This window comes from Malaclemys terrapin, chromosome 7 (genome assembly GCF_027887155.1).
Source record: "Malaclemys terrapin pileata isolate rMalTer1 chromosome 7, rMalTer1.hap1, whole genome shotgun sequence".
NCBI lineage: Eukaryota > Metazoa > Chordata > Testudines > Emydidae > Malaclemys > Malaclemys terrapin.
Window position 1 is genome coordinate 46,193,519 of NC_071511.1, and position 144,179 is coordinate 46,337,697.

Genomic DNA, 144,179 nt, shown 5'->3' on the forward strand with positions numbered 1-144,179 from the left:
ATAATTTTATCTCAAGGCAGAAGGAAGTAGAAGGAGGCGCGGGGAAGGAGAAACAGGACAACTTGAGGGGCAGAAAGACTGATTATTTAGGATTTCCAGGTCTGGGAACTCATGGCAGAGGATGGGTGTAAGTTCTTCCTAGGCTACCATCCAGGTAGAGAGTGCAGCAACAGCTGCTACTAAGAGGTGGTAGACTGAACTAACCAGAGCCCAGGAGGGCTGGAATTTGAGCCTGGGAATAGAAAGCCAAAACCTATTATGTGACCAGCACAGGTCCAAGATGGAAGACTGATGTTTTTCTTTAGACTTTGATTACCTCAGAAGGGTTGGATTTAGCCAGAAGGCCAAGCCACCTCAGAAATTGAGTCACTGAAAACCCAGGATGGAAACTGAGGCAGGTTGACTGCAGTGCCACAACACACGGGGGCCTGCTCTGGAACTACACCCTGCTATCTTAACCCCATTTTATACCCTGGGGCAGGCCTGCACAACTCGTAAAGCGGCGAGGGCCATATTACCGCAAAGAAAACAGCTAACCCCCCCAGCACTGCCGAACCTCGCTCCCAGCACCATCCAGCCTCCCTGAAACACAACAACACCGCCCCCAATCCCGCCTGCCCCATGGAAACAAGCCCCCCCCTCAGCACCACCTGCCCTGCGGAAACAAACCCTCCTTCGCCAGTGCTGTCCCACCGAAACAGCGGTATTGAACCTTGGTAATACATTATAGTGCGCCCCTAAGGTAGTATAATTAAGGTAAAAGAAAAATGTCTTTTTGCTAGAAGTAGACTAAGATCTCCCCCCCCCCCACTTCGTAATCAATTGCCCTGTTGAATGAATGAGGTGTGAATGAGGAAGAGGTGGAAGGCAGGCACTTCCAGATAGCTGCAACCGTTGGAGAGGGGATGGGAGCCAGACCAGATCAATAGAACAGGTCAGCCACCAACTCGCCGCTCGCCTCCTCAGCCCCCCACTCCCACTGCCGGCTCACCTGCCCCTCCGCCACTGTCCACCCACTTGCCTCCTCAGCCACCGGTTCACCTGAGCCCCCGCCATTGCCTCCCCCGCCGCTGGCTCACCTGCCCCCCTGCCACTTTCTGCCCACTAGCCTCCTCAGCCCCCCCTTCCCTCACTGCTGGCTCATCTGCCCCTCCCCCCCGCCACTGCCCGCCCACCCGCCTCCTCAGCCGCCGGCTCACCTGCCCCCCTCCACTGCCTGCCCGCTCGCCTCCTCAGTCCCCCCCGCTCCCCAGCTCGCCTACTCACCCCCCGCCACTGCCTGCCTGCTCGCCTCCTCAGCCACCTCCTCCCCTGCCTCTGGCTCACCTGCCCCCCCGCTCGCCTCCTCATCCACCGGCTCACCTGCCCTCCTCCACTACCTGCCCACTCCCCTCCTCAGTCCCCCCCGCTCCCCAGCTCGCCTACTCACCCCCCGCCACTGCCTGCCTGCTCGCCTCCTCAGTCCCCCCCGCTCCCCAGCTCGCCTACTCACCCCCCGCCACAGCCCGCCTGCTCGCCTCCTCAGCTGCCTCCTCCCCTGCCTCTGGCTCACCTGCCCCCCCGCTCGCCTCCTCAGCCACCGGCTCACCTGCCCTCCTCCACTACCTGCCCGCTCCCCTCCTCAGTCCCCCCCGCTCCCCAGCTCGCCTACTCACCCCCCGCCACTGCCTGCCTGCTCGCCTCCTCAGTCCCCCCCGCTCCCCAGCTCGCCTACTCACCCCCCGCCACTGCCTGCCTGCTCGCCTCCTCAGCCGCCTCCTCCCCTGCCTCTGGCTCACCTGCCCCCCGCTACAGCCCGCCTGCTCGCCTCCTCAGCCCCACTTGCCTACTCACCCCCCGTGGGCCGCACAGTGAGCCCACACAGGCCGCATGCGGCCCCTGGGCTGAATGTTGTGCAGGCCTGCCCTGGGGGATTCATGAACCACCGTAACTGTTATCCTACTCTCTATAATTGCAGATGCTGCTGTTTTACATAAAATGTGAAATCTCCCTTTTAATCCCTATAGAATGGATACATGGAGATCCTTGCATTGAAACAAATACAGCTACTTTTCAATGGAATGATTAATATCTTCACATGTACAAAAAGTTCAGCATCTCACATTCACATAACAGCACTCTGTTCAACAGTCATGAGTGATGGTGTGAGAACTATCATATTTTTAATATCCTGACTGAACATTGCACAGTGGAGGAGGGTTGTGTGTACGTATGTGTGGGGGTGTGTGAATTGGATATCAATGCTGAATATTCCAGTAAGCTGCGTATCCATGGAGATGTAGCCTCAGGGCCATCCCTAGCTATTTTGGTGCCCTACGCAGCCCCCCCAGGCCTCCAGGGTTGGGGGGGCTAGCCACTTCCTGAGGGAAGTGGAGTGACCCAGACTCAGCCTCCTCTGCTCCCCTGGCTCCCAGGCTTGGGGGAAAGAGGGCACTGCCCCCCAGCACTCCCCGGTGGCATGGCTGGGAGCCAGGGGAGTGGAACAGGCTGGGGCCGGGTCGCTCTACTTACCGGTGAGTGCAGGCCCGACTGCTTCTAGAGTCCTCAGGGGGGTGGGGAAGAGGCAGAGCAGGGGTGGGGGCCCTGGCGAAGAGCAGGAGCAGGGACTGGATCAGCACGCAGCTGGACAGGGCATCAGGAAATTTGGGGCACCAAATTTCCTGGTGCCCTACACACCTGCATACTTGCGAATGGGTAAGGATGGCCCTGTGTAGCCTGTCCAAATCGCTTTATTGATTCCTTTTGCTTAGCTTTGTAGAAGAAATTTTACAGGTTAATAAACAGACTTTATTTAGACTGAATGTGACAATCCTTTCTCACTTTTAAAATAACAGGTGCAGGACACACATTTGATGCAGCCTTTGAGAAGGTTGCTTTACAGGTTTGCTCTTGGGATATGCCCATTATCACCAGAAGGTGTCATACTGCTACCATATCAAAAGTGGAGTGATACCAAAATTCAAAGAAGGCTAATGCAGCTGTGTTTTGTAAGTGGTTTCCTCCCCTTTACTGATCAAGATGTGCCTCAGGGAAGGGTGTTACTGGCAGTGGTACTGGGAATTCTACCCCCCTCCCCCCGTTTTGTTTGTTTGTTTGTTTTTTGTTTTTGGAATATAGTCTTTCTTCCCAGGACCTGTTGTACTGATACAGCTACTGACTCATCTGTTAAGGGAACAGGGCAAAAGCTTCTGTAAGCTAGGCTTTGCCATTAGTAACCCTTCTCTACAGCTGAGGGTGCCCTAAGAAAGGAGTGACAATTCCTTTGCTGCCGTTTTAGAGTCTCAGGTTTTGCCTCTTCCAGTTTTGTTCTGCTGCTCATTGGTCTTCTAACAGCTTCATCATGCATGCATGGTATCCCCATCATGTAACTGCTGTGACACCTGTCTTAAAAGACCATCCCAAATTATCCCTAGCTATACCGAATGCATCTTCCTTCTCCTTGCATCCCAAAGAGTGCGCCATCCAGCTGGTGCTGGAGCCTTCCATCTCAGAGTATGCAATGTAAGCCTGATTGCCTGCTGCTGGAGAGGCATGTCCTTGGCTTAATCAGTGAGGAAGAAATACAGCTCTTTTGTTATTGCTGCTCTCGAACATGTTGCCTACATCTGCACACAGGCATTGAAGTGACAACTGGGCCTTGTCCACCCTAGGGTCACTTTAAAAAAAAATCCCCTGAGTTCAGCTACACTGCTGTGAACAATGTTGGGATGCCTATATGGATGGGCTGCTGCAGTTTCTGAACATATTGATTAGAGCTGGTCTGAACTGGGTTACTGGACACAGTGGTAAAAATACTCCAGGTGTGTCTGTTACCTACCCTCTAGGGGATCTGTAGCAGCAGAGAATACGGTACCTCAATTTCCCATTGTAGAAGAAACCAAAGGAGAATTCTGAGTCATAATGCTTCCCATGGAAGATTAGAGCTTTCAGTTCTGTGAGCAATACTTTATTGGCATTACAAGTGTTGCCAGAAAAAGAAAAGAAACAAACAATTTTAAGGACAGAACTCTCATGAGGTTTGTCAGTACTACATTACAGCAGGCACGGGGGCCTTCAGCGTGGGTTTGTGTCTTTATTTTTATTCCTGTCTCTACGAGTCATGCCTGCCTCACTCACCAGTGCTAAGGTTCTCCCTGCCCTCTGACTCACCCTTTTGCTCTCTATCAGGAGGGTATTTCATGTCAGTGCTTTTTGCATCAAAGCTGATTTCTGCCTGTTCCCCCATCCAACTAATTAACCCATAATCCTTGTGTCCCTCCTCACCACAACCCATACCCTGGCAATGTGTCCCTCCTTTCAGGAGGAAGGTACGTGTACCCCTTCATAATACCACCTCCTCCTCTGCTATCTTGTGTGTCTGGCAATGCCTCTGTGGCTAATGCCCCCTACCCTTTGCACATTTCCTAGTCAAGAGGCTGGTGCTTTGTCCCTGCTCCCCCTCCTGGGCTGGCTGGTACCCTGTGTGCACCCACCCCCCGGCTGGCACGCTGTGTGGTGCCTCCCTCTCCCTGCCTGGCAGGTATCCTGTATGTCCCTCCCACCCCTGCCTGCCTAGCTCATATGTGTTTCCCCCCTTGGCTAGTGGGTACCCTGTGCACCTCACCCCTGCCTGCTCCCACTTGGCTGGCTGGTACAACCCTTCTCAGCTAGCTGGTATTCTGTGCATCTCCCCCCACCCCTCAGTCCACTCCCATGGTTGGCTGGTACCCAGTGCATCTCCCCTGCTCCGGCTGACTGGTACCTGTGTGCCCCCTGCCCCCCAGGCTGGCTCGTACCCTGTGTATCTTCCCCACACAGACATACACTCTTATCATGGCTGGCTTGTACCCTGTACCCGCCCCCTCCCACACTCCCTATGGCTGCCTGGTACCCTGTGCATCTCTCCCCCCCCCCCCAACTCCCCATGACTGGCTGGCACCCTGTACATCACGCCCCCACACACACTCTCCATGGCTCGGCCCGGATGGCTGGCACCCTGTACATTCCCCCCTTCCCGTGGCTGGTTGGTACCCTATGCGGCGCCCCGAGCCTTTCCCTACAGCTGGCGCAGCACGTGCTCCTGCCCCTCCCCGGGCCGCGTTTCTCCGCCAGGACCGGCGGTGTCAGGAAGGCGGGACTGGGGCGTCACATGAGCGGCCGCCTCTCCTGGCGGCTGGGGGAACAGACCGCGCCGGACCCTGTGCGGGAGGCGGCCCGGGGCTACATCAGCCCCGTCCCCCTGGGACACCCCCTTCCCCGACTCACCTGCGGCGGGCACATCCAGGTAACCCGAACTAACCCCCCCCATAGCGCAGCGGGCAGGCTCACCTGGGCCCGTCCCGCCCCTAGCTCTGCGCGGGGCAGCCTGGTAACCTGCCCGGCTCTGCCCCTCCCCCCGCCTGTGTCCTGTGGGAAGCCCAGAGATGGGGCCTCACCTGGGCCCTACCTGTGTCCTGGGGGAAACCCAGGTGGACCCTCACCCAAGCCGAGCCCTGCCCTTCCCCGCTGGCTGGGCCCTGGGTGAAACCCAGGTGGGCCCACACCTGGGCTCTGCCCCTCCCCGCTGGCTGGGCCCTGGGTGAAACCCAGGTGGGCCCACACCTGGGCTCTGCCCCTCCCCCCTGCCTGTGTCCTGGGTGAAACCCAGGTGTGCTCTCACCTGGGGTAGGCCTTCTCCTCTGCCTGTGTCCTGGGTGAAACTCAGGTGGGCCCACACCTGGGCTCTGCCCCTCCCCCCAGCTGGGCCTTAGGGAAAACCCAGGTGGGCCCACAGTTGTACCCTCCCCCCAACTCTGTGACCTGGCCTAGATGAAGCCCAGAGGGGCCCTCACCTTCCACCCAAATGTGCCCCAGAGGAAGCCCAGGTTAACCTCCCCTCCTCCTACTATGCCCCAGAGTGCTCTAATTGTAGTGACTAAGTAATACCTCACCTGAGGCTTCCTCTCCTCCAGTCTGCTACAGATTAGCCAGGTAACTCCTTACTTTGGGGTTCTCTCTGGTGATTCTTCACCAGGACTGTCATTACCACCTCATCTGGGGGACAGCTCTTCCACATACACACACCTCTCAGCCTTGGATGCTGAATGGGAGTAGTCATGTATCTAAGGTGACCAGACAGCATATGTGAAAAATTGGGATTGGGGGTTGGGGGTGTGTGTGTGTAATAGGAGCCTATATAAGAAAAAGACCCAAAAATCAGAACTGTTCCTATAAAATCAGGACATCTGGTCACCCTATATGTACCTCTCATCTAGGGCCTTCACCCCCTTGAATTCTGCAATAGAGCAGCTGGATAAACCCTCACTTGAAGGCCTTCTTCCCCGTACCCTTGACCCGTGCACCAGGATGGCCACATAACTCCTCACATGTTTTATCCCTGCCCCTGAACTCTTCACCAGGGCAGCCAAGTATATCCTTATCCATGTATTTCATTTCACCTATCACCTGCCCCTTTTCTTGACCCAGCACTGGAGTCGCCAGGTGATTCTTCACCTGAGGGCCTTCTCCCCCAACCTGACTTCACCTAGGGACTACTCTTGCACTGGAATTGCCATGTAACCTCTTAGCTGGGGGCTTCCTTCTCTCAACAACTTGTTCAATTATGTATGATCAGTGAACCCCATACCTTGGGACTTTCTTTCTTTTGACCTGTGCATTGGGATAGCCAGGTTGTCCCTCAGCTGGGGACACCCTCCCCCCTGCTTTTTCTCCAGCTTATGTACCAGGGCAACTAGGTAACCTCTTATTTAGAGCTTCCTTCTATCTCTCTACCCAGTCCTGTTCCTGAGTCGGTGCATCAGTGACTCATTTGAAACCAGGTTCACTTAGGCCTGTAATTAATTGGGTGATTTTTGAACCTTTCAGTCACTGTTCAGTGCTGTAAGGCTGATATTCAGATCATAGGTACAACTGTCTTCAACATTTGTTATTAGAGATTGTAAGGTCCTTGGGGTATAGGAACCATCTTTTTGTTTTGTTTGTATGGCACCTGGCACAATGGGGTCTGGGTCCATGGCGCAGGCCCCAGGCTCTGCCACAGTGTAGATAAATAGTGATGGACTGTTACCTGTGAATAAATGATTCAAGGTAACTTGATCAAGTTCTTTATGCTGATAGGCGAAAGTTACTTTTCTGATGTGAACAACCATCTTCAGTCATTTGTAAGTCTGGTATTGCCAGATGTCTAAATATGAAGAAGGCAGGAGAGAGAGGAGTTTGTGTAGGAGCAGAGTTTCATTCTACCAAGTAAATTGCTAATATTTATTTGCATTTTTGTTTAGGAAAACTGAGTGAAATACAACCAAATGGACTCCTCGAAGCTCTTGCTTTGATCTGCTGAGTTTGAGGGAAATCATACTGAGGATCTGGTGTCTACATCTGTAACCTCTAACTTCTCAGTGCTATGGAACAAAGTGAGGGCGAGCAGGTGCCCCAGCCAGAGAGTCATGAGGACAGCAAGAGCAATGTGAAATCCTTGCCTGGGGGAGCTGTCCATGTCTGGGAAGAAATAAAAAAACATGCAGTTACAGATGACTATAAGCTCTCCAAACGGGTGCTAGGCTTGGGTGTTAATGGCAAAGTACTGGAGTGTTTTAACAAGGTGACAGAGCAGAAATGCGCTTTAAAGGTATGTAGACTTTTTCTTGTATACATTTTTTGAGGCCAAAGCTCATCTCTCAAAATCCCATAGAAGGCCATGTTTTCTGTTGATGCCTAAGTAAAGCAGAGATGGATGCATTAGAGATTCTTGGATATGCAGAGAGACAGTCTAGTGTAACAGTATGTTGGTCCAAACTCAAGAGGTCTTTTTCAGACCATTCCTGAGTGAGTTTCTGTAACAATTATCATTTATATAACTGACTGTGCTTTTCCACCTGGACTGAAAAACCTGCAGCCCACCCCCCTGAGTGGTTTAGTCTGGGTTTTTAATACGGATACTGTGCAATCAACAGTCAGGAATCTGTTGCAAATGGTTCTCAAACTTTTGTACTGGTGACCCCTTTCACATAGTAAGTGTCTGAGTGCGACCCCCCCTTTATAAATTAAAAACACTTTTTTGTATATTTAACACCATTATAAATGCTGGAGGCAAAGCAGGGTTTAGGGTGGAGGCTGGCAGCTCATGATCCCCCCATGTAATAACCTCATGACCCCATGAGGGGTCCCAACCCCCAGTTTGAGAACCCATGGTCTAGGACCTGATGCCTTTATGTGTATTGTGTCAGGGGGTAGCCGTGGTAGTCTGTATCCACAAAAACAACAAGGAGTCTGGTGGCACCTTAAAGACTAACAGATTTATTTGGCCATAAGCTTTTGTGGGTAAAAAAAAGCCTCACTTCTTCAGATGCATGGAGTGAAAGTTACAGATGCAGGCATTATATAATGACACATGAAGAGAAGGGAGTACCTCACAAGTGGAGAACCAGTGTTGACAGGGCCAATTCAATCAGGGTGGATGTAGTCCACTCCCAATAATAGATGAGGAGGTGTCAATTCCAGGAGAGGCAAAACTGCTTCTGTAATGAGCCAGCCACTCCCAGTCCCTATTCAAGCCCAGATTAATGGTGTTAAATTTGCAAATGAATTTTAGTTCTGCTGTTTCTCTTTGAAGTCTGTTTCTGAAGTTTTTTTGTTCAAGAATAGTGACTTTTAAATCTGTTATAGAATGTCCAGGGAGACTGAAGTGTTCACCTACTGGCTTTTGTATGTTACCATTTCTGATGTCCGATTTGTGTCCATTTATTCTTTTACGTAGGAACTGTCCGGTTTGGCCAACGTACATGGCAGAGGGGCATTGCTGGCACATATAACATTAGTAGATTTGCAGGTGAATGAGCCCTTGATGGTGTGGCTGATGTGGTTGGTCCTCTGATGGTGTCGCCAGAGTAGATATGGGGACAGAGTAGGCAACGAGGTTTGCTACAGGGATTGGTTCCTGGGTTGGTTTATCTTGGTGTGGTGTGTAGTTGCTGGGGAGTATTGCCAGTCTTCTGGTTTTCCATCTTTAAAAGAAGTACTAACGGGCAATATGGATCCTGGGGTCCAAGACTTACAGTTCTGATGGAAAGGAGTCCCTGACAAATATTTGCCTGTTTGTTTGTTTTTCTTATAAAATATTTCTTAGGGCTTTAAAGAGTTTTTCTAGTTGTTGAATAAAAACTGCAGGGTGAGTGAATAATTCCATTTTCTTATCTACTTCCAAAAGAGTAGGGCATATGAAAACAGATCAGAGATATCAGGTTTGGGCAAACGTGTTTACCCGCTTATCAATGATGAGCCAATATTAGGGTAATAAGTGTCGTTTAGATAACTAGAGCAGGAAACATGCACTAATAAGTGTAGGGCTTACCTATCGGTTTGTGCAGTATTGTACAGATTTAACCCTAATAGTGACAAAGTTAATCTTCACCGAGACTGTAAACAAGCATAAGCAACAAAATTGTGTGAACTGCCTCAGAGCCCAATACTGCTTCTTTTGCATTAATTGGGATAACTAGAATATCTAGAAGATTTCAGATACCCTTTTCTGTCCCCACCTTCAAACCCTGAATGCATTGGGAGAGAGTAGGACAAATCTGCTAGTGATCTTCTGGATGACTTGTTGTGGTATGGACAAAACCTTGTCTCTAGCAGGCTGGACCTGAATTCAACAGCAAGGTTCTTGCATTCTGTACTATGGTGTGGCAGATAAAAATATTGGACTTTTAATTGATTAAACATGAAAATATCAATCTGTACAGAAATGTAGCCTCAAAATAACAGAGGGACTAATTTAATGCATTCCTCGCATCTTTAGTTTTCCTGCTGATTTCTGTATTGACAACGCATAGTTGAATTGCAGAAGTTTGTTAGGATGGAGTTGCAGGTTTTGGCAAGTGGGTGGGGGAACGTTGCGGCTTCTGGCACACAGGCAGGCATAGGAGGGTGTTTGAGATTGTCGGATAAGTACATTAGCTTGTTGTTTCTGATTAAAATGACCAGCAGTGAATTATGGAGTATAGTTGTAGCCATGTCTATCATAGTGTATTAGTTAATATTGCATCTGAAGAAGTGAGGTTCTTACCCACGAAAGCTTATGCTCTCAATACTTCTGTTAGTCTTAAAGGTGCCACAGGACCCTCTATTGCTTTTTAGTTAATATTGACACTTACTTAATTTTCAGACCTAACTCATTAAAATGAAGGGAACAATTAACATTCAGAGCTTTTTCACAGTGTCTGCAGACTCAGGCAGGCCACATCTGGGTATGGAAATGGTATGAAATTGGGGGTTGGGGTGCAGGAGGACTCCAGTTGGGGGTGCGGGCTCTGGGGTGTGGCTGGGGATGAGGGGTTGGGGGTGCAGGAGGGTCTCCAGGCTGGGACCGAGGGGTTCAGAGGATGGGAGGGGGATCAAGGCTGGAGCAGGCACTTACCTCCAGCGGCTCCTAGAAGCAGCAGCATGTCCCCCCTCTGGCTCCTCTGTGGAGGTGTGGCAGGTGGCTCTGGGTGCTGCCCTGTCTGCAAGCACCAGCCCTGTAGCTCCCATTGGCTGTGGTTCCCGGCCAATGGGAGCTGAGGGGGTGGGGCTTGGGGCGGGGGCACTGTGCGAAGCCCCGTCTGCCCCTACGCATAGGAGCCAGAGGGGGGTACATGCTGCTGCTTCCGGGAGCCGTGTGGAGTGGGGCAAGACCCCGACCCTGCTCCCTGCCTGGAGTGCCGGAGTCAGGAAAGCCCCTGACACTGGTTCCTGGCTGGAGCTCGAGGGCCTGATTAAAATATCTGGAGGGTCGGATGTGGCCCCCGGGTGGGCAAACTACGGCCCCTGTTTTAGAGCAGTGGTTCTCAACCAGGGGTACACATACGCCTGTGGATGCGCAGAGGTCTTCCATGGGGTACATCAACTCATCTAGATATTTGCCTAGTTTTACAAACAGGCTATATGAAAAGCACTAGCGAAGTCAGTGCAAACTAAAATTTTATACAGACAATGACTTGTTTATACTGCTCTACATACTATACACTGAATTGTAAGTACAATATTTATATTCTAATTGATTTATTTTATAATTATATGGTAAACATGAGAAAGTCAGCAATTTTTCAGTTATAGAGTGCTGTGACACTTTTGTATTTTTATGTCTGATTTTGTAAGCAAGTAGTTTTTAAGTGAGGTGTAACAGAGGTATGCAAGACCAATCAGACTTCTGAGAAGGGTACAGTAGTCTGGAAAGGTTGAGAGTCTCTTTTCTAGAGCATGGTTCTGTGGTAATGGATGAATTTCAAAGCAAATTCTGTAACTGTGAAATCATGTAATAAATTGCGTCCTGGATATAGATGTAATTTTAAAAAACTAATTCAGTACTGATGAAGCTACAGAGAAGAATGTCAGAAATTAAAGGTAATGTGCTTTTTAACAGGCTTACCTTTGCCTAATGAGCAGGAAGAACTAATGATGGAGGAAGAGATCTGAGACATCCAATGTAGAGGTCCCCTGTAACGAAAAATGATGCTGAAAAATCAGTTAACCCCTTCAGTGCTAACATACATAGGGCACACACAACCCCATCCCCTACCTCACTTCCCCCACACACATACACAACCAAAACTATATTCTGTCTTGATGTACCTGGTATATCACTGAAGTCTTGTTGTGATGTTCCAGTGGAATGTCTGCACTTCAGGAAGTGCTCCCTTGTTCTGCTGAAATGGCCAGAAAGGTGTTAAGATGTGTGTAAAGGCCATAGGGAGCTAAAATAGCAGCTGATGCCATATTCTGTGTATACAGTTTTCATTACTATGGATCTGAATGCCGAATACAAAATGAAATATGCAATTATGTAAAACTGCCAATGGCTCAGAGTGCAGCCACTTCCAAAAAATGGCAAAGAAAAAAATAACCACGGAAGGACAGACAAAATCATTTAATTGTCCTGAACAGAAAAATCTTATATTGAGCCCTGAAGCTACTGGTGGCAATGTTCAGGGAGGATGTTGTCATTGTTTCACGGGGATCCTGAACCAAGCAGCACAAGTCCCTCTCCTGCTCCTCATGGGACCTCAGAACAGCCCATCCAGACAAAACAGCTGTGTAAAAACTTCTGGAAATATGGTATGTTGAGAAACTCTGCTTTTATATTGTACAGTGTAGGGCTTGTTCTCCTTTTGGAGGAAAATAGGTTCAAGAGTTCTCAGTTTACCATTGCTTTCTATTCCCCACTTGCATGTAATTGTCTCACATTGGTGGGGTTAAACAGTAGGTGCGGATGAATTATTATAAAAAGACTCCTTATTTGACATGTAAACGTTAAAAGTAGAGAAATGCAAATGTTACCTTGTGTGTAAATTTTTTGTATAAGGATCCAAAAGCTGAAAAGAGGGACAGAGGTGGATATTTTTAGGGCTTTATTTGTGCGTCATATAATACATAGTGTTTTAGAATCCTAGAATATTCTGGTTGGAAGAGACCTCAGGAGGTCATCTAGTCCAATCCGCTGCTCAAAGCAGGACCAACGTATGTGTATGCATGTGCACACAAACTTTCTCCATTGTCTCTCTGCTTCCTGTAACCAAGTCCCCTGAACAAAATCAAAAAACCCTCTTGCTGCTGAAGGTAGAGCTTATCCACAGTAGGTTCTCTTTACCACCAAACTCTCCCATCAAAGCTGCTCCTGACTTGGCAGATGGCACTGCTTTCTGCCGGCAGGTTCCCTTTCACAAGGGAACAAAGCCAGCACAGAGCTTACTCCACAGAAGGAATTTTTACCGAGGTACTCAAGAGAAAAGGGCTTGAAGAGGCAGAAACATTCATCCGTGTCAGTCAAGCACTACATATTGTAATTGGGAGGTCCCTGTTGTCTCCTTTAGTCCATGCCTGTAATTGGAACTAGTTAGAATTTCACTAATCATTTTAGACTGGGAAAACACAAGGCATCCTCCCAGGATACTGCAGGGGCTCTAACTGTGGCTTTGCTAATTTTTCTGAAGTGTTATGTGGCTTCGTTTACTCTGCTTGGCATAGTGTTCTGTTATACGCTTTTTAAAAGTGCTGTCACCTTTGTTTCTATTAGATTGAAATGCCACCCACACTGCTTCCACAGTTCAGAAAATCTAATCTGGCTACTTGCTTATACGCGTAATGACACGTTGGCTGTACAGCAGTGTTTCCAAACAATAAGGGTGGAGGAGTAAACAAACTGGTCTACAGGACAGTGGCCTTCTAGAAGGCAATTTTGAGTAGTTCACACATCTATTATTTTTCTACCAGGTAGGCAACTAACCTAGATTCATTTCCATAACTTAGGTGATGTCACAAGCCCTCTTGCATTTTTGTCCCTTCCTTTGTGTCCTGACCCCATTCTTCATAGTTCTACTTCCCTGTGGAGCTAGACTTAGAGAAAGTGCTGATACTTAACTTCCCTTCTGCTTGCATTGCAGTCAGCCTGAAAGCTCTCTATTATGTCCCTTCCTTATGGGGATAAAGGAATCTGGGCCAGCTTTCTACCTGGGACAAAGGTGATAAACATGAGGGTTATTGAAAGTTGCCTTCTTGAAAAAGACCAGTGGTTGTCAACACTTTTTTTTTCTTCTTCTGTGGACTGAGACTCACAAAGTGGCCAAAAAAATCATTCCATGACCCACCCTATCCCACAAAGCTCTGTGGAACTGAGGATGATGTGATTTAGGTTTATAGGATGGAGGTGTATCAAAAAAGGTGAGGAGACTGGAGGGTCTTCTGGGTCATGGAGGCTTTTCTGTGCTTGCACGGTACTCCATTCCAGGGTGGCAATGAACTGCTGCTAGTGGATGAGAAGCTGGTCAAACAGATCCTTAGAGCACTGCTTCTTATTGCCCTGGAGCCTAGTACTGTGTGGAGGGAGAAAACAGTTGTCCTCAGACTTGGGGATGGCTGTTCAGGGATAGCATCAGCAGGAATGAGCCTCTTCTTTCTTTTTGTTACTGGGTTCTCACTGTGTCCCAGTGAGTTTGAGATTTTTACATTGGTCAGCAGCTGGATATGACTCACTGAACATCCCCTTTAACCCACTTCTGCTTCACACCCCACTGAGTGAGAATTGGTGCATTACAGCTTGTAGATAACAAAACCGTTCTTTTATTTGAGACTTGCAGACCATGTGCAGCTGTGTTTTTTACTGATCCCTGGATCTCTTTCCTTTTGAGCTAGTCTGAACCTAGTAGCTGAGCAGGGGTAACGTTGAGATTTCCGGAAAGGTCAAAGGCAGTGGTTTGAGTGTTTTGATACACTACGGAAAAGGACTGAAATGGCAGAGTGGCTGCCTGTGACTTTTTCTCTCCTGCACACACACACAATATACGCTAACACCCTCCTCATCTTGGTTAGGGCAACATGAATGGGCCTGCTCCAGGGAGCTAATGGGATGTGGGAGAAGGCTGATGCTGGGTGAAACAAGCATACTTCAGGAAGATTCCACCTGAACTGGAGCAGAACCTAAAATATGCATAGTGTGAGACTGGTACCCTGAACTTTGTTCTTAGATGCCAAACCCAGATCATGTATGAAATACCTAAAATAAACATCCACTGGGTGGATAGTGGATTATTTTATCTGTCCCAAGAAACTTTTTGCAAATCAATGGATTACTTGAAAGACCAGGATCATTCAAGCACTTACCTGTCTGCAATTGGTCTAGAACTGCTGCATCTTATGGACCAGTTGTTTTGGTTTGGTTATCAGTGGAGTTTGTCAATTGGCTTGCACTCTACAGATGTAAATAAGTTGGTTAGTCTAGTGGTCTCTTGTGCTTATTGCCAGCGTGGGCTGATTTCTAACCATAGAAGAGTTGTATAATCGGGGTATAGCAGGTGGATGCTAACTCATCAAGCCTGTAAAGTGGAAATGCAGAAAGGAAGGAGATGCTGTAAAACGATTAAGGTCTCTGTGAAAAGCAAGCTGTATTGCTGTTTCCTCTGTGCTTTTTATGTTCTCTTCTAGTGTGCCAACAAGCTGAAACATGTTCCATCCAGACATGTGTAGTAACAAAGCTGAGGAAGATCAAGGTGTGTCCCTGTGGCTTCAAGCAGATTTGAAGATCTGAAAAACTGTTACAGATACAAATCTTGTCATGTGCATCTGTCTGTCTGTCCATCAGACCTGACTAAGATCGCACTGTTTTAGGAATAGATGACCCTTCTCCCCATCTCTCCCCATTTATAGTTTAAATCCTTCTGTTCCATTTAACGACAGTAGAACCTCACTAATTCACACTGACTGAGCGTCTCATTACAGATAACTGGATTTTGCATATCAGTTTTAATGTAAGCACCCAGTAAGCTAGAATAACAAAATGTTCATTTATTTAGACAAGTCTGCTTCAGTTTTAATTACTTCTGGTAATACTTTGCAGCACAGGGATGCCTGAACTGAATGTCTGATCCAGCCTTCTGCAATTTGAGGAAAATCGCATCCTCCTTTGAATGTCAAGGCTCAGGCCCATTTCTCCTTCATAGTGCACTAGTAAATGTGGAACGGTGTCCCGTATACAAGTAATTCAGTCTTAGAAAAATGAGGAGTCCTGCTAGCCCTCTGCTATTAAATCTCTGCCCAAAAAATGGGGAGAGACCCCCATTTTCCTGTGTTAAAGTGATAGGGAGCACAGATTAGCAACATTCTGCAGTAATTGGGACCATATGCCAACATGCATAGATAAAAGTGCTTGGCATACATAGAATGTTTAATATTAATATTTTAATTGTATATTAAGTGAACCAATTTAAAACAGATGTAAATTAACCATTGATTATTGATCAGTTCATATCTGTACAACACTCCATTCTAAAATAGTTTGCGAACTACATTTCACTCTTGAAAAGCAGCCATTGTTAGCATGAAATGTTTATTGTTCCATATTATGGGATAATAGCTACACTCCCATTTTTTTTCTTGATTTTCCTGACTTAAAGATGTATTTAATTTAAAAAGCCAAACTGTTTAGACTATGTGTAATGTACCAACTGCAATGGTTCCTGTTTAGCAGTCCTTATTTCTTTTACCACAATAAGAGTTCGTTGAACTGCTCCGCTTCATGGTCTTAATACTGCAGATATCCACATGGAAACCTTCTTGAACAGCAATGTGGTGTACATGTGTCCAGTGATGGGATGAGAGTAGAAACCTATTTAACTGGAAAAACGTGAGAACTTCTCTCTCTCTCTCTTCTAACCAATGGAACCAACAGCCTCTCTGGATTAGAGCGTATAAACTGTCTGGATTGTGGTACTTTTACACAGACTTCCTAAGTATTTAAGATGATGCAAAGCTCTCTTAATGAGATTAAACTATAACTCCCTTGCATTTTAATACCTCTAAACTGAAAGGAGGAAAGAATTCTAGTTCAGCCTGCTAATCAGCCCTGGGCTTCCTATTTTCTGAATCTTTACAATATGGCATTTCATGCTGAGGCGTCTGAAAACTGCTTTGAGAGGAATAGCAAACACAACATGTTTAAAATTAATTTATTCCAAAGCAACTTTAACAATGCCAAACTTTTGATAAAATAGTCGGAATGTTTCATCTTTAAAATGTAATTTCAGACACCAACCAAGCTGGCCAACGAGCCAGAGCTTATTGCACTGTTCTTGAGTCTGACCTATTGTCAGTTCAAAATCTGGCTCTTCTCCACAGGCCTTTTCCCAAAAATATTAGTTCTTCCCGATTCCTGTTTTGAGCGTGCTAATGGTTAAGTAATAAGCCCTCGAGCAGTTTGTGGGATTTGAGTCAGCTACTGTCTGGGACAGATTTATGATGCCTATTTCAAGGGTGGAGTTGAGAAGTGCAGAATTCTGTTGGAATGCACTGCTAAAATATACAAACTCAGGGCCCCCATCTCTGGAAGCCACACAGAGTAGCTAGAATGGTACTCTTTGGTTGCTCTCCATTGAGATTTTGGCTAGTGAGAGTGATTTGCCTTGTAAACTAGCAGTGATGCCCCTTATATTCAATATCTCTGTTATCCCTTACAAACATGTGAGTAGGTAAGATAACTTATAACCATTATTGGTTTTCAGTTACATCTTTTTTTTTTTTTTTTTTGAGGGCAAAGCCTGGATGGTGAACTACTAGTGTCTTTCTTGCACACTGTTCTGTGCATATATATCCTGAAAGTCTAAGATCTCTCTAAGGTTTATGGCAGATTGGATATTACTGTTGTGGGATATTTAAAGCCCTGTTCACAATACCATAGGGCATAGTGCACAATAGAAGCCCTGCTACCAAAACGTTCTCCTCATTTGCAGGTCTGTGTGTCTGTTTGGGGGCTTGTTTGTTGTTTTTACCAAAAACTTAAAATCCTAATTTTTTTTCTTTTAAGAATTCATTTCTCACAGAGCTTTATAACGATTCCGGTTTCCCACATGTTGCTTTCAGTCAATGTGGCTTTGTCAAAAGCAGTCTGGTTGCCACAGCAACAGAGTTGTTAATAGCAAAGATGTCATTGCTTGAAGGTGGGGAGAGGGGGAGGGCGGGTTTCTCTGGCTCAGCTGCCTCTCCACAGTAGAAGCTCCTTCTGGAGCCACACTACAGTACAAGGTCTCCATTGTTTTTGTGAGGAGTAAAAGCCTTTTATTTTGTTCTCCTCTTCCCTTTCCAATCAATTTACAATCAAACTTTGACACATGGGAGGGTGACGGGGCTTGACATTGGCTTGATACTCTGAAGCGTTCCTGTTCTTTCAGACCCTCCAATCTCAAGGATTCTGCTGTTGTCCTCTGTGTTTAAAAGAAAGTTTCTGTGAACAACAAAGCACTTGCATACATACAGGACCTGCAGCATTCAGTTTGTGTTTATAACTAAAATAACACATAGACACACCATCCTCTTTCACTTTAGTTCACAGCCCTTTTATGAAGGTAGTGTGAAAAATGATCTCTCCCTTCACCCTGTGCTGTAATATGAAACCAAGAGGACACTCAAAGAACTTAAAGGGCATTGAGTTTTCAAAAGAACCTAAGGATTGGACTTGGACATCTAACTCCCTTAGGAAAATCCCATCCTTAAACAGCATGTTACTTTTATTAATATTTAGTGAACCTGTGGAATTCTCTGTTCTAATGTCAGTGAGACCAACGCTATCAGGATTTTATAATGGACTGGGTCATGTTTATGAACCTTAATGAAATGTGTGTCTCTGCAAGCAAGTTATACAAACTTTTATGTTTTGAAACTAATAGTGCTATGTAAGTCCTTTGTGTTAGTTTGCAGTGATAGTACCCATGCTTCAGGGAAGTAGCTGATTCTCTCCCTTTCCCTGCTGCTAAATATACCGCCTCAGCAAGTATAGCATTCTGCTAACCCAGGAGAGAGAAGTGGAGCTAGGTCCTGATTTTGCAAGTGCTTATGGACATGAGTAATGTCATTCACATGCATAAAGTTATGCACGTGTAAGAGCTTGTCCACAGGGAGAGGTTATTCCAGAATAGGGTAGGAAGTGAATTTAAAGCACATCAGCTATTACAGAATAGCTCCCTGTCTGGACACTTATTCTGATATAAGAATTAGAGAGCTAAACTGGAAAAAAGGCACTCTTATTCCGGAATCTGTGTCCACACTGAGCTATTGCGGAATAGCTATTCTAGTCAATTTCCCCATGTAGACAAGCCCTAGGTGTTTGCAGGATCAGGGACCTGGAGTCATCCTATCGGATCTAGTATGGTTACTATGCTACTCCTGGAGCATTATGCTGTCCTCATTTTTTCTTTTTTTAAAATAATCTTAGTTTTGGGTGCACTATCTGCTACTTTAGCCTTTAATAGAAAGAAAAAAGCTACGACCAGGTAATTGCTATTAAAATGACATTTAACCAGGGATTTGAAACGGAGTGGAAATAAGCTGGTTTAAAATATTTATATATAATATGTTTCAAATGCATGGTGAAATCAGACTCTACCCAAATGCACTCAAGGATGTAATTCCAATTTAGGTGTCTCTCTCACATTAATAGTTAAAACAACACAAAAGTTTTATAGCCCTTTTTTGCAATCAGATGTATTTTATTACTGTATCTGTATGTTACTTTCAGGCAGGTGCCTTATGTACTGTAGGAATCCTCCAGTTATGTACAGAAATAACCTGGGTAGCAAAAGGGAAAATCTGTGCATTGTCTGCATCTGGTATGCTGGAATTTGTTGTTTTACAAGGTAAACCTCCTGCAGGATTAACTGGGTTGGGTCTCATTAGGTTCTTTACAGTCTTTGAAAATTGACAGGATTTCCAGCACCAGAGAGATAGAGAGAGCTGGGGAACGGCCGATTAATGTAGAAACCGTCTCAGTTATGAAGGATTGGCACTGGGTGGAATAGTCTTTCAGCTCTGTAATAACTTTCTCTTGTTGCTGAGATGCTGTGATTAAAGGCCTTTTGAGGATGGAGGGCAAAAGAGCTTGGGGTTACTTGTAAGACAAGTGCATTTCAGAAATCCTGATCGTCAGGCGCACCTTTATTTTAGCTGGTGGTGTAACTGCCTTGACTCGTAATGGGTCTGCATGCCTATTGCTATTCATAAATAGGATGTTGCACCGAAGATCTGAAAATTCTAACCTCTTGCTGCAATAGGGTGGGGAAGAAAACAATAATATACATTACTGAAAAAAGGCTTAAAAGAGAGATTAACAGAGCCTTTCACACCTCTCAGCTGTCTGAATCATTGGTTGTGGGCAGCAAAAACAGTTTCAATGTTATATACTGGTGCACAAAAGTCAATTCACACAGGAAGAACATGGGGGGAAAAATGCTCAGAATTGCTGGTTCAATAAAACTTCCAATGAAGCAATATCAAAACTTTTTGTTTAACAAAAATACCCCCAACTTCCACTCCCCCCACCCCCATACAACATTGTACTAGTGTAGTTGTGGCCATGTCAGTCACAAGAGCTGTGTGTGGCTGGGAAGCTTGTCTCTGTCACCAACAGAAGTTGGTCCAATAAAAGATATCTCATCGCCGTGTCTCTCTAGAACTGTACTAGGTAATTCGGCTTAACCATTTTGAAGTGTTCAGTCTTTTTAAAGATTTTTTTAAATACATTTGCCAGGAAATTGCTTGTATCCTGTTACGCGGGGTGCAGCTCATAGGAGAAATTTTAGGAAGGACATGAAGACTTGAAAAGGAATAGTGGTCCAAGATTGGACCCTAGGAAGAGAGTATTAGTATAAAGTGAGAATAGGCTGTGTGGAAGTTCATTAACAATAGGAGGTGAAAGTATTGATGATAGCTGCTGAGTGTGTTATTTCTCACATGTCAGTTTTTGCACGATTAATTATACAAGTGTTGTGATCTCCAAATGCAGTTATTGTTGGTATCATGTGTGTTTGTTTTGCTTTTTATTTTTTATATTGCAGTATACCATTTTAATTCAAGCCTATGGGGACATTCAGTGTATATATTCTAAACAACTTTATTTTGTAACAAAACAACATTGTGTACATTCTGCATATGACTACTTCACCCCACTGCTGCTTCTTGGTGGAAACCTGACTCAATCAATTAGAGACAAGGCGGGGAGGTAATATCTTTTATTGAACCAACTTCTGTTGATGATAGACAAGCTTTTGAGCTACACAGAGCTGCTCTTCAGGTCTGGGAAAACTACAAGCAGTGAATTAAGACACTCCTTTCTCCCTTCTAGGGTTAATCTAGTGACCTGCATTTGAGCATTCTTAGAGCAGGGGTTTCACCATCCTTCCTCTCTTTAGCTTCTGTTAGTCAATAGCCTGTCCAATAATGATAACCAGTCAGGCTCCTCCTTCCTCTGTTGCTTAATGAAATGTTAATTGTCTGGTATTGGGAAGAAGAGGGAAATCAGTTATTACTTTCTCACTTGCATTGTGGTTCAAATGGTTCTTCATTTGAACAAACTGAACCAGAACTTCAGATAGCTTGTTTCAATTACATGCAATTTCTTTTACATATGCTTTTGTGTGCAAGTGATGGGTATAGCAAATATCCAACATGCAGTTGGTAAGAAGTAAAATTGTTACGTCTGTGTTTTAATTAGAAAGTTCAGTGCCATGGCTATGACAATGTAGCTGTGTAAGGGAATATTTAAGTGTGTGAAAAATCCCAGAGCAGCTCTTACAGCATTTTAACTCCTAGAACTCCAGAATCTGAACAAAGTGAAGACAGCTATTTTACTCATGGTGTGGGAGTGGATGATTCTGACTATGCTGCTTCAGTCAGAAAGGGAAGAGTATAAATACAGTATTGATTCTTCACAACTCAGCGATAGATGTAGGTTTTGTTTTTAGAAAGTACGCACTATACATTTTTTAAGTGATTTATTCTGAGAACTTTTCAGATTAGTTTTACAGCTATATCAGAAAATGAATGATTGGTTATTTCATTTACCAAAGGTGACTGAAGTAGATAGTTCACCTCCCAATGACTTCATAAATATCTCCAATTCAACAGGTTAATCATTAGGATTTGGAGGATTTTCTTGGCATGCTGTATTAGGAGGAGAACATCACCAGACACATTTAAACATATAATATTTTAACAAAACAAGCATATGATTTTTTGAATTTAGTAAAACATTCAAGTTTTTTAAAATCAGGTTTGTTTTTGTTAAAATTGTTTTTAACTAAAATAGTTAAATGAAATATTAAAAAAAAATTAAATTAACTATGTCAGCCAGGTCAACATGAGAAACTTAAAATATTGGCTTCTGCAGCTAACTCAGTCGTCTTGACCTTCATTTTCCTGTTTGTTCATAATCTGGAAAAGAAAAACAAGCTTTCCTGCTTTTTCAGGTCCCAAGCAATTTCTCAATTTGGAATGAATTAGTCCGAAGGAAGAAAATAGTCTTTCTACACCGGCAGAAGAAGCTACTGCTGTTAAAAGTGAGATTATCACTTCAACAGTCTCTGAATCCAAGTGCTTAAGTGACTTCCACCAGTTCACTGGTGTGATTTTCTTTAAAACATCATCAGCAAACATATATGTCTTGAATAGCTCACCCTTAGTTCTGAAGTTTATTATAGTTGGCATTATGGAGGGATGATTGTTCGATGTCCATGTCATAGCCAACTCCTCTTCTTCAGCAGTTAAGGTTTGACCCTGGTACTGAGTATTGAGAATATTTGCAAGAAAATGAACTGGAGATAGTGTTTGTCCCATTCGTTTTTTAATGCTTATAATTTAACTCTGTCATTGCATAGTTCTCTTTTTAAGATCTCACTCAATTCCTTCCAAATTTCAACAGCTTCAGCAATAAAACAGTTATTTCCCTGCATTTTGTTCAAGGCTACATAAATAGGTTTCAGGGTACTCAGCATGTGTTCAACACTTCTCTTAAGCCCAATGTTGAGAACTTTGGCTGTGACAGTGCCATCTATTTTTTCACGATTTTGTTCACAAACTGTCATCAGATTAGGCCAGTTCTTGATATAGTGCTCAAAACAGTCCACTACTGAATTCCATCGCACGTCTTGTGGGAGAGTTAACTTGGTTTCTCCAACCTTTTTCAGAGCTGCTGCTGCAAAGTGATTGTTATGGAAGTATTTTGCAATTTCAACAACATTAGTCTTTATTTCTGGAACACTGAAGTCTTTGGCTAGGAGGTGCATCAAATGAGCACTGCACTCATATGTTATTAGCATGGGATGCTCTTCTAAATAATTTCTTCTCATCTTGGATACATTTGCAGCATTGTCTGTGACCAAGTTGCATACTAGACATTTGAATTTTTTTTCACAGTTTGTTATAGCTTTTACTGCTGCTACTTGTAAGTATTCTGCTGTGTGTGCATTTCCCAATGTATCAATTGTTTCTGTAAGGAAGACATGCCCTACTTCTGTTGTTACACAGGCACTTACAAGAGGATCATTGTGGACATTGCTCCACCCATCAAGACTCAAGTTAACAATTTCACCCTCTAGACCTTTTGCACACTGCTCAATTTCTCTTTCATACACTATCCAGCAATTTGCCTGTGACATCTGCTCTGTTGGGTAGACTGTATCCTGGTCTTAAAGACTGAACCATGTTAATGAAGTGTGGGTTCTCAATCATACGGAAAGGAGAGTTTTTCATCTATTCCCTCTTTTTGTAATCTGCTGGTTCTTATCACAAACTTATCGATGGTTGTATCTGGATGATGGAATTTTATTTTTCTTTTTGCTACAGGTGATATACTGTGGCTATGTGACATACATGATATGACGAAACACTATCATTGGCAGATAACTCTGAAACTATAGAAAATGATGGTGATCTTGAAGGTGGATAGTCTTCAAAATCCTGTATATTGGGGATATATTCTCCTAAACAAAATAAGTCAATGTAGTTATTTAATTAGTATTACCATACTGCTCATTTAGTATTACTCATTGCATTCACTGACACTCAGTACTACTTTAAAGGTGAAATTGTAAAAGGAAGATCTGCCTGTTTCAGCTATTTATTTTTTATCACAACTGCATCTAAAATGATTGTACCATAGAGTAACAACTATATTTTGTGCTCAAACATGAGAATTCAAGAATAATCCAGAAGGAAGACAGGCAGTCCTTAAGAAAGAAGTATGAAATAAAAAAGTTTACCAACCTGAAAATCCTGTATGTTCAGACATGTTCCTTTCATCATCTTCAACGCAGCTTCCTCCTGAGAAGGAACACTTCTCATGATGTTGTTTTATTCGGGAAACAAGGCCTTGCATTTCTTTGTTGCACTGTTAGCATTTTGCACGCATGCCTGTCTTACCCACAGGTAGAGGAACTTAATTAAAATATTCCCAAACTGGGTCTCCTTTACAGCCTGCTGACATTGTAGGTTTTCCCTTCTAGTGAGAGAATGGTACGGTAGATCTCAAATCAATGAAGGCTACCCTCAGAAAGACCTCAAGACTTCTGGAATATGGTGTTCAAACAGTTTTACTTTTGTTTCTACTGCCTGTCCCTCCCTTCTCATATTTATCTCCAGACATCATCTCCTTATCCAGATCTATTCTGCTCCCAGCCATCTTCTATTCATTGAACTTTTTGAAACTTTGCACTTTTAGAGAGAGGTAAGGGATTGACTCTGTGTACACAAATTTGCAGAGGGACAATAGGGTTGAGGTCTGTTATTTCTCACCTCTATATATTATTTATTTATTTAAACACATTTTTGCTGTTAACAAACATGTTATTTCTGGAGACACAAATCCACAGTTTGAGGACTGCAAAACTAAGCATCTCTGATGGTATCTTCTAGACTGAGCACTGAGTCCCATTGAGTAGATAGAAAGATTAACCTAATTAATCTATACAGAAGCCCCTGGAATCCTATAAGGTTGGGTGCCTAATCCATGAACTATTGGAACTCATTTACAAAACTTTTCTTAAACATTACATGAATATATTGTCTCATACTATAGAATTAGAATTTATAATCCCTATTCCATGATGAGATATCTTTGAGCTATCCTGTATCTTAACCTACCTAAAGATTGTTTTAATTTTTCCTCAAAAAGCATTTTATCAAAAAAATCAGATTTAAATAAAAAAAAATATATTTTTTTTAAATCATTGATTTTTATCCACCCTGGTATTATCATTACATTCTGGTACTTAAATTATTCAGTGCTCATCTACCCCCTTCTGTCGCCAATACTTGAAATTTCTGAGTATCCTTATTCATGAAACCCCAGTTGGAGTTTTGAATACATATATGGGCATTTCTAAGGCCTGGGCTACACTGGGGGGGGAGGGAGGAGTTCAAATTAAGATACACAACTTCGCGTAGCTGAAGTCGAAGTATCTTAGTTCGACTTACCTGGTTGTCCTCACGGCGGCGAGTCAACCGCCACGGCTCCCCCGTCGACTCAGCTTACTCCTCCTGCTGAGGTGGAGTACAGGCATCGATTCAGGGATGGTCTGCAGAGTTTATTTGCATTGGCTTCCCAGGTTGTTCCTGCCGGTTTCTGGATGATATTTACACGCCTTTTTATTTTGTCGTGGATACTTTTCAGATGCTGGTGGTACGCGAGGCTTTGGTCTAATGTCATGCCACAACAGTTCAAGCTAGGATAATAAAAAGCTGCTGGCCATGAAAGTCTGTGTGCAGCTCCGTCCTAGCATCTCTATTGCTTAGATGAAATGCTGACATGACATTCTTAGTAGGTTTTGGTTTTAGCCTCCAATATAAGAAATATTCCGTGGTTTTAATTTTCTTTGGTTAGGGTTTGTCCTATAGTAGGTAGATTTCATGCCTGTGTAGTCAGAGCAATTTTATCAGCATAGACTGATTTCCATGATATTTGGGGAAGGTTAGTGGTGCAGATATTAAACAAGATCGGTGCTAAGCCAGTCGCTGTGGTAGGCCATCATTGTGAGTGCATGGCCTGCTGATCTGGTCACCAACAAAAAAGTAAAACCTACAGCTGGCCAAAACGTCTTGGAGGAGTTTGATCATAGAAAAATTATCTCAATCAACACAGGCTTTCAAGAGAAGGACGTTCCTCCCTATGGTGTCATAGGCACCAGATAAGTCTAAGAAAACTGCCCCAGTCTTGTGTTTTCACTGGAATTGTGCCTCAGTGTGTGGTGGTCAGGCTAATATTTGGTCAGTACAGCTGTGGCCTGGTCAGAAACCTACTTGTTTATTCAGAAACATTGCTTCTACAAGCGGCATAATCTTTGCCAATAATATTCTCTCCATGACCTTGTGTAACATGCAGAGGAGTGACATGGGCCACTACAATGGTTGGCTTGTCAATGGCTATGACCACAGCCTCACACCAGATCCCTGGGACAAGACCTGAGGAATGGATATTGGAGAACAGTGCTTCCAGCCATTTCTCTCCTTTAACTCCAAGGTTTTTAAGAAATTCTGGAAAGAAGCCATCAGGCCCTGCAGCTTTCCTAGCTTTTTTGAGTGAGAGAGTTTTAGTCACCTTTTCAGTGTTGAAGGTCAATGATGCGGGGAGGAGGTGGATAGTGTTTGTCAGTGCTCTCTGAACATGTTGAGCTTATTGGACTTGTCCCCGAAGCTTATCATTCAAAAGGTCTTCAAGAGGCACCTGTCTGTCTCTACTCCATCTCCCTGCTTTCCTCTGCTTCCCCACCCCACCCCAAAAAAGAGGAAACAAGCAGGGAAACATTCTGTATCTAAAGTGCTAGGGATTATGGGGTGCTATCTAATGCTGGTTTAATAGAATACTATGTTCTTCACCCTATCCCCTAAGAAAAGATGAAGCTTAGGGTGTAGTGGGTACCCAATGGCTGGAATTTTATTTTGAGGTTCAGGTACTGTAGAACCCAGATCCTCCAGTGAACTTGCAGGAGCTGAACTGGCACTCAGTAGATAGGTATCGATCCTATGGTTCACGTGAACCAAATACTGCAGGATCTGTTTGAGGCTCATGAACGCCCCCATTTACTGCCAAGAATAGTTAACTGGCTGGTCAAGATTGTGCCTGAGAGTTTGGATAAGAAAATTCAGTGTCTCTCTCTTTTACTCCCTTTTATGAAAGGGTGAGGATAAACCAACTGATGCTCTCTCCGTTTAAAAAGGGGGTAGAGGTGTGTGTGTGTGTGTGTGCGCGCGCATATATATACCTAAGCAGGGCTGGTTTTAGGCTGATTCCCCGGAATCGGGCCCCGGACCCGAGCCTGGCAATCCCCGTGGCCCCGCTCCCCTGGCTGGAGCGGCAGCCCGGCGGGCCCCGGAGTGCCGGCCCGAGCTCGGCAAGCCCTGCGGCCCCAGCCCGGCAAGCCCTGCGGCGCTGCTCCCCTAGCTGGAGCGCCGGCCGGAGCCCAGCAACCCTGTGGCCCCGCAACCCCGGCCGGAGCATGGCAGTTCGAAGTGTCCCTGAAGATTCGGAGCACCACCCGGTGAGTACAAGCCCCACAAATCGGGCCCTGCATTTGCTAAAGCTGGCCCTGTACCTAACAGTCAGTGTAAATAAAGAAGGAGATTTTTACAAGATGTGGAACGTATGAGATTTGAAAATGACCACCACCATTTAGATCCAGGGAGAGAACCTGCAATGGGTAGGTAATCTACTCAGTATCATGAAGTGCTGTGCAATGATAGATCAGTGACTCTTCTTCTTCCCCAGCATGACTTGTCTCCGTGATCCTTCTCTTGCACAGATGGAATAAACATTACTGGCAGCTTCCTCCTCCTCCTCCTCCTCCTCCTCCTGCCACTTTCCTGGTGTGAAATGTTAGCTCAGCTCTGTTGAGAGGGACTTGCAGCTGCACCAGTCGGACAATCTGCCTCTCTGTTAACATGGCTTTAGTGTGGGTGTTTCCCTGATTCCCCGGCACATCGTGTCCAGGAGAATGATAGTGGATGGCACATCATGTCAGTGAAATCCATCTCTTCAAAAAACATTTTACAATTTCATGAAGCAGCTGCTGCTGCAGCTCCCCCTGCTAGGTTTAGAATAAGAGAGCTGCTTAGAGTCTGATCAAAACTCACATCAGTGCTATTTCTCCCTTTTACCCCACCTCCCTGCTCCTCTTTCTCCTTCTACTAAACCCACACTTTTCTCTTAGAAACACACTGACTTTTGGAAATGAGCCAGCATTGCAGGCTGACACAAAGGCCTTGGCTACACTGGCACCGTACAGCGCTGCAACTTGCTGCGCTCAAGGGTGTGAAAACGCCCCCCCGCGAGTGCAGCGCTGTAAAGCGCCAGTGTAATCAGCGTCTGCAGCGCTGCACACTTGTTCGCAGCGCTGCAAGCTATTCCCCTCGGAGAGGTGGTGTACTTACAGCGCTGCGAGAGAGCTCTCATAGCGCTGGTGGTGCGTCTACACTCGCGCTTCACAGCACTGCCGTGGCAGCGCTGTGAATCCCCAAGTGTAGCCAAGGCCAAAGAAACTGTTGCAGGGAGCGGAGGAGAAAGGCAGGGTCCTATAAGAGGCAATTGGAGGTGTATTTCACAACTTGCTTAAGAAAGGATTGAAACTCCTAGAATGACATTTGTTTTCCACCTTTGCAATGTCTTACTTTTCTTCCCTCTGTTTTATCCCCAGTTTAAAGGAAGAATAAACATTAGTCTTCCAAATATTCTTGGAATTTCTCCCTTTCCTCTAATGTGCATGGTCATCGAGTAGGCATCCAGTGGCAATACTATAGAGCAGGGGTTTTCAACCTTATCTCATTTGCAGACTTCTAATTTCAAGTGGCGGTGCGAACCCCTTTGGAAATCTTAGACATAGTCTGTGGATGCCCAGATGTCCTCAGACCACTGGTTGAAAACCACTGCTATAGAAGAATGGAGAGTAAATCTATTTAGGAACATTAAGATGCCTCTTTTGATTATAGCAACATACTCTTTTCCATTTGAATTGCCCTGTTCATACTTCACTACGTTTGATTCTCTGCAGCCCAATAATCGAATAGCAGGGAGTGAAAAGGAATTGCTTTCTTTCTAATGCCTGGAAAATTGGATCACAGATCTTGGAATGGATGGAAAAACTCTGCCTCCCCTTCCCTCCTCCATAGCATGATCTTGGCTAGGGAGAGACTTCAGAGGAAGGTCACAAGGATGGAAACTGCAATAAGGTGGGGATTGGAGTCAAAATTATATTTCCTTTCTGTGGGGTTTGAAAACTCTGCTCGCCGCAGGGCGAGTGGAAAAGGAGATTAGGGATCTGAGAGGTATTCTGTATGTCTACATTCCGATGGATGATGAGCATTTGATTCAAGGCCAGAAGGGTCCGTTTTGATCATCTAGTCTGACCTCTTGTCTACACATTTTCTAAACCTTTAATAATTCTTGTGGCTTTTCTCTGAATCCTTTCTATTTTATCAACATGCTTTTTAATTGTTGTCACCAAAACTTAAGAATATACATAAGAATGGCCATACTGGGTCAGATCAATGATCCATCTAGCCCAGTATCCTGTCTTCTGACAGTGGTCAATGCCAGATGCTTCAAAGGGAATGAACAGAACAGGGCAATCATCAAGTGATCCATCCCTTGTTGGTTAGTCCCAGCATCTGGCAGTCAGAGGCCTAGGGACACCCAGAGCATGGGGTTGAATCCCTGACCATCTTGACTAATAGCCGTTGATGGACCTATCCTCCATGAACTTATTTAATTCTTTTTTGAATCCAGTTATACTTTTGGCCTTCACAACATCTCCTGGCAACAAGTTCCACAGGTTGACTGTGCATTGTGTGAAGAAGTACTTTTTTGTTTGTTTTTAAACATGCTGCCTTTTAATTTTATGGGGTGACCCCTGGTTCTTGTGTTATGTGAAGGGGAAAATAACACTTCCTTATTCACGTTCTCCACATCGTGCATGATTTTATAGCCCTCTATTGTATTCCCCGTTAGTAGCCTCTTTTCCAAACTGTCCCAGTCCTTATTATTTCTCCTCATATGGAAGCTGTTCCGTACCCCTAATCATTTTTGTTGCCCTGTTCTGTACCTTTTCAATTTCTAATATATCTTTTTTGAGATAGGGTGGCCAGAACTGCATACAATATTCCAGGTGTGAGCGCACCATGGATGTATATAGTGGCATTATGATATTTTTTGTCTTATTAGCTATCCCTTTCCTAATAGTTCCTACCATTCTGTTAGCTTTTTTGACTGTACGTTGAGCAGATGTTTTCAGAGAACTATCCACAATGACTCCCAAGATCTCTTTCTTGAGTGATAATGGCTAATTTAGATCGCATCATTTTGTGTGTATGGTTGGGATTATGTTTTCCAATGTGCGTTACTTTGCATTTATCAACATTGAATTTCATCTGCCATTTTGTTGCCCAGTCACCCAGTTTAGTGAGATCCCTTTGTAGCTCTTCGCAGTCTGCTGTGGACTTAATTGAGTAAATACCCCATCTTGTGCTTATCTGTTAGGACATTGATCATAATTATTCAAGATCATGTTCTTCCAGGTTGCGAGTGACTCTGAAACAGGTAATGCCATTTTTGAAGTGTGTCACTCTACCTTCCCTTTTGCCAACTCTTTTCTTCCTAAATAGGTTATAACCACTGATTGTAACATTCCAAACATGCAAATCATCCCATCAGGTTTCAGTACTACCACCTAGATTGAATTTATGCTCCTGAATGAGCAATTCCAATTTCTCTTGTTAGTTACCCATGCTTTTAGCATTGGTATAGAGGCAATTAAAGAATTATTTCTCTTCACATCCTGTGGTTCCTTGATTAATTTTATTCTCAACATCTTGATTTTTGTGCTAAATGAGCATTCATGCCTTCCCTCTCTTCCCCTTCCCCTTTTGTTGTTAGCTTAACACTCACTCTCTTTTGGCTACTCTAGCCAGCTGGTCCCTGAGGAGATTAGTTCCCTTTTTACTGAGGTGAAGGCCATCCAAACTATACAGCGCCCTCTCCCCATAGAAGATGGACCAATGTTCAACTAAACCATTTACCTAGCCAGCAGTTCACATCTCGAATCTTCTTCTTTTTGTCTTTCTTTGCTTGCATGCTTCTGATTACCCTGGAGTCATCTGTTAGCTATGAGATATCCTGCGATGCAGCATCATTAGTGCCGATATGAACCATCACCAATGACTCCTTACCAGGGCCGGCACAACCCATTAGGCGACCTAGGCGGTTGCCTAGGGCACTACAGTTTGGGGGGCGGCGACCGTGGCGGTATTTCGGCGGCGGGACCCTCTGCCGCCTCTGTGGGGGGCAGCATTTCGGGGCGGGACCTTCCGCCACCTAGGGCCAGGGCCACCCGGAATGCAGGGGCTTTAGGGGCCGTAGGGCCCTGGGCTAAGGGGGCCCCGGGACCCTGGCCTGCAGCTCTAAAGCCCCTTTCAGAATGCAGCCCTGCGAGCACGGGCCGGAGGACTCAGGAGGAGCAGGGGCAGCCGCGCGCCGCTTCTCTCCAGCCGGCTTTGAAGGGGAAAGCGCCGCTTCTTTCTGGCTGCTGGCTTCGCGGCTGCCCCTGCTCCTCCATGGGCCGGAGGACTCAGGGCTGCATTCCGAAAGGGGCTTTAGATCTGCAGGCCAGGGCCCTGCAGCCCCTAAGGCCCCTGCGTTCCGGGTGGCCCCGCCTCCGGGGGGCAGCTTCCCCGCTCACTTGCTCCCTCCCTCCTCCGGCCGCCCTTTTTTCTCTGGCAGCACTCTCCTGCTGCGCCCCCCAATGGATCATCTTGTGCACCCCACTTTGGAGACCACTGCTCTAGACAGTTGGAACGTACCCAGCAAAGGAATCAAGTTCTTCTCCTTTTCCACTCTTTGTTCTCTCCACTCTTTCTCCGAGAAAGATGCTTTCTAGGCTACTTAGTGCAGGGACCTATTTCAAATGCTTTCATTGTCTGTCTGGAAATCCTGAGCTGTAGATAATGTCCTGAATGCTAGTGCGACCAATCTGCTGAGTGGTTTTACGTCAGGAAAATGCATTGTTATGAATCTGCTGCTGCTCTTTCCTTCCCGCTTGTGAAGGTTCTAGGTCAGGAGTGGAAGATGCTTATGTGGCAGTTGGTGAGGAGAGGGTCATAGAGATATGGTATCTGGGGACCTTGCAGGAGTATAGTGTTTCTGGAGGCAGTTGGTGAGGGTGTCTGGAGGACCTGCCAGTTGCTAGACCCTATCAGGCTTAGAAGCAGCTAGAACACTTCCTAGAATCATGGTGTACAGAGCATAGTGTGACATCCTGCTCAGAACACCCAGAATTATGAACCAGTGTGTTACCCCTCTCTGCCTCAGTAAGGGAGAGTTTTTCTGTTGCTAAGCTGTGCATCAGCTCCCTGATGCACCAGCCTGTCTGTCTTGCTGGGAAACTCTTCCGGACTCTGCCAGTCCAAACCTTGCCTTGCAGGTAACAATCAGTGAACCCAAATTCCCCAGAGATGTGTCTCTGCTGGGTCCAGTCCCTCTCACTGTGACACTCTCAGAAATGATCAAGTTCGCTGCCTCCAAAGAGACAGAACATGCACAAGTGCGTCCGTTTTTTTGAGGACTCACAAAACCACCTCAGTGCCGTAAATTATGCAATAAAAGTTTGTAATAAGTTCGTTAGCAAAGAATAGAGATTGAAGTGATACTAAGCAAGAATAAAAAAGACAGGTATGGTTATAAACAAAACATTCTTTTTATTGACTAAAACGGGTTGGCAACCTTTCAGAAGTTATGTGCCGAGTCTTCATTTATTCACTCTAATTTAAGGTTTCGCGTGCCACTAATACATTTTAAAGTTTTTAGAAGGTCTCTTTCTATAAGTCTATAATATATAAGTAAACTATTGTTGTATGTAAAGTAAATAAGGTTTTTTAAATGTTTAAGAAGCTTCATTTAAAATTAAATTAAAATGCAGAGCCCCCCGGACCGGTGGCCAGGACCCAGGCAGTGTGAGTGCCACTGAAAGTCAGCTTGTGTGCCGAAGGTGGTTGCCTACCCCTGGACTAAAACATAATTTCAGCAAATTACAATTGGTTAAATTACGATTCTCACTTGCATCAAATTTCCAGTAGCTCTTGCCTTTTAGGCTAAAGGATCCTGGTTCAAAGGCGCAAAGGGTTCTGTACCCTATCGTCCCCTCAGTGATGGATCTTGAAAAGGTCTTTTTGCTCCCCTTGTATTACTCAGAGTCCATTGTTTTTGCCTCAAGAGCCAGGAAGTCTTCCTCAGATTCGGATTCTGTCCCCCAGCATGAGGGGATTGGGCCAAAATAAAGCTGATGAGGTTCAACAAGGACAAGTGGGGATCTGCAGAAAAGGACCTGGGGATTACAGTAGATGAGAAGCTGGATATGAATCAGCAGTGTGCCCTTGTTGCCAAAAAGGCTAATGGCATATTGGGCTGCATTAGTAGGAGCATTGCCAGCAGATCGAGGGAAGTGATTATTCCCCCTATTCGGCACTGGTGAGGCCACATCTGGAGTATTGCATCCAGTTTTGGGTTCCCCACTACAGAAAGGATGTGGACAAATTAGAGAGAGTCCAGCAGAGGGCAACGAAAATGATCAGGGGGCTGGGGCACATGATTTACAAAGAGAGGCTGAGGGAACTGGGCTTGTTTAGTCTGCAGAAGAGAAGAGTGAGGGGGGATTTGATAGCAGCCTTCAGCTACCTGAAGGGGATGGAGCTCAGCTGTTCTCAGTGGTGGCAGTTGCAGTGCGGGAGGTCTAGGTTGGATATTAGGAAACACTATTTCACTAGGGCTGATTAAAGTTGTATCCTTGTTTGATCCCAATATTAGAATACCAGCCTTTTCCTGTGTAGGAGTACTATAAAGAGGTTTATATTCAATTGCACTGTTAAAATGTTGTTAAACCATATTACTGAGGTACAATTCTTACATCAGAATTCCAATCCACTAGGAGGATGGTGAGGCACTGGAATGGGTTACCTAGGGAGGTGTGGAATCTCCATCCTTAGAGGTTTTTAAGGCCCAGTTTGACAAAGCCCTGGCTGGAATGATTTAGTTGGTGTTGGTTATGCTTTGAGCAGGGAGTTGGACTAAACGACCTCCTAAGGTTTCTTCCAATCCTAAGATTCTATGATTCTGTTGTAAATGGTCTTCTCCCCTGTTCGTTTAACTTGATGACTTTGTTTACTGTATATATGTAAATGTCCTTCTATTGTCCTCTGCCTGTAAACAAGCTGGTCAGATGGGTAAATACACATTCCTTTGTCTAGGGCAGGCTGAGCTCATGCTCTGCCTCCCAAACACATTTTAAGAACATATTCCCATCACACATTTATATCAAGTTGCAGTGGGGGAGGTCCAGGTTGGATATCAGGAAAAACTATTTCACTAGGAGGGTGGTGAAACACTGAAATGCGTTACCTAGGGAGGTGGTGGAGTCTCCTTCCTTGGAGGTTTTTAAGACCCGGCTTGACAAAGCCCTGGCTGGGATAATTTAGCTGGGAATTGGTCCTGCTTTGAGCAGGGGGTTGGACTAGATGACCTCTTGAGGTCCCTTCCAACTCTGATATTCTATGATTCTATGATCACTTGTACACAACCCATACATACATCAAATAATGATTTTTGGGACCAGTTTGTCACCAGTTTACACATATCTTGCATGATGCCTATGATTATCTATCTAATCTAGCTATCTAATCTATCAAAATATTACAACAATGTGTTAGGGCAATGAGTGTCAGGCCTGAATCCTGATGTGAGTTACAGTATGGGAGGGGGCTCCTCTGCCTTTGGCATTGATGTGCTCCCAAGGTCACAGGAGAAAGATTGACAACCACTAATGTGTTCTGCCTCCCCAGGATAACTGGGGTTTTGGAGATGAATACTGGCAAACCCAAACAAATATCAAAGTTAAAATCTGACATGTCCTTAGAGATAAATTGTGTATAAGGATTTAGCACCACTTTAGGGAATATAGTGAAGAGAGTATCTTCTGCAAGAACGCGTGGCTTACGTTGTTGCTGTGAGAAATGTAGGGTTAATAATCAAAGTGAAACAGTGAAAACTGCAACAGTGGTTCACATGGATAGTCCCAACAGCATTCTATTTAAATTTAGATTTCAGATTTCACACTGCTTGCAAAGGACCCTTTAGAAATCTCTTCAGTGTTGGATGAGTGACAAGAGCATACCTTTCAGAGATACATGGTAATCTCATGTTGCTCCTGTGCACTTTCAGCAAAGGACATTGAGGAAATAGAATCTTTTGACTGAAGTAGATAAATCTCCAAGATATCTGGAACTAAGGATGAAACAAGATTGAATTATTTTCTCTCTTCCCTAGTTGGATGAATTGTAGCCATTTGGAAGAAGCTATGGATGGAGGAAAAGGCAGCGCAGGCTGCACTAGCCTGGAGAATGCCCTTTTCCCTGACAGCAAAGGCAGTAATTGACATGGGCTTGCAGTTGTTGTACTGTTGTAAGCTCAGATGCTTCTCTGGTTTAGCCATACTCAAAGCCAGTGCTGCATAAAAGCCCCAACAGGCTTCTAGGCCTAGAATATGAAGGGGGTATGTGTGTGAGAAGTGTCCTAAAGCTACTTGCAGCTAAAACGAACTGAATACAGTACTGCAGTTCAGTTAACCACAAGAATACTTTAAGCCTAGATCCCCAATTTTGGGGCAAAATTAGTTGGACTATCTAGCTCACTCCAAGCCTCCGAGCTATTGCTATAGTTGACTGTGAAAAGCAAACAAGGTGACTATTAGGAGCAGGGCCGGCTCTAGGATTTTTGCCGCCCCAAGCAAAAACAATTTTGGCTGTCCCCCTCCCCCCCCTGTTTTTTTCTTACCCCACCCCCGGCCCCGCCTCAACTCCGCCCCTTCCCCAAATCCCCAGCCCTGCCTCCTCCCCCCAGGCTCTCAAGCCTAGGAGGAAGGAGGGAGGGAGGGAGGGGGAGAAGCGGCGCGTGCGCCGCAGCCGCTCGAAATCTTCCCCTCCCTCCCAGGCTCTCAAACCTGGGAGGGAGGGCGAGCAGCGGCGCACGAATCAGCTGTTTCGCACGCCGCGGCCGCTCGGGATCTCCCCCTCCCTCCCAGGTTTGAGAGCCTGGGAGGGAGGGCGAGCAGCGGTACGCGAGCGGCAGCAGCGGAGGTGAGCTAGGGCGGCCGGGGCACATTTTTAGGGGCAGCAGGGGTGGCATTCTGGTGCCGGCCATGCCGCCCCTAAAAATGTGCCGCCCCAAGCACCAGCTTGTTTTGCTGGTGCCTAGAGCCGGCTCTGATTAGGAGCCATAGGTGTGTGCAGCCCATTTCATTAGGGTGTGCACCCAGGGAGCCCCGCCCCTGCCCTAGTCCCGCCCCCATCCACTCCCTCCTACTTCCCGCCCCCTCACTTCCCCCCTCAGAAACCCCATCCCCCCTGCTCCTTGTCCCCTGACTGCCCCCCTAGGACCCTACCTGATCCCTGACTGACTGCCCCGACCCTTATCCACACCCCCATCCCCAGACAGATCCCTGGGCCTCCCACTCCTATCCAACTGCTCCCTACCCCCTGACAGGACCCCCAGAACTCCTAACCCATACAACCCCCCTGCTCCCTGCCTCCCCCAACCCCTCTCCACACCCCTGCCTCTTGACAGGACCCCCAGAACTCCTGACTCATCCAACCCCCTCGGCTCCTTGTCCCCTGATCACCCCCTCCAGAGACTCCCCCCACTAACTATTCCTCCAGGACCCTCCTTGCTCCCTGTCCCCTGACTGCCCTGACCCCTATCCACCCCCTGCCTGACCCCCCTGAACTCCTGACTCATCCAACCCCCCCCACTCCTTGTCCCCTGACCACCCCCTCCAGAAACTCCCCCCACTAACTATTCCTCCTGGACCCTCCTTGCTCCCTGTCCCCTGACTGCCCTGACCCCTATCCACCCACCACCCCCTGAGAGATCTGGGACTCCCATGCCCCATCCAATCCCTGCTGCTCCCTGGTTGCCCCCTCCAGAGACCCCCCCCAACCACCCCACTGGGATCCCACCCCCTATCCAACCCACCCTGTCCCCTGACTGCCCCCACCCCTTATCCAACCCCCCGGCCCCAGACCCCTTACCATGAGATGAGGCTCCTAGCTTCCCTACCGAGCCAAATGCTGCCCCGCGGGAGCGCACGGCCCCGGCCCCCAGAGTGCTGCGCTCCGGGGGGGGGGGGGCAGCATATCTGCCTCACCGCGGAGCCAAATGCTGCCCTGCGGGAGCGCGCTCAGCCCCGGCCCCCAGAGTGCTGTGCGCGGCGGCAGCATGGCTCCAGGGGACGGGGGAAAGGCGGGGGAGGGTCTGGTGGCTTGCTGCGCTCGGCTGGGCGCTCCGGCCCGGGAGCGCAGACCCCGCAGCTTGCCGCACCGGGGAGTGGGGCCATTTGCCCACCCCTGCATTAGGGTGTGCCTGGGCACAGCCGGCACACCCCGTGCGCACTCTTATGTTAGGAGCTACAACCCCGTTTATAGCTTCTTGTAAGTTCCATGCACAAGGAGCTCGTGGCTTCAGCAGTCACTGCCAGCAAAAGGTTCCAGACACATGGCTAAAGGCACATGCATCCCAAATGTTAATGTGGGGATTTTTGTGATGCAATTCTCAAAGTATGATGTTTATTTGTTGTCTTGTAATACAGGTTACCTGTTAAAATGCATTTGCAAGGCAAGTCTATATTGTGCAATATATGTGCAAGAAATAAAATATGATTGTTTAAGAAATGTTTTGTCCTTCTTACAGGAGGGTGAAGGGTTTGTTGCTTTAACCTAAAAACCAGATGACTGCTTATATTCATAGCTAAACACCAACCCCAATGAATGGATGATTGCATGAGTGTGAATGATTTGATAGTGTATTAACACACCAGACCGTGGGTGTGTGTTTTTTTTTTTTTTTTTTTTTTTTTTCCCCCAGTACTATTGGGCACACAGTCCTCTTCTGAAGTGCGTATTTGCAAACTGCCGTTCTGTAAATCTGAGCTTATTTCTCATATCGGCACTTTCCTCTCTACACTGCACGTTATCATAGAGTCTGACAGACCACCTAAATGTCATGCTTTCCAGGGTTAGTTAAGACTTCCAAAAGCCTGGGCTTTGAGAGAGGGGGACATATGGGAGGTGACTATGCATTGAAACCTGTGCTAATAGTCCCCTTGTAACCATCTCTTCTGATCTAATAGTAAAATCTTACGCCACACAAGATGCCTCATATTAATTGTATTCTTGGGTGATCGCCTATTAACAAACAGCCCCTTGGACATGATTAATAGTCTTACTGTACTGTCACCCATATGAACTGAGTCCACCTTTGACTTTGAAATTTTGTTTTCTTCACTTTGAATTTATTAATTTTCTTGGCTCTAGAAGCTGCATACTCAGAAAAGCAAGCACAAGCAGAGGTTTGGAGAGTTATTTTCACCAAAGTCAATCCTACTTCTCGTATCTGCTCTCTTGAGTAGCAATACAGAAATGGCACCTGCATTTGGAACAGTTCTGATTTTCACCCCTTGCTGTGTCAAGTGTGCTTTGCACAAGATGTGCAGATCCCGGTGATCCCCTTGAGCTGTTGCTCTAATGCAGTGGTTCTCAACCTATATACCATTGTGGGTCTCATATGCAGCTCTCTCTGTGTTATGTGGTCCGCATCCACACAATATATATACTACCTGTATGGCCCTGAGGATATCACATGGGCTGCAGCTCTGTGCTGACTGGGCCGCGGGTTGAGAACCACTGTTCTAATGTATTACTCCTGCTGCAGGCTGGGCTGTAACTTAGGGTATGTCTACACTTACCTTCGGAGCAATCAATCCAGCGGGGGTAGATTTATTGCGTCTAGTCTAGAGGCAATAAATCGACTGCCAAGCGCTCTCCTGTCGACTCCGGTACTCCACCAGAGCGAGAGGCGCAGGCGGAGTCAACAGGGGAGCCTCAGCAGTCAACTTACCGCAGTGAAGACACTGCGGTAAGTAGACCTAAGTACGTCAACTTCAGCTACGTTATTCACGTAGCTGAAGTTACATAACTTAGATTGATTTCCCCTCCCCCCACCCCCAGTGTAGACCAGGCCTTAGAAATAGGCATGATCTCTGGTTTAAACCACTTGCAATCTAGCTCACGCAAATACATACAGTGCATATCAGATGATGGCACGGGCTCAAAGTGGTGGAGAAACCTTAATACAGATGCTCCCCAGGTTACACAAGACCCGACTTAAGCAAATTTGCACTTACAGAAAAAGTTCCATAATCCAGAAATAGGATTTTCGAGTTGCGGAAATTTTTGGGTAACATATGGGTATACGTTTCTGACTTGTGCAAAATTCGAGTTACACAAGGCTTTCCGGAATGGAACAATTGCGTAAGTCGGGGGGGCGTCTGTAGTCCCATTGTTGAAAGATTTTGCAGACAAGACTTGATGCAAGAGAGGTAGTTCACACATATGACACATTGCTGGAGAAAATTGGATCCAGAGAATAATGGTGAGCAGCTCTTCCATGTTACCTGGAGTTATATGGAGTCCTACAAGATTCTATACCTCTCCTGTTAGAGATTGTGAGATACCATGGTCCACCAGTATATGGACCACCATGCACCAATGTATGGACTGCATTCAGCTGCATGTTTCCTCTTCCACTAATGGAGCCTCTGACATAGACATCCCAATGCCTGGAAGAAATAAATGGATGGATGAAGAGCAGGTTGTTCAAGCTCCCTCCAGGAAAGAGGAGACATTTCAAGGAAGTTGATGGTAATCTATCCTCCCCATTGACTGAGAGCATCAAGTCACAGACAGTCAAAATTTTGTTAAGCCACAGGCTCATGCAGAATTCTTTGCTGCTCCTGGACATTGAACTAGTAATGAAGAATACTGTTTTCTTCAACTATCCACTAAACTGCTCTCTTTCTGCTCAGAAAGCTACCATTGGGCTTTAACATAACTTAAACTGATGCATGATTGCACTATGTCATCAGTAATAAAAGAATGATACCTCACAAATGCCACTGCTCTGTCCATTTTGAAATCCCTGATCTAAGCCAGAAAACATTTATTTTGGTCCCAATCTGTTATCTTAGTGACTGCCTCATTCTCTGCAGCCATCTAAGACAGCTGCAATACACAGGGATGATGCATCTTGACAGCTTCAGGTTTAGATTAACAAACATCATGCTGGGGGCAGAGTATCCTCCCTGAAGATAAGGACCAAGACCTTGAACTTGATTAACTGGGTAGCCAGTGTAAAGAGCAGAGGACAAGTTTGATGCGTTTGCAGTAGCCTATGTTGCTGAAGAGACATGCTGCAATATATGGTACTGTTGGAGTTTCCTAAGCCTTCATGCCCAGGAATATTGCATTGATTTAGTCCATCTGCAAGGAGAATAAAAGAGGACAGGTCATTGCTTGTCAGGGATGGCATGATTCCTTATTGTCAAGGATTTATAAATTGGCAGTAGTGATATTTTTTTCTTCTGAGGAAAAAAACGGTTACTCACCTTTGTAACTGTTGTTCTTCGAGATGATGTGTTGCTCACGTCCATTCCAATTAGGTGTGTGCGCGCCGCGTGCACAATCGTCGGAGAATTTTTACCCTAGCAACACCCGGTGGGTTGGCTGTGGAGTTCCCTGGAGTGGCGCCTTCATGGCGCTGGATATATACCCCAGCCGACCCAGCGCCCCCTCAGTTCCTTCTTGCCGGCTACTCCAACAGTGGGGAAGGAGGGCGGGTTTGGAATGGATATGAGCAACACATTTCGAAGAACAGTTACAAAGGTGAGTAACCGTTTTTTCTTCTTCGAGTGCTTGCTTATATCGATTCCAATTAGGTGACTCCCAAGCCTTACCTAGGCTGTGGGGTTGGAGTGAGACATCACTGAGTGCAGAACCGCTGAGCCAAATGCGGCATAGTCTTTAGACTGCTGTACTAACGTGTAGTGAGCAGCAAAGGTGTGAACGGATGACCAAACCGCCGCTCTACAGATCTCATGGATTGGAACCTGTGCCAGGAAAGCGGTCGAGGAAGCCTGAGCCTTGGTGGAGTGGGTGGTGAGGCGTGGCGTTGGGACACCGGCCAAGTTGTAGCAAGCAAGAATACAGGACGTGATCCAAGAGGAGATACATTGCGAGGAGACCGGTAGGCCTTTCATCCGGTCAGCCACTGCAATGAAGAGTTGAGTCGTCTTCCTAAACGGCTTCTTACGCTCGATATAGAATGTGAGGGCCCTGCGCACGTCCAGAGAGTGCCTGCATTGATCTTGCTGCATAGAGTGCGGCTTAGGATGGATGACCGGGAGGAAGAGATCCTGGTTCACATGAAAAGCTGATACCACCTTGAGGAGAAAGGCAGGGTGGGGGCGAAGCTGCACCTTGTCTTTATGGAAGACTGTATACGGAGATTCCGACGTGAGGGCTCTGATTTCAGAAACACGCCTTGCTGAAGTGATGGCTACAAGGAAGGCTGTCTTCCAAGATAGGTAAAGAAGTGAGCAGGTAGCCATTGGCTCGAACGGGGCCCCGTGAGCCAGGAGAGGACCAGGTTAAGGTCCCACACTGGAACCGGTTGACGCAGTTGTGAGTATAGGCGATCTAAGTCCTTTAGGAATCTGATGACCATTGGGTTAGAGAAGACCGAGGAAGCATGTTCTCCTGGATGGAACGCCGAGATAGCTGACAGGTGCATCCTGATAGATGATATTGCCAGGCCCTGCTGTTTTAGGGACAGGAGATAGTCCAGTATAAGTGGTATTGACGCCTGCAACGGGGGTGTGGCGCACTGCAGGAGTGCAGGTGTGGCGCACTGTGTCGCACCAACAGGAGAAGCACTTCCATTTGGCTAAGTAGGTGGCCTGTGTGGAGGGTTTCCTGACGCCTAACAGAACCTGCTGCATGGATTGTGAGCAGAGTAACTCTGCCTGAGTTAGCTATGCAGCATCCACGCTGTAGGGTAGAGCGATTGCAGGTCGGGGTGACAGAGTCGTCCATGGTCCTGGGAGATCAGGTCCGGCCACAGTGGGAGCGTGATCGGAGGCACTACCAACAACTCCAGGAGTGTGGTGTACCAGTGCTGCCTGGGCCATGCTGGAGCAACCAGAATCATGTGTTCCTTGTCCCTGCACAGCTTGGGCAGGACCCTGTGGACCAGTGGGAATGGAGGGAAGGTGTAGAACAGCTGGTCTTTCCACGGCAGTAGGAAAGCATCTGACAGGGAGCCCTGAGAGCACCCCGGAGAGAACACTTGGCACTTCCAATTGATGCGTGAGGCGAATAGGTCGATCTGGGGAAACCCCCACCTCTGGAAGATGGAATGGATGATATCTGGGCGAATCGACCACTCGTGAGTTTGGAATGACCTGCTGAGACGGTCTGCCAGCGTGTTCTGGACTCCTGGGAGAAACGATGCCATCGGATGTATCGAGTGGACTGTGCAAAACTCCCACAGGCAAATGGCCTCCTGGCATGGGGGGACGACCGGACTCCCCCTTGCTTGTTGATGTAGAACATGGCCGTGGTGTTGTCTGTGAGGACTGCCACACGACAGCCATGTAGGAGACCGCAAAATGCCTGACACGCTAGGCGTACTGCCATCAGGTCTCGTACATTGATGTGCAGAGATAGTTCAGACGTGGTCCAAAGGCCCTGCATCTGGTGTTCCCCGATATGGGCGCCCCAGCCCAGAGTTGATGCGTCTGTGACAAGGTATAAGGAAGGTTGTGGGGCGTGAAATGGTACCCCTTCGCACACCGACGTGTGGCTCAGCCACCAGCTGAGGGAGGACAAGGCGGACTCCAGAACTGTGACCACCATGTCCAGGCTGTCCCGACCCGTTGATACCCAGGCCTGAAGTGAGTGGAGCCGAAGTCTGGCATCCCTGGTTATAGAAGTGCACGATGCCATGTGCCCCAGAAGGCGAAGGCACATCCTTATCGTGGAAGTTGGGAAGCTTTGGAGGCTGCGGATGATGTTTGCGATCTGAAAACGAGTTTTCGGCAGGAGAGCGCGGGTGAGTCTGGAGTCTAAGACTGCCCTGATAAACTCTATTCTCTGGGTTGGTTCCAGAGTTGACTTCTCTCTGTTGAGTAAGATGCGCAGCTTGCGGAAGGTGCGCAGGGTGAGTTGGACGTGGGATTGCACTTCTTCCCTGGTGTGGCCCCGAATGAGCCAGTCGTCGAACAGGAACACCTGTATCCGTTGTTGACGAAGGTAGGCTGCCACGACAGCCATACATTTGGTAAACACTCTTGGAGCTGTGGACAGCCCGAAGGGAAGGATGGCAAATTGGTAATGTTCATGGTTTACCACAAAGTGAAGGAAGCGCCTGTGAGGAGGGTAAATTGCTATGTGAAAATACATGTCCTTCATGTCGAGGACGGCGTACCAGTCTCCAGGATCCAGGGAAGGAATAATGGTTCCCAATGAGACCATGCGGAACTTCAACTTTACCATGAATTTGTTGAGTCCGCGCAGATCTAAAATGGGTCGAAGTCCTGCTTTTGCCTCGGGGATTAGGAAATAGCGGGAGTAAAACCCCCTGCCCCTTAGCTCCGATGGAACCTCCTCAATCACTCCCATGGACAGGAGCGTAAAGACCTCCTGTATAAGGAACAGGAGTACTTGTGGCACCTTAGAGACTAACAAATTTATTAGAGCATAAGCTTTCGTGGACTACAGCCCACTTCTTCGGATGCATACAGAGTGGAATAAATATTGCTTGTCTAGTTTTTGTAAAGTCTATCCATGAGGAAGTTTGTGTGGAAGGTTGGTTTATATTATGAGAGTATCCAATTCTGAGAGCTCATTCTTAATCTTTCCCTGGATACTCTCATAAGAAACCAACCTTCCACACAAACTTCCTCATGGATAGACTTTACAAAAACTAGACAAGCCATTTACAAGACAAACTTTGCCTCTCTACAAAGGAAAAAGGACACTAAACTATCTAAACTGCTACATGCCACAAGCAGCCACAATAGTAGTTCCCTTAACCCACCCAGCAATATTGTTAATCTTTCCAGCTATACTCTTAGCCCAGCAGAAGAGTCTGTCCTATCTCAGGGCCTCTCCTTTTGTCCCTCCAGACCCATGAATATGATACAGTTCTGCGGTGACCTAGAATCCTACTTTCGACGTCTCCGACTCAAAGAATATTTCCAACATACCTCTGAACAGCATACTAACCCACAGAATCCCCCCTACCAGCACTACAAAAAAAAGGATTCTGCGTGGACTCCTCCGAACGGTCGAAACAACAGACTGGATTTCTACATAGATTGCTTCCGTCAACATGCAAAGGCTGAAATTGTGGAAAAGCAACATCACTTGCCACATAACCTCAGCATTGCTGAACACAACGCCATCTACAGCCTCAGAAACAACCCTGACATCATAATCAAAAAGGCTGACAAAGGAGGTGCTGTCGTCATCATGAATAAATTGGAATATGACCAAGAGGCTGCTAGACAGCTCTCTAACACCACATTCTATAGGCCATTATCCTCTGATCCCACTGAGGATTACCTAAAGAAACTACACCATCTGCTAAAAAAACTCCCTGACAAAGCACAGGAACAAATCTGTACAGACACATGCCTAGAACCCCGACCAGGGGTATTCTATTTGCTACCCAAGATCCATAAACCTGGAAATCCTGGATGCCCCATCATCTCAGGCATTGGCACCCTAACATCAGGCTTGTCTGGTTGTGTGGACTCTCTCCTCAGACCCTACGCTACCAGCACTGCCAGCTATCTTCGAGACACCACTGACTTCCTGAGGAAACTACAATCCATCGGTGATCTTCCAGAAAACACCATCCTGGCCACTATGGACGTAGAAGCACTCTACACCAATATTCCACACAAAGATGGACTACAAGCTATCAGGAACAGTATCCCTGATAATGTCACAGCTAACCTGGTGGCTGAACTTTGTGATTTTGTCCTCACCCACAACTATTTCACATTTGGGGACAATATATACCTTCAAGTCAGCGGCACTGCTATGGGTACCCGCATGGCCCCACAATATGCCAACATTTTTATGGCTGACTTAGAACAACGCTTCCTTAGCTCTCGTCCCCTAACGCCCCTACTCTACTTGCGCTACATTGATGACATCTTCATCATCTGGACCCATGGAAAAGAAGCCCTTGAGGAATTTCACCATGATTTCAATAATTTCCATCCCACCATCAACCTCAGCCTAGATCAATCCACACAAGCGGTCCATTTCCTGGACACTACTGTGCTAATAAGCGATGGTCACATAAATACCACCCTATACCGGAAACCTACTGACCGCTACACTTACCTACATGCCTCCAGCTTCCATCCAGGACGCACCACACGATCCATTGTCTACAGCCAAGCTCTAAGATATAACCGCATTTGCTCCAATCCCTCAGATAGAGACAAGCACCTACAAGATCTCTATCAAGCATTCTTAAAACTACAATACCCACCTGCTGAAGTGAAAAAACAGATTGACAGAGCCAGACAAGTACCCAGAAATCACCTCCTACAAGACAGGCCCAACAAAGAAAATAACAGAACACCACTAGCTATCACCTTCAGCCCCCAACTAAAACCTCTCCAGCGCATCATCAGAGATCTACAACCTATCCTGAAAGATGATCCTTTACTCTCACAGATCTTGGGAGACAGACCTGTCCTTGCTTACAGATAACCCCCCAACCTAAACCAAATACTCACCAGCAACGACACATCACTGAACAAAACCACTGACCCAGGAACCTATCCTTGTAACAAAGCCCGATGCCAACTCTGTCCACATATCTATTCAAGTGACATCATCATAGGACCTAATCACATCAGCCATACCATCAGGGGCTCGTTCACCTGCACATCTACCAATGTGATATATGCCATCATGTGCCAGCAATGCCCCTCTGCCATGTACATTGGCCAAACCGGACAGTCTCTACGCAAAAGAATTAATGGACACAAATCTGACATCAGGAATCATAATACTCAAAAACCAGTGGGAGAACACTTTAACCTGTCTGGTCATTCAATGACAGACCTGCAGGTGGCTATATTACAACAGAAAAACTTCAAAAACAGACTCCAACGAGAGACTGCTGAGCTGGAATTGATATGCAAACTAGACACAATCAACTCAGGATTGAATAAGGACTGGGAATGGCTGAGCCATTACAAACATTGAATCTATCTCCCCTTGTAAGTATTCTCACACTTCTTATCAAACTGTCTGTACTGGGCTAGCTTGATTATCACTTCAAAAGTTTTTTTTCTCTTACTTAATTGGCCTCTCAGAGTTGGTAAGACAACTCCCACCTGTTTATGCTCTCTGTATGTGTGTGTATATATATCTCCTCAATATTTATTCCACTCTGTATGCATCCGAAGAAGTGGGCTGTAGTCCACGAAAGCTTATGCTCTAATAAATTTGTTAGTCTCTATGGTGCCACAAGTACTGTTCTTTTTACGGATACAGACTAACATGGCTGCTACTCTGAAACCCGTATAAGGAGTTGCTCGTGAGAGGAGTCCCTGAAGAGGGATGGGGAGGGAGGATGGGGGCGGGGGGAAAGAAAATTGGAGAGAATATCCCCTTTCCACCGTGTGAAGAACCCATTGGTCTGAAGTTATAAGGGACCATGCATAGTGGAAATGGGAGAGACAATCTCGAAATGGAGGGAAGGGATCCTGGGTGGTGACTAGTACGCTGTCCTTGGGCGCACCTTCAAAAATTTTGCCTGGGCCTGACGATGGTTTAGGACTGGGTTGGTGGCTGGTGGATCTCCTTCTACCACCTCGTCCACGTCTTCTGTAAAAGTCTTGCCTTGGATGAGGGGGAGGGTAGAACCTTTGAGGCTGTGGTCTAAAGGGCCTGCTCTGGGTACCTGGGACATGCATCCCTAGGGAGCGCATGATGGTTCTGGAGTCTTTTAGGCTCTGTAACCGAGAGTCCCTTTTGTCCGAGAACAGGCCCTGCCCATCAAATGGTAGATCCTGCAGGGTCTGTTGCTGTTCTGGCGGTAAGCCAGAGACCTGAAGCCAGGAGATGTGTCGCATAGCTATGCCCAACGCCAGTGTCCTAGCAGCAGAGTCCACTACATCAAGAGAGGCCTGTAAGGAGGTCCTAGCCGCCTTTTTGCCCTCTTCCACTAAAGCCCCAAACTCATCCCTGAACTCTCGGGGAATCAACTCCTTAAATTTACCCATGGAGTTCCACGAGTTATAATCATAGCGGCTCAAGAGCGCCTGTTGGTTTGCGGCTCTGAGCTGTAGGCCCCCCACTGAGTAAATTTTGTGTCCAAACAAATCGGAGCACTTGGCGTCTTTAGATTTGGGCGCTGCAGGCTGTTGACCATGCTGTTCCCTTACGTTCACTGAGGTCACCACCAGTGAACATGGCTGAGGGTGAGTATACAGGTATTCATACCCCTTAGAGGGAACAAAGTATTTCCTCTCCACCCCTCTGGCAGTAGGTGGGATAGAGGCAGGGGTCTGCCATATTGTCTTGGCGTTAGCCTGAATGGTGCGGATGTTGGGCAACGCTACCCGGGATGGGGCGTCAGCTGAAAGGATGCTCATCACCGGGTCCTCCAACTCCACTATCTCCTCTGCTTGGTGGTCCGTGTTACGTGCCACCCTACATAAAAGGTCTTGGTGAGCACGTAAGTCTATCGGGGGGCTGGGGCAGGGGGAGACCCGAGGTCGTTGTCCCCGCCACCGCCTCCTCTGGAAAAGATGAGAAAGATACTACAGGAGCTAATGGATCCTGTGGCAGGTCCAATTGCGAGGGATCCAGATGTTCAGGATCAATTGGACCGGGGTCTGGGGCCTGCGTAGGAGTGGGCGCAGATGCCTCCATACCCCCCCGGGTGGGGGGGGACTGATGGTGGCCTCCGGTACTCGAGGCTCTGAATGGGCTGAGCGGGAGGCCGCAGGTGGAACTCCTTGGGCTTGGTGGTATGCCCACAGGGTCCAGAAAGACCACTGTGCAGGCTCCTGGCTAGGGTCTTCGGCCCCATTCTGCCAGTGACCCAGGTTGTCCGCTGCTTGGCCCGGTGCAGGATAGGCTGAGCAGGAGGCGCCGTCCGACTGGGAAGAGCATGAGGCAGATCGTGAGGGCCAGGGTGGTGTGGAGCGTGCCTGCGTTGACTCCGCTGGGAACAGTGCTGAGCGGTGCTGGCCCACAGGAGAGCGGTTTCTGCGCGGTGCCGGGGAGCAGTACCGGGATCGAGAACGGTGCCGATAGTCATGCCGGTACTGAGATCCAGACCTGGATCGCGATGAAGACCGTCTGCGGAAGCGGAGCCGGGAGCGGCTTCTCGAGCGGGAGCGGCACTCTGACCGGTGCCGGGAGCGGTGTCGGGAGTCCGAACGGTACCGAGGTCTGAGGCGGTGCCGCGAGGCGGAACAGTACCAGGAGGAAGATCTGGGCCACGAGTACGACCGGTGCCATGATAGAGAATGATCTCCTAGATCGGGAGTGGTGCCAAGAGTCCATGCTCGGAGATGGTGGACGTAATAGGACTGGCTTGCCCCTAGACTGCACCGCACGGGTGAAATGCGGTACCTTAGCCTGAGTCAGTGCCGGTTCTGTAAGGGCAATGAGGTCCCTCGCTGTCGCAAATGTCTCCGGCGTCGATGGAAGATGGGGCTCAACCGTGGTGCGGGTCGGGGAGCCAGTCTGCGCCGGACTCAACGGCCCTTCTGCCGATGCTGGAGTCAACGATGCCAATATTGGCGCCTGTATCCTTGGTCGCTCCGGTCCCGGACGCGAATCCGAGGTTGGTAAGGGGGGTGCCGGTGCCTGTTGTTGGGAGGCAGCCGCCTCTGGTTTGCAAGGTCTCTTCTGACGTGGGGACAGGAACCGGCGCCGAGGTGCTTGCGGTGGACGCGGTGCCGGCGAAGGCCGGTGCCGTGGGACTCTATCCGCGTCTCCTCGCGGGGCAGTACTGGAAGTCGCTGCCGGAGCACTGCGCACCGAGGCACGCGGTGCCGGAACTTGGCGTGCCGAATGAGGGTCCAGGCTGAGGGCCGCCTCCATAAGGAGCTATTTGAATCTAAAGTCCCACTCCTTTTTGGTTCGAGGCCTGAAAGCCTTACAGATCTTGCACTTTTTGGTCCGGTGAGACTCCCCGAGGCACTTTAAACAAGAGTCGTAGGGATTTCCCATTGCCATAGGCTTTGAACAGGCTGAGCACAGCTTAAAACCTGGAGCCTTGAGCATAAGCCTGGGCGGCACGCCAGGAAGAAGGGGGCAGGGGGGGACCCCTTCCAGTCCGCTAACTTCACTTATAAAACTAAATCTATAACTATCACCTACTGTACTACACTAAATGTATAACTATATAACTACAACAATATCTAAACCGGGAAGTAAAAGCTAGGGAGAGTGGAGGAAAGCTGAGGGGCGCTGGGTTGGCTGGGGTATATATCCAGCGCCATGAAGGCGCCACTCCAGGGGGCTCCACAGCCGACCCACCGGGTGTTGCTAGGGTAAAAATTCTCCGATAATTGTGCATGCGGCACGCACACCCCTAATTGGAATCGATATGAGCAAGCACTCGAAGAACTTTTATTTCAATTTCCAGAGTAGGACCACAAGTGAAAAGTGTAATTATTTCAGATGGGATTTTAAACTGCCTTTTTCCAAATCACTACTTGAATAGCAGTGGTGGAGCTGCAGTTGAGGTCATTTGATTGAGAAGCCCAATTTACTGCACAGAGACGCTCACGTTCTCACTGCAGTAAATATCTTTGGAAGGTTTATCACCAGCAATTAGCCCGAATAAGCTGCAGTCAGAACAATGATGATCTGTCAGGCCAAACAGGCTAGGATTTTAGGTAGCACAGTTGTCTAACATACTAGACTTTTACCTCCAGATGCTAGTTCGAATCCTTGCTTTAGTTAGGTGGAAATTAATTTGGTCGTCTCCAAACAACCTAATTTATGCACACAGCTGGAGCAGGCTGAGATCCCCCACAGTGATGAATGACCAAATATCCAGCACAAGAGCTTCAAGCAAGAATTTGTGGTCTGCCCAGTCATTCTGCATCCTGTCTGTTGGTGGAGAGGAGGGAGATGAGAGAAGACTCAGATTACTGTGGTGGCAGGCAGCCAGTCTTTAAGTCTACTACTGTGTTAATGGAAAGAAGCTTGTCCGTGGCAGGGCTTTGAGATAGAGAGTTCTAGCTGGATGATGACTGTTGAGCCTAGAGTTATGCTAGTACTGTACGCGTAGGTCATCGGTAGCATATCATGCTAATAGTACTTGAGAAGCAGGGCCGTCCTTAGGCATACACAGCATATGTGGCTGTATAGGGCACCCGAAAATTTGGGGCACCACCAGGACCATAGGCGCCAACTTCTCATCTTGCCAGGGAGTGCGCGACACCCCGCCCTCTGCTCCAGGCCTTGCCCCCACTCCACCCCTTCCCCACCTCAGTGAGAGGCGGGGGGGGGGAGCTTGGTGTCGTTGGTGGGTGCTGTGCACCCACTAAATTTTCCCCATGGATGCTCCATCCCCGGAGCACCCACCCACGAAGTCCGCGCCTATGACCGGGACAGCAGGTAAGAGTAGGTCGGCTCCCACACACCCAGAGCGCACTATAATCTCCTTACTAGGCAGAAGGCAGGGGCCGTATTCACAGAGCCAAATGCACCGGCATAGGGGCACCAGTTTAATAATAATGCCTAGGGCCCCATAAAACCTAAGGATGGCCCTGTTGAGAAGTAATAGTGAACTGGGAAATGGAGTCCTAGACCTGCCTAAACAAATTGTCAGACTAAGAGTTTTGTGGCAGAAAAAAATCTGTTTGTAGCTGTGGCTTTTTAAACTAAATATGGTTACAGTGTTTAGAATAACATAGAAACCATTTGTGGGCAGCTTGTAGCTTAAATCTTATTCTGTTCTAAAATGCTAACAAAAGTTGATGGAGGAGGTGGAACAAGGTTACTCTATGCAAACAGCACTAGAACACCACCACCTTTTTGGCTTATGGAAAATTGGAAGCCTTTTAATAAAGGGCTAATATTTATCAACATTTGAATTTTTAAATGTTGGGAAATGAGAGCGCCTGAGCTGTGAAGTCGGCTTCCCTCATTCTTTCCTATCTCACCACCACCACCACCTCTCTCTTGACCCACCCCACCGTTCCTCTCTCCCCACTACAAATGAATGTAACTTTTATTCTTATGGCACGTATCAGATGGTTTTATCTATCCAACTTGCAAAGCAAGTATAGTGCTAAAACACAAATATACAGTACTTAACAAAAAATAAAAGGAAATGAGACTTTTAAATCAAATTATATATGCAGTGTGGTATAAAACATAAACCTGAATAGTTAGGTCACCATACTTCAATTAGGAAAACACACTCATACTATTAAATATAACAGATCATTGGTTTGTGTTAATATAAATTATGGGTTTTTGCTTTACTGTATGCTAACCTCATCTGCAGAGGATACCTTTGAAACATATATCCAGCTGTTCTTTTGCCATTTCAGTTACCCTTGCCCCATCTCTGCTGATGTTAAGAGCAGAGACACTTGACCTTTGCAGAGTGAGTGGCTAGCGATATGTGTAATTAGAGTTAATAGCTGTATGTCTCATTTATTTATTTCAGTTTGTACAATCATATTGTTGGGCACCCAGGCCATCTTCTGGGTACCTCTATAATAAAGTATACTGTGACATTAAACAGATATGTTTGAAGCCACTGCCCAAAATTACCCACCAAGGAAACCAATTATACTCAGGGACTCCTTAATTCCTCATACCAAATCCAACTAATTCCCAAATGCTTGGGAAAAGAGTTGGACTTTGTAGTGTGTCCAGAAGGCTAATACATCATCCTCTCCGTAAATGCACAGAGATCCTTGTGTTGTTCTAAAAACAAAGGAATCTTGACATACTTCTGAAACATGTGATTATTGCTTACTGAGATGTGCACCTCATAAATTGACCACATCTGGTCTGCAAGCAAGTAAGTTTTACAAATGGTCAGATTTATAAAGGATCATACCTCTCTCTGCTTGTCTGTCTTCTTCCCCTCTTTGCGTTTTTCCTCTTAAATATACTCTTTAAAACTTCTTATGGAACAGTGTCCGAGGTTGGAAGAGATCTCAGGAGGTTATCTAGTCCAACCCCCTGCTCAAAGCAGGATCAATCCCCAGGTAGATTTTTGCCCCAGATTCCTAAGTGGCCCCCTCAAGAATTGAACTCTCAACCCTGGGGTTAGCAGGCCAATGCTTAAACCACTGAACTAGCTCTCCCCCTGACACCACATGCAAATACTCCTTTTTAACCCCTTTCACTCTAGCTCATTCTGGTAGGACACTGAATATCAGTCTTCCAGCTTTTGCCTTTAGAGCGATTAGCTGGGTATAAATTGGAAGAACAGAGACAGGAGGAGGAAGGATTTCTAAAGCAGACAACGAAAGCCCTTGATTTAGTGCTTAGAGGCATTGAGTCGGTTAGGTATAAAACCAGAGCCATCTTTTAAAACTGTTCTAGACACCTTGGTATTTTTTATGTTTTTAATGGCTTTACCCCGTGTAGGCTTATGAAAGGTGAATGACAGCTCTTGACTGAACTCCCCTGTGTACAAGTATAGCACAGGCAGGAGCAATGCAAGCTTTGCTACTGCACAGCGCTTCTTTACTAACCTGGAGGGACCACCTGTGGAGCTGGTCTTTCCACTAAGGGTGCCCATTAGTGCCGACAGCAATGGTAGCTTTAGTAATGTGGACAGCTCCACGGGAATTGGACTAGAGGTTCATTACACTTAGGCCACCAGTTTTGGTCATTAACACCCTGGTGTAGAGACCTAGAAGTGAAAGGCTTTGTGACCCACCACCAATCCCCTGATCCATCCAGTCCACCTGGTTATTTTTAAATATCCAACAGTCACTGAAAGATTTTTTTTTTTTTTAAATCCACTTTTTCCATGAGGGTTTGCAGGCTTGTGTTCTCTGCTGGTTTAACTGCCACAGCTAACATGCTTCTGCTAGAGCTCTTCTGACTGATGCACAAACAAGGAAGTAAACATTCTTGTTAACATCAGCTCCATTAGGACTGTAGCACAAAGGACTACTTTGCAACCCTTCTAATGGACTGTTAGAAATCATGATGAAATTTTGGGTGGTTGTTCTCCCCCCCCCCCCCCCCCCTGAGAGCAGAAGAGAAACCTATTCAGAGGGGATATATTCAACTACTGCATTTTTTCCCTTTCCCCACTGTTTAAGGGAGAATGTGGATGCTTCTCCACCAACTGAGGCTCTTCTTCTATAAGGATTTTTTCACCTCTATGGGTAACACAAGCCAGAAGCACTGTCTTACTTCCATCTACCTATCACTAAGGCTAAATTTTAGTCACGGGTATTTTTAATAAAAGTCATGGACAGGTCACGGACAATAAACAAAAATTCACGCCCCATGATGTGTCCATGACTTGTACTATATACCCCTGACTAAATCTTGGCGGCGGGGGCGACCCCAGGGTACTGCAGGTGCTTGTGGGGAGGCAGCCCAGGATCCCTGCTGGTACTGGGGGGGCAGCGACACGTGGCCCAGAACCCCCGCTGGTGCTGGTGGGGGGTAAGGTTGGCAGGGCTGGCAGGCTTCCTACCTGACTCCTCCTGGCTTCCCAGAAGCAGCAACATGTCCCTCCCTTAGCTTCTAGCTCCACCAAGCGCTGACTCCACAGCTCCCATTGGCCTGTGGGCGGAAGCAGTGCGTGGAGCTAGGAGCTGAAAGAGGGATATGTTGCCGCTTCTGGGGAGACCCCCAAGGTAAGCACCGTCCAGCAGCACCCCCTTCTGCACTCCAACCCCTAGCCCTGAGCCCCTTCCCACACACATCCAAACTCCTGCTGCTGGGGGAGGGGGGCAGTGGCCTAAGACTGCCCCAGCAGTAGCTGGTGTGGCTGGCCCAGAGGCTGGCCGAGGTGCTCAGGTGGCCCCTGGGCCAGCTGCAGTGGGCAATGCAGAGGTCCCAGAAAGTCAAGGAATCCGTGACCTCTGTGACAAACTCGCAGCCTTACCTATCGCTGTCTGTTCCCCACCCCCTCTCCAGTTGAGAAGTGTCTTGAAAAAATAGTGAGTGAAACAGCATCTCACTGATACCTGAGCTTCCCAATAGAGTTTTCTGTTTTCAAGGTCAAAAAGCTGTTAATGTTAAGAGCAAGCAGTAAAGAAAAATGCAAAACATGATCCTCTTTGGGGAATTACAGCACTTAGAGAAAGACAGTGTGGTATCTCTTATTGAATGGCATTAATCAATGGGCTCTCCTCCATTCTCTTCCCATGCTGCACCTTTTAGCCACCAGAATTCACAGTCTATGCAAAGGCCTTTTCAAGGTTTCCTGAATTAATAAAATTATGATTTAACAACCAGTGAAGTAAAGCTATCAGAACATGCCTTTGCTGAAATTGAGGTGCAATCATCTTATTTAAAAACCTTTATGGTTGATTCAGTGTCTTTCTCTCTTTCCACTCTAATGGCACACAAGTGGTCTCACCAGCATGTTCACATTCATTATGCATTAGACCATCCAGATGTGCCATTATAGAGTTAGTATAGAAATAAGGAATTGACTGCAAGACAACAGGTGGTCCAAAGCCATCGTGGTAGAGACATTTTGTGGGTGGGGGAAGAGGGAAAGGGACAAGTAAAAGCTGCATTAATCATACATAACTATACAGGCCTCTTTGTGACAACAGCAGCTCTTGAATAGAGAATGAATGGAAGAGCAGCTGTGGAGCAACTGGTATTAGTTCAAGTGCATGAACAAAGACCTGATTTTGAGGCATGTTCCTGTAATTCACACTCATAAAAGCAGCATGCAAAGAGGAAAGGAAGTAAATTGAGGTAGACATATGTCCATCATTTGCACGTGATGGGTGAGTATCTGACCTGCTAAAGTATAGATTGCTGCAAACAAAGTTTGGATCTGGCTTCAGGTTTCCCCCAGTTGAGTGTTAGGCCTGGTCTACACTACGACTTTAATTCGGATTTATCAGCTTTAATTCGAATTTACCCTGCAACCGTCCACACAACGACGCTATTTATTTTGATGTAAAGGGCCCTTTAAATCGATTTCTGTACTCCACCCCGACGAGCGGAGTAGCGCCAAAATCGATTTTAACATTTCAAATTAGGGATAGTGGGGCCGCAATTCGATGGTATTGGCCTCCGGGAGCTATCCCACAGTGCATCATTGTGACCGCTCTGGACAGCAATGTAAACTCGGATGCACTGGCCAGGTAGACAGGAAAAGCCCCGCGAATATTTGAATTTCATTTCCTGTTTGCCCAGCGTGGAGAGCACAGGTAACCATGCAGGCTGATAATTGAAAAAGAGCACCAGCATGGACCGTGAGGGAGGTACTGGATCTGATCGCTGTATGGGGAGAGGATTCAGTGCTTGCAGAACTTCGTTCTAAAAGACGAAATGCAAAAACTTTTGAAAAAATCTCCAAGGGCATGATGGAGAGAGGCCACAATAGGGACTCTGAGCAGTGCCGCGTGAAAGTCAAGGAGCTCAGACAAGCCTATCAAAAAACAAAGGAGGCAAACGGTCGCTCTGGGTCAGAGCCGCGGACATGCCGCTTCTACGCCGAGCTGCATGCAATTCTAGGGGGGGCTGCCACCACTACCCCACCTGTGATCGTGGATTCTGGGTCGGGGATAGTCTCATCAGCGACGCCTGAGGATTCTGCCGATGGGGGAGAGGAGGAGGATGAGGATGAGCTTGCAGAGAGCACACAGCACTCCGTTCTCCCCAACAGCCAGGATCTTTTTCTCACCCTGACTGAAGTACCCTCCCAAGCCAGTACCCAAGACTCTGACCCCATGGAAGGGACCTCAGGTGAGTTTACCTTTTAAAATATAAAACTTGTTTTAAAAGCAAACGGTTTTTAATGATTACTTTGCCTGACTTTGCATTCGCGGTCAGTTCAGCTACTGGAAAAGTCTGTTAACGTGTCTGGGGATGGAGCGGAAATCCTCCAGGAACATCTCCATGAAGCTCTCCTGGAGGTACTCCGAAAGCCTTGCCAGAAGGTTTCTGGGCAGTGCATCCTTATTCCCTCCTCCATGGTAGGACACTTGACCACGCCATGCTTGCAGCAAGTAATCTGGTATCATTGCCTGACAAAGCCTGGCAGCGTATGGTCCCGGTGTTTGCTGGCATTCAAGCAACATCCGTTCTTTATCTTGTTGTGTAATCCTCAGGAGAGTGATATCACTCCTGGTAACCTGGTTGAAATACAGGAACTTAATTAAGGGGACAGAGGTGGCCGTTCCTACTGGGCTGTTTGCCTGTGGCGGAAAATAAATCCTTCCCTGCAGTTAGCCAAGCGCAGATGGGAAATTGGCCCTGAGTTTTTCGCGTTTGGCTAGCAGGGATCTTCCCTGTTACCAGCCACGCGGTGGGGGGAGGGGTACCGTGATCATCCCAGAGAATTCACGGCGGGAGGGGGGCGGCGGCGGCGGGGGGGGGTTAGTTTGGTGCCTGCAGGGATCTTCCCTGATACCAGCCACGCGGTGGGGGGGAGGGGTACAGCGATCATCCCAGAGAATTCATGGCGAGAGGGAGGGGTGGTTAGTTTGTTTTCTGCTGCTGCTGAATGTTAACAGAAAAACCGCAGCACTCTACAGGCTATGCTTGGTATGTGGGAAAGGAGGGCGCAGAAGCTGTAAGACAATGGCTTACCATGGCCGCATGCAAGCCGAATTCTGTTGCCCAGACCTGTGATCTCTAGCAGCAAAGCCACAGGCACTCAGCATTAAGAGGCAAAATGCGACCTTGCACAGAAATCACATGTGCTATGTAATGTGAATAGTGTTGGTCACCGTGAAAGAGTATAAGCATTGTTCTGCAAAATGTAGCTTTTTAAACAATTCTCTTTTTTCCCCTCCCTACAGCAGCTGCAAATTCCTCAAGCCTCCCTCCTCCATCCCGAAGGTTATCACAGATAAGGCGTCGTAAGAAGAGAACGCGAGACGAGATGTTTTCTGAAATTATGGAATCCAGCCGCAGTGACAGAGCTCATCTGAATGAGTGGAAGGAAACAGTTTCAAAGTATAGGAAAGAAGCCAGTGAACGTGAGGACAAGAGGGACCAACGTGAGGAGAGGAGGGACGCTCGAGATGAGAGGTGGCGGCAGGAAGACCAGAGGAGGCAGGATGCAACGCTGGGGCTGCTGCATGAGCAAACAGACATGCTCCGGCGTCTGGTGGAGCTTCAGGAACGGCTTCTGGAAAACAGACTGCCGCTTCAGCCCCTGTTCCACCCTCCCCCCTCCCCATGTTCCGTATCCTCCTCACCCAGACGTGTAAGAACGCGGGGGGGGAGGCTCCGTACACCTTCCCATTCCACCCCAGTAGACAGCCCAAGCAAAAGGCTGTCATTTTTTTAACCTTTTCTTTGTGGCTTTTTCCTTCCCAGCAATCCTCCTCCCAAATACCACCCGGGTTCCCTCCCTCTTTTTCTAATCTATTAATAAAGAATAAATGATTTTTAAATGATAGTGACTTTATTTGGTTTGAAAGAAAGCTGGGGGAAGGGGGAGGGTGGGTTCCTTACAGAAAATCAGTCAATAAAGGGGGCGGGTTTTCATGAAGGAGAAACAAACAGATATTTCACACTGTAGCCTGGCCAGTCATGAAACTGGTTTTTAAAGCTTCTCTGATGCACAGCACTTCCTGGTGTGCTCTTCTAATCGCCCTGGTGTCTGGCTGCGCGTAATCAGCAGCCAGGCGATTTGCCTCAGCCTCCCACCCCGCCATAAAGGTCTCCCCCTTACTTTCACAGAGATTGTGGAGCACACAGCAAGCAGAAATAACAATGGGGAGATTTCTTTGGCTGAGGTCAGAGCGAGTCAATAATGATCACCAGCGACCTTTTAAACGGCCAAATGCACATTCTACCACCATTCTGCACTTGCTTAGCCTGTAGTTAAACAGCTCCTGACTCCTGTCCAGGCTGCCTGTGTACGGCTTCATAAGCCATGGCATTAAGGGGTAGGCTGGGTCCCCAAGAATAACTATTGGCATTTCAACATCCCCAACGGTTATTTTCTGGTCCGGAAAGTAAGTCCCTTGCTGCAGCCCTTTAAACAGAGTAGTGTTCCTGAAGACGCGAGCGTCATGAACCCTTCCCGCCCAGCCCGCGTTGATGTTGGTGAAACGTCCCTTGTGATCCACAAGTGCTTGCAGCACCATTGAAAAGTACCCCTTGCGGTTTATGTACTCGGTGGCTTGGTGCTCCGGTGCCAAGATAGGGATATGGGTTCCGTCTATCGCCCCACCCCAGTTAGGGAATCCCATTGCAGCAAAACCATCCACTATAGCCTGCACATTTCCCAGAGTCACTAACTTTCGTAGCAGCACCTGAGTGATTGCTTTGGCTACTTGCATCACAGCAGCCTCCACAGTAGATTTGCCCACTCCAAATTGATTCCCGACTGACCGGTAGCTGTCTGGCGTTGCAAGCTTCCACAGGGCTATCGCCACACGCTTCTCAACTGTGAGGGCTGCTCTCATCTTGGTATTCTGTCGTTTCAGGGCAGGGGACAGCAAGTCACAAAGTTCCATGAAAGTGCCCTTACGCATGCGAAAGTTCCGCAGCCACTGGGAATCGTCCCAGACCTGCAACACTATGCGGTCCCACCAGTCTGTGCTTGTTTCCCTTGCCCAGAATCGGCGTTCCATGGATAGAATCTGCCCCATTAACAACATGATCTCCAAAGCACCGGGGCCCGTGGTTTCACAGAATTCTGTATCCGTGTCCATGTCCATGTCAATGTCCTCATCATGCATGTCGCTGCGCTGCCGCCGCCGCTGCCTCCTCGCCTCGTTTTTCTGGTCCTGGCTGAGCATAAACTCCACGAGAACGCGCGAGGTGTTTACAATGTTCATGACTGCTGTCTTGAGCTCAGCGGGCTCCATGCTTGCCGTGGTATGGAGTCTGCAGTGTTCACCCACCCAGGAAAAAAGGCGCGAAAATGGTTGTCTGCCGTCCGTTGCTTTCATGCAGGGAGGGAGGGAGGAGGTGAGGCTGTACCCAGAACCACCTGCGACGATGTTTTTTGTCCCATCAGGCACTGGGATCTTAACCCACAATCCCAATGGGCGCGGGAGACTGCGGGAACTATGGGATAGCTATGGGATAGCTACCCACAGTGCAACGGTGCAGAAATCGACGCTAGCCCCGGTACTTGGACGCACACCACCGAATTAATGTGCTTAGTGTGGCCGCATTCATTTCGACTTTATACAACCTGTTTTTCAAATCCGAATTATATAAATTCAGATTAATCCCATAGTGTAGACATACCCTTAGTATCTGGACATTTAGTTCAGGCCCATCTCTACTAATCTTACAGCCCTATCTCTGACTGAAATGAACAACAGAAAGGTGAGGACACATAGTTTCTGTTTGCAGGAGAGACTAGGTGCTGGGAATGGGAGTAAATGAGTGAACCTAGAGAGGACCACTTGTAAAATCAGATGTTACTGGGACAACTAAATTCAAGTGCAAATACCTAAAGTAGTAATCAGTGGGTCTGCTAGAGGTCTAATACAAGTCCCAGAACTTGTTGGAATCACAGGGACTTGAGAAAGAGGAGGATTTTTCTTAATCTACTATAGAGGGATACATGCATCCGACGAAGTGGGCATTCACCCACGAAAGCTTATGCTCCAATACATCTGTTAGTCTTAAAGGTGCCAGAGGAGACTCTGTTGCTTTTTATAGAGGGACAATGTCAATGGATACGTCTACCCTGCAAAACAAGACCCACAGCAGCCACTCTCAGTTGACTTGGGCTCATGCTATGAGTTCGACTTCAGGCTGGAGCCTGGGCTCCAAAACCTGGTGAGGGAGGAGGGTCTCAGAGCCCAGGTTCCAGCCCGAGCGGGAACATCTACACTGCTATTTTTAGACCCTTAGTGGGAGTCCCAATCAGTTGACCCAGGCGTAGAGACTCGTTGCTGACCTGAGTTTTTGCAATGTAACCATATCCTTAAGCCCCAGAAATCAGATGAAATAGTAAAATCACCTTCCATGGAAATGTCACACACCAATCACTTAGTAGTTCTTGGTGTACATTGATGGGAAATCACACGGTTGTCATAGGACAGTATACTATGTTCTGTTTCCTACTGCACCAGCCCATGGATTCCATTACTACCATTAATTTCACAAAATGCTACATATGTTTGTACCTGTATATAGTATGCAAAGGGCTTATTTTTGGAATCTGTGTACCAAATAAATACAAAGGATATTTTCCAGAGTTTAACCCTCACCCTCTAAAAAAGGCTTTTGGCAGGCACTTTGACATATAACGATTTCTGCACCTCCTCTTTCATCACTTCTGGCCAACAGCCCAGGTGTGCTCCCTAGTGCCAGACTTGACTATGGTAACGTCAAGATGATAGTTGGAGGGAGAGGGAAAGAACACACACAAAAATTGAAAGCAGAAATGTGGGGCCTTGAGTCACATTTCAGGGGTGGTTTGAATATTAACTCTTCACAGTCAAATCTTTACTTGTAAGAGTACTACAAAACTTAAATTAATCTTTGGTTTCAAACGTAAAATGAGATGCCCTTATCATACCTTGAAATGGGACTTGGAAAAGCCACTCACCTGTGCCAAGAGGGAAACTTTCCTTGGTGAATGCAGGGGCTACAAACAATTTCTGCAAAATTTAGGCTGTTATTTAAAACCACTATTAGGATTCTAGCTCTTATAGGTGCAAAGAAAATTTTCCAAATTTGCACTAAGTGTAAACTGGAGCAGTGTCATCTTCCTGAGTCTGTAGAAAGATGCACTGGGCCTCCTGCTGCTAATAGCTTGCCAAACACCAGCAAAGCGAAACTGATAAGACTGGAAATCAGTTTCACTGATGATTTTCAGAACTCTGAAGACATCAAGGAAACTGAAGGATCATGTTGTTTTTTTCATGCTGTTGGTTCAGAGAGGCAGCTGAGACAAGAACCAGAGTTCTTCATGGGAAGACCCAAAAACAGAGGCTAGGAGAGGTGTAAAGTAATAGAAACCTATTTCCTTGTCCTCCCCTCAGCTCTTTGCAGCAGCCAGGAAGGCTCTGGGGGAGAGGTAGAGGTTCAGAGTATATGATAGGAACAAGGCCAGGATTCTGGTAGAAATTCTAGCAGACATTCCCATTCCAGTAGCTGGTGGTAGAGGCAAGACTGAGCTTCTCCAAAGGGCATTGCCCCTAGGCCTTGCTCGTCATCTTTTTGTGTCTATCTCTGGCTAGCAATTATGTGTTTAAAAAAAAATTGAGCCCTGCCTCAGAATGCCTGCTCTAGCCTTGCTCTGTGAAATTTCTTTTGATCATTTCTGTTGGGAAAAAAAGGAGACTAGGAAATTACACTGTATCTGCATTTGCTAATTGAACTTGCATTGATTGAGCATTGTGTAAAAGCAAAGAGTGGCAGGAACTCTCGCACCTTAATCGTCTGATCTATACGGGAAATAGCCTTCTAAGAACTCCAGTGAGAGGCAAGTTTCAGAGTGGTAGCCGTGTTAGTCTGTATCAGCAAAAACAACGAGGTGTCTTTGTGGCACCTTAGAGACTAACAAATTTATTTGGGCATAAGCTTTCATGGGCTAAAACCCACTTCGTTAGATGCATGGAGTGAAAAATACAGTAAGCAATATATATATATATATATATAACATATATATATATATATATACAGCACATGAAAAAATGAGAGTTGCCTTACCAAGTGGGGGGTCAGTACTAATAAGGCCAATTCAATTAAGGTGGAAGTGGCCTAGTCTCAACAGTTCACAAGAAGGGGTGAATATGAAGAGAGGGAAAATTACTTTTTTTAGTGACCCATCCACTCCTGGTCAGTGGGATCCCTGGCCATTTAACTAAAGAGGAGGCAGGTCCTTTGAAGGAGACTATGGGTCTCATCTTCAGCTGCACTGAGACAGCTTTCCATCATCTCCAGGAGCATGAAGATTTCCTAAAGTCTCTGGCCTGGGGGAATCTCCAAGTAATGTAGAAACACCATAGTCACTCCGATGTCTCCCTCGTCCCTGCATCCGGAACAGGGGCTGCTGCCAGGGAGAAAGAGGCGATGGCACCTGACATCTAAGGATCTCAAAGTCCTTCACAAATATTTAATTTATTTAAGCATAATAAGGGCCCATGAAGTAGTTTTGTATTGCTGCCCCCATTTTACAGAAGGGAGAACTGAAGCACAGAGAGTAAATGGCCGGCCCAGTGTCACATGGAGAGTCTGTATCAGAGCCTGGAAAAGAAACCAGAACTGCTGCTATCAGTTCCTTGCTCCAACCTTTAGACCATGCATCTTTCTCTAAGCACCTAGTGTACCAATGACAGAATACATACTGAAACTTGTTCTCAACAAGTATCTTTAGTTCCGTTTTGACTAAGATCTAATATAATAAACAAATGAGACATGAGGCAGACTCTGGCCTCATAAAGTCAATGATAATGATGTTGCCAATTTCTCTGAAAATATTTCACCTACTATTGCTATACTTAACTCCTAAGGCCCCAGTAACTGAAATAAATTAGAGAAAATTATTTTCTTTTTCCTTTTTTTACTTTGTGCACTTGACAGTAGTGTGTGGAGAGCCAGTTTCATTATTTCTCCAGTCCTGTTAATGCTACTATTACATTAGCACTGAGAGGCATCAACCAATATCAAGAACCCATTGTGCTAGTCACTGTACTGATACACTGTATGAGATAGTTCTTGCCCTAAAGAGTTTACAATGTCTAAATAGACAAAACAGAGAGAAGGAGTGGAAGAGAAGTCACAACTGAAGTTTTGCCTATACAGTGATATCCAGTAAAGTTAATCCAAATTAACTAAAGATATGAATTTGGAGTGAATTAATCAAACTGCATTAAATCCCTGTGTGGATGCTGTTATTCAGAATTAAAGTGGTCTTAATTCAGTTTAGCTTAATTCACTTTGGAAGTGAATCAAGGTAAACAGAATTAAAGCCACTTCAGTTCTGAGCAAGGGTGTTCGCACAGCAGTTTAATGCAGGAGTTTCACTAATCCACTTCAAATGCACCTTTAATTAATTCAGATTAATTTTCCTGGATGCCCCAGTGTAGACAAACCCAAGTGAAGTGACTTGCCCCACGTCACGCAACAGGTCAGTAGAAGAGTCTGGAATAGAACTCAGGTCTCCTGCCTGCCAGTATACAGTTGTGTTTCATGCAGAACATTGGGCATCGGATCTGGCTGGCACAGTTCATTTTGAGTCATGGTGTTTTCTGGCAGATGAATAATTGGAATGGTAATATCAGAAAGCTCTTGTGCTGCTCAGAATATTTTTGGGGAGGGAGGGAATATGTTTCATATTGTGCAGAGCTCCCTATGATCAGGAAAGCTAATCTCTAACCTAACCTACCTTCTGAGGGCGTTATAATATTCTATATCACTGCATATAATAGAGAAGAAGCATGAGTATCTAGCCGCAATCCTGGGAACATTAGAAGTTTGTTAATACTCAAGGAGCATACTCACAAACGCAGGACTGTATACACAGTCACTGCACACTTTTAAAATCTCACTACTTTTTAGGGCCCTGTAGCACACCTTGAATTTTTCAAGCTCCATGGTGGCTGGAGTGGGGAGGAGGAGTTGCTAATCTTCAAAATCGTCTGGACAGCTGGGGCCTCCTACTTCATTCACACTATCAGTTGCCTCTATTATGGAGAAGCCCAAGAGCAGTGCTAGCCTCTCACTGCTATTAGAGGCTAATGCTTTAATCCTTAGATCCCTAAGGATGTGTCTATTCTTCCTAAGGTGAGGGATGGGAACCAAGTCAATGCTGCTCCTGCTCCCTCAGCAGCCCTGTCTCACCCTGCCAGCTACACGAGACCACCTCCTGCCCCTCTGTTACCCCCACTCCCTCCAGCAGGTGAACAGCGTCACATTCTTTCCCCACCTGTCCAACTTCACTGGCTGGCCAGCCTCTCTGCATGGTGCCTCTTCTGGGCTCCATGTCAAGAAGTCCCTTCCCACAGCTGCTGCTCTGAGCAGACCTGCTTCTCTATGTGTGTGGCAGTGTTAAGATCCCATGCAAGCCAGTGAGGAAGAGAATGTTCCTAGCAAGGAGTGGGTAGGGTAGGACTGCCTCCATCTAGGAATCCCAACACTGCCCCTCCTCCTTGCACCCACAGACCCTTTCTTCTCCAAGGAACAATAGCCCTCTATAGCCTTCCCACTAGTCCAGGAAGGTTGTCAGTCCTGATAGCATAAAACATCTCAGGATGGGCTAGCATCCTATGGGCTGAGAGGACAGCCAAAGAGGATTCCTGCCACAGTCTTGAGTGCAACTGCCCTTTGAACCCTAGGTACTAGATTTAAGCAGAATAGCTTAGACCAGTGGTTCTCAAACTTATTTGATCAAGCCTCCCTTCTTTTTGTCTATAGTTGTTTACGCCCCTCTCCCACAAGTACATATACTGCCACCCAGCTCTGAAGGCAGCGCCACGCCAGTAGCAGCACAGAAGTAAGGGAGGCAAAGTGAAAAGTGACATTCATCAATAGCACTTTTCACAGTGGACTTAGCGCCCCATTGCCCCTTACTTCTGTGCTGCTACTGCCATTCTGAGACTGACAACTGGAGCCCCAGTGCATCCCGGTGAGGGATTGGGGAGTGGGGAGGAGAGCCCCGGGGGCTATGGCTGGCCTGTTTATCCCCACATCCTGGGTGTGAACGGCCCTTTTGCACAAGCTCTGGCTGCCTGGGGCTGACAGAGCTCTTAAAGTGGGGTGGGGGAGGGAGGGGAGCACACAGCTTTCACCTGCCTTGACACATTCCCGTGTCTCCCTTGGGAGGCCTGCCCCATAGTTTGAGAACCCCTGGCTTGGACTGATAGCATTGCTTTCTCCTTACAGCTCCTGTATGATAGCCCGAAAGCACGACAGGAGGTGGATCATCACTGGAGGGCATCAGGGTGTCCCCATATTGTCCATATTCTGGATGTGTATGAGAACATACATCAGGGGAAAAGATGCCTCCTCATCGTCATGGAATGGTATGAACCAGGGAAGTCCCTTCCACCTGATCCATATTCTGGAGAGTAGAGGGAATGTGACCTCTGGATGTAAGAGCTGGGAGCAGTCCTGGCTGCACAGTCTTGCCATGCATTAGCCTAGTGCATCTCTCTCTTTATAGGATTTATGGGGAAACCTGCAGCTGCTCCAAGCAGCCTGTCTGTGGGAGGAACAAGAAGACTAATCATGAAACTAACCTTCCTTTGCACTCAGAGAAAAGTATCTTTATGGAAACGTGGGTGTAATTAATACATATATTCACACATGCATCTGTCACTTTCCTCGATACATTCACATGGGGGCTGACTGTCCTTATAAGTTTCAGAGTAACAGCCGTGTTAGTCTGTATCCGCAAAAAGAAGAACAGGAGTACTTGTGGCACCTTAGAGACTAACAAATTTATTAGAGCATAAGCTTTCGTGGACTACCGCCCACTTCTTCGGATGGGCTGTAGTCCACGAAAGCTTATGCTCTAATAAATTTGTTAGTCTCTAAGGTGCCACAAGTACTCCTGTTCTTCTTTTTGTCCTTATAAGGTCATTTGGCTCCCCTCAGGCTATTACTTAACCCTAATTCTTCCCACTGTCCCCTACTCTCTTGGTGCCACTGTTGCAATGTTGTCTTCCTCTGAGGGGACCAGTTTAATATCTCTCTTATCAGTTCCTTATTTGCTTGCTTGCTTCAGTTGTTTCCTCATCCCCAAACCTTAAAGAACTTTTTAGCAGTGCAGTAAGACCACAAGATTGCTATCAGCCTTCTGAACCAGCATCTAACCTGTCATTTCTGGTCTTCCAGCAGAGATGTGGGGCATGTTACCAATGTCAGTGATTCTATTTTCTGGGAAATGCCTCACTACATATTAAATCACAGGCCTCCATACTCCGTTTTGTTTTGTTTTTTTTAATTATTATTTATTTAATGGTAGAGCAGGACAGCAATCTGCACTGGACCTATCAGGAACAGATTATTTAGCAAGTTCAAGTCTCAGAGATAGGCAGGCAGGTTACCTAACATACATAAAACCACAGTTGCTGCAGGTCCATGCACACAAGGCGATGCACAGTCTGTTGGAGATTTTCTTTTGTTCGTCCCCCTGAATTTGTTTTGTATGTGTTCTCTGTTTCAGCATGGAGGGAGGGGAACTATTCAGTAGGATCCAGGAGCGAGGAGACCAAGCTTTCACAGAGAAAGGTAGAATGTCATGAGAAAATTTGTGAGGTTTTATTTCCTTCACCCTCACTCCCTATCCGAAATAAATGGAAAATGTTTGCGTAGTTTTTGCAGGAACTTTATTGGGTTCAGTTTTGTTTCCTGTTGTTTTAAAATTCTATTTTTATCTTTAAAACAATTTAATGTCACAGCTCAAGAAAATGAGAAGCTACCAGAATTGGATAGATTTAGGCGTAATGTGGAAAGCTAAATGAAAACTTCCTGACACACATCTGCCTATACACTTCAGTACTAAACTGCAGCAGCCCCTGCTGTTCTAATTCCTGGTCTTCACACAGCTCTGCCAGTGTACCCCCATCCTGACATGCAGTCCCTCCCTTGAGTAACATCAGTTGTGTTCAGCTGTGTTGTGAATAAATGATTATAACAAACACTTTGTACAGAAAGACTACATGACTTGTTTAAGGTCCCACAGTGAATCAGTGAGAGAGCCTGGAACACAACAGCCTTGTTGTTGTTTATTAATTATCATTATTACTTATTATTTGGACAGTACCATAAATGCACATGACTGCAAAATTCTACTTGCCCACTCACTGCAGGAAAAGTGGCTTACTTTTACTGAAGAGTAAAATATTATTAGAGTTGTTTCATTATTGTTCTCACAAAATGGGTAGGTGAGTGGAATTTATACCTGGATTGTAAATTATCGTGACCATTGTGCAAGGTTGGTATAGAGGCCAGGTTTTCTGATTCCCAGTTTCCTATGCTAATCTCTAGTCTATGACGAATCCCTCAAGAGGCATGAGTGACTCATGTGGAGCCCATGAACTGGATGCAGTTCTAAGGAGTGTTCTGTGTAATTCTGTCAGATACAAGATTCGAGAGGGAAAGAATGGTGCTGTGACTGTAGGTGATTCTACCCTGATAACATGACTTTTATGCATTATATACCTAGTGTGTTTTCTCCCAGATACCCATTCACAAACCTTTGGGGACTACAAGAGAAAATACTCCACTTGCACAATGGCGCTGAGAAATTAATATCCCTCTTTCTTTGAGGGACCTCCCAAGATCCACTGACCTTCCACTCTTCACCCATCTAGCAGATAGCTTCCCAGTGCTCAAGGCCTAGGTAGTAAAGGAGAAGGGTATGCAAGGTTTTAACCTCACAGCTTCCAAATGGGATGCATTTTTCCTGCCTTTGATTGTTCCTGCCTGACAGGGCACAGTTTATGCCCTCGAGCAAAAGCATCTCTGTATCAGTCCAGACCTGGATATTCCAGCCAAAGCAGGAGAATTGCTTTATACCCAGATGGGTCTATATAAACTTGGTTTTCTTGGTTACAGTAAAATAATCTTGGCTTTTCCCCTCAGCCTCTGAAGCTGAGAGCATCACTTTAGTTATGCTCCTACCTGTGCAGGAAACAAACAGCCAAGTTAAAGATATTAACTCTGACTTCTGTTAATTCAGACAATATTGGATAATGTAGATATTTCTGTAGACTTGTGGATTTAAGACAGTGTTGACCCATAACAATGGGAACAGAGAAAATGAGAGAGAGACTGCAGGTGAAGTACCTTAGGGGGTTGAAGCCAAAACCAGCACTTGCTCTAGAATAGCTGCTCAGCACACAGAGCCGGGGGAGGCCACAACCCTCTTTCTCTGAAATGACCTCCCACATAAAGCTCTTCTGGCTGCCGCAAGTCGACGAACTCTTCCAGGCTCCACATCACAAAACCTGTTGCTGGGGGGACAGACAGCTCACTGGCCACTAGAATTTCCTGCTGGAGTATGTATCAAGTGCAGAAATTAGACATAAAAATAAACTGGAGAAAAAATATACTAGGATAGGCTTTGCAGGATAAAATGGCTAATTCACTTTTATTTTTATATGAGGAGACACTGTTAAGGCTGATGAGGACCAAAAATGTAACCTACCATGATATTATTATATTATGATGTTGATCTGATGCTTAAAGAACTTTTAGCCCCTCCAGAAGTAGGTGTGCACTGTTAGTTGAACTTCTCTGCTGAGCAACCCAAAAATATACCCAGGGGCACTTTCTTCATGATCTTGCGCATTGCTCCATCACTCTGTTATGCCCTTAATACTCTGTTCTGATGAGCACAGCAGAGCATTAATTTACAAGTACACACAGAGCAGGAGTCTCAACTATTTAAGTTACTGTGCCTGCTCATGAGAATGGCTGAGCTGCCAGGGGGATTGTGGGGTATGATTGCCTTCAAAACAAAAACACAGCTGTTGAGGCTAATTTTAGGATTTCCAGCATTGACGCTAGCCCTGTATACAGACAAGCTGTATGTAACTCAGAAACATTCCCAAGCATGTCTCTGAGCTACAGTGGGAATGTTAATATGACCTTTCTCTAAAATTATATTTATAGAAGCCTCTGAGATAATGAGAGACATCGGAACAGCCATCCAGTATCTGCATGCAGTGAACATTGCCCATAGAGATGTCAAGGTGAGGCCTGAATGTGCCTGTGCAGGGGAGAAAAGTTAAACTGAAAACAAGTGGATGATGCTGATTTATATAACATTTACGACTACAGTAAAGCATAGGTGCTGGAAGGAGGGGTGCTGCTGCACCCCCTGGCTTGAAGTGGTTTCGATTATATACAGGGTTTACATTTTCGTTCAATGGCTCTCAGCACCCCCACTGTACAAATTGTTCCAGCACCCCTGCAGTAAAGTGGCCAAAGTGTACCTGTTTCATGCCAGTGTTGGGAGGATCTGTCATGCCCAATCAGTTCAGGGTCTGAATACCCACCCATACCAAGGCCAATGGTTTTCAGTTACATATGCAACACAAAAAGATCTAGGTAGTCATAACTGGTATTAAAGAGATATTCAACTTGAAGTCAAGTTAATTTTAAAAAATGTATTAAATTGTTTCAGATACTGCACCCACACCTGAAGTCGCCTTGTCAGTTTTTGTGGGTTCAGAATCATATTTTCCTATTTTATGTTTTCAAAAAGACCACAGTAAAAGGAGAAACTGCCTATGTAGAGGAAAGTATGAAACCAATTCCACACAAAATAAACAAACTGGGGAGGAGGAAGAGAAATTAATATTAGACTTGATCCTGGGAGGTATTGGTTGCAAAGGAGGAAGGCAACTTGGGTTGATCATGAAATGACCGATTTCACAATTCTAAGGAAAGGAAGGAATGAGAGCAGCGGAATAAGGATAATGGGGTTTAAAAAAGCAGACTTCAGAAAACTCAGAACTAGTAGGTAAGGTCCCAAGGGAAGAAAATCTAAAGAAAAAAGAATTCAGAAAAGCTGGCAATTTCTCAGTGATAATATTAAAGGCACAATGATAAACTATCCTGTTGCGAAGAAGAGATAGTAGGACTAGCAAGAAATCAGTATGGCTGCTTTAATGACCCGAAAATCAAAAAGGAATCCTACAGGGAAACATGGACAAATTGCTAAGGATGAATACAAAAGAACAGTGCAAATGTGTAGGGACAAAATCAAAAAGGCTAAGGTACAAAATTAGTTACATCAAGCAAGGACTATAAAAGACAATAAGAGGTTTTATAAACACATTAGGAGCAAGAAAAAGATGAAGGAAAGCATAGGTACGCTACTTAGTGGGAAAAGAAAGCTAATGATGGAAGACATCAAGAAAATTGGGGTGTTTTGTTTTGTTTTAGTCGTCACTAAAAAAAAGGTTTCATTGTGACCAGATGCTTAACACAATTAATATTAACAACAAGGGGGAAGGAACACAAGCCAGAATAGGAAAAAAATAGGTTAAAGAATATTTAGATATTTAAGATGTATTCAAGTTGGCAGAGCCTGATGAAATTCACCCTAAGGTACTTAATGAACTTACTGAAGCAATCTGAGAACCATTAGCGATTATCTTTGGGACCTCACCAGTCCTCCATGAGTTCTCAGAGGACTGAAGAAGGGCAAATCTTTAAAAAGGGGAACAAAGAGGAGCTGGGAAATTATGACCAGTCAGCTTAACTTTGATACCTGGAAAGATACCGGAACAAATTAGTAAACAATCAGTTTAGAAGCAACTAGAGAATAATAAGGTGCTAAATAGTAGCAAATATAGATTTGTGAAGAACAAATCATGCCAAGCCAACCTAATTTCCTTCTTTGACAGGGTTACTGACCTACGAGACAGGGGAAAGCAGTAGATGTTATACATCTTGATTTTAATAAGGCTTTTGACACAGACCCACATAACATTCTCATAAGCAAACTAGGAAAATGTGGCCCACACTATAAAGTGGGTGCACAACTGGTTGAAAGGTCGTACTCAAAAAATTTACAGCTGCTACCAAACTGGGAGGGTTGCAAGCACTTTTGAGGACAGGATTAGAATTCAAAATGACCTTGACAAATTGGAGAATTGGCCTTTTATTGAATTTCATCTTGTTGATTTCAGACAAAGTACTAAACTTAGGAAGGAAAAATCAAATGTGCAACTACAAAATGGGGAAAAACTGCTAGACACAGTACAGCTGAAAAAGATCTGGGGTTACAGTGGATTACAAATTGAATATGAGTCATCAATATGATGCAATTATAAAAAAAAGGCTAATATCATTCTGGGGTGTATTGACAGGAGTATTATGTGTAAGACAAGGGATATGATTGTCCTGTTCTATTCAGCAGAGGTGACACTCCAGCTGAATATTGTATCCAGTTTTGGGCACCACACTTTAGGAAAGATGTAGACAAATTGGAGAGAATCTAGAGGAGAGCAACAAAAATGTTAAAAGGTTTAAAAAACTAACCTATGAGGAAATGTTAAAATAACTGGGTATGTTTTGTCCTGAGAAAAGAAGACAAGACAGGGGAACCTGATAGATCTTCAGACATGTTAAGGAATGTTATATAAAGGACAGTGATCAATAGTTCTTTATGTCCACCGAAGGTAGGCCAAGAAGTATTGGACTTAATCTTCAGTAAGGGAGATTTAGGTTAGATATTAGGAAAAAAGTTCTATCTATAAGGATGGTTGAGTATTGGGATGGGTTCCCAAGGGAGGCTGTGGAATCTCTGTCACTGGAGGTTTTTGAGAACAGGTAAGACAAACAACTGTCAGAGATGGTCTAGGATGTTATGCTTGGTCCTGCTTCAGGGTGTGGGGGCTGGACTAGATGACCTCTCAAGAATCATAGAATCATAGAATATCAGGGTTGGAAGGGACCTTGGGAGGTTATCTAGCCCTACCCGCTGCTCAAAGCAGGACCAATCCCCAATTAAATCATCCCAGACAGGGCTTTGTCAAGCCTAACCTTAAAAACCTCTAAGGAAGGAGATTCCACCACCTCCCCAGGTAATCCATTCCAGTGCTTCATCACCCTCCTAGTGAAAAAGTTTTTCCTAATATTCAACCTAAACCTCCCCCACTGCAACTTGAGACCATTACTCATTGTTCTGTCATCTGCTACCACGGAGAACAGTCTAGATCCATCCTCTTTGGAACCCCCTTTCAGGTAGTTGAAAGCAGCTATCAAACCCCCCCTCATTCTTCTCTTCTGCAGACTAAACAATCCCAGTTCCCTCAGCCTCTCCTCATAAGTCATGTGGCTCCAGCCCCCTAATAATTTTTTATGCCCTCTGCTGGACTCTTTCCAAGTTTTCCACATCCTTCTTGTAGTGTGGGGCCCAAAACTGGACACAGTACTCCAGATGAGGCCTCACCAATGTCAAATAGAGGGGAATGATCACATCCCTCGATCTGCTGGCAATGCCCCTACTTATACAACCAAAAATGCTGTTAGCCTTCTTGGCAACAAGGGCACACTGTCGACTCATATCCAGCTTCTCATCCACTGTAACCCCTAGGTCCTTTTCTGCAGAACTGCTGCCTAGCCATTCGGTCCCTAGTCTATAGCAGTGCATGGGATTCTTCCATCCTAAGTGCAGGAATCTGCACTTGTCCTTGTTGAACCTCATCAGATTTCTTTTGGCCCAATCCTCTAATTTGTCTAGGTCCCTCTTTATGCTATCCCTACCCTCCAGCGTATCTACCACTCCTCCCAGTTTAATGTCATCTGCAAACTTGCTGAGGGTGCAGTCCATGCCGTTCTCCAGATCATTAATGAAGATATTGAAAAAAACCGGCCCCAGGACAAACCCTTGGGGAACTCTGCTTGATACCAACTGCCAACTAAACATGGAGCCATTGATCACTACCCATTGAGCCCGACGATCTAGCCAGCTTTCTATCCACCTTATAGTCCATTCATCCAGCCCATACTTCTTTAACTTGCTGGCAAGAATACTGTGGGAGACCGTATCAAAAGCTTTGCTAAAGTCAAGGAATAACACATCCCCTCATCTACAGAGCCAGTTATCTTGTCATAGAAGGCAATTAGGTTAGTCAGGCACGACTTGCCTTTGGTGAATCCATGCTTACTGTTCCTGATCATTTTCCTCTCCTCTAAGTGCTTCAGAATTGATTCCTTGAGGACCTGCTCCATGATTTTTCCAGGGACTGAGGTGAGGCTGACTGGCCTGTAGTTCCCCAGATCCTCCTCCTTCCCTTTTTTAAAGATGGGCACTACGTTAGTCTTTTTCCAGTCATCTGGGACTTCCCCTGATCACCATGAGTTTTCAAAGATAATGGCCAATGGCTCTGCAATCACATCCGCCAACTCCTTTAGCACCCTCGGATGCAGCGCATCCGGCCCCATGGACTTGTGCTCATCCAGCTTTTCTAAATAGTCCTGAACCACTTCTTTCTCCACAGAGGGCTGGTCACCTCCTCCCCATGCTGTGCTGCCCAGTGCAGTAGTCTGGGAGCTGACCTTGTTCGTGAAGACAGAGGCAAAAAAAGCATTGAGTACATTACATTAGCTTTTTCCACATCCTCTGTCATTAGGTTGCCTCCCTCATTCAGTAAGGAGCCCACACTTTCCTTGACTTTCTTCTTGTTGCTAACATAGGTCCCTTCCAGTCCTACATTACTATGATTCTATGATTTTTTTAATCTAATCACTTTTCATTAGCAATCTGAGGTGTTGTAACAACAGCAGGTTAAAAAAAAAGTGCAGTCCTGTCTGAATATTTCTTAAGTTGGCTCTCTTTCTTCAAGAGTGTTTTAAAATAGCTAATGAAAAAGAGGATGATGTTGGAAGGTGCTAGTACCTGGTAATTATTTGTGGCACAATACTGAAGAGAATCATTCCGGAAAGCAGATCTGGATTTCAGACCCTGATTTAGAACAGTGGTAAGAACCTCAGGCTATTCCAGAGAAGCAAGAATGCCTGGCCTGCATACAGTATACACCAGGGGTAGGCATCCTATGGCACACATGCCAAAGGCGGCACGCGAGCTGATTTTCAGTGGCACTCACACTGCCCGGGTCCTGGCCACCGGTCCGGGGGGCTCTGCATTTTAATTTAATTTTAAATGAAGCTTCTTAAACATTTTAAAAACCTTATTTACTTTACATACAACAATAGTTTAGGTATATATTATAGACTTATAGAAAGAGACCTTCTAAAAACGTTAACATGTATTACTGGCACGCGAAACCTTAAATCAGAGTGAATAAATGAAGACTCGGCACCCCACTTCTGAAAGGTTGCCGACCCCTGGTATACACACTTGCAAGACAGGTGTTGGTGCACTCAGCCATCCTCTCCATAAAGCCATGTAGAACTATACCCCTGGCTATTTAGTGTTCCTCAGCATCATTGATAATGCCTCAGTCCCATTCAGCAGAGGAGATACAGCCTGTCCTGAAATAGACATTTGACACACTTGTACCATTTCTGTGCTAGCCCACTTTATATGTAGGATGTGTTTTATGATTGGCACCCATTTGTTATGGCAGTGGCACTGCTTACGGCTCTTGCAAACTCAGCTCTGAGGCAGTCAAGATGTAAATGCAACTTTTCAAATATTCTTAATGTTATTGCAGAGTTCAGAATCAGGAGTAGGGAGAGCTCATTTAACACTATCATGCAGAACTGATTTAAGGTACTAGCTAATATTTGCCTGCCTATTTAGTGGGGGAGATTTGGCAGGCTTTTGCTATTAAATTATTGTGTTTACATAGCAGCAAAGAGTCCTGTGGCACCTTATAGACTAACAGACGTATAGGAGCATGAGCTTTCGTGGGTAAATACCCATTTCTTTGGATGCATGTAGTGGAAATTTCCAGGGGCGGGTATAAATATGCAGGCAAGAATTAGTGTAGAGATAACGAGCTTAGTTCAATCAGGGAGGATGAGGCCCTCTTCTAGCAGTTGAGGTGTGAACACCAAGGGAGGAGAAACTGCTTTGTAGTTGGCTAGCCATTCACAGTCTTTGTTTAATCCTGAGCTGATGGTGTCAAATTTGCAGATGAACTGAAGCTCAGCAGTTTCTCTTTGAAGTCTGGTCCTGAAGTTTTTTTGCTGCAGGATGGCAACCTTTAAAACTGCTATTGTGTGTCCAGGGAGGTTGAAGTGTTCTCCTACAGATTTTTGTATATTGCCATTCACCGCGGTGCAAATAATACTGAAAACCCACTGACTTCTATGCCTACCTTCATGCCTCCAGCTTCCATCCCGGACACACTACACGATCCATTGTCTACAGCCAAGCACTGAGATACAACCGTATCTGCTTCAACCCCTCAGACAGAGACCAACACCTACAAAATCTTCACCAAGCATTCTCAAAACTACGATACCCGCATGAGGAAATAAGGAAACAGATCAACAGAGCCAGATGTGTACCCAGAAGCCTCCTACTGCAAGACAAGCCCAAGAAAGAAACCAACAGAACTCCACTGGCCATCACATACAGTCCCCAGCTAAAACCTCTCCAATGTATCATCAGTGATCTACAACCCATCCTGGACAACAATCCCTCACTTTCACAGGCCTTGGGTGGCAGGCCAGTCTTCGCCCATAGACAACCTGCCAACCTGAAGCATATTCTCACCAGTAACTACACACTGCACCATAGTAACTCTAACTCAGGAACCAATCCATGCAACAAACCTCGATGCCAACTCTGCCCACATATCTACCCCAGCGACGCCATCACAGGACATAACCAGATCAGCCACACCATCACCGGTTCATTCACCTGCACGTCCACCAATGTAATATACGCCATCATATGCCAGCAATGCCCCTCTGCTATGTACATCGGCCAAACTGGACAGTCCCTCCGTAAAAGGATAAATGGACACAAATCAGATATTAGAAATGGTAATATACAAAAACCTGTAGGAGAACACTTCAACCTCCCTGGACACACAATAGCAGATTTAAAGGTAGCCATCCTGCAGCAAAAAAACTTCAGGACCAGACTTCAAAGAGAAACTGCTGATCTTCACTTTATCTGCAAATTTGACACCATCAACTCAGGATTAAACAAAGACTGTGAATGGCTAGCCAACTACAAAAGCAGTTTCTCCTTCCTTGGTGTTCACACCTCAACTGCTAGAAGAGGGCCTCATCCTCCCTGATTGAACTAACCTCGTTATCTCTACACTGATTCTTGCCTGCATATTTATACCCGCCCCTGGAAATTTCTACTACATGCATCCGAAGAAGTGGGTATTCACCCACGAAGCTCATGCTCCTATAAGTCTGTTAGTCTATAAGGCGCCACAGGACTCTTTGCTGCTTTTAAAGATCCAGACTAACATGGCTACCCCTTTGATACTTGTATTTACATAGTATTTGTAGTGTGCTTAGCAAAAATAAAGACAAGACCCGTGCCCCCAAAGAGGGAACAATCTAAATACTCAATGTACAAATGAGGGATGGGATGTAACAAAGAACAAGTGATTTAGTGATGGGGTTTAGCACCTGTCCTATTCCCATTCCACAACGTATTCATTTGTGTGTGTGTTTTCTAGCATCTATTTCTGTTCACATTTAGTTGAAAGGAGGACTAGGGTTTATAGGGCTTATGGAAGGAGTGTGTTTTAAAGAGGGACTTGGAGGATGATTTACAAGTTAAGGGACTAAATTCCATGTACTTTGGCAGAGCTGAGTTTGTGCCACTGCCACACATAAGCATGAGAACTAGATGTTGGTTGGCTACACAACATGTGCCACATGCACAGCAGGTTAATGCAGAAATGGTACAAACTGGTTAGCCATCCCTCAATTCCCTCCTCCTTCAAGTCCTTCCTCAAAACATTTTTCTTCCATCTTAATAACCTCAGTGTGGAAGAGGGCATATCTGTGTACAGAACTGTTATTTCAGAGTGTTTTCTTCTCCCTCCCAGTGAAGTTAAATAAAGTCCTTACTTACTAATACTTTAACTCCCAGTGCCCTTTCTCCTCTTCTCTCAGAGTGCACTGTGCAAAGGTGCTAGTACACAGATTGCAAGGGCAGAATTAGTTCAGTTTTCGGGGAAAAGCTGTATCTTTGTGCTGGTTTTAATAGAGTAGTGTCAGACACTGCTCATGGATCTGGTTCTTAAAATGAGCTGTTACCAGTACCCTAGTTCTTAGCTCCTACTGCCTGAATGCCTCATGGAAACACAAAGCATGGACCGATATCTTCATCAGATTAGATGCCATGTAGGTCAGAAAGAATAATCCCCCAAAGTGTAATGTTCTAAAGAGGAGTTCATAGAAAACATGGTCCTGCACCCATTGAAGTCAATGGAAATTTTGTCATTGACTCCAGTGGGTGCAGGACTGAGCCCATTTTTCTGTGATTATTGGGTTGGGAAGGATTTTGATGCCTGCTCTAGGCAAAGATGCTGCCTATTGTGGAAGGGGAATGATCCTAAATCTGGGGTGGGAAAGTGAGGAGAGAGAGTGCAGCAGTTCATGGTCGCTAATGGGTGGCCCCGTGGATAAATTAGGAGTATAGCCCAATAGAATTTATTTTGAGACCCTTCTTCTATGTTGTTGCAATTACCTTTTCTCTTGGTACCATTGCAGCCTGAAAACCTACTTTACACATCCAAAGAAAAGAATGCAGTTCTCAAGCTCACAGACTTTGGTTTTGCCAAAGAGACCACTGTACAGAATGCACTGCAGACGCCCTGTTACACTCCTTATTATGTGGGTGAGTCTTCTGGGAGGCCCTCCTCCACATGTATAATCATCCCAGCGAGTCTGAAGACCTCGGGAAAGCTCCCCATGCTGTGAAGGGCACCTCTTTTCTCCCACAGAGATGAAGAGGAGACACCCAGAATTTTAATTGTGGTCATACTTGGACACTAACCTAGTCCCAACAAAGAGTTCAAGCCCTTCTGCGTGGGAAGGAGAGAGAAAACATAATGGCAAACTTGGCTATACAGAAATAATGTTGGCTTTTTCACTGTGGGTTGATGTGATTAAATCCGTAATCCGAACCCAGCCTTCACAACCATTGGATGTTTTCTTGCAAAACTTTGCTTAGCATAAAAACATGGTGAGAGAAAACAGGGTGATTGATCATTCCCCCAACTATAAAGGTGCATTTTTAAAGTAGGAAAATGGAGAAATTGGTAATCCAAGAACAAAATTTAGTCTTGGCTGAAATGTTGCCTTACTTGCATCCAGCAGTGTGTACCAATGTACTGAATGTCTCATTGCACTGTACTTGTACTGATTCTAGGGTACATCCACTGCAATCTTTAGGACAATGATTTCCTCAAGATAGGATGAAAAGTCACTCTCCCTTTTGTATGGCTGAGTCAGTTTGCGCTCATAACCCCTCTTTGGGGATGAGAAGGGATAATAAAAAGCCTTCACTATTTTGGCAGAGTTGATCCCCTTTGCTATACATCTGAAAGCCTATTTGATGTTTTTAATGGAGTAAGTATCTTCCTGGGGGGCTGGGCAAAATTAAAGTGATAATGGCAAAAACCATGTAAAGAAAAACAGCACTAGGAAAACAACATTGGGCTGTACCCACCATGCGTAAGATCAGCACACTGACATGTTAAAGGAATTCATATCCACATATTTTAATGTCCTATATATTTGCACTTGAACAGGCTGACTTTTCCCATTCCATACCTCTATAAACCAGCATGAATTGCTCATATACTCAGAGAACCTTTTTCTTGCTAAGCAAACCTAAAAACAATTTGTTTCCCCTAAGAAAAAAAACAGTTTTCCCCACCTCCCGAGCCCCTGATCTTTTTTTCTCATTTTTGTACTTTTGTAAGAATTAGATGCGATGGAGTATAATAATTCTGGCTGTAACCAACCACAATCCAGGCAGGTGCAGTGCAAGACTTCCCCACATAGCTTTGTCAGTGCACTTCAGTTCCAATCTCTGCAATATGCACTCCTGTTTATTCCAATCCTGGATCCCCATAAAGTCCTGAGCTGCAGCACCCTCTGCTACTTTAGCTCAGGACTTCTCCTGAGCAGAAATTTGCCAATGAGGAATTGTGCAGTTTTTCAGATTGACACCCATACATGTGGAGCTCCATAGAGATCACACAGCAGTTTGTAAATAGAAAAGATAGCAGTGATACCCAATCGTTTATTTTTTCCTGCAACATATATTTGTTGTCATTTTATACTACTACTTGCTGTTTAGAGGTGAGGAAAATATCTGGCAATCAACTGTTTCTGATTTTTCCCTTCCTCAGCCCCGGAAGTCCTCGGTCCTGAGAAATATGACAAATCATGTGACATGTGGTCTCTTGGTGTCATCACATATATTCTGTAAGTATGAGATATGGGGACAGATAAATAAACAAGGGTAGGCCAGCTATTAGCAGACTCTCGACCCATATGTCTTGCCTACCTCCATCCCAGATACCATTGCACTAAATAATGGACTAGTCACTGGGATTTTACTCATCCCATCTTTGGAAGAATCATAGGCTGTATGACTTTATATGGGACAAAGGAATGTGGGGATTTCCTCGTTACAACCATTCAATGCACCTCTCTTACAGCCTGTGTGGGTTTCCTCCATTTTACTCCAACACCGGACAAGCCATTTCCCCAGGAATGAAAAGGAGAATTCGGATGGGGCAATATGGGTTTCCCAATCCAGAATGGTCTGAAGTATCAGAAGAAGGTAACTGAACTAGCCTGTGTCTCTGTTACTCACACATACACACTGGATGGTGAGAGGGGTATGTGTTTACATTTCAGACTGTTTCTAAGGAGTCTTTCTTTTGTGATGTCCTTTAAATCAAGACTTTATAAAATGATACAGGGAAGGGCTAGGGATTGATGCATTTCCTGAGCCGTATGGAACGTAAATAACAGAAAACTTTTATTAAAGGGCACTTAGTGCTGGTGAGAGGTGTTAAACATCCCTGGAAACTGAAGACCTTAATCTATAAAACAGGTAACAGTGTGGTGCAAGGACAGCTGCAGGGGAGAACTCAGACATTGGCCTCCTTATTGCTATTGCCAACTTCTCAAAATAAATTTTGTGATGTGGGTGGACACTTATCATCCAGGTATTAGGCCAGGGGTCGGCAACCTTTCAGAAGTGCTGTGCCGAGTCTTCATTTATTCACTCTAATTTAAGGTTTCGCATGCCGGTAATAAGTTTTAACGTTTTTAGAAGGTCTCTTTCTATAAGTCTATATTATATAACTAAACTATTGTATTTAAAGTAAACAAGGTTTTCAAAATGTTTAAGAAGCGTCATTTAAAATTAAATTAAAATGCTGATTTTACGCCATCAGCCTGCTCAGCTCGCTGCCAGCCTGGGGTTCTGTTCACTTAGGCCAGCAGCAGGAATGATCAGGGCTGCAGCCGGGACCCCAGACCTGGGGAGCGGGGAAAGTGTTTCAGGGGTCAGGGCAGATGGCTGGGGGAGGGGGTGCAGGGCAGAAGGCTGGGGTATGGGGGGGGGTGTTCAGAGATCAGGGCAGAGGGCTGGGGAGGTGCAGGGCAGAAGGCTGGGTGTGTGTTGGGGTGTGGGGGGTTCAGGGCTGGAGGTGTGCGGGGGAGCAGAAGACTGGATGTGTGTTGGGGTGTGGGGGGTTTAGGGCAGAGCGCTGGAGGTGTGGGGGGTGCAGGGCAGAAGGCTGGGGTGCTGGGCTCGTGGGGGTGCTCCGAGCGGTTCATGGCAGGGGGCTGGAAGATCCACCCCCTTCCCCCAGGCTCCATCCCTACCTCTCTCTACGGAGCTGTGTGCATGCTGCCGCTCTTCCCCCTCCCCTTCGCTAGGGCCATCAGCTGATTGGCGCAGGGAAGGAGAGGAGGAGGGGCAGGAACCAAGCTTCTGCCTCCTGCCCCCGCAGGGGAGAGCGGTGGGCGCGGGGGCTGAGTGGGGCTGGGGGCCGGGACCGCGGCAGGGAGCTGCGTGCCACTCAAAATCAGCTTGCGTGCCATGTTTGGCACACGTGCCGTAGATTGCCGACCCCTGTATTAGGCTGAGGTCAACGATCTATTTCAGCTAAACTAGTGACCAAAGTCAGCTGTTGAGTGGTGACCTGGATGAATTAAAATCAGTGTGCTAGAAGTGAAAGGTTCTGATTCCCTGTTACTACACCAGTTTCCTAGACCACCTACTCTCACTTGCCAAACCATGTGTCAGGGAAATAAGTTCAGCTTCTGATCATACTTCTAATGATGGAATGGCTTGTTAGAAAAGAAGTGGGTTATACTGTGATAACACCCTTTAATGTTTACTTATTGAGTGAAAAACAGATATCATCACTGTGTCACATTGTGAGATGTGGTACAGCTGTCCATTTTGGGATCTCATGGACATTCATGCGGAGTGGGCCACTGCACATTTAATGTGAAGGACGATGCATCAGTTGTATGTCCCCGGGTGAATGCTCATTCTCCCCTGGATTCTGTTCCTATCCTCTCCCAGGACAGCAGTTATTAAAACGCTAGAGGAAGGTGGAGAGAGGTAATTTATTTGGAAAACTTGTTTTCATATGGATGTGATTGAGGGTAGTTCCCTCCTAATTTGAACCTATTCAGCCCTCTCTACAAACCAAACTCAGCAATGGATCCCCTTGAACCAGTGCTGAAAACTGTGTAACTGCTAGTATGGATGGGACAAAACTGATTACAGAAAGAATGATACACCAACAGAGCTGAGAACAATTTTGTCTGGTATATGCCGTGGTCATTAAAGGTTTAGATATTAAGTTGATGTAGAGCTACAGAAAACCCTGTGTTAGACAACAGCCAAGGTGTACGGTTTTCAACACTGGTCCACGGGACCCACTTCTGACACCTGTAGTCAGCAACAGGTTAGTTTCAGGGTGTAGACTGGCTCATAGAATCCCTAACCCTCTTGTCTCCTCTTCCTACTATCTTTCCTGTGTGCGTGTGTTTGTGTGTACATGTACTTATGTTCTCTCTCTGTCTCTCCCATCTCCTCTGCTTTTCAACATGAGAGCAGACACAGGTAGGTGTCTTGAGCTGTATACAATTACCCTTCTTAATTCTTGTTCTGAAGATTGTGCTGGATATAGCAGAATACAGTGTGCTATGTTGGTACTTGTCTTTCAGCCAAGCAGCTGATTCGTCACTTGCTTAAGACAGACCCGACTGAGAGAATGACGATTTCTCAGTTTATGAATCATCCTTGGATTAACGTGAGTCCTGCGTGATTTTTACCAAAGGAGAGGGATGGATTCTTACATACAGAGCCTGAAATGCTGCTCTGCCTGGCACATGAAGGGAGAGCGTTGTTGTTATTACTCATTGTTAATTAGCAAAGACTCTACCCAGTGTGCTCTCTGTAAAAGGACACCTGTCTGCAAAGAGACAGTTCCTCATTGTGGTACCAGAGGACACACTTTACAGTTCTTGTGAGCAAGAACCAAGTACATCCCTACCTACTCTCAGCCAAGAGTTGCTACTGACTGTAGCATGCACCACCCTCCTCCCTTTAAAAAAAGCCATGGTACTTCATTGTTGCAGAACTTATGAAGAGCTACTATTAGAAGTCCCAGGCTTAGCTAAGTTGATATGAATTCAGAGCCTCATGCTAAGGGAATTCTCATCCTTGGCATAGATCTGAAAATGCCTGGGAAAGGGGAAGGATTTAATTGTAACCTATGAGAAAGCAACAGAGACTGGTATACATGATGGTGTTGAGGACACTAGTTCAAGTCTTGCTTTGTCACTTGTTTTTTTTTCTCCCAAGTATTTGAGCAGATGTCTATATTTCATAAAGTAATATTTATTATCTCAAGCAGGAAGCAAATTCCTGCTAGGGTTCCAAGGTGCTATCAGGATGAATCAAGCACAGAGGCTTTTAGGATGCAATCTCTGGTCTGTAGGTGTCACTGAGAATGTTATAAATTTTCGACGTTCATGCCTAACACAGAGCTAGGTTCTCACTCCCATGAAAACAAACCCAAAGGAGACAGAATGCTTACAATGCACAATCCTTTCTCCCAGGGATGGCAGTTCTGAGGAACTTCCCTGTCTGTGCCCACCCCAGGAGGAAGAGACACAAACAGCAACATAACTTCATATAGTGTCTTATTTTATTGTAGTCATTGCTGAAGATAAGTCTGCGATGCCTTTCATCTGAAGATCTCAAAGCCCTTTACAAACATGAAGGAATGTAGCCTTATTAGCCCCCTGTGAATCAGCTGGGTGTCCTCATTTTGTGTTAGAAGCATGGATGAGGGCACTATCCCATGCATCTCGGGTGCAAGAGGATGTGGTTTGTCATTTAGGAGGAGCATGTTGTCCTCCAGTCAGTTGGTATGGAAGTGGCAGTCAGCAAGCAGTAACTGTCAGCAGGTGGAGGCACACTCAGCTCCTGCTCAGAGAAACTAAAATGCACTCCATGGTGCCAGTTTTCCATTCCCACCTCCCCAGCCTATCCTTGACAAATCATGCCTCGGTCAGCATGGAGTCTTTTTCCAGAGAAGGCATCAGCCATGCTTTTGGCTTCCTCTTGCCATATTAGCTAGAGCAGGATTTAATTTTATGGCACCCTGATCTGGGTGGCCTTTAGGCACTACTACAATATAAACGTTAAATGATGATAACATGCACAGGGATCTCTTCACCCTTTGCTGAAATGCAGCCTGCTTTGGTATGGAATGCAACAGCAGGAGAATTCTGTGCCCAACTGAGTTTACAGTGTGAGCTGTAGACAGGCAAAGTGTCATTACTCAGCTGGAATTTAGCAAGGAAATTGAGCTAACAACCCTACTCTACCAAAAAGATCTACAAGACCTTTCTTGACAAGAGATCATGGACCTCAGTCTTAAGTCTTATATGAAAGAGCATCTCAAGCAAAACAGTTGTTGGGGGCATTGAATATGTACTTACTCAAGATAATAAAACTATACATTTCTCTTCTGTAGCACCTTTCAGCCAAGGATCTAAATTATTTTCAGCCATTAATTGAGCCTCCCAACCTTTTCCAGTCAGTTATTTTGTACCTATTTTACATTTGGATGAATAATAATCCCTCACTCATATATAGCACTTTTCATCAGTAGATCTCAAAGTGCTTTACAAAAGGAGGTCAGTATAATTGTTCTCATTTTACTTATGGGGAAACTGAGGCACAAAGCTTGGTTATTTGCCCAGCATCACACTGCAAATACTGAGCAGAGCTGGGAATAGAACTCAAGTGACCGAATTCCCAGTCACCTGTTCCAAACATTTGATTGTGTTTCCACTTGCCAATTCACCCAGACCTGACTTTTCCTGAAAGGTTTCCTATGGGAGTACTACTGTGTCCCTCCCTACATTTAAGTTCTGATGAGATCATAGCTAGTAGTACTATATGTGCAAAATGAAATTTCCCCTATCACAAATGCTAGAAGAAAAATAATGAACTGTTTTGAATGGGATACTTAATGAATGAACAGTTGTTAAAAACAAAGTATAATAAGAATACACAATATATGGTTTTTAAAAAAAACCTAGAAAAGAATAAAAAACAAATGAAATGCCAGACTGTGGCTTTTACATCCTCTATGCCTTGGTGATATTTTAGGGGGATAATAATACTTCTCTACCTTACAGGGTGAAAAAAGGATAAATGCATTTGATTGTTGGGCACTCAGATTCTAAGGTAATGGGAGGCCATTTAAGTAGCTTAGATAGGTCTTCTGCCTCAATACATTCATGAGAGTAAGTGATCATTTCACACAGCTAGCTTTGCAGAATGCTTCTTTCTGGTTTTATTTCTCTCCTTAGAAATCAATGGTGGTACCACCAACCCCTCTTCATACTGCACGGGTCCTGCAAGAGGATAAAGACCACTGGGATGAAGTGAAGGTCAGCCAAAGAACAGCTGTGTGAATTATTAGTTTTGTGATTATTGGGGATTCTTCCCAGAATGGGGTTTGAGAAGGGGTGGAGAGGCCTTTCTTTCTTTGGAATGAAAGAAATCCAAACATGTTAATGTATGGAAATGCACATTATGGGCACCCAAACAACCTTAACTCTGCCCTGAGACACCGTAAGGAAAAAGAGTGAAAAAGATCTAATTTGTCTTTTAAAAAAAATCATTTAAATCTAATCTGGGACTCCAAACACTGTTGTTCATTGATCATAACTGTATGGTTATTACATTGTCATTATAGGGCAGACTTAAGGTTGTTTGGATTCTCTAACTCTGTTTCCATACCTTAACATATTTCATTTCTTTTAAGGTTAAAATTATAAACATTTTATAATGTTTGGGATAATTGCAACATCCCTGTAATGTATTTTAACCTAAATTACTCAGACATTCTCTCAACTTTTAAACTACATTAAGATGGAGTTTTGTCTGCGAAATGAGTTAAGATAAGGCCAAGACTCACATATAAAATGTCATTAAAGGGATTGAGATGATAGTTTCATTTATGATTTTTCAGTCCCATGTCTCTATTTGATTGTATGTATTTTGTTCAGGCCTCTTGGATGTTCTCTGATCACTTGACCATTAGTCTGGTGCATTCTCTTGTAAATTTGAACTATTTTCTGTTTGCAAAATTCATTGACACTCACATAGGCAGCCTACATTGAGTAGGAGTAAGATTTTTGCTCCCATACCTTGTTAGCAGGTGATAACACTTTTAGTCTCTCCCAGGCAACAGAAAGGTCTAATTTATTATTGATTATAATATAACCTACAACAGGCCTCCATTCTGTCAGACAGTCACTCATCAGTAGGATGGAATGGCTGTCTTGCCTATGTCTGAGTTTTCACAATTGTTCAATGTGGTTTCAGGAAGAGATGACAAGTGCTTTGGCTACCATGAGAGTGGACTACGACCAAGTGAAAATCAAAGACTTGAAAACATCCAACAACCGCCTCCTCAACAAACGCCGCAAGAAACAGAAACAGGCAGGCACCTCCTCCGCAGCCCCAGGATGTAACAACCAATGAGACTAAAGGAGAGGAAGCTAAGGATTTGAGGGTTAAAATTAAAAGGAACAAATAAAAATGAGCAGGGTCAGCTCACCCTATACCACAAAGGGGCTGGCCTTGAGAAAAAGAGGAACCTGGCCTGCAAAGGGGGGGAAGTGTTAAAGTCTACATCATTCTAGAACTTTTTCTGGGCTTTGCTTTTTAAGGGGGATTTGTTCTTGTCATATGATTTTTACATTTTGCCAGGGGTACCTAGCATTACCAGAAATTGTGGAATTTTGACACAGCTTTAGCTGTTTTGGGGCAGCAGAGGGTACAGGAGATCAAGTCTTAGGATACTGATGCACAAAGGTTTTAACCACAGCCTGACTTCTACTGTGATTTTAAGCTTGTGGAGGGGAAGACCAAAGTGTTCTGGTAGGAGAGGTTCAAGAGTTCGGGCAAGGGGAATGGAGTGAAACATCACTGCTCTCTTCACACAAGCAGCACAGTCTCAACTCTTGGTGTTGCTGGCGCATCTGAATCGCAGCTCATGTTAGCATTGGTTAGAACAGTGAGTGTTTTCCAGGTTTAACTCCTACAGCTGCACATCATCATCTGAATAGGGAATCACTGTCCTTGGTTTAGGAAAACCTTCCTGTGCAGCTAATGGATGGAGTAAGAGTTTCCTTCTTGCATTTCCTTATTCACACAGATCCTTAGTCTTATGTGAAATTCAGGTTTTGTAGCACTTTTCTAATTCAGTAGTTTGTTCATTTTCTACAATTACAATGATGCCATGTCTGTTCTATTGGCATATCCCTCTCTTGCGTTTTTTGTTTTTGTTTTTTAAATCTATGGCAGTATTTTACATAAAGCTGTTTGTTTTTAATTAGGACTCAGAACATGTCATTAATCCTGCTGAGTCTGTGAACCTTCAATGAACACAACTGGATAACTATACACACCTCTGCTCTAAAAAGAGGTGTCTGAAGTCCACAAAGAAATGGAAAGGGTTGTTCTCTGTATGAAATCCCATTATCTGACTTCATCCAGTCTAGTACATGCAGGTCTTATGCCTGATGTAAAATGCTTATTTCTGTTAGGTTTTACCTGCTGTGCTTTAACAAGCAAACTTTAAACCTTGGGGAGTATTTTGACCCATTCTGACACTAGAAAGTGTAAACCTATGTCAGCAATACTGCTGGATCCAGAGTCCCAACATGGATATGCACCCATTGTCTTTTTTTTCCTAACTCAAACTTCTGTTTTATGGTATTCTGGCTGTGGTTTGTTAATTTGTTCTTCTACTTTATGTTCATATTGTTTCCTCTTACTGCATTACTGGTTTTATTTGAGGCGAACAAAACATCAGCAAGAATGTTGAGAGCTTTTTATGTGAAATTAAGTGCTTCCATTGGTGCAAATAAACACATTGTAACAAGGGAAATGAGGGGCTGAAAGGGTCAGACAAGAGGACAGCAGTGTACAGGAAGTAAAGCAATCCTGCCAAACAGAGTCTGGATCTTCCAATCTATCTGAAAGCCACACTGAACTTGTTACCTCTCCACTGAAGATTTGCTTGATGCTTCGACCTTACAGATGGGCTCTGGTCCCATGTAGGAAGCACTGGCTCTTCCTACAAACCATCCACTTTTCTTTGTGTAATCTTAGGATTTTACAAAATTATTTTAATAAATCATGATGTTCCAGCATTTCTTCCTACAGTAGTCCCTGTTTTCATTGAAACGTTGTGTGGTTTCATGATACAGTACCAGGTACAGGCATCTTTGAGGATTTTGGCAGGAAAGGAAAAGTTTAAAAAGGAAAAATACCACCTGCACTCAAAGGCTGGCCAGCTTATCTGAACATCTTTTTACTCTCAAAGCTTTGTTTTTAAATCAGAAATCTCTGTAAATGCAAGCACTGAAGGGTTATTTCATGTTTTCAATCTAGCTACTCCCATGACCATAGTGTATCTCACATTAATTGATTTATCCTTTAGGCTCTGGTATAATAGGGAAACGTTACTCCCCATCTATAAAATGGGGATAATAAGGCAGAGAGCGATTAAGTGACATGCCCATGGTCACATGGATGGAGGTCTGTGTCAGAGCTAGGAATTGATCTCCTTAGTCCCAGTTTAGTGCCTTTACCACAAGACCATCTATCCTTCCTCCCAAGAGTTCATCTGTTTTCAGAGGGTAGCTACCACATCATACCAGCCATCTGAGTTGTACACCTCTTCAAGTTGGAATTCGTTCTCCCATATCCCAGCTAGTAGGGCAAGGAGTGCAAAGGATGTCTTTCTAGTAATCTGCCCGTTTTTGATTATATAGAAATATGACAGCCATCGTGGTCCCAGTGTTATTCATCCTCTGCAGTGGATTTCCCATCATCTAAAGGTTAAAAGTCTGAGCCGTTGGTCTCCTGCAAAACAGTGGCTCAGGTTTTCTCTTAACTTGTCAGTTCAAGCAGTCTGGAGCTCTTTAAGGCAGTGGTTCTCAACCAGGGGTACATGTACTACTGCGGGTATGTAGAGGTCTTCTGGGGGTACATCGACTCATCTAGATATTTGCCTAGTTTTATAACTGGCTACATAAAAAGCACTAGCGAAGTCAGTACAAACTAAAATTTCATACAATGACTTGTTTATACCGCTCTATATACTGTACACTAAAATATAAGTACAATATTTATATTCCAATTGATTTTATAATTGTATAAAATGAGAACATAAGCAATTTTTCAGAAATAGTGTGCTGTGACACTTTTGTATGTTTGTCTGATTTTGTAAGCAAGTAGTTTTTAAGTGAGGTGAAACTTGAGGGTGTGCAAGACAAATCAGGTCTGGTCTATACTACCCGCCTGAATCGGCGGGTAGAAATCGACCTCTCGGGGATCGATTTATCGCGTCCCGTTGGGACGCGACAATCGATCCCCAAATCGGCGCTCTAACTCCACCAGCGGAGGTGGTAGTAAGCGCCGCCGACAAAAAGCGGCAGAAGTCGATTTTGCCGCCGTCCTCACAACGGGGTAAGTCGGCTGCAATACGTCGAATTCAGCTACGCTATTCACGTAGCTGAATTTGCGTATCTTAAATCGACTCCCCGCTGTAGTGTAGATGTACCCTCAGACTCCTTCAAGGAAGGGGTACAGTAGTCTGGAATGGTTGAGAGCCACTGCTTTAAGGGATGTGCTTAAGCATTGGTCATTTCTGATGGAGAACTCCAAAGTATACCCAGGGCCCAATTCATCACTACATTACCCCAAGTTTACAGCAGTGTAATTTCCTCAAAATCAATGGAGTTACGCCACTGGAAAACTGGAGTGACAAATTGGTGAGTCAGGCCCTCAGGTACTCAAATACCAGTCCCTGGACTGTGGAAGCTGTGACATATTATTTTTCTGACGAATGCCATCACATTCTGTTGTACCGTGACATCTAGGAATGGACTAAGTCAAACCACAAGGGGCAGCCCCAGGAAGATCTCCAAAGTACAGTGTGAAAATGGGGAGAGGGGGCATGAGGGAATATTTCTGCTTAACATCTTTTAATGAGGGACAGAGGAACATGTGAGGTAAATGCCATGTAATATATGTCAACCCTTCAAGCCCAAATGTGCTACAACTTCAGCCATGTAGGGGAAACTGGCTACAACATGGTTGTTACACAATCTGGTTCCATTTACTATATAAACAAGCTTTATTTTAACCTTGTTACTGAGCCACACCAAAGCCTTGGATACATCAAAGATTTCAGCAGAGTTTGAGCATGTGGTTAATGTGCCATCCTCACTGAAATATGCAAGTGTTTTGTAACTAAATCTGGGGATAATTATGTTGTAACCCTTCCCACCCACCCCCCACCCCCCCACATGGCAAAAGATGTAGATTAGACAAAGCCTTGGAAAATGAAGGCTTTTAATTTCAAAGGTTTTTTTGTGGATGTGGAGCTACCTGCTGGTCCTTCGGCATCATTGCACTTGTTACAGCATTAAAAAGTGGTGAGTATTAAGAGTCTCAACATCAGTAAGAAGCAAGGATGGGAACATAGAACATCGAACAAAGTAAAACAAAATTGCTTTTAGTGGATAGCATCCACACCCTAAAGATTTTTGTAATGATACTGAAATGTTGCAACTGTTTGAAGCTCAGTGATTTTTTTTTTTTTTTTTTTGGTGCCTACCTTAATGTAGGTTACTCTGCCATGGAAGAGGTTTGCAAGACAAGGCATGAATGGTGCTCTGTATTCTATGGATTCTCATGTTTCATAGGAGATCTTTTCCTTGTGGTCTTTAGCTCAGTTATACAAAATATCCATCACAACACTCTCACACATCATAAAGTGCTCCGATTATTAGCTATGGTACTTGGATCTTACCTCCATGAACCCTACCCCCACTCCCATGCAGTCCTCCCACTTGGTATAATAGCTTCTTTGGAACATACTGCTTGGGAGTCCAAATTTATCGCCTGTTTTTAAAGAGGATAGACTATTATAAAACTGATTCATTTGCATATTCATCAGTCATATGGATGAGGTGACACAGCCAGGAAGAGAAAGAAGTGAATGGCCAATAGGACAGGCTGCAAAGAAAACATAGATTAAAAAGGGGGAAAAAAATCTTTTAGGCAGAAGCTGAATAAGAACTGTATGCACAGTTCCCTGCCCATTTCTTTTAATGATTGCTTATGGGCTGCCGCTTCCCTTGTGCGTGTCTCCAGCCCATCTCTCTCCCTCTATGCGCGCACTCTCTCACACACAGATACAGTAATTCCCTCCATCAGCTTTTCTCTGCCTGTATTACACATCTGACTACCTCCTTGTTTTTGATCAAATGTACATTGTGATGAACCTTTTCTGACACTCTACATTTCAAAACCAATTTTAATTGTAAGCCATTGTTCTACTGCGGTGTCTTCTAATTGAGAAAACAAAAGCATGCAGTCTTGGGACTGCATGTCTTAACTCTTCATTAGCTGGGGTTTGGAAGCCCATTTATATTGCAGCTCCTCACTTGCCTCAACTTGGGGACAAGTAGGGTGCTACATACTCAGTTTGATCTAATTTCCTGTTCTCATTTCAATTAACTTGGGGTTTTTTGGCCAGTACATGACTAAGTTCTGATTGTGAGGCTTTTTGAGAAGAGGGGTATTTGGTGGGATGGGGAGTTGGTGGTCTTGGAGGTACATTTGTGAAAACATTTTTTGCAATGTTTTGAAACATCTGTTAGGGGGTGCCGCTCTCACACCCACAATTAAACTATCCCAAGGACATTTTCCTGTCTCCACTGGGGGAAGAATTAATTCTTGAACTGAGAAGTTCATTCTCAAACTGTACATCACCCCTTCTACTTTTCTTCCAGACTCAGACCTGCAATCTGCCTCCCTTCCCTGTAATATAGGTTTGTTTCATTTTTGCCTCTGCATCTTCCTTCCCATGCCTTTGTCTCCTTGCACTTTGGCTATTGCAATTTCATCATGTAAAGCCTCCCTGTGTCCTGGTTTCCCAGCCACCATCATATGCTGCATACCCCCTGTATTTTTTCACAGGTGGAAGGAAGCATTGCCCCATCACTCCCCCACATACACACACCATTCCCTAACTCCATGAATTCCCCATTCATGTCAAGATCCAGGTCAACCCCTGCCCCCTTTTTGCTAAAATCTCTATGAACTTGCTACCACGGACATCACAGACACCTCCCCTACCTACCAACCCCTGTTCATTCATTACTGCTCTTTCAGACTACCTATAAACCAAAGTGGGGTGAAGAGAGAGTGGAAAAGAATAATTATGCACTGAGAAAATGGATCTAACTCCCTCAAAAAAACCCATACTTTTTTCCTCTGATCAGAACAAGGGTCCACTTTCTCCTAAACTCTTGTTCTATCTCTCTTCACCTTGCTATTTTTAGTGATCTGGTCTGCTGGGCAGGCTCCTTGTTTAAGCTGCTTGAAGAAGAACCATCACAGGGTATCTGTCCTGTTAAGGAGAATCAGGCTCAACCTTGCCCATGACCTACCAGTTAACCCCCAGCTGATCCTGCTCTGATGTCTTAATTACCATTAATTTGTTAGTCTCTAAGGTGCCACAAGTACTCCTGTTCTTCTTTTTAATTACCATTAGTGACCCCAGCTGTGAAGGGTCAGGGAGGACTACATACAGATACAGGGAAAACTACATGCAGAAAGAGGAAAACTCAGTCAGAGGAAGGAAATCTAGGAGAGAGGTACAAGGGGAGTTTCTACTCTCTAGGGAGGCTACAGGGATCAGGTCAAGCTCCTGTGGAAAGCCCTGAAATAGGGATTATAAGAAGCTGAGATGTCCCTGGCAGAAGCTGCTAGAGTCCCCAGGGAAGGAGGTCAGTGGGAAAATCTAGTAGGAAGACGTGCCTGTAGGTAAAAAGCCCTGGGGGATAGTGCTTAGGCAAAGGAGCAAATGTACTGAAACATTCCAGTTGAAACTGTAAGGTCAATTTCAGCTATTAAATAAATTGATGAAATGTGTTTTTCATTAGAAAGAAATTCACTTTCTGTGAATGAAATGCAGCCTTAATAATGAGATTGTCTTATACAGTGGGCTATTAAGAAAAGTTAATATGAGGTGGGGGAGGTGGAAATGTGTCATGATGAAAAGGGAGTGAGAATTGAAAAATGTCTAGTGTCATGAGTTCTGTGCTGTACCCCAGACATGCTTTATTTATCCTGTTTTAATGCAAATGCCTAGAGCTGCACAACTACAGCTGACTGGCTTGGTTATCCTGAGAATGCCCCCCCCCGGATCTAAATGTATCCATAGCTGTGAACAATTAAGCAAGGAATTTGGAAGTCAAGGTTCAAAACTCAAGCAAGTGGAGGTTAACATGGTGTGATAGACCAAGACCAGTTGGGAACAGCAGAGTAGCAGAAGGGAGATATACTGGCCACTGGATAAGTAGTTTTCTGTTCCCTGAGTGACCAGAGCAGGGGCTGCTCCAGGCCAATAGACCACCTGACTCCAATTAACCTGCGAAGAGTCAGGTGAGGCAGTTAAGTAGCTGACTCTAATTAAGGCCCCTCTGATGCTATAAAAGGGCTTACTCCAGTCAACCCAGGGGGAGCCAGAGGAGAGAAAGTGTGTGAGGGGAACTGGGAGCAAGAGGTATGCAAGAAGCTGAGAGTGAGTAGGCGTACTGCTGGAGGATGGAGAAGTACAAGCGTTATCAGACATCAGGAGGAAGGTCCAGTCGTGAGGACAAAAATGGTGTTGGGAGGAGGCCATGGGGAAGTAGCCCAGGGAGTTGTAGGTGTTGTGCAACTGTACCAGGAGGTACTCTAAACAGCTGCAGTTCACAGGGCCCTGGGCTGGAACCCGGAGTAGAGGGTGGGCCTGGGTTCCCCCCATACCTCCCAACTCCTGATCAAATACAGGAGGAATTGACCTGGACTATAGCTTCTACCAGAGGGGAAGGTCTCTGGACTGTTTCCTGACCCACAGGGTGAATCTGTGAAGCAAGCAAATCCGCCAATAAGTGCAGGATCCACCAAGGTAGAGGAGGAACTTTGTCACAATGGGTTCTATGGGCATCCTTATGTGGCATAGTTATAATTTCTTTAAATGGCATCTGTCTTGAGGAACAAGATTGAGAATTTAGAAAATGGATGGAGATGTAATAGCCACTGGAATACTGGCCTCCTTGAAGGAGCTAGGGATCTGATGAAACAATCCCCCCCCCCCAAAGAAATAGTACCCTGAGTCCTGAGGAACCTCATCAGGCAAAATCCTAATTAACTATGTGCAATGCTCTGTACATGCACACCTTGCTAATAGAAAAAGACCCCTGCACACATGTGGGTACATACCTATCATGGCAAGTGACGTTATAAGCTCCTCTCCAGCAGAAATGTTCTGTATGGATAAATCTAACCTTATTTCCAAGCCTGCCCAGTAACTTCCAGATGCAGAGAACTTTTAGATCCATTCAAGAAATTACATGCCCACCTTGCATTCGTGCACTCAGCATTCCTCAAGAGTTTGGAATCTAACTGTACTAACCACTTCCAAATCCAAAAGTATACTCTAAACATATCAATGGAGGAAGATTACGGGGCAGTTGTATTATGAAGCACTATTGTTCTTTGGTGAAGTTTCCTTCTGTGAGTCTGTCTTATGTCTGGCTGAGACATTCCTTGGGGTCCCAATCCAGATGCCAGCGTCCTTGCCCAGTGCCATCCTGCTTGTCTTTACAATCTTTTGCTACCTAGCAGGAGAGATTTTTAATTTCTTTGTTGTTGGTTTTTCCCCTTGTTTTTACTCTTGATACCTCATGTTTTCAGATAGTTGGCTCTGCTGTGGTACCCTTTACATGCTCCAGTAGGGTAAATGGGCCATAAAGCCAACTTAGTTATCCAACTATGGATTCCCCTGGCATGAGGGAATCTCCAGGCACCATTGATGGCATTCCCCTCACCATATCCTGTGTTGTAGGGGTAGAGACAAACAAGGCGGGAGTGCTACTGCATTCCAGCAATCCCTGGCTGCTGGAATGGCACCTTGGAGCTATAGTCGGTCAGGCAGAGAGAGTAGCCCTGAAACAGCTGTAAGTGTCAGCATGAGCCAATGTATCCCTTAGCTGACCAAAGGAGCGGTGGAACTCAAAGATGGTATAGGTACCTCTGCCCTGTCCCCTCCTGCCCCTACTAAGTCTGGAATGAAGCAAAGCATTGTTAGTATTGTCTGTCAAGTGGATGGGGTATTATTTTTCATTATTACATTGGGCCATACAATTGAACTCCATAAAGTAACTGCCAATCATGGACTGTGTGGAGCATAAAGAATCCAAAAAGTGGAAGTTGCATGGTTTTATTATAGAATTGACTTGTGCTGAATTCCAATGTATTGAAGTTAATTACAAATGATTTTTGTTTCACAACCATTTCTGATCACTTTATTCATTAACAGGAATTATAGATGGTCCCTCCTTTTTTTTGTTGCATCAGTTTTATTCAGGTCCTTGCAATTAAATGGGATGGTTATTTGGACTATAATTGCTCTCCTGAAATTTCCTTGCTTACCGCTTTGAGAAGCTTGGAAAACGGTTCTCGGGAGACATTTCTTATTGCTTAGCTACTGAAACACCTGCTAAAACTGAGCTCTCTGGAAACCGAAAATTATTTAAATGTGAAAAGGGTGGGTAGATCTGGAAGAGAAACTTCTTAAAACACTAACATTAGAATAAAGTGTGTTGGTGGAGAAACACTGGGGGGGGGGCACTCAGATTTTTAAATCTAAAATGTATTGCTTCACTAATGAATCAGGAAAATTCTGGTTTGGATATTAGCTGTTACCCCATCTCAGAGCAGTTCCTGAATTCAGAAGTAATTAAATCTCCCTAAAGACAAGTACAAAATGTATTCTACCTATTTCTGGAGAATTCTAATGCAAGGCTATGCCTTATGGATATGAATGAGTCATTTGAGTAAATACCTTCATTTATCTAATAGGCTCAATTTTTAAAGCAGCTGATAACTGAACAAATGCACTGTCCATGTGTTATCAGATACAGTCCCTCTCTGTTACTTGGCTGATCTCGCTCTTTGTTTTTAAAGAAAGATATATGATCAGGCAAAGTAGACCTTCCCTTTTTAATGATCCTTTGTCAATCTTACAAATTTCTGACCTGGATGAAGATTTATTTAGTTCCCCTCAAGCCTGAGACCTATTCCATGATGTCTCTTTATCTTTTTTTGACTCAAGAGGCTGCCTGCCACTCCATCTCTTACAATCACGTAGGGCAGGGGAAAATATTATCAAGGGATTGTTGTCTGGCAGGAAACTTTCAAAATAGGATCCTATATTATGTGCAAAGCAGTGAGAAGGAAAAGCCCAAAATATCTAGGAATGGAAGGTGTATCCCTGTGCCATGCCAAACTCCTGAAACCTCCCCAGCATTTGCACACCAAGCCCAGAGACAATGGACAACTCTGCCAATTAAATCAGCCCAGTTAAAGCTCTGGGTACTGGGAGTGTGAGGGATGGTTCCTTTGTGGCAGTTTCCTCTGGGTCACCCTGAAAGAATATTGCTCCCAACAGCAACTGTCTTACTCTAAGAAACCCAAGATTGTGGGACACAAGGATTGGTTGCTTTTATTGTTGCATTTTGACTTAATGTGGAAAAATTTCATTTGAGGGATTGTGTAATGGGATTGTCCTGTCACATATTGCCAGGTGTCATCTTTCACTGGATCTGACTGCACATTGCTTCCGACTATTTCAGCTGACCAATGTGATGTGATAGTATAAGCAGCAGCTCTCAGTTTAGTGCCAGGCTCAGCCTTTGAGTGAGGCTGTGATTGCATGATATCTTTGCTGAAAGGCAGCAATAATTGCCATCTATTGTGCATCTCTGCCCTTCCCTTCCCCCCAGGTGCTCTGGGCTTCTGTGAACAGGGCCGGCGCTTCCATTTAGCTGACCTAGGCGGTCGCCTAGGGTGCCAGGATTTGGGGGGCTGGCAATTGGGCAGCGGGGGGTCCTTCTGCGCTCCTGGTCTTTGGCGGCAATTCTGCGGCGGATCCTTCACTCGCTCCAGGACCCGCCTCTGAAGTGCCCGGAAGACCAGGAGCGCGGAAGGACACCCCCCGCCACAGAATTGCTGATGACGACCGGGAGCGTGGAAGGACCCCCTGCCTAAGGTGCCAAAAACCCTGGTGCTGCTCCTGTCTGTGAAACATGGTCTTTTCAGTGGTTTCACCTCAGAAAGCCTGCCCCCCGATCTGAAAGATTTAAAGAGGAAATGGAAGCAGTTCAGGTAACACTCAGCAGTTGTCTGACTCTCAAATAATAAAAGTCTCTTTGTGTGTGTCCACTATAACTGACAGTGCTACATCTCCTGTCACTTCTAAGAACATAATGCCCATACTGGATTAGAGCAATGGTCCTTCTAACCCAGTATCTGGTCTTCTGATAGTGGCCAGCGCCAGATGCTTCAGAGAGAATGAATAGAACAGGGCAATTATTGAGTGATCCATCCCCTGTTGTCCAGTCCTATCTTCTGGCAGTCAGAGGTTTAGGGACCCCCAGAACATTGGCTAATAGCCTTTGAACTTATCTAGGTCTCTTTTGAACCCAGTTATGCTTCTGGCCTTCACAACATCCCCTGGCAATGAGTTCCATAGGTTGACTGTGTGTGTATGAAGAGGTGCTTCCTTATGTTTGTTTTTAAACCTGATACCAGTTAATTTTATTGGGTGACCCTTGGTTCTTTGTTATGTGAAGGTAGAAATAACTTTCTCCACACCATTCATGATTTTATAGACCTCTATCATATCACCTCTAGTCGTCTCCTTTCTAAAATCGACAGTCCCAGTCCTTTTAATCTTTCCTTATATGAAAACTGTTCCATACTACTAATTTTTGTTGCTAATCTCTGTACTTTTTCCAATTCTAATATATCTTTGAGATAAGGCAACCAGAACTGCATGCAGTAGTCAAGGTATGGGTTTACCATGGATTTATATAGTGGCATTATGATATTTTCTGTCTATCCATTTCCTAATGGTTCCTACCATTCTGTGGGCTCTTTTGACTGCTGCTGCACGTTGAGCAAAGGTTTTCAGAGAACTATCCAGTAACTCCAAGATCTTCCTGAGTGATAACAGCTACTTTAGACTCCATCCTTTTGTATGTATAGTAGGGATTATGTTATGCATTACTTTGCACTTATCAACATTCTATATCATCTGCCACTGTGTTCCCAGTCACCCAGTTTTGTGGGATCCCTTTGGAACTCTTTCCAGTCAGCTTTGGATTTACCCCTCCTCCCCTGGGCGGCCCTGGTTAAGTGGGGCAATTTGCCCCAGGCCCCGCAGGGGCCCCCACGAGAATGTCGGAGGCTCCCCCCCAACCTCTGCCATCCCCCGGCGCCTCAGCGTGCTGCATCCAGCAGCGGCCCTGGACAGCGCTACAGCGGCAAGGCTCGGGCGGAGCCTGAGATCCTCCTGCTCGGAGCCGCATGGTAAGGGGGCGGGGCTGTAAGCTCCGGCGGGGCTGTAAGCTCCAGCGGGCCGAACGGCAGGAGCTCCTGGATGCGGCTCACTGAGGCTGTGGGAGAGGGAGTAAGCGGCATGATAAGCCCCTCTGAGCTGGGCAACCCCCGACCCCATCCCCTGCCGCCCTGACCCCCAGGTCTGAGCCCAGTCCCTCTGAACCAGACACTTCCCTGACCCCATCCCCCCTGTGGTGGGGCGGCTGCCCCACCCCCATGCTAGAGGGGGCTGCAGCAAGCCAGGGGGGCTGTGCAGATGAACAGCCAATAGGAAGAGGGCTTATTGGGAGCCAATCAGGGCCCAGGTCAGCCCTATAAAAAGGCTGCTCAGGAAGGGAGCAGTCAGTCTGTCCCAGATCTTCATGGGGAAAGGTCAGTCTCCAGAGCTGGAAGACTAGCACCTGGGACAGCGCAGTGCTGGGCAGGCTCGGGGGAGCAGAAGGGAACTCCAGCCCAGTGTCAGCAACGCGGGTCCAGACATCAGTGAGGAAGAGACGACGGACGGGACACCACCGGCAGAGGGCGCTCCCCATGAACTGAGCTAATTCCCAGAACAATCAGTGGGAGGCGCTGGATGGTGAGTCTCAACCTGTCACACCCCCACAGTCCTGACCCCCCAGCTCTGAGCCCAGCCCCTCTGAACCGGACACCCCCCTGACCCCATCCCCCCCACAGCCCTGATGCCCAGCCCCTCTGAGCTGGACACCCCCCTAACTCCATCTCCTCCTCCCAGCCCCTCTGAGCCAGGCAACCCCCAACCCAGAGCCCAGCTCCCCACCCAGCCCTGGGCAACAGTAGCGCCACCCCCAGGCAGCGACAGCCCATTGGCACCAACCATCACCCAGCAACAGCCCATTATGTAATTGCAAATGTATACATACCATTAAAGCATTTAATGTTTTTAAATGTATTTTGTGTATTTTCAGATTAATTTTTTGAATGTATTTCACTGGTTAATTTTTACATTTCCAAATACATGTTACTATAGTATTGCAACATTTTTTTTTTATGGAAGGGGCCCCTGAAATTGCTTTGCCCCAGGCCCCCTGAATCTCCTGGGTGGCCCTGGACTTAACTATCTTGAATAACTTTGTATTGTTTGCAAATTTTGCCACCCCACTGTTTACTCCTTTTTTCAGACCATTTATAAATGTATTGACAGCACAGGTCCCAGTACAGATCCTTGGGGGACCTGCTATTTGTCTCTCCATTGTGAAAACTGACCACTTATCCCTGTCCTTCGTTTCCTATCTTTTAATCAGTTACTGATCCATGAGAGGACCTTCCCTGTTATCTCATGACTGCTTACTTTGCTTTAAGAGCCTTTGGTGAGGGAACTTGTCAAAGGCTTTCTGAAAGTCCAAGTACCCTACATCCATTGGATCAGTGTAAGTGGAACTAGCAGATCCCAGCATGAGGCTGCCCAGAAGCTGCCATCTTCAATGGAACAGTTTAGGGTGGGGAAATGACCAGCTCTTGAGGCTTGGGCTTGCTCAGTAGAGAAGCTGTTGTGGATGCTCTGCACCATGCACCCCAGCAACTGCAGGGGGACCCAGTTTGCCAACAGTTCAGAGATGGGAGGGAACCCTGACATGATGGCAATGCAGTGGGATCATTTTGAACCAGAAGCACAGACGTTGGGATTTTAAAAGGACACATTTTTTCCTTTCAGCTGCTTGAAAACCAGGGAGTGTGGTGTTTGTGCGGTTTTTTTCTTTTTTCTTTCTAGCTCTCTGGTTAGGCTAGGCTAAGTGCAGGAGGGCTAGGATGACGGAAAGTGAGGTACAAAAGAAACTAGAATTAGCCAGACTGGAAGCTGAAGAGAGACAGAAAGAACATGAAAGACAAATGGTCTTAAAGCACTTGAAGTTGGACATGGAGGAGAAGAAGGAGGCAAAATGCTTAGAGGCAAAGGCAGCCAGGGAGGAGGCTGCCCATAAAAGAGCCCTGGAGTTAAGACAGAGATACAGGCCCAGATTTCAACCCAGAAGCATGAACTGGCTGTTGTGGAGTTGAAAAGATGGAACCTTTCAGCAGCTGGCTCCACTTCCCCAAAAATCCACAAATGGGAGCGACTATGTCCACAGTATGATGAATCCAGTGATGTTGCTGAATATTTAATCACCTTTGCGAGACTGTGCACCCTCCATGCAATTCCTGAAGATCACAAGATAACCACATTAGTAGCAAAATTGACTGGAAGAGCTCTGGACATAATCAACAAGATGCCTATTGAGGATGCTTCTGACTATGGTAAATTTAAGGATTTGGTTTTGAAACAATTTCAACTTACACATGAAACTTACAGAGTAAAATTTCCAGCCCTTAAGAGAGGGGCTGGACTAATGTGGCTTATGTAAACCAGATGAAGGATCTGTTAGATAAGTGGGTCAAAGGAAGGGGTGTAACTAGCTTTGAAGGCATGTGTGATTTGGTTGTACAGGAGCAGTTCCTGACTGACCAATGATGATGTAAAACAGTGTTTATGGGATAAGAAAATGGACTCCGCAGAAAGTGTTGCTTCTTATGCTGATCAATGTGAGCAGTCCCAGACCGAGAGGCATGGCAAATTGGAACAAAGCAGGTGGAGGTAGCAGAGAGGAACAACCCAGGTCACACTTTGAGTGGATACCAGAAGGGACACCCCAAGACCACACCATACCACTGGGGGCAGCCTAAGGCCCCACCTACACCTCAAGGAAAACCCCAGAAACCTTATCCCAGCAACCCACCTTGCCCCAGTGACCAGTCAGCTGGCGATGTTTTAAATGTAATGAGCTGGGGCATGTAAAGGCCAACTGCCCTAAGAACCCCAACAGATTACAGTTCATTGCACCGGGGTCTCAGCAAAGGTCCTCAGGCCCAGATGCCTCCCAGATACCCTCAGAGTGAAGGGAAACTGAGAGTGTGGGTGAGAAGGTTATCACGTGGAGGGACACTGGAGCACAGGTGTCAGCTATCCACCAATCTTTAGTGGACCCCAAATTCATCAACCCAGAGGTCCAAGTGACAATTCAACCCTTCAAGTCAAACTCTTTTGACTTGCCTACAGCCAGGTTGCCTGTCCAGTACAAGGGCTGGTCAGGAATGTGGACTTTTGCAGTTTATGATTATCCCCTTCCCATGCTGCTGGGGGAAGACTTGGCCAACCATGTGAAGCTAGCCAAGAAGGTGGGAATGGTCACCCACAGCCAGGCTAAACAAGCCTTCACACCTATCCCTGTTCCTGAGCTTTCTACAAGGGCCCCATCTGAGTTACCAGAGACTCAGACTGAGGTGGTGGAACCAGACCCCATGCCAACATCTGCAACAGCAGTAGTGGATCCAGTCAGAGACCCAGCCAGAACCAGTCCCGGAACTGGAACTGGCAGAGCAATCAACACCAAAACCACTGCCAGCACTGACTCCAATGCTTGCAACCCCGTCTATAACTCCAGCGCCAGAGGGCACCACTGAGCCTGCCCTGGCAGCAGCAGATAAACCTATGCAAGAGGCTCAGCCGGAGCCTGAAATACAACAGTGCACCAGTGGAGAGCGGTTCACAGTCAACAGAAACAGCCCCATCACCTACATTGCTTCCAGAGGGACCAACCCCAAGTCCACAATCCAGTGAGGAACTGATGTCTCTAGCATCAAGGAAACAGTTCCAGGCTGAGCAGGAAGCAGATGAAAGCCTCCAGGGGGCTTGGATGGCAGCACAGAGCAACTCACCACCTCTCAGCTCTTCTACTCGATCCCAGTTTGTTGTAGAAAGAGGACTTTTATACAAGGAAACTTTCTGTTGGGCACCAGGAAGACTGGCATCCTCAAAGACAGTTGGTAGTTCCAACTAAGTACCGGGTAAAGCTCTTGAGCTTAGCCCACGATCATCCTAGTCACCATGCTGGGATAAACAGGACCAAAGACCACTTGGGGAAGTCCTTCCACTGGGAGGGAATGGGCAAGGATGTTTCTACTTATGTCCGTCATGTGAGGTGTGCCAAAGAGTGGGAAAACCCCAAGACCAGGTCAAAGCCCCTCTCCAGCCACTCCCCATAACTGAGGTTCTATTTCAGCAAGTAGCTCTGGATATTCTGGATCCTTTTCCAAAAAAGACTCCCAGAGGAAAGCAGTACATACTGACTTTCATGGATTTTTGCCACCCAATGGCCAGAAGCAGTAGCTCTAAGCAACACCAGGGCTAAAAGTGTGTGACAGACATTTTTGCCAGGGTAGGTTGGCCTTCTGACATCTTTATGGATTTGGGAACTAATTTCCTGGCAGGGACCATGAAAAGCCTTTGGGAAGCTCATGGGTGTGAACCACTTGGTTGCCACCCCTTACCACCATCAAACAAATGGCCTGGTGGAGAAGTTTAATGGAACTTTGGGGGCCATGATACGTAAATGAGCACTCCAATGATTGGGACCTAGTGTTGCAGCAGTTGCTCTTTGCGTACAGGGCTGTACCACATCCCAGTTTAGGGTTTTCACCATTTGAACTTGTGTATGGCCATGAGGTTAAGGGGTCATTACAGTTGGTGAAGCAGCAATGGGAGGGGCTTATGCTTTCTCCAGGAACTAACATTCTGGACTTTGTAAACAACCTACAAAACACCCTCCAAAACTCTTTAGCCCTTACTAGAGAAAACCTAAAAGATGCTCAGGAAGAGCAAAAGGCCTGGTATGACAAACATGCCAGAGAGCCTTCCTTCAAAGTAGGGGACCAGGTCATGGTCTTGAAGGCACTCCAGGCCCATAAGATGGAAGCGTCGTGGAAAGGGCTATTTACGGTTCAAGAGCTCCTGGGAGCACTAACTATCTCATAGCATCCCCCACCTAAAGTGTACCATGTTAATTCTCTAAAGCCCTTTTATTCCAGAGAATTAAAGGTTTGTCAGTTTACAGCCCAGGTGACACTTTCAAGCCACTCAGTGTCTACTATGAAGGAAAAAGTGACGGTGGCATGGAAGAGGTGAACCTCTCAATGACTCTTGGACGTATGTAGTGACAGCAGATCAAGGAGTTGTGCACTAGCTTCGCACCGATGTTCTCAGCCACCCCAGGACAGACTGAACGGGCATACCACTCCATTGACACAGGTAATGCTCGGCAATTAGAGCCCAAACTTACTGGGTGGCTCCTCAAGCCAAAACTGCTATAGAATGGGAGATCAAGGACCTGCTACAGATGGGTGTAATCCACCCCTCTAACAGTGCATGGGCATCCCCAGTGGTTCTAGTTCCCAAACCATATGAGGAAATATGCTTTTTGCATGGACTACCATAAGCTAAATGCTGTGACTCACCCAAACAACTATCCAATGCCATGTACAGATGAGCTATTGGAGAAACTGGGATGTGCCCAGTTCATCTCTACCTTAAACTTAAGCAAGGTGTACTGGCAAGTACCTCTAGATGAATCCACAAAGAAAAGGTCAGCCTTCATCACCCATAAGGGGCTGTATGAATTTAATGTGCTCCCTTGTGGGCTGCAAAATGCACCCGCCACCTTCCAGAAATGTGTAGATAGTCTCCTAGTGGGATTAGGAGAATCTGCAGTCGCTTATCTTGATGATGTGGCCATATTTTCTGATTCATGGGCAGAACACCTGGAGTATCTCCAGAAAGTCTTTGAGCGCATAAGGGAGGCAGGACTAACAGTTAAGGCTAAAAAGTGTCAAATAGGCCTAAACCGAGTGACTTACCTTGGACACCAGGTGGGTCAAGGAACTATCAACCCCCTACAGGCCAAAGTGGATGCTATCCAAAAGTGGCCTGTCCCAAAGCCTTCTTTAGGCTTGGCCGGATATTACAGGCAATTTGTACTGCACTATAGCCAAATCACTGCCCCACTGACAGACCTGCCCAAAAAGAAACAGCCAAATGCAGTTCGGTGGACTGAAGTGTCAGCAGGCCTTTAACCAGCTTAAAGCGACACTCATGTCTGACCCTGTGCTAAGGGCCCCAGACTTTGACAAACCTTTCCTAGTAAGCACAGATGCATCCGAGCGTTGTGTGGGAGCAGTTTTAATGCAGGAAGGACTGGCTCAAGAATTCCATCCTGTCGTGTTTCTCAGCAAAAAACTGTCTAAGAGGGAAAGCCACTGGTCAGTCACCAAAAAGGAATGTTAGCCCTTATGTACAGTCTGGAAAAGCTACGCCCATATGTTTGGGGACGGCGTTTCCATCTGCAAACCTAGCATGCTGCACTGAAGTGGCTTCGTACAGTCAAGGAAAATAACAAAAACTTCTTTGGAGTTTAGCTCTTCAAGATTTTGATTTTGAAATACAACACATTTCAGGAGCTTCTAACAAAGGGGCTGATGCACTCTCCCGTGAAAGTTTCCCAAAAATCAACTGGTTAAAATCGTCCTCGAAATGTGAAAAATATTGTTAGTTTTTATATAATCAGTAGTATATCTAAAGGTGCATGTGTCTTCTTAACTCTGTTTTCTCCTAGAGCTCCAGGAAGAAATCACAGCCAGTGTGGAACAGGCTGTCCCCCACCATCTGTGATTTTGGGGGGCATATCATAAATGGACGGGTAACAACCCTTATTTATGCAATAACATAACCTCCTTCTTGGCCAGAGGTACAGAATCACTTACCTGTAAGGGGTTAAGCAGTTCAATTAACCTAGTTGGCACCTGACCAGAAGGACCAATGGGAAAAGATACTTTCAAATTTTGGGGGGCAAGGGAGAAGGTTTTGTTTGTGCTCTTTGTGTGTGCCCTCTTGGACAGAGAGGGGGACCAGGGCAGGAAAAAAAAAATCTCCTAAAAAGATCCTGAAATTATACATGTAAAATTACAGAAATTGTAAGTAATAGCAAGAAAATGCATTAGATTCTTTTGTTTTAGCTTATGAATTTTCCCTATGCTAAGAGGTAATTTTATTCCTGTTTTGTAACTGGGAAGCAGAGTCAGAGGGAAATCCTCTGGGTTTTAACTTTACAGGGTAAATGGAAAGACTTATCTTCCATCCTGATTTTGCAGGTGTGATTCTTTTTTACTTTTTAAGAACCTGATTGGGGGGGGGTGCTAAAAACCAGGGATTTGGTCTGCGCTCACTTTGTTAACCTAGCGGTTGGTATATTATTCTAAACCCCCTCCTCCCGCCCCCCAGAAAAGGTGGTGAAGGGGCTTGGGAGGATATGGGGGGAGGGAATAGGGCTCTGTGGCCCTTCCCTGAATGTTTGTTTAAATCACTTGGTGGTGGCAGCAATAACATCCAAGGACACAAAAAGGAATTTGTGCCTTGGGGAAGTTTTTAACCTAAACTGCTGGAATATAAAATTAGGGGGTTTTTCATGCAGGTCTGCACATCTGTATCCCAGAGTTCAGAGTGGGGAGGGAACCCTGACACGCATCAACACTAATAATAAAGGTTTTGTGGAGCAACTTAGGCTTTCACTTCTGTGCAGTCCCACTGCCTTTAAATTATGCCCACTAATGTCCCTGCAGTTCTATTGCCTTCAGTGAGTTTTCACAGATGTAACTGATTGGAACTTAGAACAAATGCTGATGATGATACACGTGAAGGAGTAGAACTCCTCTCATTTTCACTTAGCTAAGTTAGCTCTGCAGTGCAGGGAGGCAATAAACAAAGCAGATTACTGTACTAAGTGCATACTGTGATAAACTCAGGACAGACAGCTGCAAGGGGGTGGGTAGGAAACGGTCTCAGAAGGTTAAAAGGCCCTCCTCCCTATCAACTGAGGAGGGGTAACTACAGGTTAATCAGGTTCAGCTGAGAAGGGGTTACCAGAGAATCAATTAGGATCAGCTGAGAGGGAGTTACCTGAGGTCAATTAGGATCAGTTGATTCCAACTAAGGGCTGCCTGAAACCTTTTTAAACCCTCCCCTGTTGGAAGAAGAGGGGGAGAGAGAAAAGGAGTCATGCTGCCAGTAGGTTAGGAGCAGCAAGCCTCGCCAGGAGGGGAGGCTGCATTCCCTCCCATAAGACTGGTGGAGAGGAGGAACGGACTTCCCCTGTGCAACCAAGAGGGACTGTTTTACCCAAGCCTGTCTCACCCAGGCTAAAAGCAGCCAAGGCTAGTGAGACCGAGAAGGTGCCCTGCCAGAATACAGAAAGCAAATCTATTGAATAAAAAGCTTCATTTCAGAATGTGTGCTAAAATGTAAAAATTTGAAGTCCACATTCATTCTTGCTCTTCTAATATGTTCTCGGAGGGGGAGAATATACTAGATGTGGGGAAGTGAAAAGTTGGCTAGGTATGTTGCATTTTGCTAGTAGTTCCTTTGCCAGGGCCGGCTCCAGGCACCAGCTTGTCAAGCAGGTGCTTGGAGCAGCCGCTCCGGAGAGGGGTGGCACATCCAAGTATTCGGCGGCAATTCGGCAGACGGTCCTCCTCCTGGGAGCGAAGGACCTCCTGCTGAATTGCCACTGCAGATCGCGATCGTGGCTTTTTTTTGTTTTGTTTTTTTGTTTTGGCTGCTTGGGCAGCCAAAACCCTGGAGCCGGCCCTGTCCTTTGCAACTGCCTTTCTTGAGGAATGAATAGTAGGGGTGAGTGTTTCAAATCTTCTAGGATATTCATATTAATCAGACCAGTAGAATCTAGTCTTTTAAAAGACTTGCTAGGTCAGATAGGCCATCTTTCTGCCAATGCAAGATTGTTCTCCATTGTATTGAATGGTTTTCACCTCAGCTCTTCTGATAGTTACCCCCTAGTTCATTATACAAGATGTATCATCTCGTACTCCTTTGGAAACATGGTTTCAATAATTCCTCAGGATTTATTATGGTGGTGACATAGCAGCTCCATAGTAAGAGATTTGTACTTTTATTGGGAATTAAACCTCTTTGTTATGCATAGTTTCTACTCCCCAAAGTTACAGCATTTACTCTGACTACAGAATGAATTTTTCTGGAAATTTACGAGTAAATCTGTTAATCAGGCTATAAGCATTAAAAGTGATCGCTTAGAAGAAAAAGGGAAAAATAATTTTTTGGAATAGTCTCCAGGTTATTAAGATTATTACTGTGCCTACTTAGTCATAACCATTTTCAGTATGCAGATGTTTATCAAATTTGTCATAAAATATATTTAACGATGACTACCGGGGCTATACAACTGACTTTTTGTACTGCTCACTTGTGTTTGGAGAAGAGGTTATATAATATATTTTTACAGGCTGTTTCCTAAAAGGAAGCTGACAGTAAAGGAGTGTCTTGCAGCTCATCTAAGTGGATCTTCAGCAGTCTACTGTCTGAGCAATATCCAAAGAACCTTCTTGTCTCAAACTTCCTCATCCTTTGTAAATCTTCTAGGAGGAAAACTGCCCTTCTGCTGGCTTCCTATGATACTCAGGTGAAGAGCTTCGCTTCTGTTCATTACCTAAGGAGCTCTTCTAGAGAATTTGGAAAGAGCCCTTGCCTATTGCACCACTCCTCTGAACAGTATATCATGCAATCCAATGCCTTCCACTACTGCTACCACCCCTCCCACTCCTCTGCCTCATCTAGTGTACTTGTAAACTATAAGCACATTACATTTTAACATATAAAAGTTATACTTGCAAAATACGTTGGCATAAGTGTTTATCATTCATAAGAAGAAAACTGGCTGAAGCAGTGGACATGTAGCAATGGGGATGGCAAAAGATGTCTACTTAGCTCTGAGAGCATAGGATGGAGACAAATAGAGGGTTCCATGGTATAAACCAGGGTTCGGCAGCCTTTCAGCAGCGGTGTGCCGAGTCTTCATTTATTCACTCTAATTTAAGGTTTTACGTGCCAGTAATACATTTTAATGTTTTAGAAGGTCTTTTTCTAGAAGTCTATAATATATAACTAAACTATTGCTGTATGTAAAGTAAATAAGGTTTTTTAAATGTTTAAGAAGCTTCATTTAAAATTAAATTAAAAGGCAGAGCCCCCTAGTGGCCAGGAGCTGGGCACTGAAAATCAGCTCGCGTGCTGCCTTTGGTACCTGTGCCATAGGTTACCTACCCCGATATAAACACTTAAGAGTTGGTAGGGTAAAAAAAAACGTATCCACTTTTCACATTCGGTGGAGAAAGCTTTAAATAACACCCCCAGTACCAATCTTGACTTGGACTATAGCCAGGGAAGACTGAAGTGATGCTGATGGAAGGGGGAAACACTGTGTCACCTGCTCCTACACTTACATGTGTAAAATTAAGTTAATGATATTTTGTATGGAAATTTGTTTGTCTAGTTTCTCATGCCAATACACCTACGAGACTACAAGGAATCATAAGTTAAGACAACATATGAACCTAGTGCAGTACCCTTCTCCAAGCACAAGAAGACATTCAACCACACCATGCCCCCCACAATTTCTCTAATATGTTGAAGAACTGACAGCTACAGTATAGCTTATGACATATATATCTTGCATATTAATATTCTTTTAAGTTGCAAAGTCTAACACATCAAAGTTAGAAAATTCCTGTTTTATGGCTATCTATATAAATTTGCCCCCATATCAGGTGCAGCCTGTGTCCTGAACTAGGCAGGGATCTTTTGGGGGGAAAAAAATAGTATGTGATCATCCAATGCAATGACTATACTGTAATACATAGAAATGAGGGCAGTATTAAAGTTTCACAGACAACTGTAGATCTGGCCCTTCCTAGTACGTGTTCTTGACTTTGCAACCTATATAATGTTGTTTTAATATTTTTTTTATGTAATTTCCTAAGGGTTTTTTAATGGACAAGAATAAAAACAAGTTCTACTTTTACACAACTGTAACAGCCTCCCCATCATGCATCATCAGCAGAGCTTGAACCCTGCATGTTCAACATTGCAACAGAGACTGCTACCAAATGAGCAACAGAACTAAATATGTTATCTAATAGAGAAGGCTATTATTCCAGGGCATGGGCCATCCCACCCTGTGTGCACTTGCTCTCCTTCACTCTGGACTTGGGAGAGCTCCTGCCCCATGCGGTACCTTCAGAGATGGGGAGAGGCTGCTGGCATCATGTGATGGGTCTGTTGGATGGTTGTGGGGAAACTGGCCTAGCTATTTTTCCCCACTACTCTTTGGAAGTGAGGGAGTGCCACCTCCATGGAGTGCCCTAAGAAATGGGGGATGTGCTGCTGGGGTGAAACAGCATGCTTAGTCTGTGGGGATGGGGTGGAGAGAGAAGTCTGGCCCATTTCCTTCTGTAGGTGGTGCCCCAGGGGAAACATAAGCCACTGTGACCATGTGAGGGGAGTCCAGCCTGGCTATCTTCCCACTCTGCCTACAGTTACTCTGGCAGTCCCCAGCTGTTCCAAACATAGTCTCATCCGCTGCTGTTGTAGTGGTACAAACCCAGTGTTCAGATGTCTGCACATTTAGTCATTATTTGGGTAGGCTGCCAAAATTTTGCTGAAGAAGAAAAGTGGGAGAAGGAAAATGGCCATTTTTAATGATTTCTATTTCAGGAAAAGCTGAACAGAATTGTATTGAACAAAGAAAAGACACTTTCCTAGCCTAAGGGCATTCCCTCTGCCAAATATGAAAGGTCTGCTTGTAAACAATAGAAGTATGAGAGTTTATAAAAGAAAAGGTCACAAGAATCTTTTATAACAAAGGGTTGGGCAAGTAGCAGTTTCTTGGATAATACATATATGATTGTTAAACAGTGTAATGTAAATTTTAAGAAGGTGTATGGTTTTGTTCAATAAGCTAATAGGTGTATAAAAAGTTTAAATATATAGTAAGAGTTTCTGGCTTGAGGTAAAAATCCCAAATATGTAATTTTGCCCTTTTTTTCCCCCCTCACCCCATTTACTTTATGGAATGTGAAAGGACAGTTACCTGTTCCGTAACTGACGTTCTTAGAGATGTGTTGCTCTTGTCTATTCCACAGTAGGTGTGCGTGCTTGCCACATGCACCGGTGCCGGAAGTTTTTCCCTTAGCAGTACCCATACTGGGGGAGCACTGCAGCGACCCCTGGAGTGGCGCCTGTATATCGCACTATAAGGGGAGCCACAGGCTCCCCTCACCCTCAGTTCCTTCTTGCCGGACAACTCCGACAGAGGGGAAGGAGGGTGGGGTGTGGAATAGACAGGAGCAACACATCTCGAAGAATGCCAGTTACGGAACAGGTAACTGTCCTTTCTTCTTCTCATAGACTTTAAGGTCAGAAGGGACCATTATGATCATCTAGTCTGACCTTCTGCACAAGGCAGGCCACAGAATCTCACCCACCCACTCCTGTAACAAACCCCTAACCTATACCTGAGTTATTGGAGTCCTCAAATCGTGGTTTAAAGACCAGCAAGTGACCTGTGCCCCATGTTGCAGAGGAAGGTGAAAAACCTCCAGGGCCTCTGCCAATCTGCCCTGGAGGAAAATTCCTTCCCGACCCCAAATATGGCAATCAGTTAAACCCTGAGCATGTGGGTAAGACTCACCAGCCAGCACCCAGGAAAGAATTCTCTGTAGTAACTCAGATCCCACCCCATCTAACATTCCATCACAGACCATTGGGCATATTTACCTGCTAATAATCAAGATCAATTAATTGCCAAAATTAGGCTATCCTATCATACCATCCCCTCCATAAACTTATCAAGCTTAGTCTTGAAGCCAGATATGTCTTTTGCCCCCACTGTTCCCCTTGGAAGGCTGTTTCAGAACTTCACTCCTCTAAATGGTTAGAAACCTTGGTCTAATTTGAAGTCTAACCTTCCTAATGTCCAGTTTATATCCATTTGTTCTTGTGTCCACATTGGTACTAAGCTTAAATAATTCCTCTCCCTCCCTGATATTTATCCCTCTGATATATTTATAAAGAGCAATCATATCTCCCCTCAGCCTTCTTTTGGTTAGGCTAAACAAGCCAAGCTCTTTGAGTTTCCTTTCATAAGACAGGTTTTCCATTCCTCGGATCATCCTAGTAGCCCTTCTCTGTACCTGTTCCAGTTTGAATTCATCCTTCTTAAACATGGGAGACCAGAACTGCACACACTATTCCAGATGAGGTCTCACCAGTGCCTTGTATAACGGTACTAACACTTCCTTATCTTTACTGGAAATACCTCGCCTGATGCATCCCAAGACCGCATTAGCTTTTTTCACGGCCATATCACATTGGCGGCTCATAGTCATCCTGTGATCAACCAATACTCCGAGCTCCTTCTCCTCCTCTGTTACTTCCAACTGATGTGTCCCCAGCTTACAACCAAAATTCTTGTTGTTAATCCCTAAATGCATGACCTTGCACTTTTCACTATTAAATTTCATCCTATTACTATTACTCCAGTTTACAAGGTCATCCAGATCTTCCTGTATGATATCCCAGTCCTTCTCTGAATTAGCAATACCTCCCAGCTTTGTGTCATCCGCAAACTTTATTAGCACATTCCCACTTTTTGTGCCAAGGTCAGTAATAAAAAGATTAAATAAGATTGGTCCCAAAACCGATTCCTGAGGAACTCCACTAGTAACCTCCTTCCAGCCTGACAGTTCACCTTTCAGTATGACCCGTTGTAGTCTCCCCTTTAACCAGTTCCTTATGCACCTTTCAATTTTCATATTGATCCCCCATCTTTTCCAATGTAGCTAATAATGTGGAACCGTATCAAATGCCTTACTGAAAACAAGGTAAATTAGATCCACTGTGTTTCCTTTGTCTAAAAAATCTGTTACCTTCTCAAAGAAGGAGATCAGGTTGGTTTGACACGATCTACCTTTTGTAAAACCGTGTTGTATTTTGTCCCAATTACCATTGACCTCAATGTCCTTAACTACTTTCACCTTCAAAATTTTTCCAAAACCTGGCATACTACAGATGTCAAACTAGTTACTCGGAACACTTTTTTTCCCTTTCTTAAAAATAGGAACTATGTTAGCAATTCTCGAGTTATATGGTACAACCCCTGAGTTTACTGATTAATTAAAAATTCTTGCTAATGGGCTTGCAATTTCATGTGCCAGTTCCTTTAATATTCTTGGATGAAGATTATCTGGGCCCCCGATTTAGTCCCATTAAGCTGTTCAAGTTTGGCTTCTATCTCGGATGTGGTAATATCTACCTCCATATCCTCATTCCCATTTGTCATCCTACCATTATCCCTAAGCTCCTCATTAGCCTGATTGAAGACTGAGGAAAAGTATTTGTTTAGATTTTGGGCCAGGCCTAGATTATCCTTAACCTCCACTCCATCCTCAGTGTTTAGCGGTCCCACTTCTTCTTTCTTTGTTTTCTTCTTATTTATATGGCTATAGAACCTTTTACTATTGGTTTTAATTCCCTTTGCAAGGTCCAATTCTACATGGCTTTTGGCCTTTCTCACTTTATCCCTAAATGTTCTGACCTCAATAAAGTAGCTTTCTTTGCTAATCCCTCCCATCTTCCACTCCTTGTAGGCTTTCTGCTTTTTCTTAATCACCTCTCTAAGATGCTTGGTCTACAACTCCTGCCTATGAATTTTTTCCCCTTTCTTGGGATGCAGGCTTCTGATAGTTTCTGCAACTTTGACTTGAAGTAATTCCAGGTCTCCTCCACCTTTAGATCCACAAGTTTTCAGTCCAATCCATTTCCCTAACTAATTTCCTTAATTCTTTAAAGTTAGCCCTTTTAAAATAAAAAACCCTAGTCCCAGATCTATTTTTGTTTATCCTTCCATCTAGTTTGAACTGAATTAGCTCATGATCACTTGAACCAAGGTTGTCCCCTACAACCATTTCTTCTGTGAGGTCCTCACTACTCACCAAAACCAAATCTAAAATGGCATCCCCTCTTGTTGGTTCTTCAACTACTTGGTGAAGGAATCCATCAGCTATCGCATACAGGAAAATCTGAGCCCTATTATTATTACTAGCACTTGTCCTACAGTCTATATCTGGGAAGTTAGTCTCCCATGATCACACAATTCCCATTAGTGTTTACTTCATTAAAAACATTAAAGAGGTCTCTATCCATATCCAAATCGGATCCCGGCAGTCTGTAGCACACCCCACGCACTATCTCAGGGGAGGCTCTAGTAGCTTTCTTTCCCAATGTGATTTTTGCCCAGACCGACTCCGTCTTATCCATTCCATCACTTCTTATTTCTTTACAGTCTACCTCATCATTGATATACAATACCACTCCACCACCTTTGCCTTTATTTCTGTCTTTCCTAAACAGCACATACCCTTCAATACCTGTACTCCAGTCATGACTACTATTCCACCATGTTTCTGTTATCCCCATAATATCTGGTTTCACTTCCTGGACCAGTAGCTCTAGTTCCTCCATTTTGTTACCTAGGCTCCTCGCATTAGTGTACAAACATCTTAATTTTTGCCATTTGGCTTCACTGACATTCTTTACCTGATTAGGCACAGACATTCTACCACCAATATCACCTATTAGACTGGTATCTTCACTATCTTTCCACCTTATATCCATTCTCATACCCATGGCTGTATCCTTTCTTACTTTGTTTTCTTCCTTCTCAATGTTAAATTCTGGTGTCGAGATTACCTGGACATCTCCCAACCATCTCTTCCAAATTCCTAGTTTAAAGCTCTCTTAACCAGTTGTGTCAGCCTCCATCCTAGAAGTCTATTTCCCTCCTTACTCAGGTGAAGTCCATCCCGAGAGAACAGTCCTCTGTCCATGAATGCTTCCCAGTGGCCATACATCCCACAGCACTCCTTTTAGCACCACTGCCTGAGCCATCTGTTGATCGCCATAATCTTGTCACACCTTCGTTGCCCTTCTTTAGGAACAGGCAGAATCCCACTGAAGATCACCTGAGCCTCAATTTCCTTAAGCATCTTCCCCAGCCTGGCATAGTCTCCCTTGATACGTTCCAGCGAGAATCTAGCCGTATTATCTGTACCCACATGAAGGACAATCAGCGGATTCTTTCCCGCTCCCATTAGGATCCTTTTCAGCCTAAGGTCCACATCCCGTATCCTAGCACCCGGCAGACAGCACACCCTTCTGTTCTCCGGATCAGCTCTAGTTACAGGCCTGTCTATTCTTCTCAGTAAGGAGTCCCCAATCACGTAGACCTGCCTTTTACTGGTGATGGTGCGATTCTTCGGTCTATCCCCTGCTCCCTCGGGCTGCAAATCCTCTCGATTGCAATCCTCCGCAATCCATCCCGTATCCTCCTAGGGCTCATATTTGGTGTTGTTATCTCCATTGACTCTTCCCCTCTTCCTATAGGACTACTGTTCTTCTCTTCTTCCTTGCCCTCTCACTTTCAGCGACCACCTGCTGTGCCCCTTCTTCATTTTCCAACTCCGCAAACTTGTTCCTGAGCTCTATTTCTCCTTCACTAGTCCATCTTTTCCTCTGCCAGGTTCTCTTAGTCACGTGCTTCCACTTTCCTCACCCAGCAGTCTCCCCTCAGAGTTCTTTGGTCCCGCTTCCATCTGCAAGTCTGAGCTTTTTCCTTCAGCCTCCTCATGTCTTTGCTCCATCATCTGCTCGAACCCCCTTCTAAACTCTACCAGAGTTTCCACCTGCATCTCCAATCCTCGGATCTTTTCTTCCACCAGCTCTATCAGGCGGCACTTCATGCAAACAAAACTCTTTTCAGCTACCCCCTCCAGGATCATGTACATGCCACATCCAGTCATCCTCATTGTGTCTTCCACTGCTGCCTCCGTATTGGTCATAGCCTTCCCACCTAAAACCTGTTATTCCGGGAAACACAAACCAAACCACCAACACCCCCAGCAAAACAAACCCCCAACGGGCACCAAAACACCAGCAGAACACCACCCCCTCCCTTCACTAGCCTGTCTATTCCTTTGCCTAGCTCTGTTAATCTCCCCCGCAAACTGCCACTGAAACTCCCCTGTTTACAGCTCTGTTTGCTGGCTCCTGTGCCGCTGCAGCTGTCTATGCCACTGCCTGACTGGCTGGCTACCTTTTATAGGACTCCTTTGAGTGATTGCTCCTGTGTATTCCACAGTAGGTAATTCCAACCAATATCTGTTGGAGGTGGGTAGGAGTTCACAATAGTTCGGGACGAAGTACCGCCCTGCCGAACCCGGCATCATCCCTAGACTGGGAGACAATCATGTAATGTGAAGTAAATGTGTGAACTGAGGCCCACGTGGCCATCCTACAGCTGTCCTGGATGGGGACGTGGGCGACGTAGGCAGCTGATGGGGCCCTAGCCCTCGTAGAGTGTGCCCTGATGATGGGTGGTGGGGGAATCCCTGCCAGGTCACAGCATGTGTGTATGCACAAGGTGATCCAGTGGGAGAGTCACTGGCTGCCCCTTTGCCTGCTCGGCAGAGGCAATAAAGAGTTGAGAGGATTTCCAGAACGGCTTAGTCTGACCCAGATAAAAAGCCAACGCCCTATGCACATCGAGCGTGTGGAGGCGGCGTTCCTCGTTAGAGGAGCGGGGCTTAGGACAGAGCATGGGGAGAAAGATGCTCTGCTCCATATAGAAGGTGGAGGAACGCCGGCTGTGGGCAGAGCTGGACTTTATCCCTATGGAAAAACACATAAGGGGGTTCTGAGGTTAAGGCCCTGAGTTCCGAGACATGTTGGACTGATGTGATCACCCCGAGGAAGGCCACCTTCCACAAGAGGTGTGACCAGGAACACATGGCCAGGGGTTTGAAGGGGGGGGTCCTGTGAGACGGGACAAGACCAGGTTGAAGTCCCATTGTGGCACGGGAGCCTAGTGTGTGGGAACAAATGGTCAAGGCCCTTCTGGAAATGGGAGGTCATCGAGTGCGAGAAGACCGAGTGCCCCTGCACTGGCGGGTGAAAGGCTGATATGGCCACGAGGTGCACCCTAACTGAAGCAGGTGCCAGACCCTGGGCCCTAAGGGATAAAAGGTAGTCCAGGACAAACTGGAGAGGTGCGGCGGAGCGGGAGACTCTCCGCTCAGTCGCCCTCCTGGCGATTCTGGACCACTTCGCCACATATGTCCAACACATGGACAGCTTTCTGTTTTCCAGGAGGACTCGCCTTACCTGCTCCGAACACCTGTTCTCCTCCTCATTCAGCCACGGAGCAGCTACGCTGTCAGGTGGAGCGCGGCCAGATTGGAATGGAGGAGGCGTGCCCCCCCCCTCCTGGGAGAGGAGGTCTGGGTGGAGCGGTAGAGCCCTCGGGGGGCCGTCGAGGTGTAGGAGAGGCCCGTACCAGTAAGGGCGGGGCCACGCTGGGGCTATGAGAATGACTCTCACCTTGTCCACTTTCACCTTCTGAAGGACCTTGGCAATGAGGGGGAACAGGGGAAAGGCATAGAGGAGCTGGCCTGACCAGCTCAGGAGGAATGCGTCCGAAATTGCGCCTCCCTCCCCATCCCCTGGAGCAGAACCGGGGGCAATGCCGGTTCTGACAGGTTGCAAACAGGTCAATCTGGGGAGCTCCCCACTCTTGGAAGAGCCAGTGAGCGACCTCCGAGTGGAGCGACCACTCATACTGGGGGGGAAAAGACCCTGCTTAGGCGGTCCGCTTGCATACTGCGGACGCCCAGGAGGTGAGCCACCCTCAGGGAGATAGCGTGGGCTATACAGAACTCCCATAGGTTCAGGGCTTCCCGGCAGAGGGCTAGGGAGCGAGTCCTGCCTTGCCTGTTGATATAGTACATGGCGGCGGTGTTGTCCGTGAGGACTCTGTCCACCCTGCCACGGAGGTGCATGAGGAAAGCCACACACGCCAATCGTATCGCCCTGAGTTCCTTGACATTTATGTGCAGGGACAAGTCCAGGGTCGACCACGTTCCTTCGGTTTGCACGTCTCCCATGTGCGCTTCTCAGCCGAGGTCCGAAGCATCGGACATCAGGTCTATAGACGGGTTGGCCTCCCTGAAGGAAACCCCTTGCAGCATATTGCTCGGGCAGGACCACCATAGAAGGGAACTCAGTATCAGGGACAGAACTGTGAGCATTTTGTCCAGACCGTCCTGAGCTTGGGAGAATTGGGAGGCCAGCCATATCTGGAGGGGCCTCAAACGGAGTCTGGCATGGTGGACCACGTAAGTGCACGCCGCCATGTGTCCTAGAATCTGAAGACACGCCCTTGCCGTGGTCACCGGGAAGGCCGTGACCAAGGCGATGAGATCCCTTAGAGTCTCAAACTCTGTCCAGGGGGATAGAGGCTGTGGCCCTCGAGGAGTCAGCAGGGCCCCAATGAACTCTATGCGCTGAACGGGTACTAATGTTGATTTGGTCTCGTTCATGACAAGGCCTACATCAGCGCATGTCGACAGGAGCAGCTCCACATGGGACTCCACTTTGAAACGAGACTCTCCCTTGAGGAGCCAGTCGTCCAGGTAAGGGAAGATTTGTACCCCCTCCCGCCTGAGGTAGGCTGCCGCCACGGACATACATTTTGTGAAAACTCTGGGAGCCGTGGATAGGCCAAAGGGGAGGACCGCAAACTGGTAGTGGTCCATCCCCACCATGAATCGGAGGAAGCACCTGTGCCCCTTGAAAATATAGATGTGAAAATATGTGTCCTGAAGGTCCAGGGCCGCGTACCAGTCCCCCGGGACCAGGGAGGGGATAAAAGAAGCCAGGGACACCATGCGGAACTTGGAATGGGTTAGGAACCTGTTCAGGTCGCGCAGGTTCAGAATGGGCCTGAGACCCCCTTTTGCCTTCGGGATCAGGAAGTACTGGGAGTAGAACCCTTTGCCCTGGAACTCTACCGTTCCACCGCCCCCAGGTGAAGCAGCACATCCACCTCCTGACCCAGGAGGCGAACATGTTCTGGGTCCCCTGGGACCATCATGGAGGGCAGGTGGTTTGGCGGGGGTGAGGTGAACTGCAACACGTAGCCCTTGGAAATGGTACTGAGGACCCACTGGTCCGAAGTTATGCGGGAGCACGCCCTGAGGAAGGCAGACAATCAGTTGCAGAACACAAACTTTATTAATTGGGAGGTCTCCCTGGCAACAGGCCCGGTGCCCCCCTGCAAAGAGTCAAAACTGCCTCTTTCCCTGCCTCTTACCCTTAGAGGGTCCAGGCTGTGGGGTAGAGCAGAACTGCCACTGAGACTGACGCTTCTGATCTCTGGGTCTTTTGTACGGAGGCTCATATCTGCTCTTCTCAGGTTCAGTCGCCGGAAGCGATTTGGCCTTGTCCTTAGCCAGAGGGACGTAAAGGCCCAAGGTCTGCAAGGTGGTGCGGGAATCTTTCATCCCATGCAGCCTGATGTCCGTCTGGTCCACAAAGAGCACCTTGCCATCGAACGGGAGATCCTGCATCAGGGATTGGGCCTCCGTCGATGGTCCCGACAACAGGAGCCACGACGCCTTGCACATGGAGATCGCGGAAGCCATCGAGCGGGCTGCCATGTCAGCAGCATCCAACGCCACTTGCAGGGCCGCTTTAGCCGCCACCGACCCCTCTTCCACCAGAGCCTTGAAGTCCTTCCTGTCCCGGTCCAGGAGGAGGGGCTCAAACTTAGGCAGAGACACCCACAGGTTAAAGTCGGACCTGCTCAGTAAGGCCTGGTGATTGACTACCCAAAGCTGGAAACTAGCTGACGAATAAAATTTTCTGCCAAAGGAGTCCAGTCTCCTGGTGTCTTTGTTTTTGGGGGTGGGCGCGGGCTGGCCCTGACGCTCTCTGTGGTTTACCGATTCCACCACGAGCAAGTTGGGTGCCGGGTGGGAATAAAGGTATTAGTGGTCCTTCGCCGGCACAAAGTACTTCCTCTCAGCCTTCTTGGAGATTGGGGCGAAGGAGGCAGGAGTTTGCCACAGGGAGTTTGAGATGTTGGCAATACCCTGGTGGAGAGGCAGGGCCATACAGCCCAGTGCTGAGGGAAACAGGACGTTAAAGAGGGAATCAGACGGACCCTCCATCTCCTCGGCCTGCAGCTGGAGGTTAGATGCCACCCGCTTTAGCAAGTCTTGGTGCGCCTTGAAGTCCTCCTGCGGGACCAATGGTGGAGGCGCCGATATGGTGTCGTCTAATGCTGGGGAGAGGGCCCGCACTGAGCCAGGCGCCTTTGTCAGTGCCGGGGCGTCGAGCCCCAGATCAGAGTCCGGGCGTGGGTCCGCTGACTCGTGACCTGCCGACTTGTCCCGTGGGCGGCCGGCGAGGCCAATGGAGCCTGGGACGCTCCGGCGACCGAACAGGCCCCAGTCTGGGCTGGCACTGGTGGCCACGGTGCCCACTGTCCTTGCCATAGAGTCCCCTGCCATTGGTCCAGGTGAGTGCCCAATGGTAGTATGTGTCCCGGCGGAATGGCACGGACTGAGGATGGGTGGATGGGTGCCAAGGCCGAGGTCACTGATGAACACTTGGTGCCCCGGGAGCGGTAGGAACGGTGCCTGTGACATCGTTTCCCTCGGGACCTGGACCTCGACGTCGAGGACCGGTACCCACGTGTCAAGGCTGCTTCCCCATTCTGAACTTTAGGGTACAAATGTGGGGGCCTGCACGAAACTTCTAAGCTTAACTACCAGCTTAGATCTGGTCCGCTGCCACCACTCCCAAATGTGCTAATTCCCTTCCCTGGGTAGCCTTGAGAGACTCTTCACCAATTCCCTGGTGAATACAGATCCAAACCCCTTGGATCGTAAAACAAGGAGAAATTAACCATCCCCCTCCTTTCTCCCACCAACTCCTGGTGGATCAAGATCCAACCCCCTTGGATCTAAAAACAGGGAAAAATCAATCAGGTTCTTAAAAAGAAGGCTTTTAATTAAAGAAAAAGGTAAAAATCATCTCTGTAAAATCAGGATGGAAACTAACTTTACAAGGTAATCAAACTTAAAGAGCCCAGAGGAATCCCCCCTAGCCTTAGGTTGAAAGTTACAGCAAACAGAGATAAACACTCTAGCAAAAAGGTACATTTACAAGTTGAGAAAACAAAGATAAAAACTAACACGCCTTGCCTGGCCGTTTACTTACAAGTTGGAAATATGAGAGACTTGTTCAGAAAGATTTGGAGAACCTGGATTGATGTCTGGTCCCTCTCAGTCCCAAAAGCGAACACCCTCCAAAAACAAAGAGCACAAACAAAAGCCTTCCCCCCACCAAGATTTGAAAGTATCTTGTTCCCTTATTGGTCCTTTGGGTCAGATGTCAGCCAGGTTACCTGAGCTTCTTAACCCTTTACAGGTAAAAGGATTTTGGAGTCTCTGGCCAGCAGGGATTTTATAGTATTGTACACAGGAGGGCTGTTACCCTTCCCTTTATAATTATGACACCACGCGATGAACTGCTCCGGTACCCATGACAGCGATGCGAAGCCCGGTGCCCTGACACCGAGGTATCCTAGGGGGAGCCTCTGGCGTGACGTCTAGTCGAGCGGGAGCTGGAATGGGAACGACGATGTCTGTCCTGTCGAGAGCGGCTCCAGTACCCACGCCTTGCAGGTGAGCGTTCCTGATGTCTCTCTCGGTGCCTACGCTCACTGGCAAGCGGCGTAGAGGGTCCCCACGACTCCCATCCCGACGGCGGCTCGGACGGTCTGGCCGGCGTCGAGGATGGCCGGGAGCTGCCAGACGAGTGGCTGCTGTGCGCTGAGCAGTGCGGGGAGTGATCCTCAGAGTGGGAACTGCAGCTGGCCGGAGAGGTCTGGTGGGCACCTAAAGGAGGCTTGCCTCGAGACCTGGGGCCCGAACCTGGTTGCGAGCTCGGGATGGGCAGGGACATGTCCTTCGGAGGGAGAGTGGCGCCAACTGGTCAAAGGGGCCTCGCTACATACCGATGATGCGGCGGCCGGCGTTGAGTCCGATCTGCATACCAGCGTTGGGGCCAGTGCCAACTCCATCAGGAGAGCTCGAAGTCTAAAGTCTCTCTCCTTCTTGGTCCTTGGCTTGAACAACCTGCAGATCTTGCAATGGTCGCTAATGTGAGTCTCACCCAGGCAGCTAAGACTCTCAGCATGAGGGTCGCTCCTGGGCATAGAATGGCGACAAGAGTCACACAACTTGAAGCCTGGGGCATGGGGCATGCCCCGAGCCCACTCTAACAACTGAAGAACGATCCACAAACGGTACCACTAAGGTCAAGAAGAAGGGCTGCAGCAGAGCTGGAGCACAAAGTTCCGACTACCTTCACTGGTGGCAAGAAGGAACTGAGGGTGGGGGGAGTCCGTGGCTCCCCTTATAGCGCGATATACAGGCACCACTCCAGGGGTCGCCGTGGTGCTCCTCCAGTACGGATACTGCTAAGGGAAAAACTTCCGCATCAGTGCATGTGGCGAGTACGCACACCTACTGTGGAATACACAGGAGCAATCACTCGAAGAAGATAGTATGATCATTTGCCTTATTACGTCTTTGCCTGTTTATCGTTTTGAGTTATGAGGAAAAACACTAAGGCAACCTTAATGGTAAAAACTAGATGGTGGCCCTCGCTCCAGCCTCTTTGTACTGCTCTGGCAGTGCAAAGGAGACAGACATGTCATAACTTGGTAATAGTGGATTTCCCCCAGAATGCTTGATTGGGATAGAGCCAGTATAACCATATCCACAACATCTCTTCCCAGCCCCACCAACATAGGGGACCGGGTTGCCAAGAGTTGGAGGGGGTGTAGCTAGTGTATGCTGTAATCCAGGGGCAGTGAGTTGTATGGGCCCATGGTGTCCAGGCTCCAGCAAATTCAGGGCTTGGGGGGGGGGCATGCCTCCTCCGAGTGTCCCCTGGCTCTGCCTGCCACACCAGGGGGCCTCCTCCAAGCATCCCTGCCTGCTCTGCAGCTCCATGCTGCACTCCCTCCCCGGCTGCTGCTGGCTACAAGGAAGTGGTGCTGGGGGCTGGCTGAGGCAGCTGCTGCCCTGTCGAGGGAGGAGGTGCATGGCAGCCCCCACCCCCGGCAGGGACTCTGAGTGTGGGGGGGCTTATGCTGGCTGGACATCCTGAGCAGCAGGCTGGGGGACCTTGGGTGAGTGTCCTCCCCCTCCCCCAGATCTTGCTGCTGTTGCTGGTAGGGAGAGGGCTGGGGAGAGTCCTCTCTGGCCCCCCCATCCCAGCCCCAGGGCAGCCTGCCTGCTGCACCCCAAACTCCTCATGCCCAGCCCCCTGACCTGCACCCCAACCCTCTGTCCCAGCCCAGAGCCTGCACCTAGCACCCAAACCCTCCTCCTGGAGTCTGCACCCAGCACCCCCTCCTGCACTAACTCCTGTTCCAGCCCAGAGCCCACACCCAGCCCCCAAACTCTGTCCCAGAGCCTGCACCCGAATCACCTTCCTGCACCCAAACTCCCTCCAAGAGCCTTAGGCCCATGTTTCAGAGTAACAGCCGTGTTAGTCTGTATCCGCAAAAAGAAGAACAGGAGTACTTGTGGCACCTTAGAGACTAACAAATTTATTAGAGCATAAGCTTTTGTGGAGTGGGCTGTAGTCCACGAAAGCTTATGCTCTAATAAATTTGTTAGTCTCTAAGGTGCCACAAGTACTCCTGTTCTTTTTTTAGGCCCATGTGTGTGTGGGGCGGGGGGGAGGAGGGGAGGGGCGGCAGCAGGACTTGGACCTGTTCTGGGCACCAATAAAAATTATACAAACCTGCCACCCCTTCTGTAATCTGGCAATCTGAGCCAGCGTAATGGCCTCTTTTGGGCAGGAGGAGGTGGAGCCTAGGAGGAAAGAGTTATATGCCATTGTAGTTCAGAGTACACTGAGGATAGAGACACTGGAAAGCCAGCCCCAGGATTGGGAGTGTCAAATGGGCGACTCGTGGGAGGTGAACAAAGGGTCAAGTGCCCCTCCTGCAGGGTCAAGCGCCCTCAGCAGCCAGCCTGGGCTGGGAGAGGAAGGGGCGAGGCCAGAGCTGGAAGGGAAGAGGTGAGGCCAGAGCCTCTCCTCTTCCAGACGCATTGCCTCGGACGCTGCCCAGTGCAGCGCAGTGGCTGAGTGGGAGAGCGCCTGGCTGCAGCAGTAGAAGGCTGCCCCCCACCCAGGCTAGACAGCCAGAGCCCCCCCTCCCTCCCCCCCCCGCAGCATGCTCAGAGTTGGCTCCTGAGCCTGGGCTGGGAGCAGGCTGAGCCTGGGGACAGGAGCCGACTCTGAGCATGCCAAGCGGGCGGGGGAACTCCAATTCGGTCAGCCCATGTCCTGGAAGTCAAGCCCAGGCAGGAGGCAGCCCCACTGCTGCCGCAGCCAGGTACTCTCCCAGGCAGCTGCTGTGCTGCATGGGGCAGCATCCGGGAGTGGCTCCGCGGTCTGGCTGCCAAGAAGAGCAGCTGAACATGCCAGGGGATGCCAGTAACATGGGATGGGGAGCAGATGGAGAAAGTGCAGGGGCCCCAGGCTGGAGGTGGGGTGGGGAGGAGTCATGTGTCCTCCCCTTTAGCTGATGCCACCATGTCCCTCCCACGACTTGCCCACCACCATCAAATGACTACTTTGCACCCTCTCCCCATTTGCACCCAGTGCTCATGGGCCACGTATGAGGATGCAGCTGTAAATTAACAATGTGGCATTTCAGTTTGGTTTGATTTGTGAAAGGGGGTGGAATATATGAGAAATGGGACTCTATTGGAAAACCAAGGAAGAAAAATCTTACGCCATCAGAAACAGACTCTCTACTGTCAAAAAATCTATAGAGGACTTATTGGTTTTAGCTGATCAAATACGTGTGGCTCTTCTGGAGAGCAATTTTCTGAAGTTTTAAATTGTCTGTTTCCTTTTTTCCATCCTGTTTCAATCACCAAGTGTAAAGCTGAATGCAGTTAAGTTGAAGCAAAACTTGGTTAAACCTTGTGGACTGCTTTGTTCGTGAGGCTGAATTGCTTCCTGATTAACTCCCCAGCTTCCCTGTTCCACTAGTGTACCAGCAACAGTCCCTTCAGGGAACACTGGCCCTGTGACTCCAGTTCCACTCATCATGATACATCATCTCTATTTTACAAAATTTTTAATATAAACCTTAAAATAAATAATTGATACCAAGATCCCACCCCGTGTCCCATCAGCCAGAGGTTGCTAGCACATAGCTCAGTATGCTTCTTTGCTGCAGACTCAGCTGGTTACATAGTCATTGAGATAGTTTGGTCTTCACAACAGGAGTGACCCCTCCCTGTCTCCGAGTCTAGCAAACTCGTTCTCTGTGAAACTCTTTCTGTGGCGCTGGCCTCTGGATGGTTCTCTCTCTGTTCTGTGATGGTCTCTATCTCTCTCTAGCTCTCTGGGTGTTGCAGTATCTTCTGTTCCTTCAGATCACTTGTCCCTCTTTGTAGTCACCTTGTATGACCTGGGTGCCACTGCACCCCTTAGACTTCCTTTAGTCCACTCCTTCTAGTGTCTCTCTAATGGCTGCTTCCTCAAGGAGTACCTGTCTCCAGGACCAGTAGGTCCTTGGCTGAAGTGTCATATTCTAGTACCTTCTTTCTCTGATTGTTGGCCAATGCTCTCGGTGGTATCTTCATCTTTCTGGCTGTAGCAGGTCTCCCCTCCCTGGTAGCAGTGTTGTTGATTGCATCTTACCATTACTCTGAGAGAATGCCAGGCAGGAAGTGTGGTGGTCAAACTCCCATTTGTATGCAAATTCCTTAAATTTTTCCAAGCCAAATTGGGAACAGTTGTTGGTAAATACAGTGTCTGGAATGCCATATCTTGTTAAGTGGGCCCTCAATTTGCCAATCCCTAACTTGCTTCTTGTATCAGACGGGGCCTCAACCTCCCAAAAGTTAGAATAGCAGTCCACTAGCTGGAGGATTCTCTGCTACTTGAAGCCTCTAAACCACAGGATTTGGGGACTTCAACAGCAGAGTCAAGGGAAAGGGGTTGGGACGGCTTTGTGGCCCGCATCATGCGGGAGGTCAGACTAGATGATCATAATGGTCCCTTCTGACCTTAAAGTCTATGAGTCTATGAATCTATGTAATCAAGTACTGCTTTTCCTTGAAGGTAAACAAGTCCATTCCCATCTTTTCTCATGGTTAGGTGGGCAGCTCATGTGGTAAGAGTTTTTTTCTGCTGGTGGTTATCACATGACCGGGAGGTGTCACATCCTTCCATCAAGGAGTGGACTCATATTCATTCATGGCCTATAAACACATGAGCCCATCTAAGACCGCTGTCATGGCCCAGGTGTGAGGCGTGTATTTTCTTCAACACATCCTTACATAATGTGGTGGGAAAACAGCTCTCTGTCCTAGAAATAGGATTCCATCCTGCACACTCAGCTCATCTTTAAATTGAAAATATGGTTCTGGTCCTACCTACTTGGCTTTTGGCTTCTGGCCATCCTGCTAGTATCGCTCTCTTGATGCCTGTAGCTGGATGTCCTTTTCCATAGCTTCTTTGATTTCCATCAGCTTCACTGTTGAAATTGGGGGAGTGCAGCATGTTAATGGATTCAATGCCCTGATGGATATATATGCCCTACTAAGAGTGTTAGCTAACATCTAATCACCCTGGACAATATCTGATCTCTATATGGTATTACTGGAGGCACATCAGCATGTGCTGCCATGTCTTTGGCACACTAAGGAATTTTGCCATGATTGTCTCTAGGGGTTTGTGGTCTGATTGCACTATTCCTGGGTGGCTGTAGATGTGCTGCTGGGATCGCTACACCCCAAATACACAACCAGAAGCTCTGTTTCTAATTGGGCCTACCTATGATCAATCTCTGACTGGCATAAGTGACTGTCTGCTCCTGGAAAAGAGCAATCCTTTCTCCCATGCATCACACTGAAGTGTCAGTGGCTCACCTGGCTGTTAGTACTTCAGGACAGGGGCATGTCATAATTTGTTTCAGCATGTCAGATGCTTGCTTTTGGGGATCTACCCAGTCCCACTGCACATTCTGTCTTATGAGCTGACATATGGGTTCCACTACTGTAGCCAGTGGGGACAGAACTTGGACAGAAAATGTATCATAGTTTTGCAAGAACTAGGTTCCAAGCAGTTGTTGTTGTTAACTTGGACTCTGGCTATACGATATGAGTTTATAAAGGAATCCCAGCTATTTCTTTCTCCACCCCATCCCTGTATGCAATTTTCAAATAAAACAATTTAAAATATAACTGTAGAATCTGCTGCTGCTGTGAGAATTAAGCCAGACATGCAGTTAAATAATAAATGAAACTTTTGTAAGGCATTTGGGATAAAGTTTATTATACATGATTCCTCGGGATAGCCATATATCTTTCTCTTCATTCACCCAGGCACAGACTTACATTTGCAGGCTTCAGGTAAGAATGGGGTCCAATATCTGGCATGAGGGAATCCAATATTGAGTTCCCTCCCCTCCTGTTGTTGTGGAGGACAAAACTGAATTTTCTTTCTCCTCTCCATTCCTGCTGCTAGAGGTAGGATCAATCTTCCTGTAGTAAAGTGGTCATAACTGGGTTACCCACAGTATTGTGGGGTGGAGCCATGTTCCACTCATCCCTTACTTCCTGTTTTGTGAGTCTCTTCCCCCCCCCCCCGCCCCAATACACTGTGAGGTGTTATACAGTAAAATAAAGCAGCAAGTTCCCAGCCTGCAGTACTGTGAATAGAGCTTGGTTTGTGTTGTACTGAGCCTTCCCTTAACCATCACTTCGAAAATTTTCATGGGAGGTTTCAAGCAACTGCTTGAATAATTTGTTTAAGAAATGTCTCACTCCACCATATTCCCCCCCCACACACTTCCACGTCCAAAAAATGCACTGAGGGCCTCTGTTTAATCACATGATTTACTACATGCAAAGTAAAAAACCTGCTTTTGCCATGCGCCTGGAGTTCAGGCTTGATCCTGTGCCTGACAATACTAGAGCTCTATCTCTAATTTCTTCATGTGTGTCATTGTTTAATGGCTTTTGTAAAGAAAAGATGTAGCTATAGATGCTAACTCTGTGGGTGCTCTGGGACTGGAGCACCCATGGAAAAAAAATGCTCAGCACCCACTGGCAGCCCCACCGATCAACTCCTCCCCCTAACCTCCCCAGCCATCCCACCTGCTGGTGGGCCTTCCCGATCAGCTCCTCCCCATCCCTCCCAGGATCAGCTGTTCAGCAGCATTCAGGAGGCACGGGGGGGGAGGGGAGAGGGCAGGAAGAGGTGGGCAGGGGTGGAGCAGGGGCAAGAAGAGGCGGGACAGGGGCTTGGGGGAAGGGGTAGAGTGAGGGTGGGGCCTAGAGCAGAGCAGGGGTCGAGCAGCCCCCAGGAACTGGGGAAGTCAGTGCCTCTGGATGCAGTCATTTTGGAAGCCTTATAATCTACCCTCTATTCCTTGACTTGTACATAAGTTTCCTCATACTGTTTTCCTTGGAAAATTTTCAGAGTTATACTGCCTTTGGTTGTGAACCATTAAATATCATCTTCTGACAATATAGTGTGATCCTTGGCAGGACCCATGCAGCAGCTATTGACAAAGAGCAAACAATGCCCTTTGAAGCTGCTGCCAATTAGAATAATTTTGTTTTAGCTGTTCATTCATTAGGAGAGAAGTAAATAGTGCAGACAGATGCTTGTGAAACAGGGTGTTTGTTCACTTGTTTTCTGTCCTCTGGATTAATAAAATGACTCATAGGTACAATTGCATGTTTGGAGGAAAAAAAACTGTAGGTGGCATGTGTATTGAGGCTACTTCCCCCCCCCAACACCCCCATTCCACCATGCCCACACTTGTGATGTGATTCCTCTTAGAATGGCTACGTGCTGGAGCACTTTGTTGCTAAGGGGACCAGAACACCAAAGCCAGCAGAATCAAAGAGCACCTACAAGGATTTGGGTGGTTCACATCCATTTGAAAGGAATGGCTGGTAGGTTAGCAATGAAGAGCACAGAGTTGCCTATGAATGTCTGCACACTGCAGAAACACTTGGGAAGAAGCACTATAACAAGTTTTATATCTTAATTTCTCTGTTGTGCCAAAACGGGGGTGCCAATAGAAGGACTGAGGGGGGACAGAGAGGCTTTCATAAGAACATATCCAGTAGCTCTCTCTCTACTGCTGTGGCCCACATCACTGTAGTAACCAAGCACTTCAGTGTATTTATCTGCGTAACACCCCTGTGAGGAAAAAATATATTATGTTTTACACATGAGAAATGGGGGAATGGAGATACTAAGGTCCATATCCACAAGAGGACTTAGGTGCTTAACTTCCATTTCTATAGGAGTTAGGCACCTAATACCTTTGCGGGTCTGGGCCTAAGTGACTTACTCAAGGTCACATATGGAATCTGTAACAGAGCAGGGACTTGCCCTGGTACTCGGCAGACTGAGATTCAACACCTTAACCACTGGAGCATCCTTCTTTTCTGTATAAACACACATCATCTCTACAGCAGGCCAGGTATTTCTTGTAAAGTAAGAGAGGATTACTTAGCAAGATCCATATACTACAAATGAAACTCTAATTACAAAGAGGATTTTTTGTCACTTGAAGGACCTTTAAAAGTGTTTAATGTTTTACAGTTGATGAAGTACACTTTTTCCATCACTGTATAATTCAAAAGCAGCTGAAGAGGTTTTTCTGTAAATTTTGCACAACAAAGAAAATTACATTGGGTGATGGAGGATGAACAACTTTCAGCTGAACAGGAAAAATTTTCAGTAAGCTATGAGAAACTGAAAGCAGGACAAGAGGGGAGGGTATTGTCATGGAACTCCTGATAGGAATTTAATTATAGCAGTTGCTACCTGCTACTTCTATATTGAGGAAACAGTCAAACTAGAAGCACCCAACTGACTTAATTTGAGACACAGGAAGTTCTGCTCAGCATTAAGTGCATGAGAAAAGCAGGAAACTGTTTGATTTTTCTTTCTTTTTTTTTCTTTTTTTTTTTTAAAAAAGACTATAGTTATGAAAAAAACCAGTGCCTACAATGCAGCCACAGAGTTTTCAAATAGCAAATTACATATTCAAAAAGTGTTATCCACATAGGTAGGAGTACATTTCACAGCAACAACTCACCCAATAAACCAGCTCATACTTCACTCCTATAACCACTCAATTCATGACTGGTCCTAAAATTAGAATTTACTTAAGAGATCCTACATTTATTATTTAATACCACTGATGTTGGCAACTATTCTCTTTTAATCACGTGCCATTCACTCTTAAAGAGGAGCCTGTGCAGGTAGAGAAGAGGCGTGGGCCTAAATCCACAAAGGGACTTAGGCACTGAAATGCCTCCCTTTCCCTGGCCCAATGATTATTTAAATATTTATCCCAGTCAAATTGTCATTGGGCCAGAGCAAAGGAAAGGAATGATGCTGTAGCCTGCTGGCTAGGGCACCCACCTTGGAGGTGGGAGACCCAGAGTCCAGTCCCATTGCTCCAATGTTTTTTTTTTTTGTTATTTATCCACAATGAAACAGCTTTAACAGGAGAGGCTGAGGGAGCCTCACATCATACTGCCCCATAGCTCTGTGGTTAGCAAACTCTCCTGAGAGGTGGAAGATCCTAGTTCAAGTTTTTTCTCCCCCTCAGCCAGAGGGGGGAATTGAACCTAGATCTCCCACATACTAGGCAAGTGCTCTAGCTGCTAGGTTAAAACTTATAAAATGGGAAGTGGCAACATACTTCCTCATCCTCCTGCCAGATTTTGAATGGGACCTGATCCAGTAAATTACCTCTGAATGGGCCCCCACATGTGGGGGCATTTGTCTGCCTATCTTCCTCCAGTTGGTGGATCACTCTCAGGCTTAGGTGAGAGCTAGACAGGTGGATGCCTAGAGAGAGACAACAGTGGACATGCTTGGTGGCAGAAATTTAGGAATCAAGGGAACTTTCTCCCTGAAAACTTAAGCACCAAGTATGTTTAGGCACCTACAGTGTTTGGGAGACTTTTGTGGATCACAGTGGTGCCTAAAACTGGGATTTAGGGGCCTAAGTACCTTTCTGGATCAGGGCCTAGGGTTGTAGGAAGCAAAGAAGTGGAGGAGCTGGCTGGATCTAGAGCCAGGGATGGGAAGAGCGGAATGGGATCTAGGAGTTTGATCGAAGATTGAGGATAATTAACAAGGCAAAGAGACTCAAAGAGGAGTGGAGAACAGGTATTCCCAGGGAAAGGTGTAAAGTATTATAAGGTCAAGGAATCAGAAATGTACAGCTGGGAGGGGCCTCAGGACAGGGCTGGCTCCAGGCACCAGCTTACCAAGCAGGTGCTTGGGGCAGCCACTTCGGAGAGGGGCGGCACGTCCAGCTGTTCAGCGGCAATTCGGTGGACGGTCCCTCACTCCTGCTCAGAGCAAAGGACCTCCCGCCGAATTGCTGCCGCAAAGATCGCAATCCCGATCGCGGCTTTTGTTTGTTTGTTTGTTTGGCTGCTTGGGGCAGCCCAAACCCTGGAGCTGGCACTGCTCAGGAGGTCATCTAATGTATCTTGCTTATGCGGAGGCAGGCCCAAGTAAATTTAGACCATCCCTGACAGGTGTTTGTCTAACCTGTTCTTAAAAACCTCCAATGATGGGGATCCACAACCTCCCTTGGAAGCCTACTCCAGAACTTAATTAGGTAGATAAGATAGAAAACTTTAAAACAAGAGAAACAACAACAATAACAAGGCAATGTATACATCAGAGAGTCTGATGAGGGGGGGAAACCCCAGACTGAATCATTATACAGCTAGCTCTATAAAGAGAGAAATCAAAACAAGACAGTATTAAAATGCTTAGGCTGGAATGGTGCAAGGTTCATTTACAAATAGACCCAATGGCAGTTGCTAAAAATAGCGGACAATGATGATCCCTCACAAGTATAGGAATTAAATAATCAAAATAGATGATGTGAGGGAAGAGTCGAGATAGTGCTGTTAAAAATGGATATGTAAAGAAAACATTATATTAGGGCAGAAAATATACACATTGTAACATTTGGGTTACTGCAAGGGAACACATGGAAAAAAATAGACTGAACGGCAGTTTATAAACAAAATTGCAACTGATTTGCTTAGTCTTGTTGTCCAAACAGAGGGCCTTCTAAGGCTGCTGGGGGAATGAGCCCCATTTTCTTGCTTCAAGAGGACCTCTAGCTACAGGCCACTGTCCTTGCCAAATCCAGAAGAGTCTTTGAGGGGCCGGAAGCTGACTGACACCCCTAAAAAAAACCTGGAGCAGCAGAATTGGAACAGATGCCACCTCATAATAAATCTTAGGATAGTAGAGGACACTCAATCTTTAGGCACAGCTGCTTGGAAATCTGTTGCTATTTAGGCTCATGGGATACTTTATGCACTTACTTAGGAAAGCAGTGCCACTCCTATGCTCACTGTGGTTCCCCTGAAGCTAGGAGACGGGGAAGAGAGGAGCAGCCAGAGAAATTCACCTTTTCCCAGGAGAGAGCAGCAGGGGGAAAAGTTGTGGTCAGGCTATGGGTCCTACTAAAAGATGGAAATGGTAAGGTTGGAGAGGTTCCTAGTTTGGATGAAAGGAAACATCAGGAGGGCTTTTGGTAGGTCAAAAATCTAGATCTGTGCAAATTGAGGCCTGGTCTACACTACAGTGTTAGGTTGATGTAAGGCAGCTTACATCAACCTAATTATGTCAGTGTACACACTACAGCCTAGTCCTGCTGATGTAAGTGCCCTACTCTATAGGTGCCGACTTCTACTGTGCCCTGTGGGTGCTCAACCCACCCCTGCACCACCCTCGCCCTGCCCCAGTTCCACCCCCTATGCCCGTTGACAAGAAAGCCAGGCTGGGTGGCAGACTGGGACTGCCTCTGCGGGCGTTTTTTATAGTCCCGCGACTTTTTATAAGGGGGCTTGTATTTAAAGTTGATGGCCTGGGTGGGAGCCTGCTGAGGCTTAAACTTGGGCCCAGCCGGAGCCAGGATATAGAGGCCAAACGTCTTAAGTGAAGTGCAGGAGTCTTTCAGGACATGCAGTTTCACGTCCATCTGTTCCGCAAACAGGCCTTTCCATCGAACGGGAGGTCCTGCAAGGAGCTCTGCGCCTCATTGGACAGCCCAGACAGCAGGAACCACGATGCCCTTCGCATGGACACCGCAGAGGCCGTGGACCTTGCAGCCGTATCCACAGCATCCAACGCTGCCTGCAGGGTTGCCCTGGCAGCCGCTGTACCCTCCTCCATCAGAGCTTTGAACTCCTTCCTGTCACGCTCCTGGAGGGAGTCCTCGAATTTGGGTAGAGAGCCCCACAAATTGAACTCATACCAACCCAGGAGAGCCTGATGGTTCGCCACCCTTAACTGGAAACTCGAGGACGAATAAACCTTTCTCCCAAATAAGACCAGCCTCCTTGAGTCTGTATTTTTTGGAGTAGGAGCTGGTTGGCCCTGCCTTTCCCTGTGGTTGATCGACTCGACCACCAGGGAGTTGGGTGCGGGGGGGTGTACTTCCATTCCGCCCTCTTAGAGATGGGGGGCAAGGAAGCCGGGGTTTGCCACAAGGCATTTGAAATTTTTGCCATCCCTTTGTGGAGTGGAAGGGCCACCTTGCCTGGTACCAAGACGTTGAAGCGGGAGTCCGAGGTTTCTTCCACCTCCTCGGCCTGAAGGTTGAGGCTTGACCCTTTTCAATAGTTCCTGGTGGGTCTTAGAGTCCTCCTGCGGAACAGAGGGAGGAGGGGCCATAATCGTCTTTGCAGGGGAGGGTGAGGATGCAGGTGTGGTACTCTGCATACCCTCCAGTACTGGAGGTCCCACCACTTGGTCGCCCTCTGGGCATGGAACGGAAGATGCACATCCCACCGACTCCTTTTTGGGAGGCTGGGAAAGGGAGGCTGGCTGTCATTCCGAGGCTCCGGCCACCGAGTGAGCCCCCACCGGGGGCTGTGTCGGGAGCCATGGGGCCAATTGGTACCACGGTGCCGGTCAAGGAGCCCGGTGCCACTGTACCTGCTGTGGCACTGGCGGAGCAAGCTGTTCAGCCTGACTAGCCTGTCCCATTCCAGGCTGGTGTATGACCTGCCACTGTCCCTGGACTGGGAGGAGTGGTGGCGTCGGGAACGGTGCTGACCATGAGACCATGATCCCGATGTGGAGGAACAGTCCCGCCAGTAGCAGCTGCTCTGCGATTGGCTCTGGCAGGCAGATCCATGATGGTGAGGCGCTGGGGATCGACGCATGGGACTGCAGGAAGCGAGACAAAGAATGGGAACGGCGTCGACGCCCGTATTGCAACGGGCTATAGAAGCCTCTCGGAAACGAGGACCTCTGTTGCTGTCTGTCTCAGTCTCAACGGGGCCTGCTCCCTTTGCGAGATTTACGGTCCCTCGATATGGAGCGGTGCCTGGAACCCCTATCAGTCGGAACCCAGCCAGACAACCTGGTGGAGGTCGACGATGATCGGCGTGGACTATGCACGGGATGGTTGCTGAGCAGTGATTGGCATCGGGAACATTCCCTCAACTGCGAATGGTACCGACCAGGAGGTGACTGTGGCTTGCCTCTGGACCGGGGAGCCAACGGTGGCAGTGCCCCTGGTATCGGCAGGGATGTCACATGCTGCTTGTAGGGCCTCTGGCATGGAGGGCACCCAGACATCCGGGGAAGCCTGCGATGACTGGGTCGGGCTACTCCGCTCAACTTGAGTCGGAGGCCTGGAGGCCGACAGGGACCGAGAACTGCCCAACGTGGGTCTAGTCTCTCCCCTGGTCTTGCTCCAGTGCCTTGGCAAAGACCTCTTCTTAGCCTTCTTGGCATGCCCTGCGGATGGGGAGCAGTGCTGACTGGTGGACGGCACCGACAGGTTGACGTGCACCGATGCCACGGGACCAGGTGCCGACTCAGAGCGGCGCACCGGAGTTGGAGTCAACGCCGACTCCATCAGAATGGCTCAGAGCTGAATGTCCCTTTCTTTCTTGGTCTGAGGCTTGAAAAATCTGCAAATCTTGCAGCGATCGCTCAGATGGGTTTCCCCCAGACAGCATAAACAGTCCGCGTGCAGATCACTCACTGGCATCGGCCGCCTGGAAGTGTCTCACGACTTAAAGCCCGGGGCATGGGGCATGCCCCAACCCAGGCACACTAAACTAAACTAACACTAACCTAAACTACTTCACCTACAGGTACTACTACTATGAATGGACAAGAGTTCTAGAGGAAAGCTGCAGACAAGCTGGAGCAGAGCAGTTCTGATGCACCTTCACTGGTGGCAAGAAGGAACTGAGGGTGTGGGGAGCGTGCAGCGCCCCTTATACTGCACCATAGAGGTGCCACTCCAGGGGGTCGCTAGGGGCACTCCCCTATGGGTACTGCTAGGGGAAAAATTTCCGGCACCGGTGCATGTGGTGAGCATTCACACCTATTGTGGAATACACATACTCGAAGAAGATTGCCTTTCAGCACAAAAGATGTGCTTCAACTCACTGGAGCAGTGAAAGGATATTTGTACAGGAAGAATGAGGACTGAAAATGGGAATAATAGTATTTCTCTACCTCACAAGGGTATTGTTAAGATATATACATTAAAGATTGTGAAATGCTTTGAGATATACTGAGGAAAGGCACTCTATAAGAGCCAGATATTTATTATTATTGTTAGGTGGAGAGATGGTATCTGTGGTGGGGCGGCTGCCCCATGCCCAGAGAGAGTGGGCTGCGGCAGGTCTAGGCGCCTACGTAGATGCGCGGCCAATCAGAGAAGGGCTTACTGGGAGCCAATCAGGAGGCAGATTGGGGCCAGCCAATCAAGGCTCGGCTTAGCCATATAAAAGGCCGCTCAGAGTGAGAGCAGTCAGTCTGTCCCAGGCCTTCAGAGGGGAAGGTCTGTCTCCAGAGCTGGGAGGCCAGCACCGTGGACAGCGCAGTGCAGGCCAGCTTGAGAGAGTGGGAGAAGGCCCTTCTCCATAGCCTGCCAGGTGGCAGGTCTGAAAGGAGGAGGCCTAACACAGAGAAGGGCCGTTGGGGAAGCGGTCCAGAAGGGTAGTCAGAGGAGGAAGGAGAAGGAGGACGGCGAGACTGTTGCCAGAGGGCCTCTGGACCGGGACTCAGAGTAGTGGGCGGGCCTGAGTCCCCCCCCCCTTTTTCCCCTTTTGTGTGCTGGGGTGCCCTATGCACAGCCGCAGGGAGCGGCCGGCCAGAACCACGCCAGACCCGGGACTGCCAGGATTGGGTTTGAAGGTGTGCTGTTGATTAACCCCCCCCCCCGGAAGGGGGTGTGAATGGACAAAGGGACACTGTTGGAGGACAGTGTTCTGGAAGAGGACGCCGTACGTTGGGAACAACGCAAGTCCGTGCACCTAACAAAGGCGAGACGACAGGCGGGATGCCACCTGAAGAGGGCGCTCTACTGGTTCGAACTAATTCCCTGAGACAACCAGGAGGAGGCGCCGCAGTGGTGAGCTACAACCCTGTCACAGCATCCCAAGTTGCACAAATCCTCCTGTGATCCCACCAGAAAGGAAATTATTCCCAAGATGTCAGCTTACCCTGAAGGTGACTATTGGAGTCCAGATTATCTCTGCAAACATGCTGGGGGAGAACTTCGTGGTGCATTGAGGGTACATCTGCACTGCAGCTGGAGGTATAATTTCCAGCTATGGTAAACATAGTTACACTAGCTTTAATTGAGCTCCAATGTAGCTGTCAGGGTTCCCTCCCGACTCTGAACTCTAGGGTACAGACGTGGGGACCCGCATGAAAGACCTCCTAAGCTTATTTCTACCATCTTAGGTTAAAAACTCCCCAAGGCACAAATCCTTCCTTGGATTAAGTAACGCTGCCACCACCAAGTGATTTAAACAAACATTTAGGGAGGGCCACTTGGAGCCCTACCTTCCCCAAATATCCCCCCAAGCCCCTACACCCCTTTTTCTGGGCAGGCTTGAGAATAATCCCCGAAGCTCCTACACCCCCTTTCCTGGGGAGGCTTGAGAATATATCCTCACCAATTGGTACAGGTGAACACAGACCCAAACCCTTGGATCTTAAAACAATGAAAAATCAATCAGGTTCTTAAAAAAAGAATTTTAATTAAAGAAAAAAGATGAAAGGAGTACCTCTGTATTAGAATGGAAGATAATCTCACAGGCAATCAGATTCAAAACACAGAGGGTTTCCCTCTGGCCAAACTTTAAAGTTACGAAAAGAAAACCAGGAATACCCTCTCTCTCAGCACAGAGAAAATTCACAAGCCAAAATAAAAGTAAATCTAACGCATTTCCTTGCTAAATACTTACTAACTCTATAGGAGTTGGATTGCTTGCTTCTTTGATCTTGCTCTGGCCAAAGCGGCATGTAACAGACAGAACAAAAGCCTTTCTCCTCCCCCTCCCCTGATTTGAAAGTATCTTGTCCCCTTATTGGTCCTTTGGCTTAGGTGCCAGCCAGGTACTTGAGCTTCTTAACCCTTTACAGGTAACAGGATTTGGTGCCTCTGGCCAGGAGGGATTTTATAGTACTGTATACAGGAAGGTTGTTACCCTTCCCTTTATATTTATGGCAGTAGCCAAGGCAGCACAGGCAGTCAAAGTGACTGGAATGGCTTGCCTGTGCTGCTGCCCACTATGCCATGGCTACACTGGTGTTTTTATCAGATGTTTGTCTACCCAACCTGGAAATTGCACCTCCAGATGCAGTATGGATGTACTCAATCTATTGTTGCGGTGTACTGTTTAGATTTAGTTAAGGACCAGTAATTGGTAGATTACAATATGATGATTTTCACATATATTCCAGCTGTGCCCATCCGTAATAAGGAAAAATAATTCTCTCCATATGTCTCGTGTTTACTTCATGTGACAGTTGGAAGTAAAAGAATCACTTCATTTTCTCACTTCACTTATATGATAGAGTCCAAATTCTGCAGGAGCTCAGTTTCAGTATTGAGCTGCCTGACTTGAAAGCTGCATTTGAGTAGCATGTGTGTACTAGGTAGAGCAAACTGAGACTCCAATCCTGAAAGCACTTGTGTAATGTGCTTAATTTTAAGCACACAAGTAGTCCATTAACTTCAGTGTCTCTACTCAAGTACTTTAAAGCACATGTATAAGCATTTGCAAGACAAGGACCTGAGTCAACAGTTTCCCTTACAATGTATTCTGGGATATCAATAAGAGATCACAGTAGCTCAGGCACATGAGTTCAGCAGCAGAGAAGTTGAGAGGAAGCTTATAGAAATCGTGTAAAGCCTATAAGAGTGAACTAAATAGACTTTTTGTTTTGTATTTTTTATTTGTCAAGTTTTATTTGTTTCTTGTTAAAACAACTGCATTGTAGCTAAAATATTCTAGCCACTTTCTGTGTCAGCATTCCACATCTCACCCATCATTTAGAGTGTTAAAAAGAAAGGCTGATTACTATTCTTTTTCCTCCTCCTTTGTGATTATTCAAAGCTAGGGAAGATTACCAAGAATGGATCACTCAGGCTAAATTTTCAGGGTAATGTGGTGCTCTTAGAATTAAATTGAGAAAGATCAGGGAAATAACCCCTTTCCCTAAGTATTAAAGACCCTATTAGGCATTTGTTGACAACATTTAAACTCACTTGATAACCCTCCAATCACTTCTTTTAGGCAGTTTTGGCTGCGACATCCTATTAATGGATTTGATTTTTTTTTTTTTATATTGCTGCACTAGAGCTCACATCAGCTGGGAAACTTTCACACATTACCCTAAATTAGTTATTCTTCTAAGTGGCATTTTACCCTTGCTGTTTTCTTTCCTCTTTCTGTACCTTACCTTTTTAAATATTAAATCACTTTTAGAACTTTTTAACTTCAAAACACTGTAAGTTGTCTAATATTTCTGTGAGGAACACACACATGAGTAAAAAAACAAGGAGTCCTTGTGGCACCTTAGGCCTGGTCTACACTATGGGTTTAGGTCGACTTTAGCAGCGTTAAACCGAATTAAGCCTGGACACGTCCACACAACGAAGTCCTTTCTTTCGACTTAAAGGGTCCTTTAAACCGGTTTCTTTACACCACCTCCGACGAGGGGATTAGCGATAAAACCGGCCTTTGCGGGTCGGAATTGGGGTAGTGTGGACGGAATTCGACGTTATTGGCCTCCGGGAGCTATCCCACAGTGCTTCATTGTGACCGCTCTGGACAGCACTCTCAACTCAGATGCACTGACCAGGTAGACAGGAAAAGACCCGCGAACGTTTGAATTTCATTTCCTGTTTGCTCAGCGTGGAGAGCACAGGTGACCACGCAGAGCTCATCAGCACAGGTAACCGTGATGGAGTCCCAGGATCGCAAAAGAGCTCCAGCATGGACAGAACGGGAGGTACGAGATCTGCTCGCCATATGGGGAGATGAAGCAGTGATAGCTGAACTCCGTAGCAGTAAAAGAAATGGAAAAGTATTAGAAATGATCTCCAAGGCCATGAAGGACCGAGGCCATAACAAGGACACACAGCAGTGCCGCGTGAAAATTAAGGAGCTACGGCAAGCTTACCACAAAGCCAGAGAAGCAAACGGAAGGTCCGGGGCAGAGCCGCAAACTTGCCGCTACTACGCGGAGCTGCATGCGATCCTAGGGGTTGCAGCCACCACGACCCCAACCGTGTGCTATGACTCTCTCACTGGAGAAACACACAGGGAAGACGGTTCGGGGAACGAGGAAGATGACGATGGAGGTACTGTAGGTAGCTCACAGCAGCAAGGAAGCGGAGAAACCGGTTTCCCCAACAGCCAGGATATGTTTGTGACCCTGGACCTGGAACCAGTAACCCCCGAACTCACCCAAGACCCTCAGGGCACACAGGAGACCTCTGGTGAGTGTACCTTTGTAAATATTTGTAAACATTACACAAAAAAAAGCAAGCGTGTTTAATGATTAATTTGCCCTGGCAATCGCGGCCAGTACATCTACTGGAAAAGTCTGTTAACATGTATGGGGATGGAGCGGAAATCCTCCGGGGACATCTCCAGAAAGCTCTCCTTTATGTACTCCCAAAGCGTTTGCAAAAGGTTTCTGGGGAGGGCTGCCTTATCCCGTCCGCCATGGTAGAACACTTTACCACGCCAGGCCAGTAGCACGTAGTCTGGAATCATTGCATAACAAAGTATGGCAGCGTATGGTCCCGGTGTTTGCTGGCATGCAGACAACATCCATTCCTTATCTCTCTTTGTTATCCTCAGGTGAGTGATATCATTCACGGTCACCTGGTTGAAATGGGGTGATTTTATTAAGGGGACATTCAGAGGCGCCCGTTCCTGCTCTTCTGAACAGAAATGTTCCCCGCTGTTAACCACGCGGTGGAGGGGAGGGGTGAAGTGATCATCCCAGAGAATCGTGTGTGTGTGTGTGTGTGTGTGGGGTGGTTTACTTGTGTTTGTGCCGCATGTTAACCGGGAAACCGCAGCCCCTGCTTTTACATTGAAAACCCATTTTAAATGGACAACCCAATTCATCCTTGATATGGGAAATGCGCTGCTGTTTGCAACCTTTCCCGCATGTTAAGAAGGTTAAAAAAGCCAAAACACTGTGGCCTACCATGGCTGCCTGCAAGCCGAAATATGCGACCTTGTAATGAAAGAGTGTACCCATTGTTCTCTAAAATGTGTCTTTTTTAACCACCTCTCGCTTCTCCTCCACCAGCTGCAAATGTTTCTCCTTCGCAGAGGCTAGTGAACATTAGAAAGAGAAAACTTAGGACGAGGGACGATATGTTCACGGAGCTGCAGATGTCCTCCCACGCTGATAGAGCACAGCAGAATGCGTGGAGGCAGTCAATCTCGGAGATGAGAAAAGCACAATATGAACGAGAGGAGAGGTGGCGGGCTGAATGGCGGGATGAAAAGAGCAAGTGGCGGGCTGAAGACGATAGGTGGCGTCAGCTTGCAGACAGACGGCAAGAGGCAATGCTCCGTCTGCTGGAGCATCAAAGTGATATGCTCGAGCGTATGGTTGAGTTGCAGGAAAGGCAGCAGGAGCAGAGACCGCCGCTACAGCCCCTGTGTAACCAACAGCCCTCCTCCCCAAGTTCCATAGCCTCCTCACCCAGATGCCCAAGAACACGGTGGGGGGGCCTCCGTCCACCCAGTCACTCCACCCCAGATGATCGCCCAAGCATCAGAAGGCTGGCCTTCAATAAGAGTTAAAGTTTTAAAATGCAGTGTGTCCTTTTCCATCTCTCCTCCCACACCCATCCCAGGCTACCTTGGCAATTATCCCCCTACTTCTGTGAGGAACTAATAAAGAATGCATGAATGTGAAAAAACAATGACTTTATTGCCTCTGCAAGCGGTGCTCGAATAGGGGAGGGTGGGGTGGTTGATTTACAGGGAAGTAGAGTGAACGGGGTTGGGGGGGGGTTTGGAGGGTTCATCAAGGAGAAACAAACAGAAGTTTCACACAGTAGCCTGGCTAGTCACAAAACTCGTTTTCAAAGCTTCTCTGATGCGCACCGCGCCCTGCTGTGCTCCTCTAACCGCCCTGGTGTCTGGCTGCGCGTAATCAGCGACCAGGCGAGTTGCCTCAACCTCCCACCCCGCCATAAATGTCTCCCCCTTACTCTCACAGATATTGTGGAGCGCACAGCAAGCAGCAATAACAATGGGGATATTCTTTTCGCTGAGGTCTGAACGAGTCAGTAAGCTGCGCCAGCGCGCTTTTAAACGTCCAAATGCACATTCCACCACCATTCGGCACTTGCTCAGCCTGTAGTTGAACAGGTCCTGACTCCTGTCCAGGCTGCCTGTGTACGGCTTCATGAGCCATGGCATTAAGGGGTAGGCTGGGTCCCCAAGGATCACGATAGGCATTTCAACATCCCCAACGGTTACTTTCTGGTCCGGGAAGAAAGTCCCTTCCTCCAGCTTTCGAAACAGACCAGAGTTCCTGAAGACACGAGCATCATGTACCTTTCCTGGCCATCCCACGTTGATGTTGGTGAAACGTCCCTTGTGATCCACCAGGGCTTGCAGCAGCATTGAAAAGTACCCCTTGCGGTTTACGTAGTCGGTGGCTTGGTGCTCCGGTGACAAGATAGGGATATGGGTTCCGTCTATGGCCCCGCCACAGTTTGGGAATCCCATTTCAGCAAAATCATCCACTATTGACTGCACGTTGCCCAGAGTCACTACCCTTGATATCACCAGATCTTTCATTGCCCTGGCAAATTGGATCACAGCAGCCCCCACCGTAGATTTGCCCACTCCAAATTGATTCCCGACTGACCGGTAGCTGTCTGGCATTGCAAGCTTCCACAGGGCTATCGCCACTCGCTTCTCAACTGTGAGGGCTGCTCTCATCTTGGTATCCTGGCGTTTCAGGGCAGGGGAAAGCAAGTCACAAAGTTCCATGAAAGTGCCCTTACGCATGCGAAAGTTTCGCAGCCAGTGGGAATTGTCCCATACCTGCAGCACGATGCGGTCACACCAGTCTGTGCTTGTTTCCCGGGCCCAGAATCGGCGTTCCACGGCATGAACCTGCCCCAGTGACACCATGATTTCCACATTGCTGGGGCCTGTGCCTTGTGAGAGGTCTATGTCCATGTCAATTTCCTCATCACTCTCGTCGCCCTGCTGCAATCGCCTCCTCGGCTGGTCCGGGTTTCGCCTTGGCATGTCCTGGCTCTGCATATACTCCAGGACAATGCGCGTGGTGTTCATAGTGCTCATAATTGCTGCGGTGATCTGAGCGGGCTCCATGATCCCAGTGCTAGCTATGGCGCCTGGTCAGAAAAAAGGCGCAAAACTAGTATCTGATGGACCAGGAGAAGGAGGGAGGGCCGAGTGACGACATGGCGTACAGGTACAGGAACAGGGAATTAAAATCAAGAAAGGTGGCTGTGCATCAGGGAGAAACACAAACAACTGTCACACAGAATGGTCCCCCCAAAGATTAAACTGAAAACCCTGGGCTTAGCAGGCCGTTGATTTCACGGAGGAAGGAGAAGCAAATGAATACAGAACAAATCTATTTTTTACATCTTAAGCTGGCAGCCGACGGTGCAGCCTGAGTGATAGCCTCTCCAGTATGATGACGACGGTTACCAGTCATAATATACCATCGTCTGCCAAAAGGCAAGGGGCTGCTGCTGTGTAGCAATGCAGCCCCGGGGCTGCTGCTGTGTAGCAATGCAGCCCCACGTCTGCCAGCCCCACGTCCGCCAGCACCCAGCATCACCCTCAGCCTCTTCTGGGTGCTTAGCAGACAATACTGGGCAATTGGCAGAAAATAGTCTATTACGACTGGTAGCCATCATCATCGAAACAGTAGCATGTCTGCCCAGGTGGCCATGATTGACAGCCACTCCAGTATGACGATGATGGATACCAGTCATAATATACCATCTCCTGGCAAGGGGCTGGTGCAATGCAGCCCTACGGCTGCCAGCCCCACGGCTATTACTCATGCTACACCATCTACCGCCAAAAGGCAGTTAGCAGCTGCTGCTGTGTAGCAATGCAGTCCCACGTCTGCCGGCACCCAGAGGACATATGGTGACGGCGAGCTGAGCTGAGCGGGCTCCATGCTTGCCGTGGTATGTCATCTGCACAGGTAACCCAGGTAAAAAGACGCAAATCGATTGTCTGCCGTTGCTGTGACGGGGGGGGAGGGGCCTGACGACATGTACCCAGAACCGCCCGCGACACTGTTTTTGCATCATCCGAGCATTGGGATCTCAACCCAGAATTCAAAGGGGCGGCGGAGACTGCGGGAACTGTGGGATAGCTGTGGGATAGCTACCCATAGTGCAATGCTCCGGAAGTCGACGCTACCCTCGTACTGTGGACGCGGTCCGCCGACTAGAGCACCTAGAGCATTTTATGTGGGGACACACACAATCGGCTGTTTACAACCGGTTTCAATAAAACCGGCTTCTATAAATTCGAACTAATTTCGTAGTGTAGACATACCCTTAGAGATTAACACAGGTATTTGGACATAAGCTTTCGTGGGCTAGAACCCACTTCATCATCTAGCCCACGAAAGCTTATGCCCAAATAAATCTGAGTCTCTAAGGCCTGGTCTACACTACGAGTTTAGGTCGACTTTAGCAGCGTTAAATCGAATTAAACCTGGACACGTCCACACGACGAAGCCCTTTCTTTTGACTTAAAGGGCCCTTTAAACCGTTTTTTTTACTTCACCTCCGACAAGGGGATTAGCGCTAAAATCAGCCTTTGCGGGTCGGATTTGGGGTAGTGTGGACGGAATTCGACGTTATTGGCCTCCGGGAGCTATCCCACAGTGCTTCATTGTGACCACTCTGGACAGCACTCTCAACTCAGATGCACTGACCAGGTAGACAGGAAAAGCCCCGTGAACTTTTGAATTTCATTTCCTGTTTGCCCAGCGTGGAGAGCACAGGTGACCATGATGGAGTCTCAGGATCGCAAGAGAGCTCCAGTATGGACCGAATGGGAGGTACGGGATCTGCTCGCCATATGGTGAGACGAATCAGTGTTTGCTGAACTCCATAGCAGTAAACGAAATGGCAAAATATTAGAAAAAGTCTCAAAGGCCATGAAGGACAGAGGCCATAACAGGGACTCACAGCAGTGCTGCATGAAAATTAAGGAGCTAAGGCAAGCCTACCACAAAGCCAGAGAGGCAAACGGAAGATCTGGGGCAGAGCCACAAACATGCCGCTTCTACGTGGAGCTGCATGCCATTCTAGAGGGTGCAGCCACCACTACCCCACTACCCCAACCGTGTGCTTTGACTCTGTCAATGGAGAAACACGCAACAGGGAAGCGGGTTCGGGGTACACGGACGATGATGATGATGAAGACAATGAAGATAGCTCACAGCAAGGAAGCGGAGAAACCGGTTTTCCCAACAGCCAGGATATGTTTATCACCCTGGACCTGAAGCCAGTAACCCCCAAACTCACCCAAGGCGTGATCCCAGACCCTGAGGGCACACAAGGGACCTCTGGTGAGTGTATCTTTGTAAATATTACACATGGTTTAAAAACAAGCGTGTTTAATGATTAATTTGCCCTGGCAATCGCGGCCTGTACAGCTACTGGAAAAGTCTGTTAACATGTCTGGGGATGGAGCAGAAATCCTCCAGGGACATCTCCAGAAAGCTCTCCTTCATGTACTCCCAAAGCCTTTGCAAAAGGTTTCTGGGGAGGGCTGCCTTATCCTGTCTGCCTTGGTAGGACACTTTACCACGCCAGGCCAGTAGCACGTAGTCTGGAATCATTGCATAACAAAGCATGGCAGCGTATGGTCCCGGTGTTTGCTGGCAAGCAGACAACATCGATTCCTTATCTCTCTTTGTTATCCTCAGGAGAGTGATATCATTCACGGTCACCTGGTTGAAATGGGGTGATTTTATTAAGGGGACATTCAGAGGTGCCCGTTCCTGCTCGGCTGAACAGAAATGTTCCCCGCTGTTAGCCAGGCGGTGGGAGGAGGGGTGAAGTGATCATCCCAGAGAATTGTGTGTGTGGGGGGGGGTGGGGGGAGGGGGGTTACTTGGGTTTGTGCTGCATGTTAACCCAGAAACCGCAGCCCCTCCCTTTACATTGCAAACCCATTTTAAATGGCCAACCCAATGGGTCCTTGGTATGGGAAATCAGGGCGCTACTGTTTGAAACCATTCCCACGTTATGAAGTTTTAAAAAGCCAAAAAACTGTGGCTTACCATGGCTGCCTGCAAGCCAAATTCTGTTGCCTGGCACTGCATGAGTGATCTCTCACACCAAACCGGCAGGTCCTCAATATAAGAGGAAAAATGTGACCTTGTAACGAAAGCACGTGTGCTGTGTAATGTGAACAGCAAAATTTAACGTGAAAGAGTGTACCCATTGTTCTCTAAAATGGGTTTTTTAACCACCTCTCCCTTCTCCTCCACCAGCTGCAAATGTTTCTTCTTCGCAGAGGCTAGTGAAGATTAGAAGGAGAAAACGGCGGACTCGGGATGATATGTTCACGGAGCTCCAGATGTCCTCCCACACTGAAAGAGTACAGCAGAATGCGTGGAGGCAGTCAATGTCAGAGTGCAAAAAAGCACAATATGAACGAGAGAAAAGGTGGCGGGATGAATCGCAGGCTGAACAGAGCAAGTGGCGGGCTGAAGATGATAGGTGGTGTCAGCTTGCAGACAGAAGGCAAGAGTCGATGCTCCGGCTGCTGGAGCATCAAACTGATATGCTCCAGCGTATGGTTGAGCTGCAGGAAAGGCAGCAGGAGCAGAGACCGCCGCTACAGCCCCTGTGTAACCAACAGCCCTCCTCTCCAAGTCCCACTGCCTCCTCACCCAGACGCCCAAGTAGGGTGACCAGATCACCCAAGACAAATATCGGGACGGGGGGGTGGGGGGGGGCAAAAAAAAAAAAAACACCCTTCCTCCGCAAGCGCTGGAGGGAGGCCCGGGAGACTCAGGGGAAGAGCAGGGCCGGGGTGAGTAACAGTCCGGCCTGGTCCCTTGCAGGCAGGACTCAGTTGGGTGGTAGGGCGAGGAGGGGGGCGACCCGCGGGGCCAGGCGGCGGCTGTTCTCACCCCCGGCCAGCGGGACTCGGGAGCAGCCGCTGCTGCAGCTCCCACTGCCGCGGGGGCAGGAAGCGGCCATGGCGCTCCGCGGCTGCGGCTCTGGCGCCCCCGAACCCCCCGAGCCGGGGCCTGCTGCGGGGACCCAGCAGCGCGCACGCTGGGCCCAGCCCCTGGCCAGTCGCGTCTGGGCTGCTGCCCAGCTGGTGCTATCCCGCGGCGGCC

General features: G+C 46.7%; 2 protein-coding genes across 2 annotated transcripts; both read left to right on the forward strand.

Annotated features, from left to right (window-relative positions):
* Positions 1-5,092: 5,092 nt before the first annotated feature.
* On the forward strand, positions 5,093-86,490 carry MAPKAPK3 (MAPK activated protein kinase 3). Its single transcript, XM_054035778.1, has 11 exons — positions 5,093-5,263; positions 7,260-7,606; positions 64,234-64,373; positions 65,519-65,583; positions 67,972-68,051; positions 76,471-76,597; positions 78,120-78,195; positions 78,432-78,556; positions 80,971-81,056; positions 83,635-83,715; positions 84,656-86,490. Exons 2-11 carry the CDS (start codon positions 7,382-7,384, stop codon positions 84,812-84,814), a joined length of 1,164 nt encoding a protein of 387 aa, XP_053891753.1. The 5' UTR covers positions 5,093-5,263; positions 7,260-7,381; the 3' UTR covers positions 84,815-86,490.
* On the forward strand, positions 54,630-56,746 carry LOC128841077 (uncharacterized). The gene is made up of 2 exons (XM_054035779.1): positions 54,630-55,167; positions 56,226-56,746. Exons 1-2 carry the CDS (start codon positions 54,783-54,785, stop codon positions 56,717-56,719), a joined length of 879 nt encoding a protein of 292 aa, XP_053891754.1. The 5' UTR covers positions 54,630-54,782; the 3' UTR covers positions 56,720-56,746.
* Positions 86,491-144,179: the final 57,689 nt, after the last annotated feature.

Excerpts from the sequence above, each read along its gene's own strand:
- LOC128841077 (XM_054035779.1), top strand. The coding sequence starts at position 54,783 with ATGATGGAGAGAGGCCACAATAGGGACTCTGAGCAGTGCCGCGTGAAA. Across the intron at positions 55,168-56,225 it reads CCCCATGGAAGGGACCTCAG|CAGCTGCAAATTCCTCAAGC; the intron begins GTGAGTTTACCT and ends CCCTCCCTACAG.
- MAPKAPK3 (XM_054035778.1), top strand. The coding sequence starts at position 7,382 with ATGGAACAAAGTGAGGGCGAGCAGGTGCCCCAGCCAGAGAGTCATGAG. Across the intron at positions 7,607-64,233 it reads AGCAGAAATGCGCTTTAAAG|CTCCTGTATGATAGCCCGAA; the intron begins GTATGTAGACTT and ends TTCTCCTTACAG. Across the intron at positions 78,196-78,431 it reads GGTGTCATCACATATATTCT|CCTGTGTGGGTTTCCTCCAT; the intron begins GTAAGTATGAGA and ends CCTCTCTTACAG.